The 108,090-nt window shown below is 38.7% G+C and overlaps 1 protein-coding gene across 4 annotated transcripts; it reads right to left on the bottom strand.

Annotated features, from left to right (window-relative positions):
• Positions 1-17,615: 17,615 nt before the first annotated feature.
• On the bottom strand, positions 17,616-107,864 carry DPY19L1 (dpy-19 like C-mannosyltransferase 1). Of its 4 annotated transcripts, none has more exons than XM_064575061.1 (23): positions 107,370-107,847; positions 89,174-89,198; positions 88,454-88,541; positions 84,255-84,392; positions 81,985-82,105; positions 81,172-81,265; positions 68,730-68,787; positions 61,128-61,219; positions 58,932-59,031; positions 56,669-56,746; positions 49,484-49,570; positions 47,293-47,352; positions 46,688-46,768; positions 41,079-41,180; positions 36,242-36,313; positions 33,490-33,539; positions 31,109-31,133; positions 30,459-30,578; positions 28,873-29,047; positions 27,815-27,914; positions 26,518-26,643; positions 20,252-20,433; positions 17,616-18,860 (listed from the first exon to the last, which is right to left on the bottom strand). In XM_064575061.1, exons 1-22 carry the CDS (start codon positions 107,665-107,667, stop codon positions 20,277-20,279), a joined length of 2,247 nt encoding a protein of 748 aa, XP_064431131.1. In that variant the 5' UTR covers positions 107,668-107,847; the 3' UTR covers positions 17,616-18,860; positions 20,252-20,276. The 4 variants fall into 4 exon arrangements, with proteins under 4 accessions (XP_064431131.1, XP_064431130.1, XP_064431129.1 ...); XM_064575060.1 differs by having other exon boundaries at positions 20,244-20,433; positions 107,370-107,846; XM_064575059.1 differs by having other exon boundaries at positions 17,616-20,433; positions 107,370-107,844.
• Between the last annotated feature and the right edge of the window lie 226 nt (positions 107,865-108,090).

Genomic DNA, 108,090 nt, shown 5'->3' with positions numbered 1-108,090 from the left:
GCTCTATTTTCAACTTTTTGAGGAACCTCCATACAGTTTTCCAGAGTGGCTGCACCAGTTTGTATTCCCACCAACAGTGTAGGAGGGTTCCCCTTTCTCCGCATCCCCGCCAACATCTGTCGTTTCCTGACTTGTTAATTTTAGCCATTCTGACTGGTGTGAGGTGATACCTCATTGAGGTTTTGATTTGGATTTCCCTGATGCCGAGCGATATTGAGCACTTTTTCATGTGTCTGTTGGCCATTTGGATGTCTTCTTTGGAAAAATGTCTGTTCATGTCTTCTGCCCATTTCTTAATTGGATTCTTTGTTCTTTGGGTGTTGAGTTTGATGAGTTCTTTATAGATTTTGGATACTAGCCCTTTATCTGATATGTCATTTGCAAATATCTTCTCCCATTCTGTCGGTTGTCTTTTGGTTTTCTTAACTGTTTCCTTTGCTTTGCAAAAGCTTTTTATCTTGATGAAGTCCCAATAGTTCATTTTTGCCCTTGCTTCCCTTGCCTTTGGCGATGTTTCTAGGAAGAAGTTGCTTCGGCTGAGGTCAAAGAGGTTGTTGCCTGTGTTCTCCTTTAGGATTTTGATGGACTCCTGTCTCACATTGAGGTCTTTCAGCCATTTGGAGTCTATTTTTGTGTGTGGTGTAAGGAAGTGGTCCAGTTTCATTCTTCTGCATGTGTCTATCCAATTTTCCCAACACCATTTGTTGAAGAGACTGTCTTTGTTCCATTGGACATTCTTTCCTGCTTTGTCGAAGATTAGTTGACCATAGAGTTGAGGGTCCATTTCTGGGCTCTCTATTCTGTTCCATTGATCTATGTGTCTGTTTTTGTGCCAGTACCATGCTGTCTTGATGATGACAGCTTTGTAATAGAGCTTGAAGTCCGGAATTGTGATGCCACCGGCTTTGCTTTTCTTTTTCAATATTCCTCTGGCTATGCGGGGTCTTTTCTGGTTCCATACAAATTTTAGGATTATTTGTTCCATTTCTTTGAAAAAAGTGGATGGTATTTTGATGGGGATTGCATTGAATGTGTAGATTGCTCTAGGTAGCATTGACATCTTCACAATATTTGTTCTTCCAATCCATGAGCATGGAACGTTTTTCCATTTCTTTGTGTCTTCCTCAATTTCTTTCATGAGTATTTTATAGTTTTCTGAGTAAAGATCCTTTGTCTCTTTGGTTAGATTTATTCCTAGGTATCTTATGGTTTTGGGTGCAATTGTAAATGGGATCGACTCCTTAATTTCTCTTTCTTCTGTCTTGTTGTTGGTGTATAGGAATGCCACTGACTTCTGTGCATTGATTTTATATCCTGCCACTTTACTGAATTCCTGTATGAGTTCTAGCAGTTTTGGGGTGGAGTCTTTTGGGTTTTCCACATAAAGTATCATATCATCTGCAAAGAGTGAGAGTTTGACTTCTTCTTTGCCAATTTGGATGCCTTTGATTTCTTTTTGTTGTCTGATTGCTGTGGCTAGGACTTCCAATACTATGTTGAATAGCAGTGGTGATAGTGGACATCCCTGCCGCGTTCCTGACCTTAGGGGGAAAGCTCTCAGTTTTTCCCCATTGAGAATAATATTTGCTGTAGGTTTTTCATAGATGGCTTTTATGATATTGAGGTATGTACCCTCTATCCCTATACTCTGAAGAGTTTTGATCAAGAAAGGATGCTGTACTTTGTCAAAAGCTTTTTCTGCATCTATTGAGAGGATCATATGATTCTTGTTCTTTCCTTTGTTAATGTACTGTATCACATTGATTGATTTGCGGATGTTGAACCAACCTTGCAGCCCAGGGATAAATCCCACTTGGTCATGGTGAATAATCCTTTTAATGTACTGTTGGATCCTATTGGCTAGTATTTTGGTGAGAATTTTTGCATCCATGTTCATCAGGGATATTGGTCTGTAATTCTCCTTTTTGATGGGGTCTTTATCTGGTTTGGGGATCAAGGTAATGCTGGCCTCATAAAATGAGTTTGGAAGTTTTCCTTCCGTTTCGATTTTTTGGAACAGTTTCAGAAGAATAGGTATTAATTCTTCTTGAAATGTTTGGTAGAATTCCCCTGGGAAGCCATCTGGCCCTGGGCTTTTGTTTTTTGGGAGATTTTTGATGACTGCTTCAATTTCCTTAGTGGTTATAGGTCTGTTCAGGTTTTCTATTTAATCCTGGTTCAGTTTTGGTAGTGGATACATCTCTAGGAATGCATCCATCTCTTCCAGGTTATCTAATTTGCTGGCATAGAGTTGCTCATAATATGTTCTTATAATTGTTTGTATTTCTTTGGTGTTGGTTGTGATCTCTCCTCTTTCATTCATGATTTTGTTGATTTGGGTCATTTCTCTTCTCTTTTTGATAAGTCTGGCCAGGGGTTTATCAATCTTGTTAATTCTTTCAAAGAACCAGCTCCTAGTTTCGTTGATCTGTTCTACTGTTCTTTTAGTTTCTATTTCATTGATTTCTGCTCTGATCTTTATGATTTCTCTTCTCCTGCTGGGTTTAGGCTTTATTTGCTGTTCTTTCTCCAGCTCCTTTAGGTGTAGGGTTAGGTTGTGTACTTGAGACCTTTCTTGTTTCTTGAGAAAGGCTTGTATTGCTATATACTTTCCTCTTAGGACTGCCTTTGCTGCATCCCAAAGATTTTGAACAGTTGTGTTTTCATTTTCATTGGTTTCCATGTATTTTTTTAATTCTTCTTTAATTTCCTGGTTGACCCATTCATTCTTCAGTAGGATGCTCTTTAGCCTCCATGTATTTGAGTTCTTTCCGACTTTCCTCTTGGGATTGAGTTCTAGTTTCAAAGCATTGTGGTCTGAAAATAGGCAGGGAATGATCCCAATCTTTTGGTACCGGTTGAGACCTGATTTGTGACCTAGGATGTGATCGATTCTGGAGAATGTTCCATGGGCACTAGAGAAGAATGTGTATTCCGTTGCTTTGGGGTGGAATGTTCTGAATATGTCTGTGAAGTCCATTTGGTCCAGTGTGTCATTTAAAGTCTTTATTTCCTTGTTGATCTTTTGCTTAGATGATCTGTCCATTTCAGTGAGGGGGATGTTAAAGTCCCCCACTATTATTGTATTGTTGTTGATGTGTTTCTTTGCTTTTGTTATTAATTGCCTTATATAATTGGCTGCTCCCATGTTAGGGGCATAGATATTTACAATTGTTAGATCTTCTTGTTGGATAGATCCTTTAAGTACGATATAGTGTCCTTCCTCATCTCTTATTACAGTCTTTGGTTTAAAATCTAATTTGTCTGATATAAGGATTGCCACCCCAGCTTTCTTTTGGTGTCCATTAGCATGGTAAATGGTTTTCCACCCCCTCACTTTCAATCTGGGGGTGTCTTTGGGTCTAAAATGAGTCTCTTGCAGACAGCATATCGATGGATCTTGTTTTTTAATCCAGTCTGTTAGCCTGTGTCTTTTGATTGGGGCATTTAGCCCATTTACATTCAAGGTAACTATTGAAAGATAGGAATTTAGTGCCATTGTATTGCCTGTAAGGTGACTGTTACCGTATATTGTCTGTGTTCCTTTCTGGTCTATGTTGCTTTTAGGCTCTCTCTTTGCTTAGAGGACCCCTTTCAAGATTTCCTGTAGGGCTGGTTTTGTGTTTGCAAATTCCTTTAGTTTTTGTTTGTCCTGGAAGCTTTTTATCTCTCCTTCAATTTTCAATGACAGCCTAGCTGGATAGAGTATTCTTGGCTGCATATTTTTCTCATTTAGTGCTCTGAATATATCCTGCCAGTCCTTTCTGGCCTGCCAGGTCTCTGTGGATAGGTCTGTTGCCAATCTAATGTTTCTACCCTTGTAGGTTACATATCTCTTCTCCCGAGCTGCTTTCAGGATTTTCTCTTTGTCTTTGAGACTCGTAAGTTTTACTATTAGATGTCGGGGAGTTGACCTATTTTTATTGATTTTGAGAGGGGTTCTCTGTGCTTCCTGGATTTTCATGCCTGTTTCTTTCCCCAAATTAGGGAAGTTCTCTGCTATAATTTGCTCCATTATACCTTCTGCCCCTCTCTCTCTTTCTTCTTCTTCTGGGATCCCAATTATTCTAATGTTGTTTCGTCTTATGGTATCGCTTATCTCTCGAATTCTGCCCTCATGATCCAGTAGTTGTTTATCTCTCTTTTTCTCAGCTTCTTTATTTTCCAGCATTTCATCTTCTATATTACTGATTCTCTCTTCTGCCTCATTTATTCTAGCAGTTAGCGCCCCCAATTTTGATTGCACCTCATTAATAGCCTTTTTGATTTCTACTTGGTTGGATTTTAGCTCTTTTACTTCTCCAGAAAGAGTTTCTCTAATAACTTCCATATTTTTTTCAAGCCCAGCTAGTATCTTTAAAGTGATGATTCTGAACTCTAGATCTGACATCGTACTAATGTCCGTATTGAGTAGGTCCCTGGCAGTCGGTACTGCCTCTTGTTCTTTTTGTTGAGGTGATTTTTTCCGTCTCGTCATTTTGTGCAGAGGAGAATAGATTAATGAGAGAACAAAATGCTAGCAGAGTAACCACGTCCCCAGAAAATATACTCTAAACAAATCAGAAAAGACCTGAAGCAGTGGGATAAGAAGGGGAAAGAGAGAAAAAAGAAAAAGAAAAAAAAAGAAAAAGATAAAGATAAAAACAAAAACAAACAAAACAAAACAACAACAACAAAAGAAAACCAGAATGTGATCAAATATGATCTATATGGTATATAGATCAGTGCCACACACTAGATTTGGGGTGTGTTTTGGTCTTTTAGAAGAAAGTGTCTTCCAAAATTTTAAAGAAAGAAAAAGATATATGTACAAAAATAAGGGTTGATATGATGAAGGGATAGAAAATGACTGTAAAAATGGAAATTATAAAAAATTTTATAAAAGGAATTGATAAGAAGTTGTTTGAAAAAGAAAGAAGAAGATTTAAAAAAAGAAAAAAGAAAAAGAAAAAAAAAGGGAGAGGATGTGATCAGGCAGGGGAATAGAAAACACCATATACTAGAGATTTAGGGTATATTTTAATCTGTTAGAAGAAACTATCTCAAAATTTTAAAGAGAGAACTTATATATATAAGCCAAAAATATGGGTAACTACTATGAAGGGATAGAATATGACTCTAAAAATGAAAAATAAAAATGTTTTTTTTTTAAAAAAAGGGATTGATAAGATGTTGTTTGAAAAAGGGAAAAAGAAAAATTCAAAAAGAAATAAAAAGACAAAAAGACAGTTAAAAAAAAAATTAACTTTAAAAGACTAAGGAATCATGGTAAAAAAGCCGTGAATTCTATGTGCAGTATTCCCCTAGCGCTGGAGTTCTGCCTTCTCATTGATCGGTAACCTTGGTCTTGGCTGGCTGTTCTGGCTGATCTTCTGGGGAGGGGCCTGTTGCCGTGGTTTCCAAATGTCTCTGCCGGAGGCGGAATTGCCCCGCCCTTGCCCCCTCCTGGCTGAGTAATCTGCTCGGCTTTGCTCTCCGGGGCTTTTGTTCCCTGCGAGCTTTCCGTACAGCTTTGGAGGCGGAGCGTGAAAATGGCGGCCTCCCAATCTCCGGCCCGGAGGAGCCGAGAACTCGGGCCTGCTCCTCAGTGAGCCCCCAGAGAAAAGCCGTCAGTCACTCCCGTCTCCCCGGTCTCCGGCCGTACTCCATGCTCACCCGGCCTGTGACCGCGCGTTTCTATCTCTGGCACCCGACCCGGTCTGGAGTCTCCAAACCCAGCAGATCCCTGCGGTGCCCTCCCGTGCGGCTCCTCCCGGGGGAGGAAGGTGAGTCTCCCCGGATCTGCCGCTTGTTGGGTCCCTGCTGGAGGAGCAGTGGCCCGGCTGTGCCGCGGATCACGGTTTATGGCCACCCCGAGCTGAGAGCCCGCGCCTGGGCTCCGCCTCTGCAGCCGGCTTCCCTGCTCCGTTACCTGGGAGCTCTGCCACACTCAGGCACCCCCGGTCTTTCTGTGACCCCGAGGGTCCTGAGACCACACTGTCCCGGAGGGTTCCACCCCCCGCTTAGCCACCAGAGTGACGTCCCTCGGCGGAGCAGACTTTTAAAAGTTCCGATTTTGTGCTCCACGGCTCTATCACTTGCCAGAAGCGGCCGACGGAGGCCCCTCCCCCGCCGTCTATCCTCCCGAATATCGCCTCGGATTCACTTCTCCGCACGTCCTACCTTCCAGAAAGTGGTCGCTTTTCTGTTCAGAAAGTTGTTGCTCTTCTTTTCTTTGATCTCCTGTTGGGTTTGTAGGTGTTCAGAATGGTTTGATCCCTATCCAGCTGAATTCCTGAGAGAGCGAAAATCCTACCATCTTGACAACATGGATGAACTTTGAGCACAGTAAGTTAAGTGCAATCAGGTGGTGCCAGAAGGCCAAATCCTTTTATATAAGGATTCCACTTATATAAGGAATATACAATAGTCAAAGTCATAGAAGCAGAGAAGAGAGTGGTGGTTACCATGAGCTTGTGGGAGGAGGAATTGGGAATTATTAATCAGCTGTTATGCAAGATCAAGTTCTAGAGCTCTGGGGTACAACACTGTGCCTATAGTTAACTATAGGGGTTTACACATTAAAAATGTTGTCAGCAGGGCAGATGTCGGGTTAAATGTTCAAACCACAGGGCCAAGGAGGGAAGCTCCGCCCGTGAACAAGTTCCCGAGGTAGAAATGGGGGCCCGATGACAGTACCACGAGGCAGACCCTCCCCTCACCGCTAACCTCAGGGGAAGTCCGGGACGTGCTGCATCTTGTGTTAGTGGGATTTGGGGGTCTTTAAAGTGCAGTTCCAGGGGCGCCTGGGTGGCTCAGTCGGTTGAGCGTCTGCCTTCGGCTCAGGTCATGATCCCAGGGTCCTGGGATCGAGCCCCACATCGGCTTCCTGCTCAGCGGAGAGCCTGCTTCTCCCTCTCCCTCTGCCTGCTTCTCTGCCTTCCTGTACTCTCTCTCTCTCTGTCAAATAAATAAATAAAATATTTAAAAAAAATAAATAAAATAAAGTGCAGTTCCAGGGGTGTGGGGAGAGAAGAGTGAGAGGGAAGAAGATGCTGGTGTGATAGAAAGGCCAGCGTGATTAGCAACGGCGTGGGTGACAGGATCCCAAGACAGAGTTTATTCTCACAGTAAATGGGAGATGGAGCACAGAGAGCTGGCAGTAACTTGATCAAAAACTATGATCTCATTTAAACCTCACACCCAGACCGTGAAGAATCAGTATCTCTGTTTTACAGACAGGAAAACAGAATTGGACGTGTTACTGCGTTTGCCTAAACTCACGCAGCCTTGTCTAGAGACTGGCAGACCCAGGCTGCATACCCTGCTCAGACCCACTCCAATGCCTGTGCCTCTAACCAGTCCGCTTGTGATGAAACTTGCATGTCCCTAAACCTCATTCTCCAGCTCCTAGATGGCAGGGAATGCGACTTGTTTCTTTTCTAGTGCTTTCCCACCATCCAAAATGCAGCAGGTACTCAATATGTATATGCTAAGTTGCACCCCCCCCCAAAAAAGAAAGAAATGACATCCTATAAGTTCTGTCATGAGGAATATTTTCCAGATAGCTCACAAGTTAATTAATTCGCCTGAGATTACATAGCCTGAATGTGACCCAGGCATGCCTCAATAAAACATTTACTATGGACATTCAGCCAACCTCCAGTGGCCCCCCCTGGGCACAGAGATGGCAATTCTTTTTCATCCAGGGTAAGACCCCAAAGTCGGGATGAAATAGCAGGCAATGGAAGGTTGGATGAAGGGAGAAACCAATAAAGGAATCAGTCGTTCATCCAAAAAAAAAAAAAAGAAAAAATGCTTTGCAAACAGACTGTGAATGACAAAGCCTCCCAACTTCAGGAAATTGATTCTGGCAAAAATCTTTGTTCAGCTTGATTCTTCTGGTTCCCATAGGGATCTCTCCGGGATAACAAAAGCTCTGCGTGTCTGGAGTAAACAGGAAACAACAATAATTTTTTTGTTTGCACAAATGTAACTTGAATGTCCTGTCATCTGGAACCAGAAAGAAATTTGGTTTGAGTCTCAAAAATAAGAAGCAAGGAGCACGAAGAAGACACTGAGCTAGAAACCCCAAAGTGCGCCCCTTTGTGCGAGCGCACCCAGAGACGCGCGGCCCGGCTCTCCTGCCGCGGGCGGCTTCCGTGCCTGGGCGTGGGCGGAGTTGACGATGTCACATCATTTCAGCCCCCTCCTCCGCTTCTCTCATGGGTAGGAGGTAGAGGAGGCAGCTGGCATTGATTATGCTCTGACTGTGAAACTTTCACATACAGTACCTCATGCAACAGCCATAGGGGACTGGCACGATTTCTAATCCCCCTTTTACCCAAGGGGAAATTGGGCTTTCCAGAGTGTAACTGACTTGTGCTGGCTCATAGAGCTAACTGAGCTTCAGAGCCTGGATTCCAACCCAACTTCAATGTATTCCCAAGCCCATGTTCTTCCCACCTTCCCGAGGTGACCGGAGTGCCTTGGGCTAGGACACAGAGAGCTGTTTTCTAATTTCAGCTCTCCTACTTGAGTAGGAGTGTGAGCTAGGCAAATCGACTTCCCCGCTCAAGGCTCAGTTTCTTGATTTGTACAAAGAGGTTTTCCTCAACCATGCCAGTCAACACTTCCTTCTAACTGTCTGTGGTTTTGTTATCCTGAGTGGTCACTGCTGGCCTTTTCAATCAGACACCTGTTTCCTTCATCCCTCTCGTCCCTTCACATTGAACTGAGGGTCCATCAGGCACCAAGTGTCAAGAGAAATCCTATTTACAAATTGTGATTGCCAGAGAAATTGAGGATTTCTTTTCCACTTCCTGCCGCACCTATTGGGGATTGTTCTTTTCATGTGTATTAGCATCTGAGAGTGTCTACTTGTTTTTCCACTATTGAATATTTGTTGAAGAATATTTATAAAATGTTTACAGTATAAATAATTATCAGGGGTGCCTGGGTGGCTCAGTCGGTTAAGCGTCCGACTCTTGATTTCGGCTCAGGTCGTGATCTCAGGGTTGTGAGATCGAGCCCTGCATCAGGCTAACACACTGGGTGTAGAGCCTGCTTAAGATTCTCTCTCTCCCTCTCCCTCTGCTCCTCCCCCCTGCACTCTCTTAAAAAAAAAAAAAAGTATAAATAATTATAATAAAGCTACATCCACATATCCACTACCCAATATCAAGGAACATAACCTTCAACTTTGAAGACCCCAGTGTACCCCATCTTCCACTCCATCCTTTGAGAGATGACCACTAATCTAATTTTGTCTTTATTATTCCCTGGATTTTCTTTGTATTTTACCTTGTTTCAGGCCCTTAAAAATAGATTGTTTAATTTTACATGTTATTGAACGTTCCCTAAATAAACTCACATTGCATGTATTGTTCTGCAAATTAGATTTTTTTGGCCTAATGATAATCCTGAGAGTCATCCCAGTTGTTGCCTATTGCTATTTTACATATTCAGTAGGACCCTTTATCTGTCTATCTATTCTACCATTTATTCCAGACACATGAGCAAATGATCTCCAGGTTTTTGGCTATTATGAACACTCGGCAGTGACCTTCTTAGACATGTCTCCTGATGCACATGTATAAGAATTTTCCTGGGGTATATGTCTAAGGAGTGGAGAAACTGGGTCATAGTATGTACATTCTCAAATTTATCAGGTAATTGCCCTTTATTTCCAAAATGGTGACCTTCCACCAGGAATAAAGGAGACTGTGCTTTTCCACCTACTTCCCAGTGTGTACTTTTCTTAAACCAATGTCGTGTTATAAATGTTATCATTATGGTTTCACTTTGCATTTCCCTAATTATGAAGAGGTTGGATTTTCTTTAATGATTCTGGCTCATTTGCATTTTTTTTTTCTGTGAAATGTCATGTCTTCGGCCAGTTTTTCTAATGAGTTTTTTGTATGTTTCTTACTATTTGTCAGAGTTTATTCTGGATACTAATCAAGTATCTTCTACACATCATGGCTTGCTTCACTTTCTTCATATTTTTTAGTGAACAGAAGTTAATAACCCTAATGAATTGATTGATCCTTTCTTCTTTTTTTTTTTTTTTTAAAGATTTTATTTATTTATTTGAGAGAGAGAATGAAAGAGAGCACAAGATGGGGGAGGGTCAGAGGGAGAATCGGACTCCCCGCTGAGCAGGGAGCCCGATGCGGGACTCGATCCTGGGACTCCAGGATCATGACCTGAGCCGAAGGCAGTCGCTCAACCAACTGAGCCACCCAGGCGCCCCGATCCTTTCTTCTATAGGTTTTTGTTAGCTTTTGTTTTGGAAGTCCTTCTTTGAGGAATTCCTCCTTGAGGACATGAGGATATTATCCTATGCTGTCTTCTAGGTTTTCTAGTACTCTCTCTCCTACTTAGGTCTTTCATCTATTTGCAAAGTTATTTTTATGTATGATGTGAGGTAGGGAAACAATTCATTAATTTCCATGTAGATAACCAGTTATCAGCCTCATTTGTTAAATACATGCTCATTTGTTCTTGAGCTATCCTCTTTTATGAGTCAATTTGTATATCCTTGTGCCAATGCTTCTACAGCTGTTGTGATAAATCTTGTTATCTGGTAGGAAAAAATTCCCCTATCTCATGTCCTTCTTCAGACTTGTCTGGACTGTTCATCCATAAAAATTTTACATTCAGATTGTCAAGCTCCATTAAAAACCTATTGGTATGCTGATTAAATTATAGGTTAATTTGAGGAGACCTGGTATTTTTCTATCTTATGTCCAATTTATTCTTAGGTTCTTGTTTGCATCCTTGTTCCTGCATGTAATAAACCTGCACTTTCCTTTTACTGCATTAACCCCACTCTGCTGTGGGTATTAATGTTCCAATCACCTAAAAAATGGAATTCTCTAATTGTCTATTCTCTGGATGTTTGTATAAGATTGGAATCATCAGTATCTTGAAAGTTTAGTAGAACAAACATGTAAAACTGTCTAGGTTATGTTGTTTTCTTTGAGGGCAGATGTTTCTTAAAATTATTAATTCAAATTCTTTGCTGGCAATGAGATTGTTCCTAATTTCTATTTCTTCTGGGGTCAGTTCTATTAAGTTGTATTTTTCTAGGAATTTAACCATTTATCTAAGTGTTCAAGCTTACTGACAAAATTGTTCATAATATCCCCATTATCTGTTTATTCTTCGCAGCTTCAGTAATTTGCCAATCCTAATTTTTTATGCCTCCTCTATTTTGTCTTATGAATGATTTCAAATAACCAACTTTGGCCTTGTTGATCTCTGTTTTCTATTTCATCGAGTTCTGCTTGTTATTTCCTTTCATGGGTTGGGGAAAGGGTATGCTGCTGTCCTTTGTTTATATTTCTGACATAGATATTTGAATTCATGTTTAGTTTAATACGTGCATTTTAGACTAAATAGGAAAAAAAGTATACCTCTAGACCTTCTTTAATTATACCCCACAAGCTGTTTGTGGTATATCATTGTTACGGTTTTTTCCTCAAATTTTTTCAGTTTTTTATTCATGGATTACTTAAAACTTATTTATTTTGTATTAATTTCTAACATAAGGGGTTTTCAATCAGTAATTTTTTTCAAAGTGCTATTTGGTTCCACATATGATCAATTTTTTTGGACAAGTATTGAGCACTCATATATGCCAGGTATTGTTCTAGGTGCTTGTGAACAAAACCGACCAAAAATTCATGACCAAAAATTGGTCATGTGAACAAAACTGACCAAAAATTCATGCCTTTCTGGAGTTCATGTTCTATTGTCAATTCTTGGAAATGTCCTACATACTTACCTGGAATGTGTATTCTTCACTTGTTCAGTGCAGTTGTTTTAAATATGACATTAAATCAAGATTCCTTTTCCTATTACTTAAACTATGTATATCCTTACTGACTTTTTTTGCCTGCTTATTATATCAATTTCTAGGAGAGATATGTTAAAATTTCCTGGTGTATTTGTGAATTCATCTATTTCTCCTGCTTTTAATTACCACCATAGGAGGCATATCCTGTTGAAAGACAAGAAAACTGATTTTCAAAACAAGAAACATATCTTATCTTACAAAGTTGGTAAAAGTGGAGCCAGGATTCCAATTTAGTTGTCTCAATTATGACAATATTGTGTTACCGTCATGTTTTGTCTAATATCTTCACATAGCAACAACACATCAATTGCTCCCCATTTGGGGGAAATTTCCTCTCTCATACTTTAACCAAATTCCTAGAGTTCTCTGCCTCCTGGCCAGCAATGAATGTGGCCAGGACTGGCCATGATAGTATCTTAAGCCACACAACCTAAACCAGGCCAATTTTCCTTCCTCTGGAGATAGATGTATCTGTGTTTTTCATATTGCTTTCTTTTTTTTTTTTTTTTTTTAAAGATTTTATTTATTTATCTGAGACAGAGAGCACATGAGAGGGGGGAGGGTCAGAGGGAGAAGCAGGCTCCCTGCAGAGCAGGGAGCCCGATGCGGGACTCAATCCCGGGACTCCAGGTTCATGACCTGAGCTGAAGGCAGTCGCTTAACCAACTGAGCCACCCAGGCGCCCTCATATTGCTTTCTAATAGTTCTTTGGTTACTAGCCATGTCTGAATGTATCAAGGTACCTAGCCAGAATATGTCTTGAGATTAATTTTTGTTTTGCTGTTTGTCAAGGATATTCTTTCCCTATAAATGATATTAATGTCACCTGAAGATATTCTGAATGTCCTTATTATTTCATCTCCACAGCTAGAATACATAATCTTCCATTTCCTTTAGTTCACATAAATAATTTTTAGTGCTATATGGAGTTTACTGCATTGTTGAATGAAGTATGGTTTATTTCAAAAATCATTAAGCATTACTATGGGCCAGGAAGTATGCTAGGAGGCACTGTAGATTCAGAACGTGGTAAGATGGAAGTCCAGTCTATCAGGACACAATGCAATACAAAAAGTCATGTTCAGTGTGTGGACCATAGGAGTTACAAGAGCATGGGCAGGGGGGGAAGGTCACTCAGCCAAGAGGTAGGCCATCAGGGAAGGCTTCACGAAGGAGGTGACACTGAAGTTGCATCTTGAAGTGAAACTGATCAAGAAAGTACAGTCCAGGAAAAAAGAAAACAAAAGCATCTGGGAAGAGAAGAACCACGATTCTCCACACGAGTATTTAATTGTCAGTGATTTTTAAAGCAAATTCCTTTTATTTTTTTGCTGTTATATTTCCATTTCTCGCTGACACTCTAGTCGGGGTTTATGGTAGCAGCATCCACGCTGCAACACTACCCCGCGGCGGGCCCTCGAACTGAACAGAGCCTTCTTTCCTTATGGAGTCTACTCAACATGAGGTTCCATGATTCATAAAGTAGAAATAGTCCATCATCCTGAATAAAAGAGAGTGTACATGACAGAAACTTGCTGCCCATTTCTAATTTGGGTGGAGGAGATGTGGAAAGGGTGGGTTCAGAAGTGAGGCAGGGAGGCCAGGTTCTAAAATATCACTTGGGCAGTTTTAAAAGTTCCAAATCTTAGGCCACACCCTAGACTGATTCAATCCCAAACTCTGGGCGGGGGCGGGGCGGGGGGGACGGGAAGGAGGGAAGGATTCAGTATTTTTGAAGCTCCCCAGGTAATTTCCGATGTGTAGACAAGTTTGAGAATGACTGCCATTTTTCTCAGAATAAGTCTAATTCATCACAGACTTAAAAGGCTGGAAGAATTACCAAATTGCATTTCCTGGGGAGGATTGTTTTAGGGCAAGAGGGAGGCCTCTGAATCTGGACTCTTGTCAGTGAGCAGATACCAAGACTGAAGACCTGAGGGGCCTGGCCAGTGAGCAGGGCATTGTCACCCTGGGGCAGAGCCAGAGATGTGAACTGTGTCCATAAAACCGAGCTGAAGAGCTGGTCTTCGGGCACCTTTTCTTTAACAGTTTTAATGGCATAATGCCAAATCTACTTAAAAATGGTCATTTCTTATTTCATTTCTTTCTATGTTTTTAGAAATGGCTAAGTACTAAAGCTTTAAGGGCAATCGGCATAAAAACTGAATGAGCTTAATTTTGCTACACTGAACTTTCTTTCAAGGTATTAAATTTGCATACAGAAAAAAGCCCAGGTACTTAAAAATCAATGAAATGATATTATGCTCAATTAAAAAGAACATGCCTGTGTAAACACAACACTTGGTAGCACTACCATTTATTTGAAAGTCATTTTGACAACACACGGCTTACTTAAGGCATTAGAATTTTGAGTTAGAGATAATGAAGTACAGAAAACACTGCCCTGAAAGCAGAGCCAATGTCAATACCATCCTAATCTCTTTGCACAAAAAGAAAAATCTACCTTTTAACTACACTACAATGACTCAAAATCTTAAGAGAAAAAGACCTTCAACTTGTACATTCACTCAGAATTTTAAAATCTCTCTCATGGAAGGAAAGGTTAAAGGAGAGAATTTTCAAGACTTTCCTATACCTTAATGTCCTTTTCAACTCCAAATGTAAAACTGTATTTGCACTGATATAGTATTGTGAAATAAAGACCAATTCAAGAATATAATGAAGTTTAAAAGCAGCTTCTCTTTTCTCTGCACAGGGAACAATTTTACTGATTTAAATAAGAAACTTCTAGTTGTGGGGAAAGAGAAAGGGAAGGCAGAAGAGAGAAACGGGTGATCCGTGACTCAAAGCTGGTCCTTAGCTGCTCTCTAAAAGAGGGAGAAGATTGAAGATTTCTGGGGCCAAACAAAGGTAATAAAGTGAAAAATGGAGTTTTAAAATCCACACACATCACTGAATTTATCCATTTTCTTCTAGACAAAGTAATTTTACAAAAGGAAGTTCAATTTTAAAGGATTTCTCTTGTTTTTCCATTTCTGAACTGAAAAGAAACTGAAGTCCAGTCCAGCTTATGGTTTTAAAATATTTAAATGATCATAAGCCACCTGTTCAGCAAACACAATGTAAATAAGCTGCATTAACGTTCTGATTAAAAACTACCTGATCCGGTCTTTGCTTCTTGCAAGTTCTGTGAAGCAATGCCCCCTAAAAGACAAAGAGGGGACTCTACAAAATTCAGTTTCCAATATAGGGACCGTGTAGCCTGTCCTGTGGGAGAAATGCTGTCAAGAAGGGAACGCCCTCTAGAGGCCAGTCATCCACATAGTCTTTTGCAATCCATCAGAGCAGCAGTTCTCAAGTGTGGCCCCTGGACCAAGAGCTACTTGGTCTCACTACTTGAGGCATGGTTAGAAACGTCAATTCTGCTAAAGGAGAACACAGGCAGCAACCTCGTTGCCCTCAGCCGAAGCAACTTCTTCCTAGAAACATCGCCAAAGGCAAGGGAAGCAAGGGCAAAAATGAACTATTGGGACTTCATCAAGATAGAAAGCTTTTGCAAAGCAAAGGAAACAGTCAACAAAACCAAAAGACAACCGACAGAATGGGAGAAGATATTTGCAAATGACATATCAGATAAAGGGCTAGTATCCAAAATCTATAAAGAACTCCTCAAACTCAACACCCAAAGAACAAAGAATCCAATCAAGAAATGGGCAGAAGACATGAACAGACATTTTTCCAAAGAAGACATCCAAATGGCCAACAGACACATGAAAACGTGCTCAATATCGCTCAGCATCAGGGAAATCCAAATCAAAACCTCAATGAGATACCACCTCACACCAGTCAGAATGGCTAAAATTAGCAAGTCAGAAAACGACAGATGTTGGCGGGGATGCGGAGAAAGGGGAGCCCTCCTACACTGTTGGTGGGAATGCAAGCTGGTGCAGCCACTCTGGAAAACTGTATGGAGGTTCCTCAAAAAGTTGAAAATAGAGCTACCATATGATCCAGCAATTGCACTACTGGGTATTTACCCCAAAGATACAAAAGTAGGGATCCGAAGGGGTACGTGCACCCCGATGTTTATAGCAGCAATGTCCACAATAGCCAAACTGTGGAAAGAGCCAAGATGTCCATCGACAGATGAATGGATAAAGAAGAAGTGGTATATATATACAATGGAATATTATGCAGCCATCAAAAGGCATGAGATCTTGCCCTTTGCAACGACGTGGATGGAACTGGAGGGTATTATGTTGAGTGAAATAAGTCAAACAGAGAAAGACATGTATCATATGATCTCACTGATATGAGGAATTCTTAATCGCAGGAAACAAACTGAGGGTTGTTGGAGTGGGGGGTGGGGTGGGAGGGATGGGGTGACTGGGTGATAGACACTGGGGAGGGTATGTGCTCTGGTAAGCGCTGTGAATTGTGCAAGACTGTTGAATCTCAGATCTGTACCTCTGAAACAAATAATGCAATATATGTTAAGAAAAAAAAAAGAAGAAGAAGAAGGTAGCGGGAGGGGAAGAATGAAGTGGGGGAAATCGGAGGGGTGGATGAACCATGAGAGACGATGGACTCTGAAAAACAAACTGAGGGTTCTAGAGGGGAGGGGGGTGGGAGGATGGGTTAGCCTGGTGGTGGGTATTAAAGAGGGCACATTCTGCATGGAGCACTGGGTGTTATGCACAAACAATGAATCATGGAACACTTCATCTAGAACTAATGATGTAATGTATGGGGATTAACATAAGAATAAAAAATAAATAAATATATAGAGGAAAAAAAAAAAAAAGAAACGTCAATTCTGGGGACCCGTCTGTTTAGTCCATTTGGGCTACCCTAGAGACAACAGAAATTTATTTCTCACAGTTCTAGAGACTGAAAGTCCAAGATCAAGGCGCCAGCTGATTCAGTGTCTGGTGAGAGCCCGCTTCCCTGGTTCATAGATGGCAACTTGTAGCTGTAACTTCACAATGTGAAAGGTCCAACGGAGCTTGCTTGGGATTCTTTATACGGGCACTAAACCTATTCGTGAGGGCTCTACCCTCATGACCTAATCACCTCCCAAATGTCCCACCTCCTAATACAATCACCTTGGGGGTTAGGATATCAACATATGAATTCTGGGGGGACACAAACATCCAGACCACCCCACCACCTTAGGCGAATTGAATCAGAAACCTCTGTGGTGGGGTGCAGCGATCTGCGTTTTAACAAACCCTCCAGGTGATTCTGAGGCACACTAAATTTGAGAACCACTGGATTAAAAACACTTCATTCCCAAAGATGTCAGAGAAGGAAGGTGTCACTATGTAAAGAAATTAATTATACAGGCATGAACTAAGCTAAACTGTCTTTCCTCCAGATAGATAGATAGATAGATAGACAGACAGACAGACAAACAAAGCTAATGCTTGTATCAAGCAAAAACATGGAGATATAATTTAGGAATTATCATGAGACCACACTATAGTTTAATGTATGGGAAAACGCTTTCAGTAACTCTAAAATTATCCCCAAACTACAGCTTTAAAGAATGATTGTGTCCCTTGATGTAAATGCTAAAGTAATGTAAATGTGTAATAGCATAAATATAGAAGAGTATGGGTAACCCCAATACCTACACGGCCCCAATGAAGAGGACTAAGTAGTTTCATGGACCCACTGTTGGAACCCTCCCCCCTCACTGAGGACTACAGCCTGCCACACACCAAGTTCATGGTTATCTGACTACAGAATGAGGCTGAACATGTGAAGAGTCAAGGTAGAAATGAAAATAATAAAAAAAACCTTTCTAGATTTTTCATTATCTTTTTTATTGAACATACATAGTACATGTAAAACAACTGGCATAAAATTCATAAAAATACAATACTTCTATGTGATATCACTTTATTCCTGATACAGCGTTTCACGCTCTCCTTAATATCATTGTCCTGTTTTAACACAATACTTTTTCTGCAAAGCGTTTTTTAGAGGCTTTCTGCTTATAGAAATACTGCCCCCACTTTGTTTTTTCATATGTGACAGCAAGAGCTATTTTTACCACCTCCTTGCCATCCTTACCTTCCTCACACTAAAGCAAAAAAAATATTTTTAAAGGCTAAAAATGAGTAAAATACTGAGCTTTAATACTGTTCTGTCATGTGTCTGGAAACTACTACTATTCTGTGTTGCCATAAAAGATACTGCTCATCTACGGCACTGGCTGCTAGCAGATGTGACCAAGGCTGAGTGTGCCGTGCAGCCCAAGGCCTCTGTTCTTAACTGACTGGCCTGAACTATAATCATAGCTTGCTGGTGGGGTTACGTTAATAAATACCATTATAAAAGGATTCCTATGGGGAGAAAAAAGAACAACCTAATTGGACCACTTTCAACCTTTCCCAGCATATGAACAGTCAAAACGGTCTTTTGGTGTTTTTCCGGTACAGAATTTCCAATCATCACATGTGAACTCCTCAGGAAGGGAGTGACTGGAGGGTGGGGAGAAAAGAGAGTGCCTTTAAAAGCACAGTTTTGGAAAACCTGGCCCCGCTGCGTGTGTGAGCCAGCCACGTCTCCGTGAACAGTGTCACAGGGCGCGCAGCGCGCCTCCCTCCTCCCGCCCACGGCGACTCCCAGCCACCTCGGCCTCGAGTGCCCTCGTGCCATCTTTCTGGATTGCTGCATCATTGCTCAAATTCTACTCCTAATCCACGACTCCCCAGCTGCTTCCCTATTTTCTGAAACTGGCAGAAGCCCAAGAAATAAAAGTCACCCAGCGAGCGAGCGAGGAGGAGGGGGCAGGCACCCGAAGACACTGACGGCAGCTCCGGCCAGAAGGAGGCTCCCCGGAAACGCGGGCTGCGCGCTCGCCCGCCCAGGCTGTCCTTGCAGCTGTCTGCTCTAAGCAAGCTAGTGCTTCCCCCAGACCAGGCTTGTCCTTGGGCTCTGGTGAGAAGGCGGAAAGGGAAGAGCTCTTCAGTGGCTCCCAGGAGTGGGCACCGGAAACCATCCCTGAGGACTCAGGTCTCAAGGACAGTCCACAATGAGGTTAAGCTGCCTGTGGTTAATAAAGAGAACACTGTGTAATTAAATGTGTAGTCCGTCGGAGTCATGGTTTGCTTAGACTTTAAAATCTTAAAACCGTTTCTCAGAACCATGAGGATCCACTGTTTTGAAGAATCTCATTTCACACAAATTAACTTCTAAGAAACAGAAATTCACACTAGGAATTCAGAGCATGTTTGGGAATCTTTCAAAATGAAAATAAATACAAAGGAAAAAAACATAAAGAGGAAGGCTGAATATATTCATTCCTCGTACTGAAATGACTGTTTTGGGGATCCAAATTATAACATAAGGCTTAAGGCTTTGTCTTACTAAAGACAGGCAATTTAAAAAGTAAAATATAAAAACTCCATTTCCTTCTCATTATGCGTTTACTTTTTTGACAGAAAAATTAGTCATGTTTTACTGTATCTTACTAGTAAAAGAAAAACTACACATACTACAGTCTACTGTTCCACTGTAATTTATGTCTACTCAAATACACATTAGTTTGTAGATGCATTATATTTGGGTCATTCAAAATAGTTGATCTTAAAACTATAATTAAACATGAAAAATTTTTACAGTGGTTTAAAGGTATTAAAATATAAACATCTGAATAATACCAAAAACGAGAAAAATACACAATTGCCATTAAATTTTTTTTAACCAAGAATAAGTACTTTCGAAGCAACTAAACGAGTAAATGACACTTATTTGACTAAGAATGCTGGGAGAGAAAGAGGGAGAAAGGGGAGCGAGAAGACATGCTAATGCCACATGGTTGGTAACTACAGGAATTTGGTCCTGACCACTAGATCCAAGAATTTGGATTAGTAATGGGCAGGAAATGCTTCGTTAATAAGAGCAACAAGAAACAAAAGAACATGAAGAAGTGAAACAGATAAGTCCACATAGCAAATACCCATGTCTGCCCCATCTGCTCTTACGGATGTGATGACAGGGGCCCAACACAGCTGAGGAGCTTACAACAGTCACGGAGATGTCCAAATGACAAAAGCAAGAGGCAGAAGAGGAAGCAAGGAGCACCAAGAGTCCATAAACTAAAATCAGCCTACAACGGTCAGAACTCACGATATTTTCATGCCTTCCTTGTCATGACCCATCATGTTTCTTTTACAGGTAGCTTTGCTCACTCACTTTAGCACAAATATTTAAGTCAGGTACAAACATATACTCATTTGCATAGCAAATTTTAAAGGGCTGCATTGAAATAGTAACCAACTGATTAAGGTATAAGTATTTTTACAATCAGAACAACATTTGAATTGACCAAACAAAATGTTTTCTATTTGAAAACAGTTACCTATAAAAGTTTTTGGGATTTGAATTAAAAACAAGGCATGAGTTATTAGCAAAACATTAAAACCATTACTGATGTACTTCTCTGTAGGTCTGTAGGCAGCAGTCATTCTTCTATAACTTCTAAGACCTTGTAAACACTGTTCTGGAATACAGTGGTGAAGTGTGGCTTGGAATCCTTCACCAAGAGGTTACATAAGGGAGGTTTCCCAACATTAGCAGGATCTTCCACGTCCCAAATTTCAGGCATACTGCACCCAGGCCTAGAGAAATTAAGGTACAGAGTAAAAATCAAAGTACATTATATATGGCAGATGAAGCAAAGCACACTTTTTAGATTCCTGCCCCCATTTCATTTTTTCTATGTAAATTAAGTTAGTTTTAAAAATCCTATTATAGTTATTTATACTTATTTAAGCTGCCATAAATTCTCTTTAGAACAAGGTGAATGCAGCAAAGTTGACTATAAGAAAAAAGAAAAAGACATACAAAAATACATGAATTCAGTTGATCAAGAGAGATCTTGCTTAAATTCTGCCTCAGCTACTTAGCAAGAATGTGGCTTTGGATAGCTCACAGGCTCTCCCCGTATTTGTCAAATGGGGAATACCCATGACGTGGGTGTGTCATGAGGACTTAGAGAGAGAGAGCGATTGTATCTAGCTAGCACTGTGCCTGGCACACAGTAAGAGGTTAATATATTGACTTGAAAATTATAATTGGCAGATATGCTTAGGTCACATTTATGCAACTTCCCACTACGGTCTCCTAGAATGAGTCAATTTAAAGAAAATCCAGTGGTGTTCAGCTCACGTTTTAGCTAAATGCACAATTAAATTTTAAAAGCAATATATTTTATAAAGAATAGCAGAACTGAAATTGGCATTGTGTGATATTTGTCCCAATAACATCTGCAGATAACTGCAACATTTTTTTAAAATTTTTTTTAAAGATTCTATTTATTTGACAGAGAGAGAGACACGAGAGAGGGAACACAAGCAGGGGGAGTAGGAGAGGGAGAAGCAGGCTTCTCGCAGAGCAGGGAGCCCGATGCGGGGCTCGATCCCAGGACCCTGGGATCACGACCTGAGCTGAAGGCAGATGCTTAACGACTGAGCCACCCAGGTGTCCCTGTAACATTTATTTTCAATCTAAAGCAGTGTTCTAGATATAACTGTTGGCTTTCACTAGGTTCACAAATTTCTTTTTTTTTTTGGCTTTTATTACATTGAAGATTTTTATGTTCTTATATTCCAAAATGTCACTCTTTTCTTTTAGGGATGGTGATTTTTATGTCTTGTGTAAGGAATTCTTCCCTATCACGATATCATGAGAATATACATCGTGTCTTCTATGAAAGTTTTCGAGTTCTGTTTTTCACAGTTAGACCTATAGCTCATCTGAAATTAATTTTTCTGTATGGTGTGAGGTAGAGATTTAATTTAATTTTTCCACTGAGATAGCCAAGAGCTCTAGGTCCATTTATTAATTATTATTTATCAAATCCATCCTTGCCCCCACTACTCATTACCTGGTATATTGCTTTCAAATCTATGTTACCAGTGTAATAACGGATTCAGGCAAGAATCAAAACTGGATGCAAGAACTATCTGGTGAAAGGTTGTTGAGAAAGAGGATAAACAAATGGACTCCAAGTATCTCCACAGATTTCTTATTAATTCTAAAGGAGATCTGTCCCCTTAATAGATCAAGTGATCAAACTTAGCATCACCAATGACAGAACAGAGTGATCTCTACCTCCTCAAGTGACATATGGAGAGTATACAACCCCTCTGGGGTAATTAATATTCTTGCCACAGTTTGCTCAACTAAATCTAATCATGAGGAAGGAATTAGACAAATCCAAACATGGAACATTCCTAGAAGACAACTGGCCTGAATTCTTTCAAAATATCAATAAAAACAAAAAAGGCGAAAGGGAGTTCACAATTTTTATGTGCTATTTGAGAAATTAAAAAAACAGAAAAATACAAAACACAAGAAAATTTATAGAGAATTGGCAACTGCTTATGTTTTGTCATGGTTGCTTCACTTTAAGAGAAAAAAACATTTCCAACATGTCCTTTTTATTCCCAAAGGCAGCCCCACTCCCCTGCTCTCCACGAGGCAAGCACCATGGCAGGAGTACATATGCTCTCTTTTTCTTAATAACATCTTTAATTTAAAGCTAACTACCATCCAAAAAGTGCCAAAATATAGGCCTATCAAAATAAGAAAAAAAATGAAAGTCACTGTCACTGCCAATGCCATTTCTCAGAGGTGGCTTGTGTACACAATCCAGCACGCATTCTGCGAGGCCTCTTTCATCCAAGTTCAGACACAAGTGGGTACAAACATAGGCACGGATTTATATATGTAGATGCTCCTGGGTTGCTTTTACAAAAATGAGATTATTTTGGGACTCCTCACTTGACAAGAAAACGTGGCCATTTTTCCACCTCAGCACCTGAAGATCTACTTCACTCTTTTGAATAGTTGCTAGTACGTCTATGTATTAATGAACCACTGTTTCATGGATGGATATTCTGATTCCCATTTTGCCGTTGTAAAGTGATGTTGATAGAAACATTCTTGGGCCGGTACCTTTCTGCAAGCTAAACTTCTAGAAGCAGCACTCTGGCTACATCACAGAGCTACACAATTTTCACTTTGCCCCTGTCAGATTATCTCCCAAAAGGTTTTACCAGTGAGTGTTCTCAAGAAGAGTGTAGAGGGCACATTTTTTGCACACCCTCCCTGACTCCAGATTCTATCAACACTGAGTACTTATAGCAGTAAGACTGGGCTTAGGTTCTCTACCACTTAATTTTCTCACACACGCTGAGGCCCAACCGTGACTACGTGGCTGGCTGTGGGCAGTAAAGAGCACAACACACGGGCAGAGAAAACTACCTGGCTCCTGGGTTCACCTGCTTTCAGGAGAAAGAGAAGGCTAAGAGCTGCCTTTGTGAGCTCCGTCGGCCTAAGTGAAACACCCTGTAGTCCTTATCCAGTTTCCGGAAGCTCCTCCAGGAGCCAGCCAGCCAGATCTTTAAATAGCATTATTGAAAATGGGAATGATTTTATTCTGAATTCATGTGTTTTAATTGTATGTCAACTCTATTATTGGAATTAATGAGAAAGAAAGCAGAGAACTGAGAATAAAAGAGTAGATAATTAAAAACTCATCTACAACCTGCATTTGAGTACATTTTCGTATTGTATTTGAACACGTGGTGTCAAGTATTTAAAGAAGAATCAAGCCACACAATTAAAGCCACTGTGCTGAGATCACATAAATACAGTGCTCACCAATGTGCTGGGCACAGTTTAAGTGCTAGATGTATATTGAGTCCCTCTTCCCTTTCTTCTCCTACTGAGTCCCTACTTCCTCCCCCTGTTCTGACACACTTTTCTCTTCCAGTAACCTACAGATGTCTCAGGCATAACTGAAATGGACAGTGGAGTCCAAAGCATTAAAGAAGATCCTTCTGTCAAGAAACTCAGTTTTCCTACTGCACTAAATATTAGTCCTTCTTCCCTTTCCTCTCCTGCCTCAGTCCCCGATTTGCTTCCCTGGCAGAACAGAAACTGCAGCTTGTGTTTTGTTTCAAGGTTTAAGCAGAGTGCACCTGCCTAAGGTTTCCTGAGATTTATTATCAGCTTAAATCTTGCAGTAGATGGAGAGTGCTTTTTTAGTTACTGAGGAAAATAGATTAGAGAAAGTCACTTCCCTTAGCTTCCTCCTCTCCATTCCTGCTGGAAAAACACAATAGGGGCAAGTCAAGGTCCAGATGGGGAAATCGAGCACACACTCCCACCCCAGATTCTCAGTCTTAGTGCCCATAAGTGAGCGCTAAATGGAAATGATCCAAAGTCATTTGGATCTGCCCATCAGAACATGAGACCACTACAGTGAGGCAAATCCAAGGAGCTCCATCAACATCTTAGAATACAAAGCGCCCCAGCCTCTGCAATTCCCACATATTCAAAACACTATGCACGGTCTAGAAAAAAAAATGAATAATCTTGAATCAAGGCTCATCACTAGCTTGGGGACAAAAAGGTCAAAAGCATTATTTTTATGTTCCAGTAACCTATAGGTATCTCAGGCTGATCACTGAACTAGAGTGAAGCCCAAGGCAATAAAGAAGATCACAATGTGGGTGGAAATCTCTGTCAAGAAACTATGTTCTCCTAAAGGGGAACCCTCCTACACTGTTGGTGGGAATGCAAGCTGGTGCAGCTACTCTGGAAAACAGTATGGAGGTTCCTCAAAAAGTTGAAAATAGAGCTACCATACGATCCAGCAATTGCACTACTGGGTATTTACCCCAAAGATACAAAAGTAGGGATCCGAAAGGGTACGTGCACCCTGATGTTTATAGCAGCAATGTCCACAATAGCCAAACTGTGGAAAGAGCCAAGATGTCCATCGACAGATGAATGGATAAAGAAGATGTGGTATATATATACAATGGAATATTATGCAGCCATCAAAAGGCATGAGATCTTGCCATTTGCAACGACGTGGATGGAACTGGAGGGTATTATGTTGAGTGAAATAAGTCAAACAGAGAAAGACATGTATCATATGACCTCACTGATATGAGGAATTCTTAATCACAGGAAACAAACTGAGGGTTGCTGGAGGTGGGGGGTGGGGTGGGAAGGATGGGGTGACTGGGTGATAGACACTGGGGAGGGTATGTGCTCTGGTAAGCGCTGTGAATTGTGCAAGACTGTTGAATCTCAGATCTGTACCTCTGAAACAAATAATGCAATATATGTTAAGAAAAAAAAGAAGAAGAAGAAGGTAGCAGGAGGGGAAGAATGAAGGGGGGGAAATCGGAGGGGTAGACGAACCATGAGAGACGATGGACTCTGAAAAACAAACTGAGGGTTCTAGAGGGGAGGGGGGTGGGAGGATGGATTAGCCTGGTGGTGGGTATTGAGGAGGGCACGTTCTGCATGGAGCACTGGGTGTTATGCACAAACAATGAATCATGGAACACTTCATCTAAAACTAATGATGTAATGTATGGGGATTAACATAAGAATAAAAAATTAAAAATAAATAAATAAATAAATAAAAATTAAAAAAAAAAAGAAACTATGTTCTCCTGACTGCAAATGTCAACCTACCATTCATTTACATTACGATGTCCTCATAAAATTGTTATGAGAGATGCTTGTGACTTTTTCGCCCTAAGTTTATATAACAAAGTTAATTAAAAGCGAGATTCTTATGTTCATAAGGAACTAAAACATTTTCTGAATTACAACTCTAAGAATAAGAACATTTTGTATAGATCCTGATTCAATTCAAGTCACCTGGGACCCAGTCATAGGAAAATCATTCAATAATCAACAATCGTTTGAGTTTCCTTGTGGGCAATGTGGACAGCTACTGCATCACAGTAAATATCCTGAGTCAATATTTAATTATTTTGTCTTAACACCCTTGTGTATCACTGAAATACATGGTGAGTAAGTATGATTAAGCCACAAACACAGCAACCTCCAAAGGCCTCTGTTTAAAGGGAAGTGAGAATTTTAAAAATAATAGTATTCCATAAAATACTCTTGATCTCTAATGAACTTCTCATGTCTGTGATCCTCATGGAGCCAATGCTTTGGTATTTTAAAAGCAAGCTCCTGTCATCGGCTGTCTCGTCACCCAGGTGTAAGATTTCTAAACAGTCAACTTCACAATTCATATTTGCTTTGCAGAGCTTACTAACTTTTGCTATTCTATGCTTAATGGACTTCTCTGAGTGGAAATAGTTTTTCAAACTATAAACCCAAGAGAATGTGGGTCACAGTAAAGTTAATTATTTCCCCACTCAAATTAGATGTGGAACAGCAAGAAGGAAGGGTCGCTCTGAGGTGACGCTGGGAGGGTGGGCCTGTCCCTCACGGACACGGTGCAGACATGTGGCATGCACAAAGGGGGCCCTCTCAGCTGCCTGCCTTACTTCATTACAGTGAGAATCGCCATTATTCGGTTGCAGACTCTGCAAGTCTTTTTAAAAGAAAATACATCCGACTTTAAGCTAAAAGTCTTTAAAAACATCAAAGGCAAATATGAGCAATTTGGGAAATTGTCAGTGCCAATATAATACCTTTAAGGTAGTGTATGCATGCAAATCATTATTAAAAAAAAATCTGTAATGAGTAGAAAGGAAAAAATTCCAATTCAAATAATGATCTAAAAAGTTTTACCACTTATACTATGCTGAAAGTTACATATATCCCCCATATATGACGAGTAAAGCATTTGCCATAAGACTGAATTAATTTTCATGTCTTATGAATATAAAATATTAACTGTGTTGAATACTCACTTGGATCTTCTTACACACCAGGACTCTTCTAGAATGTAATAATTCACTTGTAACTTTATCAATTCTCGCTTCACTTCTTCAGCTGCTTTTCGACTATACATTGAGTAAACTATTTTCGTTCTGGCTCTTTAAAGAAAAATAATTGGGCAGAAGATTTTCAAGATTAAAAGGATGCAATCAATCTATTTGGGAGAAAGCACTGAATGGGAACAAGAAGAAAGACTGCAGAAGAGTCAGGTCAAGAGAACATTCTTCACAGAGTTCCTGCTCAGGGGCATCGGGGAGGTCAAAAGAAAAAGGTAGAAGCATAGCATAAGAGTCCTGGGAGAAGAGGTTCAGTTTAATGCATCCCTGCATTTCCAAACTTAGTCTTTTTGTTTGTTTGCTTGCTTGGTTTAGTTTTGTATTCTCCATGACCCCATTATACGTGAGAGTAAGGCATGCCGTGTGTGGATGAACACAAACACAGCTACCAGACCACACTGCAACCATAGTTGCAGTCCCAACTATGACGCAGCCAGAACTGGCATTCACGGCTCTCTGTTTTATTCCTAGATTAAAAAACAAAACAAAACAAAAAAACCCAAAAAACAACAACTAAACTTATTCAACACAACTGTTCTGGAAATAAGCTTACTGAGATTGATTTTTAGTGAAAAGATTTTTTATTTATAAAATAGAAGTTTCACTGTTACACAAAAGAACAGATTAATAGGATTCACCCAGTCACTTAGGAAATGAATAGCTTGACCTAACCCAGAAATTGCATGAAAATTAAGTCTATGTCCTTTTCAAAGAGAACACAATACTCTAACTTATGAAAAATATAAAAAACAAAAACCAAGACCATTCTAGTAGGCTATATGGGTGAAAATCAGAATAAATTCAAATCTCTGAATGGGATTCCATCAACTGACTCCTCAGAATTCAAGAAAAATAGCCAAAAGGAAACCTTAATAAAAGATAGAGGCTCATGAATCTTCTGGGGAGCTTAAGGAGGGTGATGACTAATAAGGACCTGGGTGTCTTGCAATGCACTTCACCTGCAGAAGACAGACATGCTATGATTTCATTTTGCTGCCTAGTAGAGAAGAGAACCCCAGAGGTTATAGTTTTATTGCCCAATAAACAGTTTTGTATCTGACTCAGCCCTCTTATTTCAGCATTGTTTTCTCCCCTAATTCTATAAATTCCCATTTGCCACAGCCTTCTGGAAACACTCATTATTTTACTGGTTCCCTCATTCAGGATTTGTGTGAGAAATTTGTTTTGGGTGATGTGAGAATTGTGTACTAACCTTAACCCTGCATCTTCATAATGCGGATGATTCACAATGGGCCGAAGCGCAGAGAGCTTCACACTTGCCATTGTGGGCATGGCACCTGCAAACACTGCATCTGCAAAGCAGGAAAGACGGTCTCAGGAAGACACTCAGTGAGCATTACAAGGGTCTCCTTCTGGTCAACTCGGTCACTTCCCAGGTGAGAAAGTGGAAGCCCAGAGAGGTTCACGACTTAAAGATTCAATGGAAGAACCAGACTGAAGTCAGCTGGCTGGTAAAATGGCTATCAGCCCCCTGGCTTGGATAAACCATTTTCTTTGGAAGTTAGAGCCTCCTCCTTTCATCAGTGAGGATTCCTGGGGCTTTGTTTGTTTGTTTGTTTGTTTGTTTTTGTAATGTCTTAGGAATCCGTCCTGCTTCTAGGAAAGAAGTTTAATGAATTGGCTAGGAAAGTTTTATAGCACCAAGGAATTCTGGGAAATGATTTAAAATTCAGTCATTTGATACTCAGATAACAACAAAATCTCCCTTGAATAAAGTGTCATATTCCATGAGTTCACTTTAAGAAGGAATGTGCAAGACTAAGATTAAAACTCATTAGGAAAATGGGACGCCTGGGTGGCTCAGTCAGTTAAGCGTCTGCCTTCGGCTCAGGTCATGATCCCAGGGTCCTGGGATCGAGTCCCGCATCGGGCTCCCTGCTCCACGGGGAGCCTGCTTCTCCCTCTGCCTCTGTCTCTCTCTCTGTCTCTCATGAATAAATAAATAAAATCTTAAAAAAAAAAAAATCATTAAAAAAAACTCATTAGGAAAATAAGCACAACAAAAATTATTTTAAATCATGCCACATAAAACTTCGGATAAATTCTGAAAAAACATTAGAATTTATGGAAAAAAGCAAAATAGGTTACTAAGAAAATATAACATTTCCTTTGCAAACCATTTAAGTAAGATTGACATCTCCCTTTTTCTGAATAATCTAGAAGCAGCACTGCTTAGAAAGAGTGAGGTCACTGGAAGTAATGTGGGTTTAAGATTTTGCTGTGGCATATAAAACTATGGGGGAACCTTACCTGGTTTAGTACTGTATTTGATCCATTCTATAAGTTCTTCTTGTGGCAAATTGCTGAACTCCCCTACAATATTCCACTGGGTTTGCAGATTTGCTGAACCTTGTATTGACATTGCTGCTAATACAGCAAAAACAACAGCCCCAGGATGTACTTTGCAAAAGAGCCATCCAAACAGCTGAAACCAAATGCAGAATACATTGATAATTGTTAGTACAAGGCAGCCTGCATCCAATAAACGAAAGTTCTTCCCAGAGAAGAACGCAGTGTCTGGCAGACTCCCAGATAAAGGACTAATTATTCTAAGAAAAAGTTCCAGAAACAATGACCAGAGGGATTAAAAGAATTTGGCCATTAGCCTTACATAGGTGGGACATAATTTAAGAAGCGGTTCTCTCAACTTGTTCTAATTCCAGGTTCAGGTAAAGCCAGGACCACCTACATAATTTGCCAGGCCCAATGCAGAATGAAAATATGGGGCCTCTTGTTCAAAAATTATTTAGAAGTTCAAAAGAACAACAGAAGAGCATCCAAGTAGGTGTAGGGTCCTTCTGAGGGTGGGCCATGTGTTCGCAGAGGTCCCACACCTGTGAAGCCTTCCCCGGGGCAAGGTTCTCTACCTGCAGTCATGGTGCAGGCTGGGATTTAAGACGCAAGGCTTCCCATTAGCCTCCTTTCCTGTCCCAGCCTGGGGCAGTCAGGAAGAGCGGCTTCCTCCCTAAGCTGGCCTCCAGTAAGCATTGCCTCTCTAACACAACACCGTCATTCTGCCTGGGAACCTTGAGGCTGACTGATTTTTCCATTCAAATAGTCCACACGCAATAACACTTTGTCCCTATCATTCTCTCTTTACGTTCTCTATATGTCTGTAGAACTAGATCCAGCTTTTTGAGGGAATATATATATATATTTTTTTGCTTTTTGATTCTTCTGTTTACCATTCTACCCTCATCTCCAGAGCGTGCTGTAGATGCTTAGTAAATATTTGCGAAATGTAAGAGAGCTACTGCTGCTGCACCTTGGCCAACGGTCTGATGGAAAGGGGACACTGTGTAGAAGCATAAATCTGTGGATGCAGAGCAAGGAGGCAGTTAGCCAGGAAACATAAGTAGCAAATAACCAAAATGGCCAACACTAAATTTTAAAAAGTCAAGTCAGGGATGTGCATACAAATGTATACTCAAATGAAAAAAAATATTTTTTAGGCCTGATACCGAAAAAGAACATCTATTTGAAAGTACCTGCAACTTGAAATCACTGGTTAGAATTCTTTGGGGTAGGAAGAGCAAAACAACAATAAATTATTTCTACAATGAAGCTCTGTTTTCTATCAACATCTGTAGTAATCACTCATGAATTCAGCCTACACTACTTGAGTATTCATTGTACGCCAAAGACTATTTTAGAATAAATGACCTGCCTTGGCCTTTGCCCTTTAGGAAAGGTTACTACAAAACCATGAAGTACTTTCACTACAACAGTTTAAAGAATTCTGAGCAATTCAGTATTATTTTAGGGGGCCACTCAATAACCAAGGCGGGGGTAAAGTGATCATAGCAGCTCTAACGCCAACATACCAACCATCTTACCTGTCGTGAACAGATCAAGGAAGCCATCACACACATGTGTGGCGTCAAGAAGAGTTTTAGTCTCATAATCAAGATACCGAGGACTGTATATGCTAACAGTTGCAACGCATGATAAACTAGCTGAAAGAAAGAGAAAACATTTTTTCACTCCTACTATCTGTGAAGTTTAATAGACTGTTAAATAGATGAATATCCAGAAAAGGGTGCTTTTTCTTAGGAACAATATTGTGGTTTCTGAAATAAATGAGTCTTAAAATTCACTTTCAAACTGCTCTACCCTTTTTTTTTTTTAATCTTTTAAAAGACAAGGGAGGGAGGGAGGGGAAAGGGAAAGGGAAAGGGAAAGGGAAAGGGAAAGGGAAAGGGAAAGAGAAAAGAAGGAAGAAAGAAAAACAGGTGGCATCACCAGGAGAGGGAAGCAGCAACCATTCACACAATAAACCAGATCATCGTGAGGATGATCAGAGCAGATGAAATGGGCTTCCTACTTAACTGCTTTAACAAATGAATGGTCGTGTTTGTAACAGTCTCATAAAAACACATACAGACCTATTTTGAAGATGATTAGTGACAATTACCAATACTTAAAAACCGGAACTAGAAAGAAAAGTCCAAATATACACAAAATTTTAGTAATATTGAGTCTTTACCTCTCCATGATCAAACTGGTGTTTTCTGAAATGGAATAAGAAATACTATTGAATCATTACTGAAGCATTTACTTCAATTATTTGCATTATTATCTTACAAATATGAGTTTTACAACTTGTATAATATTCCAAGGACACATATATGTAAATAAAAATAACTAACAGTTACGAACCGAAACTGGTGCCACAATCTTTTAAAAGACAGTTGACTTTGCATACCCTGCACATTTGACTACATGGACAATTACTGGCTCAACAAAAGGCACACTGCGGTGTATGAGATACCTCCCTGGGGATATTCTGGCAAAGCAGGGAGTGAAGGGAAGCCTGAAGCCTTCATACTTCCATACCCCTGCTTCTCGTCACCAGTGGTCCCTGAGCTCCCCCATAAACTGTAGCTGCTACAGAGATCATTTAGGAAACCACACATGAAAGATGTTTTCAGCAGCGGCTATGGAATATACAAATAGTCACTTTAGTTTTGCTTGACAGTTTCAATTTCCTGAGAAGGATACATGCTTAAAGGCCCATATACCCTCCCTACATCTCCCTCTGACCCCACACCACCCCTTCCCGGCCACCCCATTTCAATTATCATCACAGTGGTGCCAGCAATTTTTTGAAAAAGATCATCTAGTCATGCCAATTCCTTACTTAAAACCCTCCAGTGGATTCCTTTTGTAATGAGAATAAACTCTCAAAGCCTTACCATGCTGCACATGTTCTTCCTACTTCTCGTTCTTGAAACTCATTGTCTACCGCGTTCCCTCTTGGTCACCGTGCTCCAGTCACACAAGACTAATCCTACTCCCTCAAACATCGGAGAGACTCCCATATTCAGTGCCCCTCTCCATAATCACTCCTACTCCATTTCCCTGTCTTATCTCCTCAAAAGTGAACACAGTTCACTGGTTTGATTACCATCTGTCTCGCCCTACCAAAATGAACCCCTTGGGCCTACAGGGTACAAACCCACCCATCCTCAATTTCATTGAGCACTGATAACAGTGGAGATACAGCAGGAAATAAGACAGGAAAATACCTTTGCCCTCAAAGAGCTTACATAGAAGTCAAGGGAGACAAACAAAAAGCAAAGGAGCAAAAGTCACACGGTGATAAGTACTGTGGAGAGAAAGGAAGCAGGGCAAAAGGTGCCAGGAATGCTGGGTGACCAGGAAGGTGTATGTCAATCTATATGGTCACCAACTGAGTGACATGTGAGCAAGGCCTGAAGGAGTGGAGGGTTTGAGGTTGAGCATCCCTCAGGCAGAGAGAGAGACAGTACAGAGCCCCATAGCAGGAAGGTTCTTAAGGGGTTAACTCCAAAGACAGCAAGACTAGAGAAGAGCGAGGTGGAAAGGAAACAGGCAGCATACCAGTGTTCAAGTATAAAGGGTGATAAATGCTGAGAGAGAAGATAAAGCATGAGATAACGGCGAATAACAAGCAAGGAGACAAGGAATCTCCTCAGAAGTGATGGTCAGGAAAGACTTCTTGAAGGAGGTGACATTTAAACAAGAATTAAAGGAGTGGGTCACATGCAGAGCCAGGCTGTGGGGAGCGGAGGGCACAACCAGGGCAAAACTGCAGAGGCAGGAAACAAGCCGCCATGGTTAAAGAACAGAAAGCAGGTCCACGGGACATGTAGCAGAAAAGAGAAAAATGAGAATTTATTTTTCTCTCAGTTGCCTCTTTGTGTCCTTCACTCATTTTTCTAATGGGGTTTTAGCATTTTTCCTATTAATTTGTAGAAGTCCTTTATGTATGCCAGTCATTAGTCCTTTGTCGTATATTGTGAATATTTTCCCCAATTTGTCTTTTTCTTTGAACAATGTTCACAGTATCTTATCAAACCAAAATACTTATCTGGTCAGCCTTTTCAATCTTTCCTTCTAGCTTACAGGTTTTATGTCATACTTAACAAGGCCTCTCTAATGCTAAAATTCTAAAAATAATCTCTTGGTTAATATTGGGGTTTTATTTTTTTCCTACATTTAAATCTTTGCTCCATCTGAAATTTAGTTTGTGTAAAACATGAAGTATGGAATCAGTTTTATATTTCCCTGCTCTTCTCTCAAAAGACAGTCCATTGGTCCTAAAACCATCAACAGAATAATTTATTTTCCCTGCTAAACTGAAGCACAAAGCTGTGTCCTTCACATATAGATTATGTGTAGGCCTACTGTAGGAGTGTACAGATGGAATTTGAAGTATGAATAAGTGATGTTCTGAGCTCTGCACAGATAGGGAATAATGAGAAAAGCAAAGAGGAATGACAATCGAAAACACCAGTTATCAAATGTTGAGTGCAACATGAACTATAAAAATACATCGTAAATATCTACTTAATAATGTAACAAAATGATTAATAGCATATTTACCTTATATGTGCCTGTTGTTTAGTTAAGACACCCCACATGTCACTAATAATCTGCAAATAGATTTTTTAACACTTTAGAAGAGCTGTGTTGGGAAAAACAAAATTTCAACTGAAGTATCTTCTAAACTTTCAAACTTCTACTTAAAAATATGAGAAGTATGGAGCTAAGAGATAACTCAGGACATAATTATAACACCATACTCTTCCATTTATACAGTACTTGATCATATCTAATAGCCAACAGCCCTGTATTGTAGATTGTATTATCCTCATTCTGTAAATGAGCAAGAGGCTCAGATGGATTAAATGATCTCCCAGAAGGTGGACAACAACCAGGAGGCATTGCTAAGCCCTGAAACCTGACCTTCTTTCTGGCTTCCAGTTCACATGCAGAATTCCACCAGGCCAAGGTTGTTGGCTATGCCTCTCCTTAATCATATATACACATATCTGGACAACAGGCTCAGAGACTGATAAGGACAACTAACCAAACACTGAGTTTGCATATTGAGCAGCAACTGGAAGGTCATCTAATCTGAATCCTATCTCCAGTGTGAGTGTCCTCTAGGACACCGCTGACAGGTTTTCATCCAGCTCTTGGAAGAACCACCCAACTGCTGCTTGAGTCTGTAACACTTTCCTAGTCAGCCCAGATCAATTCTGGTCAAAAATCCTTCCCCCTAGAATTGGCCATGACTCTAAAGAGCCAAAACGAGTGTAATCTTATTTCCAAGTGGCAGGCTTTTAAATATTTGAAAATAATTATCCTTTTTCCCTTTGAATCCTTCTTCTTTAAATCAAACATCTCAGTTTGCATCATCTCTAGCCATCCAGGTTGCTGTCTTTTTAATGCATTCTGAATTGCCAACGTTGGTATTCTTTGATTACCTACTGGGTGCACACCCACATAAAGTATGCAAAAGGCAAAGGAAGCACAGAGTGGCACAGAGCAGAAACTGACTGACTATAAACTCATTAGATTTGAAAAGCTTGTGGGACTACAAAGCTGAACACGACACAACACCCAGTAAGGGGGGAGAGGTGCCGAGTTTGTTTCTTCCTATTCCCTTGCTTTTTAATGGACATGATGTGAGGCTGGCAACAACCTCTCTGATCTTCTAAAGCTGCATCTGTCAAAATGGAGATAATAATATCCCCTACAGGGCTGTCAAATAAGCAGGTGCAATAACACATGTGATATGTTCAGGGAGAGTAAAAAATATATAATAATGAACAATAATTATAGTACAGAATATTCTACAAATATATAACACTGTGTTAACACAGAAATTACTAACTACGAATCAGAAAACCTTTAGGGTCTATCATCTGTTTTTTGATTACAGATTAATCTTTATTCATTCTCTTAAAACACTTGCAGTTACAGAATTCACCAACTGTTAAAAGAAAAAAGAGAATATCATACCTGCTCTTGGCTAAAGACTGGAACTTCCCTGACCTGATTTAAATCTGGGCTTAGAATTTCATTATCAAAGCCAAGTTGGGAGTCTAACAATTTTATCGATGTTGGTAATACATTATTAATAGTCTATTTTTTTGATCAGTAACAATAAACTCGATCCAGGAGTTTGTGAGCAATGCACAGATGACTTAGAATGGCATATATTAAATATTTTGGTGAAATATTACATAAAGCTAAAAGTCAGTCAGTAATAATTTACAAAGAGAAAAATAACTGTATCTGGGTCAATATGGTCTCTTTGATCATGTCTTTCAAAAATACATGACTACCAAAACTCGAGCCATCCTTTTCCTACGTCTATTTTATGCTGGCAGATAGTAGAATATTTTTAAGGCTTGTAAATGTTCATCAAGGGCTAGGAGTAAGAAAATACAGAATATGTTTCAACAAATCCATATAAAACATCATGTCATATTAACATGTAACTTAATATACTTAACTATTAGGTAGAAACAAGAAAGTGCTTTATTATAAGAAAGAGCTCTTAAAGATAGTAGGAAAAATGAAGGGGGGGAATCAGAGGGGGAGACAAACCATGAGAGACTATGGACTCTGAGAAACAAACTGAGGGTTCTAGAGGGGAGGGGGTGGGGGGATGGGTTAACCTGGTGATGGGTATTAAAGAGGGCACGTATTGAAGGAGCACTGGGTGTTATACGCAAACAATGAATCATGGAACACTACATCAAGAACTAATGATGTAATGTATGATGATTAACATAACATAATAAAATTAAAAAAATAAAAAAAAAGAGCTCTTAAAGAGCACCTGGATGGCTCAGTCGGTTGAGCATTTTGGTTTTGGCTCAGGTCATGACCTCAGGGTCATGAAATCGAGCCCTGCATCTGGCTCTGCACCCAGTGGGAGTCTGCTTGAGATTCTCTCTCTCTCCCTCTGCCCCTCCCCTCTAGCCCACTCTCTAAATAAATTAATTAAAAAAAAAAAAAGAAAGAGCTCTTAAGTGACAGGCCTTTTTTAAATTTTATTTTATTATGTTAGTCACCATACAATACATCATTAGTTTTTGACGTAGTGATCCACAATTCATTGTTTTCGTATAACACCCAGTGCTCCATGCAGTACGTGCCCTCCTTAATACCCATCACCGGGCTAATCCATCCCCCCACACCCTTCCCCTCTAAAACCCTCAGTTTGTTTCTCAGAGTCCATAGTCTCTCATGATTCATCTCTCCCTCCAATTTCCCCCCCTTCATTTTTCTCTACGGTCACACCACCCTGAACGCGCCCGATCTCGTCTGACAGACCTACCTTTTTAACTATTGCAATAAACACAACCAGAACGACTGGAAGCAGCAATGTCTTTGTATACCTCAGTGGAGTCTGAAATTCAAAGAGATGTTTTGAAAATATGAGTTTCAGATAAATTTCATTTTAAATAATGAACAAAATGAATTTTAATAAGTATAAACAGAGCCTTCACCCATCTAGGGTCCATCCAATATACCCACTTACTCCCATCATAAAAATGAAGATGCATTTCCATAGAAACAAACTTCCCCAAAATGTTGAGTTGAAAACACAAATAAACACAGTCCCCAAACACTTGTAAGTATAAAATGTGACTGGGACTGGAAAGATTATTGTTCCCTCTTTGCACACTACTTTTCTAACTAGAGAACTCAACTTAATATTCACCTAAGGTCAGCAGAACTCCTTTAAATGGCATGTGCTTTTCCTGTACATTTGGTGGGGGATAAAAATCTTAACCATCATCCCAAGAGACACACACACACACAAAATAATGACCAATGTTTACAAGAGAAATAAAAACATTTTTACCTTTTCTTAATAAGAACCACAGAAACATTTAATAACAAACCCCTACACATTGCAATCCTATATATTTCTCAATCATTTGAAGTCACAGTCTTAACTCTAGGCTTGAAATTTCTCAATTGCAATTGATTTGCTTACCACCAACATTTACCCTCACAAAAATAATCTTGTATTATTGAGTTAAATAATGTATACTTTCCCAAATATGTTTATCAAGAGGAATCTAGCTTTAACCGTATTTAAAAACACTGGTACATTTTAATCCTACAAAATATAAGGAGTATTTTCTGACTTTCCCTCTAATTAGTCCACTTTTCTTGCTTGTTATTCTGTATTAGAAAAGTAATTTTGATACTTTGATACCAAATGCATACTTCACAGTTAGAAGTCCCATTAAAAGAAGATTTTTTGTTTTTATTTTACTATTTACCTTTATAAACATTTGCATAGTACTTAATCTTTTAAAATACATTTATTTCTATTTTGTAAATTTGTAATTGTCTTAACCTAATCAAAAATCATATAACCAAAAGTATTTTATTATTCAAAAATTTAGATATTTGCTAATAACAACTAACAATAAATGTAAGAAAAGTTGTGAGATATAGGGTTTACCTTAAAAAGGCAAGGTGTCAAAATTGCGTTTAAAGTATTTAACAAAATTTAACAAAAAATTCAAACAATTTTAAAATTATATTCCAAAACTTTGTTTTTGTTTTTAAGATTTTATTTATTTATTTGATACAGAGAGAGAGAGAGAGAGAGAACAAGCAGGGGAAGGGACAGAGGGAGAGGGAGAGGCAGGCTCCCTGCTGAGCAGGGAGAGCCCTATATGGGGCTTGATCCCAGGACCCTGGGATCATGACCTGAGCCGAAGGCAGTCACTTAACCACTGAGCCACCCAGGTGCCCCTCCAAAACTTTGTTTTAAAAGTATTTTTTAGGGGCGCCTGGGTGGCTCAATCATTAAGCGTCTGCCTTCGGCTCAGGTCATGATCCCAGGGTCCTAGGATCGAGCCCCGCATTGGGCTCCCTGCTCAGTGGGAAGCCTGCTTCTCCTTCTCCTACTCCCCCTGCTTGTGTTCCCTCTCTCCCTGTTTCTCTCTGTCAAATAAATAAATAAAATCTTTTTAAAAAAAAGGTATTTTTTAATATTTCTCATAAAAAGAAAAAATCAGGTTAGCATCAAACTTTGACAGCAACACTTAGGCTGGAAGATGGTGGGGTAATTTATTTAAGACAGTCAAGGAAAATCCCTTGAGCCGAAGATTCTGCATCTAGCCAGACCTTCCCGTATAAAAGCCACTGATAAAATATTTGAACATGTAAAAACTCAAGGATTATGGCTCCTATGGCCCTTCCTGAGGAATCCACTGCAGAGCAAGCTTTACCCAATAAAGAAATGGCAGGAGAGGCTTCAATCCCAGCACATGCAGCATTAAAAACACCAACCTACAGAACTGCGACAAGGACGGGGATGTAAAGGGGACAGAACAGCATGAGTGGTCACGTGTGCAGACACTGAACGTGCAATGGGACTCTTACAGTGGGGTCAGAGGGGAGAGTATATGGGAAGTAAAATAATGTCACGGATTATAGTATTACAATAAATTAGAAATGGGGGGAAGTAGTGGAGGAACAAGAAGTGACTAAGATCAGTATAACTCTCAGCAGGAAACCAAGAGAAGGGACTCGACTTAATATATAAAAGTATTAATATAAAGGGAATAAAATTATACAATTTCCTCAATTCCAAAAGATCCATCAGATAGAGTGTATGCACAAGGACAAATGCAAATGAAACAAACCACACAGGGAGAGGGGTATGCGTGTGTATACATGCGTGTGTGCTACTAGAATTACAAGTTCTTTTTCTACGAATGTTTGGTTTTATTCTAAGCATAAAAGTTATATATGCTCATCGTGAAAACTAAAAATGCAGAAAAAATAAAGACAACAACCAGTTTCACATGTTAATCAGTTATCAGCATTTCCTCCCCAATGGGTTGTCTGTTCATATCCTTCCCCCATTTCTACATATGTGTGTGGGAATGGGGATGTATTTTTGGTGGTGGAGAAGGGTAAGAGTCCTCAGTAATTTTTTACTGATTTGGACAATCTCCTATACTTACTACATTAATCCCTAGATCCATTTGTTATATTTATGGCAAGAGTCATCCCAGTTAGTCATCTGCTTTTTAATTTTTATAATATTTAAGGTACAGATGTTTTAAGTTACACGCAGTCAAATTTATTAATCATTCTCATATGTGCTTTGCACTGCTATTATGTTCATTAAAAAAATGAAGCTAATACTCATTGAAACGTCCCTCAAATTTTTCAGGCTTCATTTAATATTGACACGTTAATTAACTGAAGTTTATTGCATAATGTGACACAAGGCTTTAACCTGACTCCTCACCCCAAATCCCATATTTCAAATAATATTTATGAAATAATGCACTTTTTAACTATTTATCTGTGCTTCTCTCATTTCATTATTAAGTAAATACACATAAACATAGTTAAGTACATACACATGGATCTATCCAAGCGCTGTCTATTTTTGGCCATAAAAATGTTCCTGTCTTAGTATCCTTGTCCTTTAAATAGTGTTGCTAACCGTTTCCATATCTAGAAAGGAAAGATCCCCCTCATTGTTTTTACTTTACTTTAAAGCAGAATACAATTGAAATATGATTATTGTTGAAAATTTTGAAGATGCAAATTGCAAAACAAGTTAATCATTATCTCTCCAGCCAAAAACCACTGTTAAAACTTTGCTCTCTTACACCTTATTCTATGTGTGTTAACTATAGGTCAATACGGCCATACCATTTTGTTCATTCCATTATACAGGTCTTTCCGTATCAGTATAATATCATGGGAAACTGTTCTGTTTTCCCCAGTGTATGGCTGTGTCAGACAATGGACGCCTTCTCTGAACTGGCACCATACTGTCTCTACTGCACAGGCCCTGTGAAGCTACCTATGGAGGAGATGCGGCAGAGCAGGCTGCAAACAGCTCTGCTGTCGTCTTCAAATTAACTGACGTCATGCTATGCCTCAATAAATTTCTTCTGTCATCTAACTGATGGTGCATACTCTCAGGTTACAGTGGCATGAATATCCTCCATAATGTCAAAGGACCTCCGCCATATCCTAATGGTCTGCCGATGTTTACCTTCTATTTCCTTTACCACTTGCTTGAAGGAGTCTTGATTTTCTATGAACATGCATTTGAATGTCTTGGAAGACACTCTTCCTTAGTTTCTTTCAGTGGGCTCAACACTATCATTCATACACTATTTATTAGCCACTATGTGTCGAAATTTGCCAGAACCTGGGAATGAAGACTGACAGGTCACTGGAGTAAACAGTCCATCTGCAGCACATGCTCAATTCAGAATGTCTGGTTGATAGGAATTTGCAGTGTGGTACACTATCATCCCCTGGTCTGTAACTCAGGACACAGAGGTAACCACCCAGCGGGGATCAAAGGGAAACAGAGTATTGTTGACCAGTGTAGACATACACACACATAGCTTTGCAGGAAAATGTTTCACAGATAATAAAGTATCATAATAAATTGGGGCCACATGGGTGGTGTTAAAAAAAGACACACATACATATATACATGCTTGTTGAACCAAACCAGCTCACCGATTGCTGCAAAATAATATTTTATATAAAATATCATCAAAATATCAAAGTACTTCCCTACATACCTCATTTGGTCCCCCAATATCTTTTTGCAGCATACCACTAGGAACTGGTAAGCTATTACAGAAAATCAAATGAGAGTCGCTTGTCCAAGAACATCAAGTAGTACTGCAGACTTCCATCTCACAATCCCCCACACTACTCTCTGGTTTCTTTTTAAGCATCTGAATAATAGCTTTAGAAAGAAAAACATCGTTGGAATGAAAAACTTGTACTCAATGATATTTCAAAGCAATGAGATCATTCCAATCAACAACCACTGAGTAAATGGAAATGTGAGAGCTTGACAGCAGCACCGAATTAAGGCTGTCCCTGAAAAGAGGCGACTTGAAGTGCTTCTGTGTTTACTCATCCAAAACACTATTGCTAGTCTGAATGCTTGCTTCTAAATTATCAAAATGAGAAAAGACCAGACATTTCGGGATGCCATACTAACGGAAGCAGGGATGTCCTCCTCCAAACCATCACTTTCCATTCCTTCCCACTGAGGTAACAGCACAGAGGAGAGTCTGAGATAACAGGAGCACCCTTCATGAAAAATGAATAGACCAAAGCCTGAGGAAGGAAAATTAGAAATTGCATCTTACCTCCTTTTCCATAAAGTCAAACTCCGCTGCACAGGTATACAATAAAGTATCAAAATCCTTGTAACTGAAGAATTTTGATGTTAATAAGTTGCCAATATGAGCCTAGGAAGGAAGAAAGTGAGGTACCATTAGATTATGCCATATACTGTAGTAGCGCACTTCAATCTTAATAGTATCTAAAAAAAGCTTCCACTACGTCGTCGCAGAGCTCGCTGTTCCCATGCCAGGCTTGCTTCTGTTAAAGCGCTGCAAGCTCACGGTTCCTCTTTCTCTTGCTGGCAAATGACAGCTCCCGGCAACACCCGCCTTCCACGATCCGTCATCAACACACCGAAGGCGTTTTCCCTGCTCAGTGTGCTAAACCTGACAAAATACACTATACAACATCTCCTTTTCCCGAGCCTACCAGGAGGGGCAGGCTTGGTAACACACACAGACATCTGTCAATCCTAAGGGACAAAGTACAATGGAGTGAAAGAAAAGAAAACATGAGTATCGATTTCTGAAAAGGGGATTAAGGGATGCCTGGGTGACTCAATCGGTTAAACATCTGACTGTTGCTCTCAGCTCAGGTCAACCTCAGGGTTGTAAACTCAAGCCCCAAATTGGGCTCCATTAAAAAAAAAAAAAAAAAGACTGAAATAAGTAGAAAATGGGCAGGCCTTGGAATAAAATCCACCTTTGAATGATGATCAATTATCTGTGTGATTCTTTACATGCTACCAAGTGCTCTCATATCATCTCATCTACTTCCCACAAAAAGCCATATGAGGAAGGTGGGAGTATCTGCAATTAACAAATGAGAAAACACTTGCCAAATTTTTAATTCATTATTGTGTAAAAAAGCAAGAACCAAACAAAAAGAGGGAAATTATATAAAACAAACCATAGCTAAAATCCTAAATGATACGTATATGAAGCAGGGGGGCTCCGGGAGAGTAGGAACTAAGGGGTGGTGGGAATGTGCTAAAGAATTCCAAAATACTTTACTTTGTTGGGGAAGAAGTGTATGCTGATAAGTTTAAGAAATCAAAAGGGAGAATATACAGTGCCTTAAATAGCATAAGAAAACTATCCAATGAAGAGGAGAAAAAAATCTAAAAAAGCAAGTAAAATAGATGGAAACTCTCAAACAAAATGGAAGAAATAAGTCCCAATATAATGGTAATTGCCATATACAATTGAGATTCTCTCCTTCTGTAAAGACCTTAAATTCGCAAATTAAAGGACAGATGCTCAAACTGGGTTTCAGGGATAAAATTCAAATTTATATTGTCCACAAGAGACATGTTTAAAACAAAAGTATGTAGAAAGGCTGAAAATGGAAGAGGACAACGAAATAAGATAAATTGAACCAAAGAAATCTAGGTTAGCAATTGTAACGTCTCACAAAACAAATATATGAAAAGAGACAACAAATGACATCATACACTAATGAAATGAAAAGCAAAGCAAGGTCATACATATCATGAATATATGTGCAGTTCACAGTATGGATTCAAAGTATATAGAGAGCTGAAAACACTGTAGGAAGAAATAGATAAGTTGACCGTGGTCACTGGAAATGTTAAATATTTCCCTCTAAAATGGAAAGAGCAGACAGATGTTAACACTGGAATATTATTATTAATATGCTCGTGGAAAATATAAACTTCACGAGAGAATACATGTTACTTTTGACCATAAGTAAAATATTTTTTAAATGTTCACATACCATACCACAATACATTTCAAAGAACTGATGTAATACAAATTATTTTTTTCTAATCATAAATGCAATAAAATTGTAAAATGACTAGAAATGGCTTTAAAAATCTTTTTGGCTAGAAACTAAATAACATAAAACTTAATAACCTTCATAAAAAGAAAATCTCAAAATAGTTAATTTGTAAGACACAGAAAAAAGTATTACTAATAGGGAAATTTATAGCTTTAAATGCATTTACCAGAAAATAAAAGAGGTTGAAAACAAAAGAGCCAAGCACTTTCCCTCGAGCATTAGAAAAAGCTACATAACAAGCACAAAGACATAAGAAACAAGGATGACACAATTTGCTGAAAAAGAGAAACTCAGCAAAACCAGAGGACTCAAAAAAGGGTGGTACTTTGAAAATATTAATATAATAAATAGAAAGCAGGAAAAACAGCACACACAAACCCCCCCCCCCAAAAAACAGCTCTTGATAGGAGACTAACACAATACTGATTCTGAATCCAAACAAGGAAAATAAATAAAAGAACATAAAAGACCATTTGACATACATGCAAAAATTTTAATAGGAATTTTCACTAACTGAATCCTACAATAATTTTTTTTAAAAAACATGATTCATTTGATGACATATATGAAATGGGTAAGTTTCCTCCAAAGACATAAACCACCAATAACTTCCTAAAGAAAGTGGATTTGTAGCAGAAAATTCTCTCATGAAGAAAACTCCAGGCCCTGAAGGCTTACTGTCAAATTCTATCAAACACTATAGGAAGAAATAGTATCACCTCTATATAAATTCTCTTTGAAATAGGAGATTGGGGGCGCCTGGGTGACTCAGTCAGTTGAGCAACCAGCTCTTGATTTTAGCTCAGGTCATGATCTCAGGGTCATGAGATGGAGCCCCACATCCGGCTCCACACTCAGTGAGGAGCCTCCTTGAGATTCTCTCCTTCTGTCCCTCCCCTGCCCTGCATGCACGCACGCACATGCGTGTTCCCTCTCTAAAACAAATGAATTAATTTTTAAAAAAAAGAAATAGGAGATTGAACACTTCCCAAGGATTTTAGGAAGCTAGCATTACCTTGAAACCGAAGCCAGACAGAAACATTGTAAGAAAATAAAACGAGAGACTAATATCCCTTATAAATATAGATAAAAATCCTTAAAAATATTAACCACCAAATACAACAATATATAGAAAGAATAATATATTGTGAGCAAGTGAGGTTGTCCAAGAAATACAAGGCTGGATCAACACTCAAGAATCAATGAAAATGGGGACTTCCCAAAGTGGAGGAGGAAACTGACAAATCCCCTCCCCCAATGACACATATAAAATTGGACAAAACTGTCAAAAACAACCATATCACGTTTTAGAAATTCACCAAAAAGAAAACAAATGGAGAAGCACTCACCCCTACAAAAGCTGGCGGATTCTGAATGGAAATAGTAGGTGTCTGCGGCATGCGTGCCCGGGCTGCCCCCATCCACCATCAGCAGCACCACCACTGCCCGGGCGGTGGGCCCAAGAGTCCCACCAGGGTGGGGCTGGCCATGAAAAGCAGAACCTTTGCTACAGGAGGGTGCTGACTTGTTTGGGGGCAGGGAGCGAAAAAAATCTCTGCTCAGAGACACTGTTAATAAAAGTATCAAACAGCAGGAAACGCTCTGCCAGCCTAATGCTGCATTATTCCTGCAGTGAACAGCAGACTGGCAGACTAGCTAGAAACTTTACAGAAATTCTGGAAATGGGAAAACCAACAAGGGGGTACATCAATTCTCCCATCCCTGGTGGCCTGGAAAGCTGCACACATGGGCTGAGGGATCCCGGAGCCCAGGCTCTCCACAAACCTATGACTGACTGGGTGGTGGTATGCAGATTCACGGAAGACCCAAGAAGGCGTGGAAGAGAGGAAAAGATGGGGCAAACTTGATGTTCAGACGAGAGTTAACGTAGCGGGCCTGATGCTATCCTTGAAAAATCCGCCTGCAAAGCTGGTGCTTGGCTGGCATCAGGGTACTTAGATTTCAGATGGCTCCTACCACTCCAAGTGAGAATGAGTAGCGGCTCCCTATACCTAAAACACTCTGGTTTCTGTGGAGCACCCACATTCCTTCTGGGAGTCTGAAATTTTGATAAGCGTCAGGCAGAAGGTGCCTATGTTACCAGCCCCCAGTAAAAAACTGTGTGTCCCTGACTACTGACTAAGCTTCCCTGGTAAACAACCTCAGACTTCTACCAAGAAGAGTGTTGACAGGAGCAGGGATGGGAAGTCAGGATGTACTGAGAAATTGTTCACGTGGTTCCTGAAGAACAGGGAAGTGTCTATTTATCTTAATAGAGAAGGATGAGCGGAAATGCTTCTTAAAGGCTGTGTGGCTTTGCCAGTCTCTTCCTTTGACCAATGTCACAATTCAGAATCTGTGAGCTGATGTCCTTGATCAGTGTTACAGATTTCTAGAAATATTGAAGTTGCAATTCAATTACTTCTAATTTGTTTGGTCCTGCTACAACATTAGGCTGTGACAGAAATGACATCACTTTAACCCAAATCAATACCTTAACCGGTTTGTCTCCTCCAGTGAGGAGACAGATTCCATTCACCTACAACTTGGGCTGTCTCCCTTTTCTTCCTGCTCATTCTCTGCATCCTCACTGACTCAATCACCGTGTAGCTCTCCTCTTCTCAGCAGACTTCCAGGAGCCTTCCCCGACTCTCCTCCTGTGTGTTCCTGCAGCACTCTATGCTTGCTTTTATCACAGCCCTTTATTATGTTATATATCGTCCCGAGCTCCCACTAGACCATGTCTTACTCGGTTCTGTATCTCTAGGATGCATTCTATCGCCAGCCACATAGCAGGTACATATTGAATGAGTGAGTAAGTAACTTTAGACTATAGTTTTCTACTTTAAAAAGTCTTTCCACAGGTTGTAGATCACCCAGTGAACAACCCAATTGCTTTCCATCTTTTTTAAGCAAAAAATTCCCTTGTTCAAATGAAAAACTGCATAATTGTCCAATGTACAAGAAATTAAAGCTAAACTGCCTTGGGTAAAAGAGGGGCTGCCAAGGAGGTTGGGAAGTAGGCAGACCCCAAAGAAGAGTCTGGAAATTCCAGGACTTCACAAAACCCAGTTTCAAAACTATAGCTTTAATCTATTATGGATGAAGGAAAGATAGTCAATTAAAATAAATTACAGAAAAAATATGTGGTTTGCTTTACACTTTCTGTGTCGGTGGTTGTGCTGCTTCCTTTTTAAATTTAATCAATGTGTTACTAAAACACCAAAATAAAATAGGCAAAGCAAGATTATGGATAGGAAAAATCTTTAAAGTTATAAAACAGAATTCTTCTCATCTTACTTTCTCTCCTAACAAAACACCAAAACAAAACAAACAACAAAAAACCCTTCTCTTAATAAGACTAAATGGATTAAATTACCTATAAGTAAACCTTTCACAAGCACTGACCAGGAAATGGGGTTGGGGGAATGAGACTATAATATGGTCTATAGTTTCAGAGGCTCTGAAGATGGCATACTGATGTGTTACCAAAGGAGATTATAAAGAAACCAGAGAAAAATGCCTGTATGGACCTTAAAATTTGAGCTGAAGTCTTTAGAGCTTTCTTGCTTTAAAATTTTTAAATCTTTGTGATACAGAAAGACTGATTAAAATAACAGAATTGTGTCAAGAAATTAATATTGGAGAATAGAGATTATACACAGAGTCACATTTACTTTCTATTATTGTAAATAGATAAAATAATAAGTGAATAGACGTCATATTAGAATTTGGCTTAAATAGTGGTACTTTAATAACTCAAGTAATTCATTCTTAGCCTGTTTGATTCTTTACAAGTCTTTCAAGTTTAAGCAAAAAATGCACTTACATCATCTGCAATGCCAAAGATTTTAGATGTCAAATACTTGAGTACGACAGTTCCAAATAACCAAAAACATCCTTGGATAACCTACAAAAGGAAAACAAAACAAAACAAAAATAAACTAATGCTTCATAGAGACATTCCTTAGACACAGCTGAGGAAGAAAAAAATTAATACTTTAATCACATGTAAAAGAAATATTTACATACCCAAGAAAAAAATGCTAAACAATGTAGCTTAAAGAATGTTATCCAAAATCAAGGGGCTATCACCAAAAATAAAAATATACACATATGATACTTTCAAAATTAACATATCTTATAGATTTACACAGCAATTGCAGTTACATTCCCCCTCTACTAACAGTCTCTTACACACACACTGCTCCCCAGAAGAAAAATGGGTGATAAAATAAGTAAAACCAGAATTCTTCACCTATCCAATTTTAACTTGCCACATGAAAAGGGAAAATTGAGCCCTAATTATATCATAAACCTGTTAGATCTCCTGCACTACATAAGAATAATTTCCTTAAAAGTAAAACATAAAACTGATGATATATTTATTTTAGAAAAGGAAAAACTTATGCATTCAAATAGACTGATTCTTACCCATAAACTAAGTTCAGATACATTGATTTTCAGGAAATGTGGTTTCATTTCCAGTATACCCTTCATGGAGAAAATAACATAGCACACAGTTAATACTTATATACATAAATTCAAGTACCAAAAAACATTTCTAAATAATAAGACTCTCAAGAATCTAAAATTCAGCACATTGTCAATGTTCCATATAGCATCACCACAAGCTCATTGACTTTAAGAAATAGCTCTATTTTATCCAAAGTAGATTAGATCAGTTAGTGACTTTGTAAAATTGAAAACAGAATTACCATATGTAAATTTCTATGACTGATTTTACATCCCTGATTTATCTCAGAAGCAATATAATATATAATAGTATATAATATATATGTGTGTGTACTATCATATATGGTATATAATAATTTCAGAATTTTAGACAGGTGTCTTATAAGATTTTCCTTAAGTTAAAAATGATCAACTCTTAGAATAAACTACAAATGAGTTTTTAATGGATCAACTAAATATTTCTCCTCTACCAAATCTTTTCTCTCTCTCTAGGAAATGAACAGACTACCAAGTATAGTACCTACAGGAAGCTAAATCTACTTCAAACTTGGCAAAAAATATGATTGGAGATCAAAGCATAAATACATGAACCCAAATTAAATCTCTTCAGAAGTTTCTGAATATCTGAGAACACAAAAAGTGATAAGATTTAGGTTTCAAAGAGATTACCACAAACAAAAATAGGCAAATGTGTGTTTATAGTTAAATATGCATACATTCTCTATATTCTGTAACTGTTGGCATCATTCATGTGTAGACACCCAAATAATGAAATATACATAAATATGCTTAATTTATACCCAAGACACACCTTACTTTCGAGCACCTGAAAGAAAACCTGATACATTGTAAGTACTGGACTGAAGTTTCCTGCCATATGGACTTAGGTTAGATTTTACTGGCACCTGAATACAAGTATTAAGAGTCATGTACTTTAAGTAATAGCAGGCCTTGCCTGTGTATGCGTGTAAATATAGAACTGGGTGCACTGTTACATTTCCTGATTATAAACAGAATTCACTGACTATAAGAACTATCATTAATCTCAAAGTACAGCAACTCAATTAATGATTTTTTTGACATTGCTGAAAACCCCACATCCTCATATCCTAACTGCTAGTATCTGTAACTAAGTACCCTTGAGCCACACAACCTGAAAAGGGTAGCAGTCCAGACTGGGAAGAGGCATATTCTTGGAAAACAGGATCTTAAATATAATTTGTGAAATAGGACAAAGAAATAGGAAGTTCCCAAGTTGATCATGGGTTCTAGAAGTCAAGAAAGCCAAAATAATCTGGGTAACTTAAATGATTATTCAAGAAGCAGAATATAGTTTAATTAAGACAGTACAATATACTTTTTTCTTCAGGAAAACAGCCTAATACTAAAGCACGTGCACTTTAAATATAGGAGTAATTTTTTTCCTCTTAGGTTAGCAAAACAGTGTAATGGTGAAACCTACTAATAAAAAAGGCATACCCACATCTGGAAGTCCTTAAATGTAGGAAGACTTCTATTTACAAAGTCATCCTGCCATAAGTGGCAGAAGGAGTTAGATGACTTTTCACTGTTTGCTCTAATTCTAGAAGACAGTCTCCCGATAATCTAAATCTGCTCTTTGTAGTGATTTAGCAAAATATAACCGAATCATCACCTGATTTAATCTATTTAAATATTTTATACAAATAGACACAAGGAGTAAAAAAACTAAAAGAACCCAAGGCCCCAAGCCTCTGATCCCAGCGAAACCAGGAGAGACTGCTGCGAGATGCCACAGGGAGGCAAGGGAATCAGAGAGTGGAGCAGGAATAGGAGAAAAACTGCCAAGGGGAGGAAACAAGAAAAAGAAGAAAGCACAAAACCTTTCTAAAATGAACCCTGGACCAAAACTCATGTGACAGAAAAGATGAGGAAAGAGAAAGGGCAAAGTAGGGGTATAAGGCAAGGTGCTATGTTTTCCAGTATTAACTCGTGTGTTTCTTTCTTCCTGGGGATGGGAGTACTGGAATACTCTATCACATACACATGGATTCAGTAAAACGCCTGAGATGATTCTTATCAAAAATTCTTATCAAAAATCCCAAGCCAGTGATTAAAAACTGGTGAACCATTAGTTTCAAAAATAGCCATGTACTTAAGAGACACTTACCCAAATAATTACCAAAGAGGAAGCATAATAAGAAGTTAATAACATTGAGTTTCCAAACATCAAAACAAAACAAAGTGCAAGAGAAATCTGGAAAAATCCAAGAAAAATATAATTAATGCACATAAAAGACAATGATTTTTATTCCGAAAATTGCACATGCCCATGATGAAATTCAAGCTGTTCAAAAGGGGATATACCATGAAAACAGCCCACGTCCTATCCCACACTTTAAACCCAAAAGATTGCCACCATCAACAGTTTCCTGTGCATCCTTCCACACATTCACAAGTACAAATTCTAGTTTGTATTTTTTAAAAACCACAAATGGAAACTTGGCCCATAAGCTGTGCTACTGCTTGCGTTTACTCTGTTTTTCAGAGAGCCTTCCACATGAAAACCAATCTAATTCATTCTGTTGAACAGCTGAGAAAAGTATACCACTCTAGAGTCATACCGTAATTTACTGACCAGTCCTAAGACTACTGCTGAACAGGTTAAGTACTTTCCAGTTTTATTTTGCTGTTATTTTGTTTTTCCTACTACAAACACCACTATGATAAACATCCTTGGGTATGTATCTTATATACATGTCAACACACTCATGCGATAAATTACTAGAAGTGGGATTGATAGATTAAGGGTATACACATTTTGAAATCTGAAAAAATATTGACAAATTGCTATAAAAAATACTGTACCAATTTACTCTTCCACCAGTAGGACATGAGAGCTCCTGCTGATGCACACTCTTACCAATTCTTTAAAATGTTTGACAATCTCATACAAGAAAAATGTTGCCGCATTATTTCACTTTTCCATTCTTTTAATACTCAGTGAGACAGAGCATTTTTCTTCTATTTGCTGTCTTTGTTGTGGGTATGAATTGCTTATTCCTACAATCCATTTTTCTACTGGGTTTCAGTTATCTTAAGAGCTCTCTTTATATGTTATGAAAACATCACTCCTTAACAAGCAAACACATCGTAAATATTTTTCCGAGTTCATTTTTATCTTTGTAGCGTTTCTGCATTATGGTTATTTTCCAAATTTTTATGTTAGCCAAATTTATCATTCATTTCCCTTAGGTCTTCCATTATTAGAAAAGCTTTTAAAAATAAAATAATCCAATCTCGGGCGCCTGGGTGGCTCACTCGTTAAGCATCTGCCTTCGGCTCAGGTCATGATCCCAGGGTCCTCGGATCGAGTCCCACATCGGGCTCCCTGCTTGGCGGGAAGCCTGCTTCTCCCTCTCCCACTCCCCCTGCTTGTGTTCCTGCTCTCGCTATTTCTCTCTCTGTCAAATAAATAAATAAAATCTTAAAAAAAAATAAAAATAAAAAAAATAAAACTAAAAATAAAATAAAATAATCCATGTTTTCTTCTAGAAGTTTTATTTTTGATCCATATATTTGAATTTCCATCTGAATTTTAGGATCTGCTTAAGTTTCAAAAGCTGACATTTTTATTAGAACCGCTTTATTCAATAGTGTACATCACATCATATTTGGATACTATTGAATCTTTACATCCAAAAATAAAGTGCACATTTCCACTTTAAGTGTTCCTCTACATTCATTAGCAGAGTATAAAATTCTCTTCATATGGATCCTGCATATTAAATTTATTTCAAAGTATATTATTTCTGTTGCTATTGTATCAGGAATCTTTTCTCATATATTCTGATTACATACAGAAAAATTATGTTAAATATGCAGAAATGAATACACTTTTTCATTGTTTCTAGTAGTAATTTTGTTTTTTTTGGTATTCAAAATCATATCACCTACAAACAATATTTCTTCATCTTTCTAGTTTTCGAAAGCCTTATTTTTTAGTCAATTGTATTATTTAATATTCTTGCAACAAACTTAAGTAATAAGCATGGCAGTAGGCATATTTGTTAAGTTTCTGGCATTAATGGGAATATTTCTATTGATTCATCATTTTGTGTGATGCTACTAGCTTTTGAATTGAAGTATATGTATTTATTTAAAATTTCAATGAAATATCCATCTATTTTCATTTGATTAAGATCTTAAAATCAGAAAGAGCTACTGACTTTTATCAAATGCCTTTACAGCATCAAAGGAAATGATCATATTGTTGATCTTTTTAAAATATACTGATGTGGGGGCGCCTGGGTGGCTCAGTCGTTAAGCGTCTGCCTTCGGCTCAGGTCATGATCCCGGGGTCCTGGGATCGAGCCCTGCATCGGGCTCCCTGCTCAGCAGGGAGCCTGCTTCTCCCTCTCCCACTCCCCCTGCTGTTGTTCCCTCTCTCACTGTGTTTCTCTCTGTCAAATAAATAAATAAAATCTTTAAAAAATATATATATATATACTGATGTGATGTTATATTGATATAACTTGTAATGGTGTCAAATCATTCTTGCATTCCCAGGAATGAACTTAACTTTCATGGTATATTATTCTCCTATAGTTACAAAACAGGTAAGCACCAAATCCTCAAAATTTTATGACAATAGATTTTTCCCATAAGTGCTAAAATTTAAAACTAACTCTAAACTTTCCCAATCAATTCTGGCAGAATTTAGCAGAATAACATCACTTTGAGTAAACAGATTCATAACCAAGAATCGGGTAAAGCAGTGCCAAGGGTATTCAAGAAAAAAATATAAGGCAGTATTAAAAAAGGAGGTGCTAAAAGTCTGGAGAGAGATTTGCGGTCCATTCCTGCCTCAGCAGCCAATCTGGTCAATGCCCTGCTCAAACCCTCCAAAGGCTTTGATTCTCAAGGGAAAGCCAAAAGCCTTTCACACACCTACAGACCCTCTAAGGCCTACCCCACTAATATCTGGGACCTCATTTCACATTATTCTTTCCATCTTACTCCAATCCAGCCATCTCTTGCACATCCTAGAACATACCAGGTACACCCCCACCTCAGAGCATTTATACTTGCTGTTCCTCTTAACCTAGTGGCTGGCTACCTCAACTCCCTTAGCTATCCCCATCTAACTTCTCAGTGAGGCCTTGTCTTTGCACCCTTTTCAATTCCGACCTCCCCTACATACTCAGCAAATCCCATGCAACTTGTCTGCTTTATTTCCTCACTAATACCTACTAACATTTAACATAACTGTTTATCTTACATATTTGCTTTCTTTGTACACTAGAACATAAGCTCCATGAGGGAAGGGTTTTTTATTTCCTTTTTATTGTTTTTATCACTGCTGTTTCCTTAGAACCTAGGAAATGTTTGACACACAACTGGTTGCTCAGAAACAACAGCAAATTTAAATTCAAGGAAGAAAATTTGAAAATTAGTAAGGCAAGAAAATTGAGAACTTAAAAGGTACAGAATAGAGATTATTATAAATTATTTAGTATTTGTGTCTTTGAGTATCTGCATTTCAGCAGGTTAAAAAAATAAGACAACAATGTTAGTGAACTTTAAAATTTAGATAGGGACAATTCCTAGCAAAATAAAAGTTACCAAAAATTACTCGAGACAAAAGTCTAAACTGTCTTATTATCATGAAACAAGTTAGATCAATAATTTAAAATCTGTCCACAAAGAAAACAACAGGCCCATGTAGTTTAATAGGCAAGATCCACCAAACTTTCAGGGAATATTGTTCCCAATCTCACACAAAATCTACAACAGAAAGAAAAGGTAGGGACACTTAACAATTAATTCTATAGGGCTAAAATAAATCTGATATCAAAATCAGTCAAGTGTAGCCAGAGGATTCTGGAAAAATGGCAAGAATCTGTCTTCTCACCTAGACAACAACCACACTGCCCACACCTGTCTGATGGAACTATTTGGGAACTCGGGACTCTCCCAAGACTTGAAACTCCCAGGAGAACTCTTCGATGGGAAACTGAGTTATTTCAAGTGAATTTCAGCTCTGATCTCAACAGCAGCTGCCCATCCCTCACACACCAGCCCAGATACAGACAGTCCTGCACGAGTTCAAAAGCACAGGCAACAAAAGCAAAATAAACAAGTGGGACTATATCAACCTAAATAAAAAGCTTCTGCACAGCAAAAGAAATGACCCACAATAGGAAGAAGCAACCCACAGGATGGGAGAAAATATTTGCCAACCATCTAGCAGACAGAGTTAATATTCAAAATATGTAAGTCATTTTCACAACTCAATAGCCAAAAAACAAACAAAGCCCCACATGATCTGATTAAAAATGGGCAGAGGACCTGAATAGACATTTTTCTAAGGAAAACACACAAACGGCCCACAGGTACATGAAAAGGTGCGCAACATCGCTCATCATCAGGGAAATGCAAATCAAAACCACAATGAGACATCACCTCACACCTGTTAGAACTGCTATTATAAAAAGACAAGAGGTTAATATTGAGGAGGATATGGAGAAAAAGGAATCCTTTTTCTCTGTTGGTGGGAATGTAAATTGGTACAGCCACTGTGTAAAACAGTATGGAGGTTCCTTAAGAAATTAAAATTAGAACTACTATATGATCCAGCAATCCCAAGGAAAATGAAAACAAGATTTCAAAGAGATATCTGTGCTCCCGTATTCACTGCAGCATTATTCACAAAAGCCAAGACGTGGAAACAACACAAATTTGCATCAACGAATAAATAGATATTGAGACTGTGGTATGTGTGTATACATACATACATACACACACACACACACACACGATGCAAAAATTATTCAGCCATAAAAAAAGAAATCCTTCAATTTGCATCAACATGGGTGGATTTTGAGCACATTATGCTAAGTAAAATAATGCATTAAGAAAAAGACAAATACTACATGATTCCACTTACATGAGGTACCTAGCATAGTTAAAATCATAGACATAGAAAGCAGAGTGGGGGTTTCCAGGAGCTGCGGGGAAGGGAAGAAGGAGAATAGGGAGTTATCGTTTAATGGGTATAGAGATTCTATTTCACAAGATACAAAGAGTTTGGGAGATGGTAGTGGTGGGTGGTGTATAACACTGTGAATGTACTTAATATCACTGATATGTACACTTAAAAAGATTAAATTAGTAAATGTTATGAGTATTTTACCACAATAAAAAAATGGGAAAAAAATCCTTTTGGGAAACAATTCTGTATTTTTTTCCTTTATGTAACTATAGGGATTTAGGAATTTGTAAAGTGATAATGGAAGAAGATATTTCACAGTAAGAAACTGGCTCCATAGTAAGTCACATCATAAAACATAAACCATTCACCCAAGATAGGTCCTACTACAAACTAAACCTCTGTAATGTTAGTACTTTTATAACTATAATTGAGTCAAACACTCCATCCATAGTTACCTATGTGGCCATGTGGCTGACCAACTCTAAATGCTAACCAACTATTCTGATTTTTACTGCAATGCAATGAAAAAAAAAAAAAAGCTATATTAGACAGTTTGGAAAAAAAATAAGCCAAGTGTAAAAAAAAGGATAATTACTGTCCAATCCCACCCATGAACAAAGATTTAAAAATCCTAACAGCAGCAAAGTTAATCCAGCAATATATAAAAATTGTGTTTAGCCCAGAAAAGCAAGGTTTCTTAATGTAGAAAATCAATTAATGTAATTCACTACAGTAACATATTAGAGGGAAAAACACACAGGATCATGCAGATGGATGCAGAAAAGCATTTGATGAAGCTTAGCTTTTATTAATTTTTAATAAATTATTAATTTTTAAGAAGTGCTCAAAGCTTGAGGATATGTTAAAAGGACAAAGAAGCCAGCTTAAAGTAGTTGGCCAAATCAGGACCAAGTCAAGCATAAAAGCATAAAAATAATGAAAACAGTGGATTATACCACAGTGAATAAAACAGATGTCATTTTCTCTTGGATATAAGAGAGAAACTGGTAAAAAGATTTGAATAGGAATGCCACAAAAATAGGAATGTCACCAAAAAAGGAAACACAAAGGGCCCATAAACATATCAAAGACCTTTGGCTTTATTGAGAATCAGAGAAAATGCAAATTAAGGCCCTAAGATACCATTTTATACTCACCCGATTGACAAAATAAAAAAGGATGTACAATAATATGAGCTACATATTATACATTACTGTTCGAGGTAGTCCAATCATTTTTGAAAAATAATACAGGATTAAATTAAAAAGTTGAACATGTATATAATTTACCACCCAGGAATTCTACTACTTGGTAAAGACCCTAGAGAAACTCTTAATATATATGCCTCAGGAGGTATATGTGACAATGTACAGTTATTCATAACATAAAAAAAGAAGAGGAAAAGAACCTAAACATCTTTCAACAAGAAAATGGACAAATAAATTGTGATTTACTTATACATGGAAAATATAAAGGAAAGAAACTGTCTGATCTCTAATAACATCCAAATCTCAGAAACCTAAGTAAAAATGTAAGTCTCAAAAACAGATACCATTTTTACAAAACTTAAAAACAATACTAATATTCAATAATAAAGATGACAAAGAGAAGACATGTTTTTAAAGGGTAAACAAGCCTCAAAATCAACTATCCAGTCTTAGGACCTTTGTTCTAACTGTTCCACCAACCTAGAAAATTCTTCTCCGTGACATCTACTTAGCTAACTACTCCCTCTCCTCCCAATCTTTGCTACACTCTCCTCTTCTCAGTAAGACCTGCCCTCACCACCTCATTTGCTATCTTATTCCCCTGCCCCCTAACACTGGCACTCCTGATCTCCCTGGGGTACCATGACTTGTTCCTGTTCCTTTTTTTTGATTATCCTTTATCACCTTCTAACATACTATATATAATTTGCCCATTTACTGTGTTTATTATTTATCCTCTGTCCTCTCGCCTTCCAAAATGTGATTAATAGGTATGCTGGGATCTTTGTATTTCTATTCTGTGGTATGACCCACATGCCTGGATAGTTGGTGCTCAGCAAACGAACATTCTGCTTCATTGTAATGGAAGGCTCCTAGATAATATACAATTCCGTGTTTCTCTCTCTCATGAATTATCTCTTTTACTTATAGCAAGTCAGGCACAATCTCAAATCAGATAATATGACCCAAATTAAAATTTCCTGGGTGGCCTACTTAAAACATGGCCTTTAATTATATCATAGTATTTGAATGACACTTGTTTTAGTTATGGAATCCTGTTACAACAGTTTCAACCATGTGCAAAACAAATACCAATAATCAAGAGTCTGTTTTAAGGTCAAACTAAATGGAAAAAAAAATTTTAGACCATTACCATGTGTATATAAATGATCTTCCGTAATTTGCATATATCAATGTATCCCACAACATATACTGCAAATAATGATGCAATCTGAAATTTAAAAAGAAGTTAAATTACAAATAAAAATTACATATATAATGAATAGCTCTAAGAATGAAAAAAAGATAATTTTTTATTGTTTTGTCACATTGATTTGTATTTATATTCAAAGGGAATTCTTTAGTTTCCCTCTTACTGCCAAATTATTATTGAACATAGTCAATATATTAATATATTAATATAGCAAATACTGATTTTTTCTTCCATGAGCAGCTTTCTCAATTAACCATATGAATAATCTACTTTGTGGATTATTCAAAACAATATTCATTTTAATGTCAGGGTGACTCTACTGTCGTCACGTACAATTACAAAGTGCTTTGGTCAATCAAAAAATATGAAAATTTAATTATAACATATTTAATTATAACATATGACAATTAATACATAATTGGGAAAGGTACATTAAACTCAAAATTAATTATGTAATGCAGGTGTGTGTAAAAGTGCATTAAGTTCTGCTTATTAGTCACTCTTTACAAGAATCTCCATTAGTGTTCTTTCGTTTATGTAAATATTCAAGTGTTCGTTGTAATCAAATTTACCAAATTTCAAATTAGAAGGAGTACTTTCACTACTTTTAACTTTCTTTACAATTTTGAAGAAACCTGTGTAGGTGTTGACCAAGAATTCAAAGAGTACTGGAGTTATTTAGGTGAATTAATTGATTAAATGATGATAATGTAACCCTTAGTAAAATGTAGTTACTATGTCAAACAATGCCCCTCCACCCTTCTTCATGGAGAAAGCAACTCAGATTAAATCCCATGCTTCCCGTACTACACAAACATGGTATAAACCGCAAAGTAGTTGAATACTTAAACATATAACTTAAGTTTCATTCATTAAGTTTTTTACCTTCGAACAATCTATGACAAATTTTTTCATTAGCAAGAAAAACAAGATTTCCCTTTCCCCAGATTTAACCTTGGGGAACATGCATTGCTTAAGAATGAGACTCATATGACACAACAGGTGTGAGGAAGTGTGCCTTGCTATTCAACAGAAGCCCCTCAGTCCATGAAACACCCTCCTCCGCTCACCCCCCCAAAAATCAGGTCATCACCCCTAGCTGGAAGCAATGGGAACTCTCCCTTTCCACCCCAGGGCCAAGCAATACACAGCAAGCCTACAAAGGTAGAATCTTCAAGAAGTGTCTTTCAGGGACTTTTTTGTTTCATTTTCTTTTCAGGGACATTTTTAACCAGGAACATTTAAAATGTCACCACGCTAAAGAAGGCAAAGGAGTCTAAAAGGTAAGATCAAAGAAAGAATTAAGTACAAATAGACTCTTTTTAAAAAATACTGATAAAAGCAGCTAACCTTACAGACATCTTGCTAAGTACCAGCAATGTTAAGTCTTAAATACATTCCCTCATCTGATCCTAACCCAATAAAGCAGGTTCTTTTATTTTCTCTATCTCACAAATGAGAAAACTGAAACTAAGCACAGCTAAGCAGTTTGTCCAAGTCAAGCAGCTAGTGGACAGAGTTAGGACTCAAACCCAGATCTTACTTCATGTCTCAAGCAAGACATGTCCCAGAAGATTGCAAAACAGCTCTCAAGCTGCTTTAGAATGAACATGAATATGGCCAGCATAGCGAGGAAGCAGAAGTAGGTGGGGGTGGGGTGCAGCAGAGAGAGAGACTGGCACACAATTTACTCCCTGTCTCAATAAACACCTTCACCTTGCTTCATACACCTCTATTTGAAGGGAAAGGGAGGCAAGAATGCACAGAAAAATGATAAATTAGATTGGTAGAGGAGTTATATAAATAAGAACTGCTTAGCTATTTGTCCTATGTTAATCTTATGGCATTTATCCCATGGGTAAGAACGTACAGCATTATTTATAAAAGAAGTACATTTATTTAAGAGAAATACTTAAGGTTACAGCACTAGTCCTCTTTTACGTACACTAACAACACTGAATAACAAAGTATTCTTATCAATTTGAATTCAATAAATGCAGTCCACTAATAAGTCAATAATTAACTTTCACTAATAAATAAATTGCACATATTTCCCTACCCTGAATTTTGTTTAAAAGTATTAACTAAAAAACATTTTAGGACTTAGAATCATATAATATCTCAGTTCTATAATTTTATACAAATGAGTACACATAATCAAATATACTAAGCTTAATTCACCTTAAAAATATAAGCACCTTACCTGAGTAAGAAGTACAAACTGAGCAAACTGCCACGGAAGCATGAAAAATACATTGGAAATGCAGAGTGCAATCAAGCTTCCTCTATAAAGTTTTGTAGCCCTTGGGAAGAGAAAATAAATATGAGTACATTTAACCACAAGGTATTCTAGCATGGGCCCAAACTGCTGCAAATTAGAATCTCTAAACATGATCTGGTTGTAACATAAACCAGACATAAAATGAACCAACGGGTTAGAAATTATACTTCCTGACACTTAACTACAACAACTTCCCATGAAAAGTAAATACCCATCATTACTGTAAGAACAAAGCTTGTCAAAGAGAGAGAGGGCAGCTGGGTCAGTATATCCGTTGAATTTTGTCAAACTCTATTTTGGTGAATTCATAATCAAACACATTTAACGCTGCATCCAATAGCTTCATTTGGAGAGACAGAGGATGCTATAAAAAAGCAGAGAAAGCGGCATAGTCTAAGTGTTAGCAGTATTCTGCAGACAAGGAGAATTCAGAAAATGGGCCAAGCAGAGGGCGACTCCGTGGAAGATGTGAGGGGACAGTGGGGTCCTGCACAGGGAGGACAGAGAAAAGAGAAGAGGTGGCAAAGGCCAGGGGCCAATCTGGAGCCACCTTTAAGAGGCTTCATTTTGATCCTGACTTGTAATTTAGGGGATTTTTAGGAAGGTGAGGTAATTTTATCTTTCATTCTAGTTTTAAGAAGTATTTTTCTCCTAAATCGGTGAGTTAATGCGAAGCCCCCAACATACCTAACACCTTCACAAAGTGAGGTGTATATGCAACATCTCGAGGTTACAGGTATGCACCTTAAAGAAATCTTCCTCAGGGTAAACCTACCTGGGGCACTAAGCACCACCACAAAATGCCTTTCTTTACTTCCATAAGTATCCCTTCTCTAAGGACATCCCCCTCTGCTATTCATGCCCCTAAATCAAGTCTTTTTAAAATCCAGGTAACCTATTTGTGAGCTATGAAATAAATTTATTAGATAAAAACCGCATTTTTTTAAAAAAGATTTTATTTATTTGAGAGAGTGAGAGTATGAGAGAGAGAGAGAGCATGAGCAGCGGGGAGAGGTAGAGGGAGAAGCAGAGTCCCCACTGAGCAGGGAGCCCGATGCTGGACTCAATCCCAGGACCCTGGGATCATGACCTGAGCTGAAGATAAAGGCTTAACCAACTGAGCCACCCAGGTGCCCAAAAACCCACAATTTTTAATGCAGTGAATATATCCCACATTCAGAGAGAGGCCTGTCTAGAAATACTACTTAAGAGACAAGGCCACATAATGACCCTAGTCCTGCCGAAGTCATCACAGGGGGAAACGGACCATCCAAAGGGTTTGGTGTAACAGACTTCAACCAGCTTCTCCTAAATTCTGCAGATCCTTAAAGGGAGTTCTTAGTCTGAGCCATCTTCAGATTTTCATCATGCTTCATTTTTTTTTTCCCATAGTCCCCATTTTGTTTTATTTTTTACCCTCTGAATCAAGGTAGCATCTGTCCAAGCTCAGTATTTGTCAACAGAAAGGGGAGAGAACTGTTCTCGGTTCTATTCTCTTCCACTCATATGGTGCTTGAATCTCTGTGCAGTCTCTAGCTGAAGGCTAGATGAACATGGGAGAACCCAATCCAATCCTGAATTTCCAGCAGGAATTTTCCTAGTATAGCTCCGGTCTCCTGAGTGGTTTCTTTCTACGCCTACTATCTGATGCTCGAGGACACTAAGCAAATATGGGAAGAAGAATCACATGTTAACATACCCGGCCATAATTACTCTACAAACTATTCTTTCCTCTGAAGGACTATATCGTACAGGTTACACTCTATTGCCATCAGTCATCCCCCTTCCTCCTGCCCACTTCTGGGAAGCTGTGGTGGTGGCAGAGAATGATGTGAGAAAGCTGAGATGGCAGAAGTGAAAGCAAATTTGCTGCTCCTCGAGCAGCTCCGTGGGCCACTACGAAAAAAGGAAGAGACTGGAAGGCAGATGAAGGAAATGTTTTTGATAGTAAATATTCTGAAGATACACCCTTAAAATAACCATGAATTCAACGTAGCAACATCATCATAATTTTTTCATTATACTGACTGTTTTTATTATGGAAGCTTAAAAAATTCTAGCTTAAGTTACTCAATGCAAAACAAACACACAGAAGACCTAAGGATAAGTCAAAGTTACCTGAGAATATGAGTCACAAGCAACATCTGAAGTACGAGGAATGGATAGGAGAAGCTTTCGCGGAGGGGTGGTGTCCACATCACACGAGTGCACTGAAAACACAATTCATAATGTATGGTCTCTTTGCTAAATTTGTTAAGTAAGACATAGTAATCGAAAGCAGCTATTCATAAACACAAAAAAAGTTTTTTCACACATAATTTAAATGGTATGTTGGAAAGCAAGCTGCTAGGTTTTCCACCAACAGCAAAACTGAAAAGTGAGAAGGAAGCATTATTGAAAGGGAGACACACATGGCATAAGATCTTGTGAAATATTAACATGAACTGTCAACAGCAAATACCAAAAAACTTCAACTAGAGCCTAAAAGGAAAGTAGGGGAAGTATCAGCAAGAAAATGTTCTGTCAAAATTAAAAACATTTCACTGGAATTGGTTGTATAAACCACTTAATTTGTCCGTCCACTTGAATTTCAGCAAACCTCTCCATAACCAATACTTCAAAACTCTTTGTAGTCATCAATGTTAGCATTTCTATTCACAATGCTGCTAAAAAAAAGAGCACTCCATTTCTGTTTTTACTTCTTCTTTGCCCAAGCTACCCTGGGCTACAAAAATTTAAAAGGGGAAGAGGGATCAAATAAAAATAACAAAAGTCCTAAAATGACATGTACCAACTCTACTGAAGAACTCACTTCAGACTTAATTAAGTAATGTTCCATCCCATTCTCTCTCTCTCTCTCTCTCCCCCCCGCCCCTCCCCCTGCTTGCACATGCATGCTCTAAGATAAATAAAATCTTAAAAAAAAACTAATATTCCATCCCAGTTTTAGCACTCCCATTTTTCTGCATCTATACTAAATAAATTAATAAGTCTATCTTTCAATTAAAGGAAACTGCATTGGATGAAATATAAATAATCTGATATTAATTACCCCGACTAAGCTAGTCACACTAGAAGAAATCATTACATCTTTCAACTCAAGCAGTTAAAGACTATATGAAATTACAAAGACCACAGTGGAAATAAGCCTTTCCTTTATTTTAGCTCTACCTCAGACTGTTAGATATTTCTACTATTGCTACAAAAGTTTGAGCCAATTTACTTCTCTTTTTAACCAAAATTCACTATCCTCTATGAGATTTAACATAGATACCTATTTATAAATGAACTATACACACAAGAGAATTCTGAAAAGATTGAAAAAGTCTTTTTTAAAATGTGTATTTGTTGTTACTGGAACACAACTTTAAAAATCTATTAGTTCACGAAATTAACTAGAAATTTCAATATGATTGATAGTAGAGATATATAACCACAATTTATAAAGTTATCAATCTCTGTGCAAAAACCAAGAAGAAATTAGTTAAACAATGTAATGTACAATTTAAGAATTTCTTCATACAGACTGTTCACTCACACTTATTTTGTTACCCAATTTTAACTATGGTGCCATCTCTTAGAAATTTCTTTCCTTAGTAGCTAAAGGCACTCAATTCTCTCAAACTCAGTTACATCCTTTGTAAAGCTGGATGAGAAGGCTAAATTACAGAATTGAAACAAAGAGCAAGATCTTTCGCCTCTACAATGTTAAGGGTGAATGAACGCAAATATGTGAAAGTGCTTCCTATTGTTTCTCCAATAACACAATGTGCTTTACTCGAGCTGCTACAAACATAATTGCTGGTCCAGATGACCCCGTGTAATTTGAAAACAGTACACAGATTTGCTTTAATCATACCTTAAGTTTCAACAAATAAATATTTTTCTTTAATTATAATAGGTTGACAGTTCAAAACGCCAATGCCTTCTAAAGGCATTGTCCTCAAATTTAGGAATTAAAGAAGGGAATAAATGTGCAAACTCCTTCACAAGGGGTTACACCACTGTATGAAGCACTCAGACAAAATACAAGACATTCCTGAATTGTGAAAATGAACTCAATGAAAATCTCACTTTACTTAAAGTGTCCTCTAAGAGTACATAATTTTTAGCACATATTTCAAAGCACTGAATAATGCTGCAGCATAATACTGCTTAGGTATTGACAAGAACAAGCTCCTTCTGTCTGCTTAGGAAAGCCTGAATTTTAAATCATTTACTCAAGAATCAAAAACCAAGGAATTTTAGTAATAGGCAGCTTCATTTGTCAAGCTCTACTTTCAAAATAGTTCAGTTACACTATTAGAAATCTATCACCTAATATACTTTTCTCTTCATAATGTAAAATGAAATAGGAGTACAACTAACTACTGAATTATAAATTATAGTTAGTATCAAACAGATCATATTTAAGGCTTGTTCCAAGAGTTTTGACTAGAGCTGATATTTATAGGATCAGTCATAAATTGTTGTTGGTATAATGTTTAGGTTTAAAACAAATTACCCCACTTCTGAAAGCTACACAGCCTCATTAGTTATAATACTGCTTTATATTGCTTAATGTTAACTATAATATTGTGTTAAACCTTGCACTTACGAATGCTTTCAAAAAAGATTTGTGACCAACACAGAATTAGAATCTTCAAAAAAGAAAGAAAATGGGAAAACCAAAATATTTGAAAAGAAGATAATGGCTAAAAATTTTCTAAAACTCATAAAAAAAAAAATCAACCCATGGAACAAAGATGTTCAGTGAGCCTTCAACTGGGCACATACATCTAAGTTTTTTTTTTAAGATTTTATTTATTTATTTGACAGAGAGAGACACAGCCAAAGAAGGAACACAAGCAAGGGGGTGGGAGAGGGAGAAGCAGGCTTCCCGCGGAGCGGGGAGCCTGATGCGGGGTTTGATCCCAGGACCCTGGGATCATGACCTGAGCCGAAGGCAGACGCTTAACGACTGAGCCACCCAGGTGCTCCTACATCTAAGTTTATTACCATCAAACCAATAAAAACCAAATATAAAAAGAAAGTCTTCAAACCACCAGAGAAGAGACACTCTACATGCAGAGTAACAATAAGAACGATAACTCATTAAACAACGGAAACCAGAAGACAATAGAATGACATTTAAAGCGCTGAAAGGCAAAGCTACCAACCTAGAATTCTTATCCAGCAAAAATACACTTCAAAAAATGAAGGCAAAATACAGACATTTTTAGACAGGCAAAAGCTAAGAGACCTTGCTGGCACCAGATCTTCACCACAATGCTAAATAAAGTTCTTAAGACCAAAGGGAAATTATACCAGATGGAAACCCAGATCTGTAGGATGAAAAATATCACTGAAACCCGAACAAATATCCAGATGTGAAGGATGACCAGGAGATAAAAAAGGAAGGAATTATACAGGGCACGGGAAACTATGTACCAAAGCCCTGAGGCAGGAGAAGGAGTAGTCCTCTCTGGAAACTAGAGAAGAAAGGACGGTGGGACTGAAGCAAAGAAAACAGCCTGGACAGTGGTGAGACCCAGCAGGGCCCAGGTCATGAAGGGGGATGAAGGCCAGTTCTACTACATTATAGGCAGTTTTCATGTAAGCAATAGATACATTCCCATCTAAGAGCAGCACATTCTTTTTTGGGGGCGGGGGGCTTTTGGAGTTAATGCAAGTTTAGTGTAAATTCACAAATCCGTAAGCACATCTCTCAATAGTCTGAATAAATAATGCATCTTGCACTCATACTATTTTCCAAATTAATGTAAAAAATAATTTAAGCCGCATCACTCTTCTGCATGTAACTCTCCAATGGCCTTTCCACCTTCTCCAAATGAACCTTACAGTGACCAACAAGGACTACAGAAAAGGCTCCTTCCACATCCCACCTTTCACTCTCTGCTCCTGTCACAATGGTCTGCTTGCTGCTCCCCAAATAAGCCAGTATTCCCCTACCTTAGGTAGAAGTGGTCCCACCTTCACATGATTATCCACAAGGAGAGGGATCTTTGTTTTACTGACATATCAACATATCCTCAACATCTACAAGTACCTGGCATACAGTGAGCCCTCTGTATACACTGTCTTAATTGAGCTGAATAAAAAGAAGACCCAGAATAAGGTTCCTGGCCAAAATGTGACCCTCACAAGAAAGGGATGAAAGAAAGGCAAGAAGGGAGGGAGGGAAAAAGAAGAAGAAAGGAAGAGAGACAGAGAGAAAGGGAAGAGAACAAGTTTCACAAATTAGCAAGGAAAGATCTCTGTACTTTTTACTTGAAAAGATAAACTGTGGTATTATCTTTGAAATCCTACTCCCCTATCTAAGAGCTGTCTGTGTTGAGAGAAGTTTGGAGCGATTACTGGTTAATTGAAACTTAGAATCCTATCCCTGTTTCACAACCTTGAGCCAACACTTAACCTTTTAGTGTTTCCAATTATTATGCAAACTGGAATATTATTATTTGCTACTTATCTATCATACAAGAGCATTCTAACGATTAATGAAACTGTTTTCAAAGTGTCCTAAGAATAGTTTTCCAAATCTTACATAAATAACATAACTATGTCAAAAACTAATTAGGAACACAGACATTTACATGTACATTATCTCAGTTCAGTTCAAAAATATTTAAGAAACTAATATGGGTCAGAAATATGTTGTGAGTAATAAAAAAAGGTTAATTAGATATGCCTCTAAAGCAAATCTTTCATATACTATTTTGACTGACTTACTTTAGTTTCCAAAAAAAAGGGGGAGGGACTTCCCTCCTCATAAATGTGCCTATCTTTTTATCTGTGAGCATGTTTTATATAGAACACCATCAATCATGCTGGGTAATAACTTTTTAAAAATCTCATCATGAAAAAGTTAAACGAACCTACTTCACATATAATGAATTTTTAACAGTCAAAAATTAAAGAAAAATATTATATTGCATTTTTTTCATATACTCTCCTGAATGCTTTTCAGTCAGCATGCGGAAAATCCTGCAGCATCAAGCCACAGGCGCTCACATCTGATCGTATAATAAGGAAGGATTTAAAAGGCAGAGTAAAACTGTTGGCTTTCCTCTTAGCAATAATTTTCAACAGGGACAGAATCAACATTTAATAAAAAAGCTTGATAAGTGAAAACATCGACATAATTTTTATTATGAAATACATAACCTCAATATTATTGATCATTACTATGAGCAATTAGTGAGTTCTTTATCGCATCTTCACAGGGTCCAGATTTAAAGGTTTTCAACTTCTGTTTTAAATCATTTGATTAATCCTTTTCTACTACACATCTTGTAGTTCTTTTGTTGAGGCCAAAATTTTCCCTTGTAAAACCATCTGAGTGGAAGAATATTTTCAAAAGTACACTATATTCTATCTTAGACTCAAATAGAGAGCAAACTGAATAATGGAAATAGAATTTAAAAGCAAGCAACAATTCACAACTATTTTCTGGTACATAAACCACTCACTTGCATGATTAAAATAACTCTCCTAAGAAAAAGGGATACCAAGTACCAATTAGTAACCCACCAGCAATTTCAGTGAATACACATTGTGATGCTCTAAAAAAGTTCACTAAATGTGTGAATGGGTACTACCAGAGTGGATGCTTCCCTCATATAAAAATTATATGCTTTGAGCAACATTTTTAAAATTCAGAAAATAATTGGGTCTGACAATCTCATAGTCTGAAAACCAAAACAGTCATTAAATTATAATAAAATGGTTTTAGTTACTTAAGTTCTCACCCTTATTTTACCCAAAACTACAGTTTATTCCCTCAATTTTAATGTCTTTATTCAAAATGGTCACTTTTCTACTCGAAAGCTAAGTTGCTGATATAAAGTACAATTATCTACTTGACTATTTCGGAAAAATTGCAATTCTAATTCTAATCACATTTAGTCTACCCTTTCCTAAGTAGAAAGTGATGTCTAAGCATGTTTAAACACACTAAGTAGGTGAAAGGTATTAAAAAAAAGAAGTCTTTCAACCTGAAAAATGAACTGAATAGTCCAAATTTCATTGGTATAAACTGAAAAGACTTTGTGAGGAATGATGCTCACGCTACATGAGTATCAAAATTATAAGAAAAACATAAGATCAGGAATTGAAAACCTTCAATTTAGACTGAGGGTAATACAGTAGACCTTTCTGCTTAACAGAGAGCTGTCTTTAAAACTGCACCTTGGCTTCAAATTTTTCTATAATCTCTTTCCTCCAACGTCTTATTGTGAACACTCAATGCTCCTTTCCTTCACTTTGTTAAGTAGTCACTTCCGATTTCTTAGGTCATTCTCACAGGATCTGTGCCTCCACATGTTCTGTGGTCCACACTATGACATTCAGAAGCAACCACAGTCAAGAAGAGGCAAAAAAAAAAAAAATTTTTTTTTTTTCCTCAAAGGCAAACCAAACATATTGCAATGATTTTTCTCAAATGCTCTAATCTGTAAGGCCACTCTGGCTTTAAATTTCTGTGATTCTAAATACTAAGCATGTGTTACTTCAACATCCATTAGTAATCCACTGAACAATAAAAAAAAGTTCAACCTTGACTCTATAGTTAAGTTTTAGTATGATTACTCTTAGGGCTTTATAATATGTGCATATTCAAATATTATACACACTGAGTTTATAAATGCATAAAAGGATTAAGTTACTTCATACAAAACAAGCTGACCTTTCTTTTCTTTCTCTCATACAAGATTTACCATGAAAGAAAACCAGGTATAGATACATTAATAAAAATTCATTTACAACTACAATTGATTTAGTGGAACGATTTCAGTGGCATCCTGAATTTCTATTAGAATTTAATCTAAACTAAGTTATTAATAATGATAATACAAAGTAACAGTTACATAAATTAAAAGCAAATAACAATTCACAACTATTTTCTGGTACATAAACCACTCACTGGCATGATTAAAATAACTCTCCTAAGAAAAAGGGATACCAAGTACCAATTAGACTATGTGCCAAACACTGCTCCAGGCACTTTACACTTATGAATTCACTTAAACTCGCCAGTAATCCCATGAGATAAGGACCATTATTACACCCATTTACAAGGGGAAGCTAAGGCAGATGAGATTAATGATTTGCTCAGGTCTCAGAGCTGTTAAACAGCAAAGCCAGGATTTGAACACAGGTAGCTTGGATCCAGAGTCAATACTTTCTTTGCTAGTGTTCTCTTTAGAAAACCCTTGGACGTGTGCAAGTTTACAGGTATAATATTCTGCAAAGGAGACTTAAAAATACATCCAAGTTAATAAGATGCATTAAAATAGAAACACACTATATAGCTCCTACAACAAAAAGTTATCCCCACACAAGGAAATTAACTTTATCCATGGTTGACTTATTTCTATTATAGCTAAACTTTCAAACTTTTAAATTATATAAAGAATTGACGCAGACCCACTATTACTTCAAATCACTAAGAGATATATCACAGAATCAAGATAATAATGTTCATGAAAAGTTAACTTAAAATAAACGCTAATGTAAAACTTGAATGAAAATAAGACCAAACATTTAAAGAATGCTACTATAGACTAAATTTAAAGAAATTAAATTTTAAAAAGAAACCTGTAGTTCTGGAAGTAAAATCTCCTAGAATGTTTTAAAATATTTGACTGACTACTTAAAGAAAAAACTTGTATTTTTAAAAGTACAATCCCCTAAAGATTTTGAAAATATTTGTTGACTACCTACCTCTCCATGATTGAAAAAGAAGCACAGCACTGTAACCAGGCCTCCTAATCGGCTGCCGCTGGAAAAGAAGATAAAAACCATAACTCAAATAACAAAAATCCAGGTCAATCCTAATGAAACCTTGAAATAATATAGTATGATAAACTTCCAGTTCTATACAAAGTGTTAGCCACACTAGAACTCTACTATGCTTATTTACAAAATAAGTATCTATAGTATTATTAGTCAAAATAAGTTTCATTTTTAAAAAGTCATCTTCCATATTCAAAATGTACAAAAAAACCACAGAGACAGGGAATAAAAAATTGTGACTAGTCACGTTACCGGGCATCATGCAACCTGATCTTTTTCTTTCTCTCTCTCTTTTTTATTTTTTAGTGCCACATATTTATTTGTATCCTCTAGCAGTTCTCAAACTATTTTTCTAGGGACACATGATATACATTCAGGAAAGAGGAGAGAAGTGCAGAAAAAGGCTTTGTGGTCATAAAGATAGAAAACACCATACTTGGAAATTCACAAAGCAAGCCAGCACATTTAAGAGTTAATTAATTCGGTATTTCCCAAGCCCCATCCCAAGCTACTTTCCTATAGAACATGCTTGGGAACACTAGTTTACAAAGTTTTATCTTTCATCTGTTTTGAAAAACTTGTAAAAGAACACAAATATCAAAATATGACCACCAGGCTTCTAACTCTAGCTAAGAAATCGCAACGCTATGGTTTGGCCATCCTAACAACTAAACCTTCATTTGCTTAGGTAAGAGTAATACAGGTCTCCCACTTTCCTCCCACCCTGGCCGGAAGCATCTGGATAGGGGAAAGAAAGGCTGTTTTAGGTCTGTTCCATCATTTCTTTCATCTTTACTCTTGAGATCTTGTACTCTCTTTAGCTCATGCTGTTTTCTCCTGATTTTACCCAAATATCCTTCTTTCTTTCTACACAAGCATGCGTAGAACATAGACAAGCCAGGGAGGTAACAAGGAGTCAGACACAGGTATTCTAGGCAGTGCTACTTACTCCTGGGGATGTATGAATGAGGAAACATGGAGGAGATACAGGAGATGGCCGGGCTAATCCGCGCAGCGAGCACACACCACCTCCGCATCCCTCCCAGCCTCCCAGGAGACCGGAAGGGCTAGCAGCCCCAGCACAGGTGGCCAGTCAGCCTTGGCACAAGACAAGGGTTACGTCTGCATGTTCAGCGGCAAGCAGTTTATGGAGTTTCCATTTTCCCTACAGAGTTTTGAGCTCCATGCTGCTCTAGAGAAGAGATGGCAGTGCAAGAAGTTTGAGGAAGGGGGTTGTCTGAAATACCACTTGCATTTAAGGACAGAGCTAACAAGGGAAAACAGAAGGGCTGCAGAGCCATCTTAAAGGGATCATGGGAAGCTGGAAGACCACAGATTTACAGGACACTGCTGGAACAACTGTGCTTTTTCTCCACTGATTATCAACCTGGTCTAGCACAAATGAAATACAAAGGGGCAAAGAAACAGCATATTGGCCAGAAAATGGCTGAAGTGATGAATCACAGAAATGAGAGGGACAGATAAAGGAGCCGGAAAGTCATACAGGCCAGGGAGTGGAAGTCAGGGCTCTCCCCTCAGAGGCCCAGCACGCCTTCTTAAAAGGCCAGCCAACAGGCCAACGCCAGGCTTCATGGCAAGTCATAAGACATTAGATAAGTTAAGTGTGAGTTATGGGTTTAAATAAATAGTAATGTTTTGAACATATGCCAACAAGACAGAAAGTGCAAAGGTCTATATATTTCAAAAATCTGTTTCCTCGTTGCCACCCTTCTCTCAATCCTATTCACCTAAGATAATCAATAGTAACATCTGTGTGTGTGTCCACCCTCCCAAATCTTTCTCTATACCCATATTTTAATGCGATCATGCTATTAACACCTCTCTGAAATTTGTTCCTTTTCTAATTCACCTATTATAAAGATTATTCCTAATCAATACACATAACCCAAGGCATCCTTATTAACAGATACCAAACATTGCATAGTACAAATGTACTACAGATTGTTCAGCCCTTTCCCTATTATCGAACATACAGATATTTTTTAATCTCTTACCGTAAGAATAACATGTTAAAATAAATATCCTTGTGCACATAAATACCGGTGCTTTTACTTCTATAGGACAGACCTAACTGTGAGACTGCCAAGCCAAAGTTGTTATTTTGATCTGTACCTCTTTCCTACTAGTACGGGCAGCATTTTAATGGGTTTTGGGACAATGTGCATTTTCTCTTCTGTGAATTGCCTGTCTACATTCTTGTCCATTTTCCCATTGGATTGTCTATTTCCCTATTCAAAGATTAAGGGTATCCAGTTTTTGACTGTTAGATGTGTGATTAAGTATTTTGATATGTTATGGTGTATTCTGCCAAAAAGAAATTTTAAATTTTATGTAGTTAAATGTCAATGTTTTCCTTTATTTCTTCTGCATTTCCTGTCTTGTCTGTGAAGACCTTTCTTACCCCAAAATGACACAGTGTTCTAAAATATCTTCCAGTATCATTGTATTTTACATTTAAATCTTTCACCCACAGAAGTGTATGTGTAAAGCCTTAATTTTGTTCTCTTTGAAACAGATAGCCAATTATGCTAACGACCATTTATCAAATAAACATTCCTTTTTCCGGTGTAATGAAATTCAGCCTTTATCATATATTAATTTCTCACAATACTAGAATCTGTTAATTCCAGTCAATTGATTTAATTCTATATTTTCTATTATCACAATGTCTTCATTACTGTAGCATTATGGTAATATTAATATATGATAAGGAAAATTCCCCACCCTTAAGTATTTTTTTAACATTTTTTTAGGTAATTCTAACCATTGCCCCCTCCCACACAAAAAAAAGTGTTGGATTTCTGATCAGAATGTCATTACATTTCCATATAATTTTGGAAGAATTGTCATTTATATGATGGTAAGTTTGCCCATTCAGTTGGATAGTATGTCTCTCTCCATTTATTCAATTCTATTTCTTTAAATAAAAATGATATGGACAAGTAATACAGCCACCAGATATCTAGAGCTAAAACTTCTAAAAATATGGGGATATGACAAAATCTGATCATAGTATAGTATTTTAACACTTTCAGACTTTGGCAGGTCATATAAGCTAAAGAAAACATACCAAGGATTCAAATGAGATCATCAGTAGGCTCAATTTTATAAATCTATATAGTACTTGGACTATACAGAGAATATACACGATTTCTATAGCACCTGGAACACCTGGCTGGAAAGACACCTCATTCTCTGGTTATAATCCAAAAACACCCTACACAAGAGAGACTGAAAAACAACAACAACAACAACAACAACAACAAAAACACTTTGGGAAATTAATGTAAAAATTCCCTTTTAAAAATACCCTGAAAAGAAAAAGAGTCAAAGCTGAAATTTTGTTAAGTTCAATTTTTTTTAATGGCAGAGTAAAGACAGGGACAGGGATAAAAAGAGGACAAGGACAGAAGAATCCCAAGTCCAATTTCCCAACCAAATCTCATGATGGGGTCTGCTCAAGAAGTCTTCCATCCACACTACTGGACTGCCATACAGCCTGTGGGGCTCAGGGACTGGACATTTTCCCAAAGGCAGAATCAGTGCGACATCACTCCCCTTAAACTAAATAACCACAAGATGGGTTATGGCCCAGCATCTTCCACGAACACAGACAGCTTTGCTTACCTAACCAGGGAGGCAGATTTTCTGGTACACTTTCATGCCCTGCATAGCTAGGAGGGGAGAACAAAATTTGCTTATCTACAAGAAATATCTGACTTACAATCATTTTGAAATGGTGTGACTTGCAATAAATCTAAAATAGTGTCCCCAGCATTTACCTCCTTTCCCTCGAATCCTTACAGACTATCATATAGGTCATTTTATTTTGCTAAACAGAAAAGATGTAATAATCAGAAAACTTAAGACTGATTTTTTTTTCCCCCATTACAGTTGATCAGTTGATATTTCAGCATTCCCTAGTGGTTCAAAAAAAAAAAAGATTCTTCTGCAATATTACCACCAACTGTCAGAAAATATGAAAGCTCCCATTGTGCAAATTTTAAAATAGTCTAAGCATGCACATTTACTCATACATCTCATTCACCTTTTGAGCCTTGATTTCCTCAGGTACAAAATGAAGGAGTAAAAGATCTTAATACTTTTCAGTTCTGACATTTAATAATTTACAATTCTCTTCTTTCTCACATCTTTAAGTAACATGGATTCAAATCAATCATATTTTGGTAGGCTTAGTTAATCACGGACACATGTACCTCTATTTACCAAAAAATGATAAAACGTGCAAAGTTCAACATTCAAGAAGAAAAAGTAATCATAGTTAATTCAAAACGTTATTAAATAACCCTTGGAGTGAATTAAATTAACTAACTTCTGCTGTATGAATGCTTATGAAAGAGAAAAGGAGAGAACAATGTGGAACGAATTGAATCAAGAGAATTGCAGTCTCAAGTTTGAGATGTAAGGCATAGGCACCTTGCTAGCCAGATGAAGAAATGCCCAGCAGGCCTGCTGAGAGCTGAGCATCTTCCCCTACGCTTACACGTGGATCCTCTGGCTTTTCTGGAGCATAAAAGAAAGCCCCAGAAAGTAAAAGTGAGGACAAGAATGACAATCAGGAAGGCGAGGAATGGTCTCAGCTTAGTCCTTCCAGTCTGTTACAGGCAACTAATTAATGCCTTTAATTTAACTCTTTGTCTGCCAGGGCCAAGAAACAGAAGATTTTATTTACTAGACTGTGAACTTCCCAGTTCATCCTGGTAGTTCCCATAGTGCCTTGCCTATGGCACAGAGTCAAAAGGTATCTGAGGAGTAAATGAAAACATAAAAACTATCCAATCACAAGTTGGCTGGCATTCCTTTTTGAGGAGAGGGGGCACTTTCAGTCAAACACACCACACCTCACACCACTGCTGTCCTTGCTCACCGGCCTGGACACAGGCTCCTGCTCATCATCAGTGCCATGTGTTCAGTGGAGCCCCTACTGCGACCCAACCCCCACACTGCTTGACTCCCCATCCAGACCTCCTGCTGTGCCCTCAAGAACCTCCATTCCGTGGTGAACGACTTCCTTCCAGGAACCCTCAGCCTCTGCCCAGATGCTTCCTCTCCTCCTACCTTGAAACCTTACCCTCCTCTGAGAGGAAGTTTCCTTTCCTCATGCCACCACGCTCCTGTATGGCTCAAGGCCCGGAGGGGAGGCTGAAGCTTCCTCTATTGCTACTTTCAGACACCATCTGGGACCCTTCGTGGAAGTCCGCTCCTCTGAGCTCCCTTCTCTCACTTGCCTCCTCACAGAAGTTCTCTCCTAATACTCCAGCTCATTCTCCATAATTCACAGCTGTTACCCTTCGTCAAGGGCATGTCTAGAGTCTTAACTCACAGAGTCATGGTCCAGGGTCCCCTGTTCTTCTTTTCCATTCCCTCTATTGCACGGAGGAGGCTTTCTGAGAACTTTTTAATTATCCTTTTTATGACCTTCTCTAGATTTAACATCTGCTGCTCTGTATCACTGTGGCCACTCTGATCTGTCTCTGATCTCTTCATCCTCTTGAATATTCACCTTTCTTTGCCTCCACTCTGTTCTCCATGGCTTCTCAGCTCTTGTCAGAAAAGCCTGTCCATTCTTTTGTAGACATAGCTAGTCATCAGAAAATGCCTTTTCTTCCACAGGAGGAACAAACCAGTCACAGGGCATAATGTATTCATTTTCTGACTTTCTACTCTACTCTATTATTTTCTTTGGTCATTGAAGGTTCATGCTTCTTCGATACCAGAAAGAATTTTTAACTACTTTATTTCTAGATGTGTTCCAGAAGCCCTGAAGGCACGGTAGATTAGTCTATATGCCAAACCTTCCTTTTAATTTTGCTTACTAATATCCCCCCCCCTTCTATCCTGAATAGTGAGAGTGAATAGTCATAGTTAATATAACCAATTTCTCTATTTTCTTCTCATGATCCAGCCCAAGTTATCTATGAAGTGACTTGGTGTCCTTTTTAGACTCTGTGGCAGAATAGAGTAGCTTTTCATATCAATTCTCTGTATCAATAAATAGAAACCTCCCCCTTCCCATACCTGTTTTAAGACAAAGTTGAACTTCTTATTCTTTATGACAATTTTGCTTTGCTTCCATTGTTTTATTTGAGATTTTTCTGTTTGTTCATGCTTTGTTAGAAAATCAAGCATTACTGTTTATGCAGCCTGGATTTTTGGCTAAAAATATGTCTTATTTAAGCTATGAATTACACCAGCTCAAACTTTTCCAGCTCCATGTTGTTGCTGTGGGTTGTTTCGTTTTGTTGTTTTTTTGCTTTTGGAATGTTCTATTAACTTGGCCTTCCAGCACATCTTTAATCATTTGGCCTAACAGTTGTATATGAATATTTAAAAGAGAAGTATTTCTCTTCAGTATGCATAAATTGATGAAAGTTATTGGTTGAAAATGTTGGCATCTTTTCTCTAAAATCTGTCCCTCTTTAGGTCATTATATCAGCAAATGACACTTAACCACACTGTTTGCTGCCCAAGTCTGACCACTAGGAGAGATCCATAACTTTCCTGTGATTCTGTTTCCTCAGAGTTACCTCTTAAAGAGCTAGATACATATTTCTTCAGTAAACAAATAATCTTAAGACTAGAATCTGGAAAAAAAAAAAAAGTGGAATCTGCAGAGGAAACGCTTCAGATGAGTCCACTGAAAAAATATTTCCTAAATTGGTAAAATTCTAATAAAGCTTATGTGATAAATAATAATATATTATTTTTGTGCCTTTCGTAAATAGTGATCAAGAGCTAAGTTTTTTTCCAGTAATTTATTTATTCACTTCAATTAAAAACTATTTTCTGAAAGCAGGCATTCTTCTAGGTGCCTTGCTAGCATTAATTTATTGTATTCTCACACAGAAGACAATGTCTCCTAACTCATCTAGGTTCTCCCTCCTACCCAGACACTTCTTAAAAATTCTATAATCTTGCATTCCAGTTAACTTATGAAACACTTTACTTCCCTATTACAACCCCGAAAAACCTTTGTTACATTAAATTTTCTTTTACATCCAAAGGCAAACCAAAGAACTGGCAGTCACTCTAAGTTCTTCCCACATCATTTATTCAAATTATATAAAAACTCAATGTTAACAGGTTCCACCCACGATCTGGAGCTCCCATACAGCTTTTTTGTCCTCCAATCTCAATCATGATAGCCTAGGATGGCCAGACAGCTAAGGAAAACTTCTAACATGGTAGGTATAGATCGAAAAATTTTAAAAAGCGAACTAGAAGATAGCAAATTATTTAGGGAGGGAAAAAAAATTAGTACCCTCAGAGAAAAAGATACTGCATCCATGAAACAAAAATAAAATACTATTTTTTTAAAAAAAAAAGGAACATTCACAGAACAAATGAAAATTCTTGAAAATTAGAAGATAACAAATGAAAAACTGAATATAGAAGAGTTGGAGAAATAAAGTTGACAAAATTTCCTAGAATATAGAACGCTCACACGACTAAGATAATAAATGGGAACAGACAGATCTAGGGCAAGACATATTATGAAATTTCAGAACCATGGAGACCAAGAGAAGAATCTACAATCTTTCAGAAAAGAAAGGGAAGAAAAGGTCACAAACAAAAATTTAGAAATCCGAATAACTGAAGAACACCTGAACAGCACCACGTGAAGCAACAATAGTGTGACGCCTTCAAAATTCTGAAGGAAAGTGATTTCCCATCTGGAGTTCAATACTCGGCAAAACTATTAATCAAACATGAAGACAAAATAAAGACATTTTCAAATATACATGATCTGAAAAAATTTACCTCCCATCCACTCATTCTCAAAGACTTCTAGAAGATGGAAGATGTACCAGAGTGAAAAAATAAACCAAGAAAGTGGAATACATAGGATATGGCATAAGAGATCCCATTATCAGAGAGCAATGAAAGAACTCTGGGTAGTGAAGGAAAATGCCAAGGTGACAGATGTACACCAAACAACAGAAAGCAGTCAGTCCAGAATCAAGTACTGACTCATGCCCAGATCCTCATGTTTTATTTAACCTGAGAATAAAGCCCCAGTGAGCCTGGACAGATTGTTGTCTATATTTTGTCTTGGCTTCTACATGCCTTACTGTTGGCATCAGCTAAGGACACTCATTTCACCTACAGAAATTGTTCTGCTTCAGTATGCTCTTGAGAGCCAGGGTACATAGTGGTGAATCTGGAAACAGGGGACAACTCTTCCCCTCACAGTATTTCTGCTGGACAGTCAGGACCAGGCCCACACTACGTTTCTTCAGATCCCCCTGCCAAATGAGTCCTACATTCATCCCAGGACTAGCTCATGACCTTGCCTACTAATGCCCTAGGGAGTCGGGCTCCTGATTAAAAACCCATATATGATTTCTGAGGCCCAACCATAGACAATTACAAAGGTTCACCTTTTGTTCAGGGCTTCCTCAACAGTGAGATGACCCTCATGTCTGCACTGATCCCTCGATTCTCAACCAGGGCACTGTTCCAGGGGGGGAAATGGACATGGGGGAGTCTGTATTTTCTCTAGTTTTAGAATCTTGTTACACCATCACAGCAAGTAATAAAAGGCTTAACTCTTTCACTTTTGGCTTGTTGCTTTAAACGACTACTCCAACACCTGGCAGCTCAACTCCCTCTCCTAATGGTCCCTGAAGGTTCCCTCAGGGAGCCCTCCTCCCTGCAGAATAGAGACTTACATACACCAAGTCTTAAAAAACTGGCCTTCAGAAACTGTTTGTAGCTGACACATGTCAGGGCATCTTATAAAATAAGTAACTGTAATCATGAATTAACAGCATGGCTTTTAGAAAATAATTAACAATGGTTTTTTTTAATTTTTATTTTTAAACATACCAAAATACTGAGAATTCCAGAAAAAGAGGTACAGCATGAATAGGTTGTGTTTGCAAAAACATCTGACTTCATCTCCTCAAGTCAGAGCTTGGCAGCCCAGCCCCATTTCACCATTTGGCTGTGTTTTCTATTTTCTCTTCCACTTTCATTTTTTGTGAAATGGATTGGCTTATCTGACTTCAGAAAGCTTATATCTGTACTATTTTAAAAGAAATACACTTCTGGAGTAAAATGTTATACTCAATCTGCCTGTAAATTTATATAATACAACTTATAAAAAGATTCTAACCACAATTCTAGATATCCTCCTCTTTATTCTTAACCCACATGTTAAGAAGTCTGCAGCTTCATCCCACTTCACAAAGTTAGAAGGGTGACAAAACTAACCACCAAGGAAGAAAACAGTAAGAACTACCTAGCAATTTGAGACCTCAAAAAATACTCATGTCAAGAACATTTTAAAATATGATGAAAAAGACTGATAGAAAAGAAGTGACAGAAGACTTTATTCAACACAATATAAACCAGGATCACCACTGGAATCTAATTTACACACCCGTCCTCAAGGCACAGCGCAATAGTCAAGGCTCCCTAGAATACAAGGGGTTCTATAATGTAGGAGAACTGGATGCTCTTTTGGGGCTGGGAGGAGACAAGTTTAGGATGTATTTGGATAGAGCTAAAGTGATTATTCAGGGTTAAAAAAAAACACTCGCAAACAGAGCAAAGGGAGAGCTAGAGAAATGAAAACATGTGCCACCACTGCAGTGTCTACATCCAAGCACAGCTGCATAAGGCAGACCACCCCAGGGGGGCCAAGGGGTCAAGGACACCCGAAGGGCCAGCTAGGGCCCAGAGCAGTCAAGTGGGTAAAGCTGAAACAGGTTGCATCCCTCAGAGCCAGGAAGAGAAACCAAAAACAGCTATTTGGAAAGGCTCAAATGCCTTTTTTTTTTTTTTTTGAGAGAGAGAGAGAGAGAGAGAGAGAGTGAAGGAGCAGGAGGGGAGGGGCAGAGGGAAGAGGGAGGGAGAGGATCTTAGGCAGGCTCCACCCCCAGCCAGCACAAAGCCAGACTCGGGGTTCGATCTTACAACCCTGAGATCATGACCTGAGCCAAAAGGAAGAGTTGAACACTTAACTGACTGAGCAACCCAGGTGCCCCAAGACTCAAATGCTTTTAAGGCAAAGTCACTCCCCCTGCTACCCTAAGCAGTGATCTACAGATTTTTTGACACTCAAACTACAAGAAGTGAGACTTTACACTACAACTCAGCACATGCACATGTAGACATGTATATACATACAATCAACAAATACAAGTTTCTCTAAATAACACCTATCTTACAAAGTGTTGTGTACTGTTATTTATGTTTATAATCTTTTCTTTTTCATGTAAAAAAAAAAAAAATCCTGGTCCAAACCCACTAAATTGGTTCTAAAATCACCCTGCGGTTTTGCAGACAGAATGCTCAAGTAGTCACTGGCTAACTTCGGTGACAGGTGAATTCAAGGGTCTCATGAGATCATAGTTCAGCTTGAATCCTGTCCCTCTATTGGTCAAATTTCTGATTTCTCTCACTGGCTTTGGGATAGTCTCAGACCAGCCAAGGTCATTCATCAACCGGCCCAACCCATTTCTTCAGTCTTCATCTTCTACAACGGCCCTCAATAATCTGCATCCTAGCAAAACCGATCCGCTTTCCACATCCCAGGATGTCCATCTTTGCCTCTCCCTGGGATTCTTTTCTCCCCAACCTATCCAAAACGCTCTGACCCTCCAAGGCACAGTTAAAGCAACCCTCCACACAGAACAAATTTCTCCTGCCCCAGCATTATAAGCCCTTTATCTTTGCTGTCTGTCCCCCATTGACACACACCCAGCACCACCTCCAGCTCCCACCTCACCCCACCACATGCTTTCAAAACCCAAGCACACCATCTCCAAAAGAAGCCACTCAGTCTGTACTTTATGTTGACTGGACAAATGCACATGTATCGCCAATGCAGGGAGAAAACTGTTGTCTGGGGACTGTTGGGGCTGAAGACTGAGAAATCTTAGGTCAGGGCCCAAACCACCTAGAACCTCTCAATCAAAACCAGAACATCACACTCTCTGCAGCAGATGTTGTTTGGCCTTTGAAATGATGGTTATAACAAGCATTATAAGAAAATGATACTGAATGTTTAATAAATGTTTAGAAAGTCTTCTTTCAGTCTCAATTCTTCTTTCAAAAAGTAGCATAACTATAGATCAGTAATTTGGCAACACTGCCATGTTCCATATTTTAACTTCTCTTACTCAAAATCAAATCTCTCAAATGTAGTAAAGCTATCCATTAGTACTTAGCAGAATGATAGATTTCCCCCCCAAGATAGAGACCTTTGGCTCATCATGATACAAGGCACACTGGCCTTGCTTTCTTTCAAGTCAGCTTCCTCTTCTGGTTACCATATACTTTTGGTTATCTGTGTGTCTTGTTTCAAAAACAAAATTTTCCACCTCATCTTTTAATCATGCATTTTCATTTCAGTCTCCCCAGTTATATAATTAAAAGAACTTTCTTATAGCTAAATCAGATATATTAGTATCAAAGTATCTTAAATCTATATGCAAATATACTCTAAATTGATCTTCTAATAACTTCCTCATTTGACAAATATTTATCAAGTAACCGTTATCTGCTCAAACACTGAGCCAGGGATGCAGTAGATCTTTGAGATACTAAGCTGAAAATGCCATACTTCCAAAACAAAGCTAATGGGATAATAGCAGATTCAAACTCATTAACCCAAACTGAAAATCATATACCTATGCTCACACTTCTGTACTAACAAGGAATCAGTAAGCAATAAAAAAAGAAAATTCCAAAGATACTCTCAAGGTAAAATAGTTCAAACAAGTATACAATGTAACTGTCAAAAAAAAAAAAAAGAAGAAAAAGAAACATAAAAACCCTTAAAAAATTTGTCAATCTTTTTAGTTTAAGGAATATTGCTGGACTATGAAGTTGATCAGGTCAGATATTAAATATCTGTATAGAATATATTTCCATTTTAATGTCAACAAAATAGAGTCATTAACACCATTTGATAATGAGTGGTCCTTTCCTTGTATTTTGTGTAAACAATATACTGCTTATGCTCAAAAGCCTGTGAATATTTAAAATTTATCCAATATCCCCACCATTCTCTATTTAAGCATCTAAAATTATTTTAAGTTTGGCAGACTATGCCAATGGTGAAATCATCCAAATAGGAAAGAATTTTGTATCTAGATGTATTAGAAATAATACTATTATAAAACTGAACTGCAAGTTAATCTTTATCTCACTATTTTTATTATTTTATTATTTTTTTTTACCAATTTGCCTGTTCTTTTTTTTTATTCTTATGTTAATCCCCATATATTACATCATTAGTTTTAGATGAAGTGTACTATTTTTATTATTTTAGTACATAGTATTATAACACATACCAAAATATTCTCAATGGTCTTACCTTAAATATGTGCCATATATGAAGAATAATGCCATCATTAGTCCATTTAAAATAAAAATTACAGCAACATAAAAGCAAGCAGGATCTCCCAATCCTTTAAAAATAAAAAAAAAAAACAAAACATATGTTCTAACTATAAATTACTTTGTGTGTCTGGCAATTTATATTAAAATGTGCTTATTTTGAAAATGGCACAGATATATTAAATGGTTGCCTTGGTTCCCATACGAATACGTGACCCTACTACGGAACAAAAATGAGAACATGGCAGTAGCTGCGGTGGTTTTTAAACAGGGCTACAAACTCACGGACATGCCTCCTGTAGAGGTACGGGGGTCTCTGCTCCTGCTTTTGAGCCCGGCTGGGCTTGTGACTGCCTCAACAGACGATGGTGGAGGCCATACCATGTGACTTCTAAGGCTAGAAGAGGCCAAGCAGTGTCCAACTTGGAGCCCATGCAAAGCCTGACTACCCTGAGGTACTATGCTATACAAAAGCCCATGGTGCATGGAAAGGGCATTATGTAGGTGTCCCAGTTGACAGTCCCAACTGAGCCCAGCCTCACAGGGACCCCAGCCCAGGAGCTAGAATGTAAGTGAAGCAGTCTCCATTAATTTTAGTCTTCCCAAGTCACCTGAGTCTAGCGGAAGCCTCTGACATGGTGGAAACAAACCAACCCTGCTATACCCAGCCCAAATTCCTCACTTGCAGAATCCATAAGCATAATAAATATGGTTATTTATTTCACTAAGTTTGCCGTAAGTTTAATGTGCTCCAATAAATAACTGGACAATATCATGGAAAGAAACTTGCCTTCACAGCTTTCAATAGGACTGAGTCCTTCTCCTCTGGTCACCGTCCAACATATCTTGGTTTGAAGACCAATCAAGTCCATTATTTTGGTATAAATCCGGTACCAGCTGGCTAAGATTACCTATTTTTTAAAAAATAGAGACTTTTTTTTTTTAGAGATTTTTTAGAGAAAAGGTATTATCATCAACAGTTTCAGTACTAGAATATTTTTGAGATATCTTGATAATTATCAAATTTTCCTTTCCTCTACCATCTACTTAGCTCCCATTAAATCTAGTAAAATCAGCCTCACAATCCCCTGCACAGATTCTTCATTGGTCAGTCTTCAACTCTCCACCCATGGGTGAGAATAAAATATAACATGAAACACACAAGATTCATATTTTTCAAAAGGTATAAAATTCTTTTTTTTTTTTTTAAAGATTTTATTTATTTATTTGACAGAGAGAGACACAGCAAGAGAGGGAACACAAGCAGGGGGAGTGGGAGAGGGAGAAGCAGGCTTCCCACTGAGCAGGGAGCCTGATGCGGGGCTCGATCCCAGGACCCTGGGATCATGACCTGAGCCAAAGGCAGACGCTTAACCGACTGAGCCACCCAGGTGCCCCATCAAAAGGTATAAAATTCTACTAAGGTACATAAAAGAAGAGTTGAACAAATAGATATTCGGTCTTCTTGAATAGATCTAATTTCTCAAGATGTGAAAAGATATGGCACTTCTGTACAGAAAAAATACATACAGATCATACACAAAGTTGAAAGGCAAACAAAAAGCTGGGGGAAAATGCTTACCCATATAGCATGGTATTAATATCTAGCATGTAATAAACGAGCTCTTACAAAATTTTAATAGAAATATAGACAAAGGGCATAAGCAAGCAATTACTTTTAAAATTAAAAATGCATTTTTAATGCATAGCATTGAATGAAATACATATAAACACACATATATAGCAATGAACAAAATATATCATGTGATTTTAATTTTTTTGTCTACCAAATTGGCAGGGATTCGGGGATATAAGCATTTTCAAAAACACTGCCAATGGTAATTTTAATTAGTATAACCTATCTAGAAAGCATTTTGGCAACACGTACCAAAATCATTCAAGTATATATTCTGTTTAAATAGTTCCACATCAACAAATTTATAGTTTAAAAAACAAGGATATGTACAGAGATTTAGCTTCAAGGATGCTTATGGCAGCTTCAGAATATTTTAAAAGTTGAAAACAATGAATATTTTCACAAAAGATGGACTAAATAAACAATGGGAGACTATATATAGCCACTAAAACTGATCCTGAGGAAGAAAAGATGACACAGGAAGACTGTTACAAATACTCTAAAAGACAAAAAGCACTTATAAAAAAAAAATATTTGCTGTGTGATCCCATTTCTGTAAAAGCAAATGTGTACATGGTCATAGAAAGAACTCAATAAGCAGTACATCAGGAAACCAACACTGAACTTTGGTGATTATGTATTTGTCTCTATCTCCATCTCCTCATTAATCAATCAGCTAACTCACCGATCTAGATGGAAGCTGGACTTCTCTCATTCAATGGGAAATGCCTGAGAGCCCTACTAAGTCCAGGTACTGAGCCTGGGCTTGAGATCCCCAGAGACCAAGGCAGCCAGGGCCCTGGCACAAGGATGTGCTGTCTAGCAACATCAGCAAGCTAAGAAGGGGAAGTCACGGGGACAGTGTATTAAAAGATGACCCTCAAAAAAAAAAAAAAAAAAAAAGATGACCCTCATATCAAGTCAAGGAGGATCTCAACTTGGCCCTGGAAAATGCTCAGGGATGTGTCAAATGAAGGCAGGGATGGTAAAGGAGAGGCCAAAAAAGTTACTGATATCACTGCCTTCCTCCCTCACCTCCTGAGTGGACCCCCCTTTTCCCCCACTCCACCCAAAAAAAGAGCATTCAATTAAGTGAAGAATTCCCAAGAGGGAAGAAACATTATTTGGCAAATGACATGTAATGGTGCTTCCTTGCTATAATCTCTACACACCGAATCTAGACAGTTTTCAAACTTTCTAGACCATGCAATCATAACAGTTTCCATGAAATCAGTTAAAGCCCACCAAAATTAATAATAATCTTTTTTCCATATTCCTTTCCAAGAAAAGATACACATCTTCTTTAAAAAATGAGATGAAATGTAATATATTGAATTACACCTCACATTTAGAATCAGCATTTAATGCAAATAACACTTTAAAAAAGTAAAAAAAGAGAAAACACAATTGAAAAAGTAACTTACCTCAGGGTAAAGATTGAACCTTTTTAATGTATTAATAACAAGGGGGTATTCAGTCAGCTTATCATTCATAATCATCCATACTCCATTCAAAAATGAGGGTGCTTCCACAATAGTCTTAAAGTAGGAATAATATAGTCCCTGAAACAAGCGTAAGTTATAATTATAATAAAAAAATGCATAATTCCTATGCCTCTTGCCAGCTTAAAAAAACTTACACTGTTTTTGAAAAACAAGCAAATAAAAGCTACAATTATTCTCATGGTTTATGAACACTAATACAATCTTAGGTTATAAAAAATAACTACGTATTTTAGTATAACCTTGTCTTAATTAAAATAATTGAACTCGAAACATCTTCAAAAATAGTTTCAACATTTAAAAAGTAATATATATAACTCAGACAACCTATGTAACTTAAGAAAACTCCATATCCTATACTAGTTTAAGTGTTAGAAAAGGCTATCTTATGAACAGGGCAAGTGAGTGGTTTACTATGGAACTTAAGTTACCGTGATCCAAGAAATCTCTCTAGCCAAAAATGTTTCCCCCTACTGCCCATCTGAATCCCCAAAATGGTGCTATCAGTCATCTTTCCTCCAGATTTACATGTAAAAATGCAAATATATTAGGAAGGCTCCATGTTGATATATTACATATAAGTTACATCCAGATGCCAACTAATTTTACAGACTATTTTCATTCCTCCCAGCTCAGAATAAGGGAAGAACCCTGGAGGACTGAGGCTGTGTGGATAAGGGAAGAGGACAGTAGTGGTACTCTCGTTTTGAGGGAATTAGGACAGATATTGAGGTTGGAATAATACACAGACCAAAAAATAAGCAAGTACTAGTACTTGCTGCCCGGGTGAGGGAGTGGAAGTGGAAGTGCAGGGTGCTCACCTTCTATACAATTTTGCCTAAAGCTGCTCTAGTAGCCAGCACCCATCAGCTGTCAAACTCCACACTGGATTTAAGGCTCATAAATATGAAAGCGATTTGCATGCCCAATATTTATAGATAAGGAAAAAAATGGTTCTTGATATTATGGTGTTTAGCTTTCCTATCGCTATTTTTAAAAATACTTCCTACTGTACTAGGTTGAATAATATCCCCCCAAATTTCATATCCACTGGAACCTGGGAATGTGAACCTATGTGGATTAGGTTCCTTGCAGATGTGGTCAAAATGAGGTCATCTAATATAAATGGTATCCTTACAATAAGAGGGAAAGTTAAACACAAAGACAATGGGAAAAGTGCCCCATGAAGACAGAGGCAGAGCTTGAAGTGATGGCATTTCCAACGCCAGCCAACGCGCACCAAGGATTGCCAGAAGGCACAAGAAGCTAGGAAGAGGCAAGGAAGGATTCTCCCTAGAGGCTTCGGTAAGAACATGACCCTGCCAACACTTTGATTTCAGACTTCTAGCCTCCAGAACTCTGAGAGAATAAATCTCTGCTCTTTAAGCCACCTAGTTTATTGTACATTTGTTATGGCAGCCGTAGAAAACCACCACAACCTATCTTGTTCTGTAGGTTTGTTTGGAAACATGTAAACTTCTTATTTAATTATAAAATGAAAATTTTTAAATCCCTAAATATCAAAATAAAAATAAAATAAGGAAATTAACTATCGAGTTGGAAGAAGATTTCAAATAACCTTAAGATACAGTAATTCTACTGTACATCCTAATGGAATATATCCTAAAGTCAAAAAGAAATGTAAGAAAGTCTTAAAATGTTCTCAATCCTCTTATTTTTAATAATACCTTTGGTACTTTTATTCCACAAAAATAAGTAATATAAAACCAAGATTCCTGGGCTAGCAGTAAAGATACAAATTTAAAACAAAGTAAGTAAAAACCATCTAATCCTAAATTTGAATTTTAAAATATGAATATAAATTAATAATTTAAAAACTGTTTCTTAATTCTGTTTACTAAAAAGGCTGGGACACATTGGCCAATCTAGTATCAAATACAGCTGACCCTAGAACACAGGTTTGAACTACGCAGCTCCACTTACACACTGACTTTTTCTTTTTTTTTTTTTTACTTTTTTTTTTATTCTTATGTTAATCCCCATACATTACATCATTAGTTTTAAATGAAGTGTTCCATGATTCATTGTTTGTGCATAACACCCAGTGCTCCATGCAGAATGTGCCCTCCTCAATACCCACCACCAGGTAACCCATCCTCCCACCCCCCTCCCCTCTAGCACACTGACTTTTTCGATAGAGTATGGTAGTGTAAATTTATTTTCTCTTCCTTATGATTTTCTTAATAACATTTTCTTTTCTCTGGCTTACTTTGTTGAAAGAATATAGTATATAATACACGTAACATACAAAATATGTGTTAATCGACTGCTTATGGTATCGGTAAGGCTTTCAGTCAATAATAGGCTATTAATAGTCAAATCTGGGAGGAGTCAAAAGTTATATGTGGATTTTGGACTGCATGGGGTCAGCACCTCTAACCCCTTGTTGTCCTAAGGGTCAACTGTAGTAGCAATAAGCATCTCTAGCACCAAATCTGTGGTCTCTAAATACCATTTGCCACTGAAAGGAATTGGGGCTCCTTGGAAAACTGCATGATTCCAGGTCTGGAGAGGAAATGTCTTTTTTTTTTTTTAAGATTTTATTTATTTGACAGAGAGAGAGATAGCAAGAGAGGGAACACAAGCAGGGGGAGTGGGAGAGGGAGAAGCAGGCTCCCTGCTGAGCTGGGAACCCGATGAGGGGCTCGATCCCAGGACTCTGGGATCATGACCTGAGCCGAAGGCAGATGCTTAACCAACTGAGCCAGCCCTGCAGGCGCCCCAGAAATGTCTGAATAGTACCAGAAAGTAAGAAAGCTACAGAATACTAGTGAGGTCACATCAAAGGGACACAGAGTCAGCAGCAAAGGCTCCCACCAGCTAAAGACAGGTAAGTTTACAAAACATGCTAAAATCCACCAGATCATAATGATATACTCCAAAAGAAGGAACTCCATTGGTTACCAGAAGAAAATGCTAGGAAACCAACTCATTTTTCTAGAAAGTAGTAAAAAAAAAGAAAAAATCGGGCGCCTGGGTGGCTCAGATGGTTAAGCGTCTGCCTTCGGCTCAGGTCATGATCCCAGGGTCCTGGGATCGAGTCCCACATCGGGCTCCTGGATCAGCGGGGAGCCTGCTTCTCTCTCTGACCCTCTCCCCTCTCATGCTGTTTCTCTCTCACTTGCTCTCTAAAAAATAAATAAAATCTTTAAAAAAAAAAAAAAGAAAAAAAGAAAAAATCAAGCATTCACCTGTCACCTGTATGAAGTGTACATCAGAGAAACCAAATAAGTATTATGGAAAAATTCTTCTTTACATAAGAATTACAGTTAACAAATGCAGGGAAAAAATAATAGAATAGATAATCACCACTTGGTAATCTTAATGAACTAACTGATCTAGGCTGATGGCTAGGCTATAATGGAAGAACCAACATGACAATACCTAAAGCCACTGATCAATCTTGACATCACAGAAGTGAGACAACCAGATATGGTGTGCCTCTTTGTATGGTACAATAAATGCACACCACTTATGAAATATTCCTGCCAAAAAAAAAAAAAAGAGCCTTCAGCTATCGAGTCTCTTATCTATCAATTTTCAGGAAACTTGGGCCAGTGGAACATAATAAATAACATGAATTACTATGGGTAATTCTATAAGACAAATAACCTGGATTCTTCAATAAATAAATAGCAAAACAATAAAAATGGGAAGTGGAATTTATAGATGAAAAGACTTAAGAGACACATCAACTAGACACAATGTACAGACATGGCTTGAATCCTGATTCAAGCCTACCAACACACCAACTGTAAGAAGAAAAAAAAAGCCAATCGGTCATTTAAACACTGATTGATACTTAATGATATTAAGTGATTGCTGTTCATTGTTTTCAAGTTTGCCAACAGAACTGTGGGTAACAAAAAATTCCTTTCTTTTGAGATACATATGAAAGTATTTACTGATGAAATGATATGATGTCTGAGGTTTCCTATGCGTGGAGGTGTATATGAAGGAAAAATGGCTGTGTCCAGTTGTTGAAGCTGGGGGATAGGCAAGGGGAGGTGTCTACTCTTTGTATTATGTATATCTTTGAAAATTTCCATGATAAAAAGCTTAAAGTTTTTAGAACCTGAAAATATCACATGAAAACTCACCATTTCAGTGCGAAAAGCCATCTCCCTTTCCAATGTTGAGAGGTGAGAAAAGTGACGATCATTTTCAAAGAGGTGTGTTATATGGCTCCTGCAGAAACAAAAGGGTAACAAACCAAGTGTTGACGCTTGTACTAAGTATTATTTTTAAAAGAAACTCTACAAGCAAAAATAAAGGTATCCAGAAATTTGCACATAATTTTGTAATAAAACTCAAATACAATGGTATCCATATCTGTTTGCCACTCTTTATGCTGTAATAGTTCTACTAAAATTTCTAATAGGAAACACATTCAAATTAGATTTTAAAATTAGAATGAACCAGAATAAGAATATTTTCAGTCAAGTACAATACAATCATAAATTGAACTATAAATGTCATTGGGTTACCATTTCAGAAATGTCTGATTAATGAAATTCGTATTTCATTCTATCCAGAAGATTAAAAAAATTAATCTTCCTCTCACCATGAACACTATGTTAACGTTAAGTGAAATACAGTCTCAAATATAACCTCTTTAATAATGGATCTTTTTTTTATTAAAAAATTGCATTATTCCGACCTTGATTTATCAGTTAAACTACTTTTTCAGACTATTGTGTTGCACGTAATATATATACTCATCCTTATCATACTGAAATTATTTCTTTATATTTATGGGAAATAGCTTTGGTGAGTTGTAAACATCTGCATAAAATATACCAGAGGAAAAAAAATCTTACCAGTGCAACACTGCTGCAAAGGTAGCTGAAAGAAAAAGAAATTTAAATTACTATGTTAGCATAAAGAAATGTTTTCACTTTATAGAAAAGCATTATAAAGATAAGCATTTGGGATGTGTAATGTTGGACTCTTAGCAATTGGGGAAAGAAGAGCAACTCTGTGAAAGAAACCTCAGGGCTATGCTTAAAATCCAACAGCCTGGATTATAAAAGAATTAGGCATATATCTACAAATTTCATTCACTGAGTCATTCAACAAAATGGGGGCTTATTATTTGCCAAAAACTACACAAGGAACGCTCAGGTGGAAATTTCCACAAATAGAACTGCCAGAGAGACAGAACCAGCAGTGAGAAGTAACTCTAGAATCAAGAAATATGGTGACCTCGGGGCGCAGGCCTGGGGACGAATAAAATGAGAGCATGCCACTTTTTATATATTGCTGCAATATCTGGACTTTTATGATAAATTTTGCTATTTTTTAAACAAATTTAAAGTGAAATAAGTAAAGACGTAAGGAAGAGATGGAGGGGTTGTTGACGCAAAACAAGCAAACATTTTAGAATCTCTAAAAGTAAGAAAAGAGTTTTACTGGAGGCCAAGTTAGGACAGCTGCCCAGGAAGCACACTCTTCACAGGGAAGAAAGTGCTTTGTAGAATAAACAGTTTTTACAGGGTAACATACTTTTTTACATCTTGTAAAAACTCAAAAGATTATAGATTAGCATACAGGCAGGCAACACGAGTTTTAATGTCAAGGTATATAGGAGTAGGAGCATTGATCGATATCTTAAAGACAAGATGGCTTTCCTTTAGGCTACTCATTTACAAAGCAGGTGTATAATGTATGCATGGCAGGCCATATACCAGGCTTTTGGTTTAAACCAAGTTTATGGGGCGCCTGGGTGGCTCAGTTGGTTAAGCGACTGCCTTCGGCTCAGGTCATGATCCCGGGGTCCTGGGATCGAGTCCCGCATCGGGCTCCCTGCTCTGCGGGGAGCCTGCTTCTCCCTCTCCCACTCCCCCTGCTTGTGTTCCCTCTCTCGCTGTGTCTCTCTCTGTCAAATAAATAAAATAAAAATAAAATAAAAATAAAAATAAACCAAGTTTATGTAGAGTCATGCTGACTTAGAAAGAAATCTAAAATGGCTTCCCTTATATCTGAGGCCTTTACAGTTTTTTTTCTCTCATCAGGGTAAAAGGAAGAAAGGTAAGGAAGAGAAAACAAGCTAATAATAAAATCAGTCTCAAAAGAGAATCAATAGTTGCTTCCTGTCCAAGTACAAAAAACATATTAAGATGAATCCAGAAAATAACAATTTTCTTATGCCACAAGATTCATCTTATTGCAGACTTCTGATTAAATAACTAATGAGGAATTGAACTATGAAAATGCTCTTAGAAATGAAAACCAGTCTAGATCTTACTGTCTTATTCTTAAAGAAGTATTTATATTTTAAAAAATTAAAAAATACACTTTACCTAGGAGATATTAATGGTTATACAAGACAAAAGTTACTCTTTCTAGATCACTACAACTGCAAATATTTAACTAGGTTTGTCATGTGACATTTGCTTATATATGGTACTTTGATCTTTCAAATTTTCGATTTTTTCTTGTTGACAAATCTACCATCCATTTCCTTTTTGGTTTCTGCCTTTAAACACTTCACCCTGCAATAATGAAGTTTGGGTTTTATTTTCTCAATAATCTATCATGTTCTGAATAAACCATTCTTCTCTCACAGAATGTAAATGTCATCTTTATCATACACAATACTTGACACACATACTTTGGTAATCCCTTTGAGATTATAATTGGGATTTCATTTATAAATTAATTTGGAAAGAATCCACATGTTAACGATATGAATCCGTATCTTTATACCCATAAACATGGGTTCAATTACTCAACTTCCTTTTCCAATTGCCTTGACAAAAATCCTATCAGGAAAATTAATAGTTATTACACAGTTAATTCATATTTCTTAAGTCTTTTCTTGTAAGCTTAACATTTTTTCTACTAAGATCCATGAAATCTTTTATTATACTTTGTTAGATATTGTTAATGTATTTATTTTTGAAGTTTATTTATGCAATATATTTATTTTTTACTCATTTACTAAACTATTATTAATTCTTATAGTTTTTTGGCTTGTCATCTTCAATCCTCTATTTTGAACAATATTATTTAAAAATGATAATTTTGCTCCTATATTATAAATTTGCTATTAGTTTCCTCTTCTCATTTGACAGTAATAAACTTCTAGAACAATACTAAGTAATTCTGTCAAAAGAGGGCATCTGGTCTTCTACTGACTTCATTGGCAATACATTTCACATATGCTTTTAGCCTTTAACCTTCACAATTCTAGAGTGATAAATAGGATTTCTCAAGGCCATCACCTCTGTACTTCCTCAGAATACCACAATTCCTCAGAAGAACAAAGGTACCAAGTGGCCTTTGGTGCCTTCCTTTAATTCAATCGCTGAAGCACTAAACAATTCTTAGAGTTCCAGGCATTTGAACCTAGCTCTTTCATAACCTCCAGGGTCAATTCATAATCTGCCCAGTATTTTTAATTCCTTTGTTCCATTCAATTTTGTAGTAATAATAATAAAGCAGCTAACATTTGCATTCTTATTACATGCCAGATACTTTTTAAGTGCTTTTCCAGAACTAACTTGAGTAACTTACACAAGTAAACAAAATGAGTAGACAGAGAAAGGGAAGTTGAGGACAAGAACTCTTACAAGAAAGCCATACACGCCATAGCCTCTTGAGGAGGATGGGGGTGGGTGGGTAATAAGACAAAAGCCAGGCTTCCCTTTACCCTAAAGTGTCTTATTCCCCTCCTTTTTTTTTTCTTAAGATAAAAGGGAGGAAAAGTTGCAATTCATCTACTGACATAAGCAGTATTTTTTACAGAAACTACCAATTTTTATATAAAAATGTAGAGTTATGGGGTGCCTGGATGGCTCAGTCGGTTAAGCATCCTACTCTTGATTGCGACTCAGGTCATGATCTCAGAGTTGTGAGATCGAGCCCTGTGTGGGGCTCCATGCTGGGGGTGGAGCCTGCTTAAGATTCTCTTTCTCCCTCTCCCTTTGTCCTTCTCCCCCTCTTCCTGCCCCCCCAAAAGAAAAAACATATAGTTATGCTTTAATTTATTCAAAATTGATCGCTTCTCGGCCTTTTGGCTAGGATCAAGTGTAATTTATTCAAAATTGAAATAAGTGTGCATGTGTGTATATCTATATATGTCATTTGAAAATGAAAGCCCCAGTAAAGCAGATACTGCCTTGTGAGCATATAATTTAAGCATAAAGACATAAAATGACAAAAACTCCTAAAGGCACCCCTAAAGAGCTTTTCTTGCTTTCTTGCCTACCGAAAAGATTATAAACGATTTTCTCTAAATTTAGTCCAGTGATGGGGTGCCTGGGTGGCTCAGTCGGTTAAGCGTCTGCCTCTGGCTCAGGTCATGATCCCAGAGTCCTGGGATCGAGCCCCTCATCGGGCTCTCTGCTCAGCGGGAACCCTCTTCCCCCTCTCCCACTTGCCCTGCTTGCGTTCCCTCTCTCGCTGGGTCTCTCTCTGTCAAAATAAAATAAAATAAAATAAAATCTTTAAAAAAAAAAATTTAGTCCAGTGATTATCAACCCCGTCTATAGTCTTTTGGGAGTGTCACAAAATTGATAATCCCTTTTTTCCATTTTAATACATATGCTATTTTTTGTCATTCTAAGGGACCATGGTAAATATAGCGTGTTTTTTTTTTCTTTTAATCAGAACATTAAAAAAAAAAAAAAAAAAAAACTTTCAAAAATCCAAGCCTATCCCATAAGAAAAAAGTGTTCAAGGAAAGAAGGTTTGCTCTGTAATCTAATTTAAAAGATTGCAATCCTATGGCTGAGAATTCTGAAAGGCTCTTATGTTTTGCTGGAAGCAGCTAAATTACCAACACTCTGAAACTAAATTGGACACTCCTACCACTTTCTGATTAAAGAAATTTTGTACCAGATTATATGTCACATTATATCAATTTTTAGTTTCATGGGATGAACAGCCTCTTCACTGAAAATTGTTCTTCTCCTATTATTAGAATCTCCTTTAAACAAACTAGAATGTAACTCTCTGAGGGAAAAAACAATGTTGTACTGAAGTTTATACTATAGTATTTAGCACAAAGCTGAGCACATAGTTGAGCACAGAGCTCAAATCAAATGTTTGCTGAATGAATGGATACAACGTGATATAATTAAGGAGGAAACGGAAATAATCTAAATCATGTCTACATAATTAAGTTGAATGTGCTTTGATTGATGGATACACATACACACACTTGTGTATGTAATAGATTTGTGGGTTTTCTTTTTTTCCCAAAATCGAGTCCCCACTTACTTAGTGCAAATTAGACACGTCCCCCACCCCACCCCATCTACAAGCCGGGTGCAGCACACCAGCAGGCAGTGGGGAGGGACCAACACCCCTAGGTGAGGTCCCCGAGGTCCGCCCCAGCTCAGCTCCCTCTGACACCCCTCCTTCTAGCCTAGCCACAGCTCTCTAAGGCCAGTCTTGGCCTTTGTCCTTTTCCTCTGGATGGCCCCACACCACCAAGTCCAGTGCCTTGGGAAAGTAGGGAGGGGATGCCCCCTGCTCCCACCCCAATGCCTGGCCCATAGTGCTTAGCAGCAGGAGGGAGGGCAGGAGGAACAGAAAAGAAATGGGAGAGGGGGGCTTTTCCATAGGTTCCACTCAATCCGGGGTGGGGGGTGGGGGGCTCCTAAACCCTATTCCCTCTCCACCCAGCACCCAAACCCTGCCTGTACTCACCTCCTCTCCCAGCTTCCTCCCTTTCCTCAAGTTGCCCCTCCTGAGAAGATGACTCTGAAGTCTCTGGTCCCTTTATGGACAACCCACCCCCAGCCCCATCAGGATTGCTGCAAAGTAGAGCCCCCTGTGATTGGCATTTTTAAGATACCCAGCTCATGCACTCTAGTGCTGGATACCCACTGTCCTTTCTTCGTCCTCCTCAAGGGAGGAGAGCAAGAACCATGAAGCCAAGGTGGGCTGCTTCCCCCCTTGCCCCTCGGTGCTAACCCGCAGAGGCTCCCCTGCAACTGCAGCCAGCAACAGGTTTCCTTATCAGGAATACACTGTCCCATCCAGGTTACATTTTTCTTTACGTGTGTACTTCCTACCCAGTACTTGACTTGAAATTCAGAGCACCTTCACCAACACTCTCATCTGATTCTCACACAGCCTTGGGGGTATTTATTCCTATTTTACAAATGAAAAACTGGGACTTCAAGAGGTCATTTCCCCCAAAGGCACATAACTGATAAATGGCAAGAACTATCTGGAGCCATGTGGTTCTAATTCGAAACCTCCATTTCTTTCCACTGGGACAGAATTGCCTCCTCTCCCATTTGTCGGCATCTGATGACCTCATCTTGTAAAAATATTTATATGGAAAAATGCATTCTAAGTCCAAAATGACTTGCAAGATTTAATACAACTTATTCCTAAATTGAGGTTAATCCATACTTAAAGCATTCTAAAGAGTTTTAGCCTTTCTAACCCTCAAGTGACAAATGACATAAAAAGAGGTTAAGGATGCTCCCCTTAAATCTATTGGACAAGGTTTCCAAGTCAACCTTGACAATCTCTATACTCAACCTCTTCCTAATATTACTAATCATTTCTTATTGTTCTCAAGGGTCTATTCAGAGTTTAAAAGTTTCTTTCCAGAAGGAAAAGGCACCAGTAAATTAGTCTCGTTCCACATCAACAATCCATCCTGGAGAATGCAGTCAATTTCTAAATGTACAGGTTTAAGCGTCTCATCCCCCTGTTTGAAAAGTTCCATGACTTCCCATGGCTCAAACCATGGAGCCCACACTTTGATCTGTTTCCAGTTAATCCCCACCATACACCCTTCCTGCTGGCTGCACTGGACAACAATCCCCTAAAATACCACATGTTTTATGATGCTATGCCTTTGCTTCTGCCTATAAACTCCTATTTCATCCTTCAAAGTCACAGGAAATCAAATATGGCATTTTGTGAAGCTTATCCTGCCACCCTAGCTAAAAAGTCATACATGTAACAGTTTCCTCTGCTAGAATGCAAAGGCTTTGAGGCTGAACTTGTGTTTAATTCATCTTAATATCTACACCTCTTAGAATTAATTATGCCTGGCACCTCACTGGGTTGAACTGTTAAATGATGATCACCATGTAAGAGAAACTACAGAATGTACTCAACTAAATAAAAACCTACACATCTAAAGATAGTATCTAAGCATTCCAAAATGCTCAAAGGGTTCCCACTACATGAAGGTATATATATTACAATAAAATTAACATTGGAAGGGCGCCTGGGTGGCTCAGTCGTTAAGCGTCTGCCTTCGGCTCAGGTCATGATCCCAGGATCCCGGGATCGAGCCCCACATCGGGCACCCTGCTCCGCAGAAGGCCTGCTTCTCCCTCTCCACTCCCTCTGCTTGTGTTCCCTCTCTAGCTGTCTCTCTCTGTGTCAAATAAATAAATAAAATCTTTAAAAAAAAATTAATATTGGAAGAAATCATATTTTCAGCCTATAGTACCTAGAATGAAACAGAGGCCAGTTTCTGTGTAGTGAAGTAACAAGTGAAAAGACATTCTGTAGGACCCAGTTTAAGAAAAACAGTCATGTATACCACGAGCTCAGCTCCCGTCTTCTTTCTAGCACCTAGATTTTTAAGAGTTATAAGTGCTCTAAAGTCAACAAGTATCTAAATGCCTACTAGATGCATAACACATTTTCCTAGAAACCAACAACATTACAGAAATATTAGCCAACATCAAAAATAAAACCTTTGAGAGATAAGATTTAGGTGCATGAAATAACGAGAGAACACATTAGGCACTCAAGCAAAGGGCACAAAGTCTACTAACTGTAAAAAATCTGAAAAGGCAGATTAGTAATGACCTCCTCAAGGCAGGGTCTATTAAAGTGGGATGGGAGGGAGGGACAGGGCTCAAGCCATGATTACCACTTAGGTGGGGATTTATGGTGGGTAGCCAGAAAAGAAGACAGCTATAGGAAAGTTATGTGGCCTGGGCTCCAACAGGAAAAAAAAATTCCCATAACTAACACAGTACAGAATATAAATGATAAAGGCAATAACAAGACAATGTTTATTGAGGGCCAACTCACTATATATACAGTGTGTCAGGCTCTCGGAGCTCCAGGAACACCAGGAAAGGAGTTAACAAAGCTTCTCAACCAGTGGGGCCTGGTGTGCTAAGAATGAGAGGACTAGAGTCCCCAGGGGCCAGTAACCTCCAGGCTTTGAAGACACCACTTCCCCACTCCATGCCACACAAATATTCTCATTTCCTATGTGTGCCATGATGTGAAAAAGGCTGGGAAGCACTGAGCCACTCAAAAAAGAACCAAAGCAAGTTTGAGAGACTACATCATAACGCAGTAATAGAGTCACAGTGGCTCTATTACTAAATCCTGGGACTGCATTAGAATTATCAGTGGCATTAAATAAAACTAGAGGTATTTGAGTATTCATCCAGAGCCCCTAAACCTGAAACTCCAGGGATTTTTTTTAAGATTTTATTTATTTATTTGAGAGAGAGAGAACAGAGCAGGCAAAGGGGCAGAGGAAGAGGGAGAAGCAGGCTTCCTGCTGAGCAAGGGCCAATGTGGGGCTCGATCCCAGGACCCTGGGATCATAACCTGAGCCAAAGGCAGACGCTTAACTGACTGAGCCACCCAGGCACCCCAGGATTTTTTTTTAATTCACAAGTGATTCTGATGTACAGTCAAGGTTAATTATCATTGGTACAAAAATGACTGGAACAAAATGTAGGTGATAGTTCACAAAATTTAATGTGAGATTGGCTCTTTGTATTCCAAGTGTCCTCCAGCAGTAATTGTATCACCTGAGAGCTGGTTAGAAATGCAGATTCTCGGGTCCCACCCCAGAAGCCTAACTCCAAATACACATTTTATCAAGGCCCCTCAGATGATATATAAACACTTTTAAGACAATGTGTCAACATTGACAGCACAGTGGAATCACCCGGGAGCTTTGAACACTGCTAGGTTTGGCACAGGGGGTGATTCTAATGTTCTCAACTAGGGATGAGAACATTAATCTAGGAGAGGCATATTAAGACTGCACCCCACTCTCAAAGACCCCGATTCAAAAGCTTTCACTTGGGGCTTGGAAATCTACACTTTTAGCAATTTTTATTAGGAAAAGGCAAATATTAATTCAAAAGATACTCTGAAGGAGAAATTGTCAAAATCCTCACAGCAGAAAACAATGATTAAGAAAGAGAAAAAATTAAAATTAAAAATCAAATCCTTTTTTACTTCCCCTGGCAAGAAAGTCACTCTTAAAAAGAAATAGTCCCTGGATTTTTTGACTTATAAGTAATTTAGCCTCTGTGAGCCTCATTTTTACCAAATGTGAATAAGCAGTTTTTACTTGGCTATCTCTATCCCTCGCACTTCATGACCTTGTATAGCTACAACAATTACTACTAATACTTCAGACTTCACACTCTCCAAGATGCCTGCCTGGTTATTTTCTGTTTTCATTTTGATCTTCCTGCTCCCTAAACTAAAAGTCTTCGTAGGTTTGGTCCTTTTAATTTCTTTTCTTTTTTGAATGGAGAAAAAAAGAAATGCACTCAATTTATTTCTAGAGATATTGAGTCCTAAGAACCATGACTGCTTTAAAATTCAGTCATGTATGACGACCCTACTACTAAGATCTAGAATTCAGGGGTCTATGTGATTATGGCTGCAAGGCTGACTTTTAGCTCATTTGAATCTCCTCCATATATTTGGCATTGAGCAAACAGTACCTTATAACAGGAAAAAATTAGGAAGCTCTCAATTACAATGACAACGTCTAATATCTGTTTATCAGTTGCAGTTTACAAAACACTTTCACATATTAAGCAAAAAGATCCAGGAGTCCTCATAAGTCAAATATGACTCTTACTTTCCTAGGAGGTGCAAGGTCACATGATTGGGATGCACCAATACTGAAGGAAAGCCTGGATTCTGTGACTCTGACCACTGATGTCCTTCGGACAAGAAGCTCGGGCATGAAAATGATAATAAGCACATTTAACCAAAAGAATGAATTCACATATGGAAGGAAATTCTTTAGAAGTAATTTAAAAATCAAGGACAAAGTCTTATTTTAAAATGAATATATGAAAACAGAGCACAGAAAATGTATATCACCACCCTCAAAAAGAATATAATTAGGCTTCTAAACAGAGAAATCTACAAAGTAAATGTTCACATTTTTTAAACATTTATGCATATACATATATTAAAGTAGGGAATACTTAATAGAACAATTGCTCAGCATATGGGTTTTTAAAGCAACAAATTCTAACTTCCTTTAAAATCTTGTCCTCACATAATGTGAACACAAATATTTCTAAATCAAACAGTAACCTACATTAGTAATTTTCGTAAAGTAGCTTTTTCCTTATTAAAAAAAAAGGCATTTCAGTGTTTTAAGTGCAAGTAGCTAGATAAATATAGACCCAAAATAATATGCTAACCCATTAAATGCTTCTGAGCAATCATAGCAAAACAGCAAAACTTTAGTAAACCTAATGGAAAAAGTGTAGAAGTTGCATCTCTTCTTTAGAGGGGGAAAAAAAAGATCCACGCATAAACAGTATAAACCCAGGCAAGAGATTTTAACAAGTTCATTAATCAATAACCCATTCCAATCTTCAGGTTATAGATTCCCCCACAAATTGCAAACTGCCCTTGGATATCACAGTTTACCCTATTCTTTAATGGTTAAGAAAACCATGATACCACTTATTACTATTTTACTCTGTTTTTATACTAATGCCAACCAACCAATCAAAAATAATTCAGAATCTAGTCGTTTTCATAAAATAGTTAAGAAAAACAAAATGGAGACTAACAGTTTGACCATAAGGATATAACAGAATGATTCCCCTAAATAAGCAGAAGCCAGCAAAGTAGTGCTCTTGCCAAGAGAGTTATCAGGTCTTAGAATATAGGAGGTCATTTTCCTATTAAAGTGTCTTTAAAAAAAAAAAAAAAAGATTTATTTATTTATTTCAGAGGGGGGCGCTTGGGGGGCACCAGGGCAGAGAAAGTCCTAAGCAGACAACATGCTGAGTGTGGAGCCCGAGGGAGGGCTCCATCTGATGACCCTGAGATCTCCAGCCAAAACCAAGCGTGAGACACGCAATGGACAGCACCTCTCAGGCACCCCCCCATTAACGTATCTTTGATGGGTTTTTGACAGTTGCCTAAAACTAGAGATCTGAAACCAACAATTTGACAGATATACTTAACAAGCCAAAAGACCTTAACTTCAATCTCAAACCACCTCCTGTGAACTCACTAATGCTGTCAGGCCATTCACCGGGCCTACTTCACTTTCTTCACATGTAAAATTCCAGTAGCTAACCTTTCAGCTCTAGATTTCTTATGATATTTCCATGGAGATCAAAGATGACAAAAGAATGAGAAATAAGGTCTTATTAAAAAAAACTTTTAAATGTAGTGGAAAACAGTGGCACTGTGTTAGTTACATAAGTACTTTATGATTATTATTAAAATGTGGGGAAAAAATTCTGAGGTTTGACAACTGAAGCACTGAAAAGCTGCATTAAAAAGCAGTGATTACTATTAGGAAGTAATAGACAAATCCAGTGCAGAGCAGTAGCATATTAGGCAAATTTGAGTTGAGTTTATAAAAATATGACTAAAGCCTCACTCTTCTCAATTATAACAATCTTCCCAAGTTAAAAATTTGTCAGGATGGCAAGTTTTCAAAAGCAATTGGCCAAGTAATTTATAAACTGTGTTTGAGATACAGTTGGTATTACTGTAAACTAGAAGAAAAACTCACCCTATCCTTGGTCAGTACAACGAATCACAATAGAACTTCTGTGAGTGATCTTGGTGACTAGATTATGTTAACATTTGCTGCCAGAAGTTAAAATTACAAAATGCTGCCCAAACATTGATCATGTATAGTGACAGACCTGAATAACATACCTGAAATTGGTTACTTTGGAAAGGAAGTCAAACACGGAGGAATATGCCAGACAAACGTGAAGATATGTGAGCTGTTCATTTAAATGTACTGGGGGGGAGGGGGGGGAGGGAATAACAATGCTGAGAAAATAAAAAATAGTATTGAAGCAAAAAAAAAGTTACAATAGTTGTAGATTTATGTACTCTAAAAGATCAATTCTTCCACTTTTAAATTTATTCCTATTCACTGATTCTTGAATTATGAAAGCTCACCCATGGAGAAGTGATCTTTCCTATGAAATGAGACTGCCTTTTATGGAATTAAACAGGAGCATAAAGGTCTTGACCTAGAAATAGATGCAATTTTTACTAACTTTGATGACTAATACTCATTAGAATGGTAACTAAAGAAAACTAGCAAACTCTTCCCTGGAAGAAAGTACAATCTGATGGCAAAAGATAAATTAGCTTATAATTATAAATTATGCCTAAATTATAAAGCCTAAAGCTACCCTGCTTAGAAACATGCACACAGGGACTTACAGTCTCTGTGATAATGTAAATCATTAACATAAATTTTAAGAAACATTAATACAGCCTAACAGGCTTAGTGTATAAAAGTTATAAAAAAGGCTATAGTTCAAAACTTAGCAACATCCAAATATGCATGTGTATAATAAAGTTTTATCTGCTTTCAGTATTGATGCTGTATTATAGGCCAAAAATCAATCACAAATTGGTAATATATCCTTATATTTACACAATCCAAACTCATCACATTTGTTATTTGAGCACACATGAATATTACATCTTCAGAACCCTTCTGTTTATTTTAATAATAAAAATGTTTAAATGATTATAAATGTTCTTTAGAGTTAACCAGAAGTCTATTTCAGAAAGAAAAAACTGGTTTTAAACATTGAAGAAACTCTTTAAATCCCAAATTCCCATTTCATTCACTGGCTTTCCAGGGAAATGTACTGGCCCAACATCTATATATTAATATACCCTTAGAGCTGATGCTCAGTTGTATCTAAGTGTTTGTTTGAACGCCATCCCACTAAGATGCCCAGTGGTCCCTGTGCCTTCGTAGTTCCTCATCTGTTCTTGTCCCTTATGCCACACCTAATATGTCCTCTTTCCCCTTCTTATTCCCATATCCCTATGCATGATCCCTCTTTTCTCTATTACCCCTAAAGGAAGAAACAAGAAAGCTAACACTTATTGAGCACTAAATGTTGGAGGTTTCTCTGAACTGAGTCCTGGGGCTTCATTTCTTCTTTTGCTATACTCACCCTAGAGAAGGTAAAATACAGCATAGGAGTTAAGAGCATGAACTCTGAAGCCACATTGCCTGGGTTCAAATCCTGAGCCTTCCACATTCTAGGGATGATCTTGGGCAAGTTATTTAACATCTGTGTGCCTCAGATTCTCTATCTGATAAAACGGGTATGATGATCACAATGTCATGGTCAGGACTGAGTTAGCAGTGAAATGAGTTTAAGATAAATGAGTAAATCTAAAGCACTTAGAACTATGCCTGGCACACAGGCATATCAGTACCAGTAAAAGATGCTATTATCAATTCCCATTAATTTAATACCACCCATTTGCTAGGGATGTCCTATTTTGTTTCCATTCTGACACCTTCTCTTATGTCCCACAGCCCACTTGACAGTTCTACTGGGACATCTCACAAATGTCTCAAAGGTACCATGTCCAGGATAGAATTCTCGATCTTTCCTCTCAAATCTATGCCCTCACCCATGCCCCTAGTCTTCACGATTTCAGTGAATGCCACCTTGGTTTCCCACTTACAGCAGCCAAAACCTAGAAATTATTCATAGCTCTTCCCTTTCCCTCAATACAAGTCCTATTCACCAGCAAATCCTACCATTTCTCTCTCCAAAACAGATCTCAAATCTACCCCCCTTCATCACGGCCAACCACTCTCTTACCAGATCCCTGCCAGAGCCTCCCCACGGGTTTCTCTCTGTTCTGCCCTTGTACTCCACAACCCATTTTCCCAAGAGTAGATTTCTCAAAATAAAAATTAAATCATGTTACTCTCCTGTTCAACACTCCTCAGTGACTTCCCATTGTAGTAGGAATAAAACCCAAGCTCCTTAAGGAGATCTGGCTCATGCCTCTGTCGTGTTGGACACGCCAAGCTGTGGCCTACCTCAGCACATGCTGTGTGCCACGCCCACATTGCCCTTTCTCTTCCTCTAGACGGTGCGCATCTTCTCTGCCTTTAGGGCTCACTTCTAAGGCTACCTCCCCAAAGGCTTTCCTGATTCTAAAGCAGGTATCTCCTGTTTTTTCTATCTCAGCCACTTTTTGCTTTCCTCCACTGGACTTACTGCAATGTACTATTATTTTTATTTGTCCCTGAGCCTTTTAGAATGGGGTTCCACAGAGACAGAGGCTACAGCTGTCTTGTCTTCCATCTTATCCCCCCAAACTAGCATCAGGCACAGCAGGCATTCAGTAACTGGTGAACATGAATAAAGCTCTGTTTACATGTATTATTTATTCTTTACCACAACCATGTGGGGCATCTGTCATCCCCGTTTTAAAGAGGAGGCAGTCAGGAGTCAGATATTAAGGGATCTACAGCTTTTATGTGTAGCAGCAAGATCCAAATGCAGGTCAGAACCGCGACGCCTCTGCTACTTGAAACACAGCACGCTGCCTCCCCTCCAGCCCCACTGCTAACACCTAGCCTCACCCGCTGCCTCGGACCCACCTTCTCACCCCTTGTGCCCCTAAGAAGTCATATGTGCTTCCCATTACATGGGCTTTCACACTCCCATAGTTGTGGCTAACAAAAGCAGTGGTCCTGTCGCATGTTTGCTTCCCAAAGGACATTTACCAACATATGGAGACATTTTGGTTGTCACAACTGGGGAGGTACCACTGGCATCTAACAGGTAGAGGCCAGCGATGCTGCTAACATCCCATAATGCACAGGACACCCCCTCACCAAACAAAGATTTATTCAACCCAAAATGTCATCACGCTGCATATGAGAAGCCTTACCAATAGAGAACCCACTTAGAGCGGTTGCCGTTGACCTTAAGAGCCAGACAGGTAACATAAACGAGCCAAGTAGGACAGATGTAAGGGAAAAAAACAACAGTTTTCATTCTCTCTCTCTTCCATACTCAGGTTACGATTTCACTATGTTTTGTAAATGATACCTTACCTTGTAGTCTTTCACCACTGGCATGCTTTATTTGCATGTTTAACATGCATATTCTTCACTTCCACAAAGGAAAGGACTCCTCCCATTTCCCCTTGAAACACAGAGCCCTCTCCAGCTATTCTTTTTACCTCCCTCTTTTGATAATAGACACGGGTACAAGAAACTCTAATTAAAATAACAGCCATATCAGATGATGAGTGGCAACTCACAGCCCCAGTTTTGGGAAAACAACAGAGACTAGGAGAAACTTGGGCAAACTGGACTGTCTGTGCCCCTGCCTTAAAAGAGGGAAGGGGCACCTGGGTGGCTCAGTCGGTTAAGCGTCTGCCTTTGGCTCAGGTCGTGATCCCAGGGTCCTGGAACCGAGCCCCAAATCAGGCTCCCTGCTCAGAGGGGAGCCTGCTTCTCCCTCTGCCTCCTGCTTGTGCTCTCTCTCTGTCAGATAAATAAATAAAATATTTTCTAAAGTTTTAAAAAATAAAATAAATAAATAAATAATTAAAAGCGGGAAGGCAAGAAGCCCTTAGTACTAGGGGGTCATTGCCATATAGGAACGTCAGTTCCGTGATGCTAGACAGTCTGCTACTAAGTAGAGGCAGGACATAGGACTTTAAAATTACTGACACTTCCCTCCACCTCACCCCACCCCAGATTCTGATTTAACTGGTCTGATGTGTGGCTTGGCTATCAGGATTTTTTAAAGCTTCCAGGTGACTCTAGTCCAGTTTTGCTAAGATTAAGAGCCACCAGTCTAATCCAGTCCTCCCATTTTTACATATATACAAACTGAGGCTCAGAGAAGCTAAATGCTTTGCTCAGGCCCCCAACTAGTTTAAAACAGGTATAGAACCAGAAAACAGTTCTTCTAAGGCAGTGTTTTCAAACCACAGGCTATAATACTAGATCATAAAACTCAGAAGTTAATAAATGGCATTTCTTTTAAAAAGGACAGAATAAGAAATCAGAGTATACTGTACGTTATAGGAGTAAGTATTGTTACATGAAACGTGTTTCAAGTATATGCACATATTTGCTGATCTCCATTGCTTCTCTAAATCCATTCTCCTCCCTTCTCTGCCTTATTCCCAACCCTACAGAATGATTCAGCTGGGTCCCTTGCCAGAGGGGTTCCAATTCGTTAGCCAGTGAAGGACACGAGCTGGAGAGCAAAGGGTGGGAGGAGAGGGTCTGGGGTCCCTCTTCTGGGAGATCCTGCTCCCACAGCACAGCTCTCCCTGGGGTCTGCTCCTGATGAAGCTCCCCTTCCCCTGGAGGCCCAGAGGTGGTAGCACCTTCTGACTGCAGACAGTCATGGGTGTTTCAGTGTCTTTTATGGGTTCCTTAAAACTGTTCGCTTCTGAAAAGAGTCCGTTTATTGAATCTGTTTCCTGCCAGGACACCGACATACCTAAATGGAGTAACAGACATGTGCCTAAATGTACTGGGTTGCACTTTCAGAAGTGTGAGCAGGTTTAATGTAAATTGTATTGCTTCCTGTGAGTTATGGTGAATAAAGCTGGAGAAAAACAGCATCATGGTTTTTCTTTACTATACTGCTGCTCCCCCTGACTGATGTGTAGGGAGCTATTGGATTGACACTTCAAAAAACAAACATCTGACAAACAATTCTTTACTACGACTGTTACCACTAAATAAATAGCCAATAATGTCCCAAAATAAGAAAAACATGTATGTTTGTTAAGCAGATTTTTTTAACAGTGCTTATCACTGCCCAACAGCAGAAAGGGCTAGCTCGTCAGTGCTTAGCACGTATGGAGGAGATGAAGGAAACCGAACCGAGAACCTCTAGTCAGTTTCTAACTCTTAAAGATGTGTGCTTCTCTCAGGGAGCTTCAGGTTGTAAACTCTTTTTCCCCAAATATAAATGAAGCCATTTTTGTGATAGCAAAATCCCACACTAAAGACCTGTACGATGTCAGCTCAACTCATGCTCATTCTGCGAAGGGCAAGAAGAGAGGGAATGAGGAAGCTTTCAAAAATGTCTGAACTTTGCTCCTTTTTGCAGGACCCAAGGGTACAGGGCCAGAGGAAGAACCAAACATCCTGTGTCTGATCATTCTTCAAAATCCTGTAGATGGCCTCTTGTAGATGTAGAAAATCATCCAAACTCCATCCAATGACCAGTGTCCAGAGTACACCCAAAAATGTGGGACAGCTCCTTCACTGTACCTCTTTCCAATGCCCAAGGGGGTAAGTCAAGTAAAGTGCCACACTGTTCTATTAATACAAAACTGTATTTAGGTATAAGCATTAAATATGATGCTCACTAAATCCAAAGCTAAGCCATCCAATAAAAGAAGATTCAAAGTAAATGCAATTACGAGAAAACGGCAAGATGATTATCCTACGGTTGTTACTGTAACCTCCCTGAAAAAGAAGTGGTGCCCTTCCACATTTCACTACGAAGTGGTTAATGTTTATACTAGCCATTCAACAAAAATGCAACTTCATCCTGTCACAAATCAGTATTATGCAGGCGCTTTTATAATAGCAACTAAAACTTGTTAAAGGCTTTAGACACAGAATGCCATCCCATATATTAGCCACCCCTTTTAGTTCTACTCCTCAGAACACACCCCTGGAGTAAGTAGGGGAGGCGATAATCTCAGGTCACAGAGAAAGAAGAGGCTCACAAAGGAAATAATTTGAAACTTAAACCAAACAACCACTCTGCACAGGATTTGGAGCCTGTCTCATCCATTGTACCATGCTGCCTCCCCAAGGTGAACTTATCTAACCTGCACACTGGCAAGGTTTTTCAAGCTCGCTACTGAAAAGAGGAGGAATATACTGAAAATACTGAATTTTTCTTGGCTTGAATCTACAATACGTAACAATATAACCTTTCTGAGCCCATTAAAACACACACAAACACACACACACACGGAGATGACTCTGGCCTTTTATGATTGAGTGGCTTCTAGTGGTGGATGTTATGTCAGGGGAAGCCGAATTGCTGTGTCCTATTCCTTCGCCTATATTGAAATCCAAATTCTCTTGGGCCACTAAGGGAATTTGAAAGGATAATTAGGCATAAATCACCAACAGTTAAATAATGCAGTAGCCAAAGCCCATTAATGGTATTATATAGGAAAGGCGGTGTTACAACATTTTACTGGCTTAGAAAAATTAGGCCCATTATCCAAACTGCTATAACTCGCCTTATCGGAATGTCAATCAGGAAACAAAGGAAACCTGAAGTGGGTCCACAACCTGTCACTGTTTCAACTTTATTTTTTTCAGCACATCGCTGCACATCGTCCATTTGGTGCATGGCAGCGGAAAAGGAGGGGAGCCCTCCACACCAAACGTTCCCAGGTCAGAAGAGAGGATTAGAGCGCCAGTGCCCAAAACACAACACAACCTGGAAAGTGACGTGCCGAGAGGAATCACAAAGTGCCACCGGCGGTGTTTGCGGCCAAGAAGAAAAAAGCACGCTAAAATTTAATTATAAGTTTAGCAACTTTCTAGAATGGGGAACGGGCTTCTGCTTTCGGCTCCACGGAACCGCCTCCAACCCAAAGCAAACCATCCTCCGGGCAGGGGCCGAGATAACGGGAAGGCGGCCGGTCCGCGCCAATCAGCAGCGCCCAAGTCTCGTTAGCGCAGACCTGTCAGTTCGCCGCCAGGCCGGGCAGCTGTTGATCTCGGGGCCATTTTTTTTTTTTTTTTTAAACAGAGACAGAGAGCACACTGGAAAGGAGCGAGGAAGGCTGAGCCAGGCGGAGGGGGAGGGGAGGAGGAGGTGAGGACGTCCCAGGAAAAGTCGGAGAGGGCTGCAAACTGGCGGGGACCGGGCGGCGGGGCTCAGCGGCGCGGAAGTGGGAGGGGAGTACTGGGGAGGGGGAGAGGGGCCCGCGCCTCAAAGTTCCGCGTCCCGGCGGCGCCCGCGCGCTGGGGCTGCTCACCTAGCAGGAGCGTGGTCCAGGTCCGGCCGCGCCCCGCGCGCCGCAGGCCCAGCGCCCCGCGCAGCCCGGCCACCAGGCGCCCCCCGAGCCCGCCCCCGGCGGAAGGCGCGGCGGGCTCGGCGCGGGGCCCCTTCCTGCCCGCGGCGCCCTTGCGCCCGGGGGACCGGGGCGCGCGCTCGGGCCCGGGCTCCCCGGCGCCGGCATCCGGCGCCCCCCTCAGCGGCGACTGAGAGGCGCGGGGCGGCTGGGGCGGCTTGGGGGCCGCCTCCCGGTGCTTGTTCCGCGCCTGCAGGACCATCTTGGCATAGTCGCGCCCGCTCGCTGCGCGCGCCCGGACGGCGGCCGGGGAACGGCGGGCTGGCGGGGCGGCCGGGGCGCCGCTCACTCTCCGGCGGGCGGGCGGGCGGGCGGAGGGCGGGCCGTTCCCTCCCCGCGGGCCGGGAGGCGGGGAGAGCAGCAAGGCCGGGCGGCGGCTGCTTGCTTTGGCGGTACGGCCGGGAGGCGGCGCCGGACTCCCGCGCCCGCCGCCGTTGCCGCCGCTCTGGTTGTCACGGCGACCGCGGAACGCCGGGGGGCGGGGGCGGGGACACCCCGTGAGCGGCCGCGGCCCCGCCCCCGCCGCCCCTCCGCGCCGGACGCGCGCTCCCGGCCGGCCAGCGCGCACGCGCGGACTTCCGGCGCGGGAGGGGGAAGACCTGGCGGCGGCCCCGTGGCCCGCACC

Source organism: Mirounga angustirostris, unplaced genomic scaffold, assembly GCF_029215605.1.
Source record: "Mirounga angustirostris isolate CCGP_5_RB_7025 unplaced genomic scaffold, mMirAng1.0.hap1 SCAF_12, whole genome shotgun sequence".
NCBI lineage: Eukaryota > Metazoa > Chordata > Mammalia > Carnivora > Phocidae > Mirounga > Mirounga angustirostris.
This window is presented reverse-complemented; position numbering and strand designations above follow the sequence as displayed.

Excerpts from the sequence above, each read along its gene's own strand:
- DPY19L1 (XM_064575061.1), bottom strand. The coding sequence starts at position 107,667 with ATGGTCCTGCAGGCGCGGAACAAGCACCGGGAGGCGGCCCCCAAGCCG. Across the intron at positions 89,199-107,369 it reads CTGGACCACGCTCCTGCTAG|CTACCTTTGCAGCAGTGTTG; the intron begins GTGAGCAGCCCC and ends TTTTTCTTTCAG. Across the intron at positions 49,571-56,668 it reads AGATCATTTATATACACATG|ATTTCTCTTGCACTTTGTTT; the intron begins GTAATGGTCTAA and ends GGATTTTTCCAG.